Source organism: Bubalus kerabau, chromosome 3 (assembly GCF_029407905.1).
Source record: "Bubalus kerabau isolate K-KA32 ecotype Philippines breed swamp buffalo chromosome 3, PCC_UOA_SB_1v2, whole genome shotgun sequence".
Classification (NCBI taxonomy): domain Eukaryota; kingdom Metazoa; phylum Chordata; class Mammalia; order Artiodactyla; family Bovidae; genus Bubalus; species Bubalus kerabau.
In genome coordinates, this window is record NC_073626.1 from 57,882,912 (window position 1) to 58,027,090 (window position 144,179).

At 39.3% G+C, this 144,179-nt stretch overlaps 1 protein-coding gene across 2 annotated transcripts; it reads right to left on the reverse strand.

Annotated features, from left to right (window-relative positions):
• Nucleotides 1-2,407: 2,407 nt before the first annotated feature.
• Nucleotides 2,408-113,680, reverse strand: UGGT1 (UDP-glucose glycoprotein glucosyltransferase 1). 2 transcript variants are annotated; one of them, XM_055571869.1, is made up of 41 exons: nt 113,246-113,680; nt 108,486-108,621; nt 103,934-104,016; nt 101,153-101,283; nt 96,998-97,110; nt 95,196-95,370; nt 93,755-93,851; nt 92,816-92,894; nt 90,766-90,866; nt 89,991-90,090; nt 88,681-88,741; nt 84,400-84,491; nt 83,064-83,214; nt 80,415-80,534; nt 79,245-79,330; nt 74,704-74,839; nt 72,429-72,560; nt 60,751-60,915; nt 48,659-48,779; nt 45,070-45,168; nt 43,770-43,793; nt 43,181-43,275; nt 40,951-41,157; nt 40,142-40,273; nt 39,221-39,351; nt 36,024-36,119; nt 32,880-32,982; nt 32,564-32,643; nt 31,911-32,100; nt 23,420-23,578; nt 22,806-22,891; nt 20,976-21,060; nt 19,518-19,606; nt 18,953-19,057; nt 17,623-17,707; nt 16,426-16,608; nt 14,851-15,011; nt 13,561-13,675; nt 8,979-9,095; nt 8,389-8,557; nt 2,408-6,511 (listed from the first exon to the last, which is right to left on the reverse strand). In XM_055571869.1, the coding sequence occupies exons 1-41, from the start codon at nt 113,301-113,303 to the stop codon at nt 6,486-6,488; spliced, it is 4,674 nt and encodes a 1,557-aa protein (XP_055427844.1). In that variant the 5' UTR covers nt 113,304-113,680; the 3' UTR covers nt 2,408-6,485. The 2 variants fall into 2 exon arrangements, with proteins under 2 accessions (XP_055427844.1, XP_055427846.1); XM_055571871.1 differs by lacking the exon at nt 43,770-43,793.
• Nucleotides 113,681-144,179: the final 30,499 nt, after the last annotated feature.

Consider the following 144,179-nt stretch of genomic DNA (forward strand, 5'->3'; position numbering starts at 1 on the left):
CATTAGTCCTTTCAATGAATATTCAGGACTTATTTCCTTTAGGATTGACTGGTTTGATCTCCTTGCAGTCCAAGGGACTCTCAAGAGTCTTCTCCTACATGACAGTTAAAGGCATCAATTCTTCGGCTCTCAGCCTTTTTTATGTTCCAGGTCTCACATCCTGGGAGGGACTGGGGGCAGGAGGAGAAGAGGACGACAGAGGATGAGATGGCTGGATGGCATCACTGACTCGATGGACGTGAGTCTAAGTGAACTCCGGGAGTTGGTGATGGACAGGGAGGCCTGGAGTGCTGCAATTCATGGGGTCGCAAAGAGTCGGACATGATTGAGCGACTGATCTGATCTGATCTGATCTCACATCCATACATGACTACTGGAAAAACCATAGCTTTGACCATATGGACCTTTGTAGGCAAAGTAATGTCTCTGCTTTTTAATATGCTATCTAGGTTTGTCATAACTCTTCTTTCAAGGAACAAACGTTTTTTAATTTCATGGTTGCAGTCACAGGCCACAATGATTTTGGAGCCCAAGAAAATAAAGTCTGTCACTGTTTCCATTGTTTCCATCTATTTGCCATGAAGTGATGGAACCAGACACCATGATCTTCATTTTTTGAATGTTAAATTTTAAGCCAGACTTTTCACTCTCCTCTTTCACTTTCATCAAGAGGCTTTTTAATTTCTCTTCACTTTCTGCTATTAGGGTGGTGTCATCTGCATATCTGAGGTTATTAATATTTCTCCTGGCAATCTTGATTCCAGCTTCTGCTTCATCCAGCCTGGCATTTCCCATGATGTACTCTGCATAGAAGTTACATAAGCAAGGTGACTCCTTTCCCAATTTGGAACCAGTCCATTGTTCCATGCCTGGTTTTAACTGTTGCTTCTTGACCTGCATACAGGTTTCTTAGGAGGCAGGTAAGGTGGTCTGGTATTCCCATCTCTTTATTTTCCACAGTTTGTTGTGATCCACACAAAGCCTTTAGTGTAGTAAATGAAGCAGATGTCTTTCTGGAATTCTTTTGCTTTTTCTATGATCCAACAGATGTTCGCAATCTGATCTCTGGTTACTGCCTTTTCTAAATCCAGCTTGTCCATCTGGAAGGTCTTGGTTCACATACTGTTGAAGCCTAACTTGAAGAATTTTGAGCATTACCTTGCTAGTAATGTGAAATGAGTGCAATTGTGGGGTAGTTTCAACATTCTTTGGCATTGCCCTTCTTTGGGATTGGAATGAAAACTGACCTCTTCCAGTCCTGTGGCCACTGCTGAGTTTTCCAAATTTGCTGGCATATTTAATGCAGCACTTTCACAGCATCATCTTTTACAATTTGTGATTCCATGGACTGTAGCACGCCAGGCTTCCGTGTCCTTTACTATTTCCCAGAGTTTGCTGAAATTCACGTCCATTGAGTTGGTGATGCCATCCAACCATCATATCCTCTGTCATTGCCTTTTCCTCCTGCCTTCAATCTTTCCCAACGTCAGGCTCTTTCACCTGGTGGGACACAAATGCAAATGTTTTTCCCCCAGTACCAGAAACCTGTAAGGGAAATTCAAATCTCTGTGGCTTCCTCCTTTCTGAGATTTTCCCCCTTTGAAAATCTACCAAGGTATATGTTTGTGTACTTGTACCTTCACATGCTAAATACATCAGTAGTAATTTTTTTACAAGAAAAATGTGATTTCGTGTCAGCACCCAGAAGATTTCTGATGGCCCCAGACCAACTCAGATCATCTCTCCAGCACCTCTCTCCTGTCCATGACACCAGCCACAGAGGTTCACACGTGACTCCCTAAATGAGACGACACCAGCTCTCACTCCTCCCTGTATCCCCATCTCCCTCATTCTCTGTGGATAATGCTACTGTTCCTCAAGGTTCAGTTTAAGCACCATCTCCTTGTAGAGGCTTTTCCTGGCCACCGAACCCCTCCTCCACCTCAGGTGCTCTTCGCTGTGTTCTCACCGTCACAAGGGCCCCTCCCCAGCCTCCACCTCTGCAACAGCTCTCGTTACACCAGCCTGCAATGCCCAGTGAGCACCTGAAAAGTGGGAACTGTATCTTCAACCTTAAATCCAGCCCCAGAGTAGTTCGGAGAATTTCGAAAATGAACAAAGGCCCTGACATCCTTCCTGTTATGGTTAGTGCTTCTGGGGTAGCTTGCCTGCCAGATCCTGCCTGAGGCAGTTCCCCAAAGTCTGGGACCTAGAAAAGGCCTAAATGCTCTCCTGAAAACCAAAAGAATTGGCTGCACCTGGACCCAGCTCCTCACTAGACAAGATGCTCAGGTAAAGTTCTTCCTCCTGTCCAGGCCTGCTGCGTGTGTCAGATGAAGGCGTGGAACTCTGAGCTCTAACCATCTACTCTTCCTAGACTGAAGAACTGAATGACAGACCAGGGGGCTTTAAAGAAGAGAAGGAAAAGTTTATTGTGTTGACCTTATTTTCATTACAGTACCAGAAATTCATTCTCAGTTCATTTCGGGCGCAGAGGGCTCTGCAGACATTTAGCACCCCAGTGCTTGCTCCACAGCAAGGGGCAGCACCCGAACCTATGGTGCATTTCATAGAACATGATTCCAGTAAAATAGAAGAGTTATAAAGGGTTTTTTAAAGTACATAGTTTCTTTAAAAATTCTAATATTTTACTTTGTTTTTCCCTGTTTACCTTATTATTACCAAAAACAAGTGACTGGAAAACATGGTACTTCATATTCTTGTCTCAAATTGTTGACCTTAGGTTACTGTATTTTGCTATTTTCATTTTAAAGAGGAATTATACCCATTTCTCTGAGGAAATCTAAAAGGTGACAAGTAAGGCGATGCATAAATTACAGGTGGGATGAAGGCCCTGGTTCATACCCTAACTCATGTCCTACTTAAATCTGCCACATTTGGCCTCTGTGCTGTGAGGTAATTGGAAAGGGCTCAGGAGATGGCCTCACTTCTGGACTACCTCTGAAGCTGATTTCCTGATTTGTTTTTTAAAAACTGTCAGCACTCATGACACCCTGACAGGGAGAGATCCTCCAGTCAGTGCACGGACTCATCGCCACCCAGAAGAGTCATTTCTGCATTAGGTTGAGAGCTCAAAGACCAAATAATAAAAGAGGAACTGGTATCCTCCAGATACTCTGAAATGGCAATGACAACCTGAGTTAACGATGTCTACATTTGGTGAACTCTGTCAGGTTAAAGATCTTTCCTCACTATGTCAAGACTGAGAAAACAGGAATTTAAATTAAAAAGTTTATCCCACCAGACTAGACACTTAACAGCAATATTCAAGTTGATTAACCCACAAAAATGTCCCCATAAAATATTTAAAAAACTAATTATTAAAATTACACAATGGAATATAAATTTAAATAACTTTGCACACAATGCACCCTCCATTTGTTGTTACCAAGAGAACTCTTCCATTACATAGCTTTACAAAAACTTTAATATTTCCATGAAATTTGATACGACAGTAGTAACATCATTTTATTCAGAGAAACACACTAGATGTTCCCTTGGAACTCTGGCGTTGAATCATTTCTTTTAACCATTCATGACAATTGTAGGGGGAAAAAAACTGCTTTCAAGTATCTAAATTCACGCATGAAGCAGGTGTGGGGAAGGGGAACCGTACTTGTTTTGAGGGTGGTCTCTGGCCAGCTCCAGGTCGCAGTGCAGTATGGTGTAACTCCCAGCCAAGGGGATGGGTTTTCCTTCCTCCCAGTCTCTTCTGGAAGCTGCACTGCTGTCCCTGGCCATCAGGGCCTCTGCAACCAGATAATCGTTGTTTACTCCATCAGAATCTTAAGAAGGTTCGTAATAGGAAGTCGTGAGGACAGCAGAGGAAATTAAGCTCCATTCTTGGAACTGCTTCTTAATGTTTATAAAACCTTTGCTCTCTCCAGAGAGCTGAGTTCACAAAATACATGGGCTTACCAGATGTGTATGCAATCTGAAATGCATTGTGAGCGATTCAACACTTTATCAATTGTATGGAAAACTAACACACCATCATCCTCAATGTGCTACGTACAGAGGACAATTTTAAAACAAAACACAGGCATGTCCCCACAGCCCCAACAGCAGATTGTGTTACACGCATTTTGACCTCAATCAAATATCACTGTTCACAGAACATAAAAGGTCACACTGTTGCATTTCATTCTGACATGTTATGTTATTTCATATCACTCTGGCACTGATTAAGACAAGTTTTCTATTATGGCATGATGAAAGAAAAAAATTCATTACATATACATGATGGTTAAAAACAACACACTGTGAACAATCTCCAGAAGCTTCAACTTTTCAGTGAAATCAATTCATGTTTCTTAGAAAAAAAATCTACCAATCTTTTCAGTCACAATTTGCTTTCACACAGTAGAAACAGCAGACAAAGCTGACCAAGACCAAATTTTTATGGCAGCATCATTTCCTAGGGTGCTAGAGATTCGTTTTGGAAGATCTTATGCCACATGAACCAAGAATTCCTGGCATGAGGAGGAGGGTCTGAGGCCATCTCAGAAGCAGGCTGGGTCTTCCATATTTAGAGACTTAAATCCAGGGTGGTAAGGGGCAATGAGAATACACGCTGAACAGAGAATAGATTTTACACTGCACCTTCCTCATACAGAATATGCATGAGAGACCAGGCATAAAGAGGTGGAAAGGTGCCCTGTTCCATGACCCAGGGGAACCAGCATTTAGAAAGCATATTCCAGTGACTTTATAGTTATTTCCTGCTCAATATCCCAGAAAATAAACTGGAAAAAAGCACCACTGTGCCCACAGTTTATAGACACAAGTGGTGGCGACAGCAGCTTCTCGGAAGACTTAATTAAACCTCAGATGAAGCTGAGCAAATGTTTTCATCCTCATTGATTCTATCCCTTTAGCTGCTCTGACCAGTAGAGGAGCAGTGTTGGGGGGTGGGGGTAGGGGGATAGATCACACTACCGCCTTTGTCAACAGCAACAACTCTAAGGGACCTTTTTAGTCTTGGATCAATTTATCTACAAGTCCCTCCTCCCCAGTTTTTACAAAAGCAAACTCAAAAGCTCCTTCAGACTTACAGACTCCTGAACTAATGCTTGCATATGAATATGGAAAAAAATTAATTACTTGATATTTGTCCTAAGACCCTGGAAGGAGTCCATGGAGTGCTCTGCAGCTGTAGCTTGCAGCCTGGGCAGACAGGGAGCAGGACCTGCAGTCTCACACAACCGAAGACTCCTCTGGGTGCCTCCCAGCACTGCCCACCCAGCAGCAAAGGCTGCTGCGCAAGGGCTGTTCCGGGTTGCTAAGGACACAAAAAGCCATGACTCATGAGTCCAACTTACTTCAAGAAGCAACTCTGTAGAGTCAGAACGAGGGGAACGCTGGCAATGTCTGCTGGCTTAAACTAAAAGAACTACAGAACGGTGTATTTAGAAAAACATGAGTTACACAATCAAAATCTCTCCTGGTCTCAGATCTGGGAGTCTTTTGTAGAAAAAAGACAAAGCCAACTTCCCCTGGGTCTGAGAGACAAAAATTCTGCAGAGAAGCAGCGGGTAAATGATGTGGTGACCTTCCTGAGGGAGTTCTGAACCCCTCAAGGTGGATCACGAGAAGGGCTTACTATGGCTGTATCCAGTACGGAAATAACAGACTTCCTGTAAGAAAGTGGGAAGAGAAAGCAAAGACTTTTGCAAATACAAAAATTGCTTACAAAACAATTACTTAAAAAGTTCACTGGGGCTGGACGCAGAATAAGAATAATGTCTTCATTTCATATTAGTCACAATGGTTCTGAAGGTTTATAAAAAAGAAAGGCCAATTTCTGGTTTTCCTCATGACCCCTTCCCCAACATTCCAGAGCCCTCCTACTGCTGCTATTTTCCCTACCCTCACCCCAACCCACCCCCTCCTCCCCTCGTCCTCTCCCCAAATTAATTTGCCCCGAGCTCAGCCTGAAGACACATGACTGTTCATTGGGTTTCAATTTAACAATGAACCTGATGCTGGGGAACGGCACAGGAGCCCACTGGCGCAAACCCGGAAAGGCTCGCATAGGCGCCGCCCCATGCACTATCCGCCCGGAAGGGTGGCCCCGGCTGCAGACCGGAGCTCCGCCGCCCCTCCCCGTGGACTGAGGTAAGGAGGACCCGACGGCTGACGGCTCCGGCTAGTGGCCTCTTAAGACACTGCAGCACATGTGGGCTTGTTGATCTTCCAGTTGCTTTTGCCATCTTCTCTTCTGGTGAGAGGCCTGCTCTTCATTGAGTCCCCCAAAGATCAGTTTCTTGTCTTCCTCTGAGGTTCGAATCTAGTAGAAAGCCTTAACTCCAGAGATCCAGAGCTGCCAGCGTGCGGGAGTCAGGATGAACAGGGCGGCACGCCCAGTCGGTTCATCAGCAGTTGTATAGACAAATTGGAAAAAACTAGCATTTAATATAAAAAGTGTTTTTCAAATGGTGTAATTTCCTATCCTCCTCTGGAGATCATAATTCCTCATGTGTCTGAGGTCCTATGGAAAAGGAGAGCAAGTGGAGAAAAAATGGATCACTATCAAGTTATAAAGTACAGACTGGGCATATTCTGCTATTGAAACCTATTATTTGTGCCCCACCTCCACTGTACCTCTCTTTTTAAATTTTTAGGAGCTTTGGTTTAATGTGTGTCATATTTTGAAAGCAAAAACAAATAATACATTTTCATTTTCAAGAACACTGAAACTAACTGTATACCCCTACTCCCTCTAAATTGTTTTCACAAGTACAATATTTACTTCTAGTAAAAATGCACATATATTTAGTCAGGATTCTTCTTTTTCACTTAATAACGTATACATTTTCCTCTATAGCAGTGTAATTTACCATTTTCTAGTCTTGGGTGTTTAAACTGTTTTCCAATGCCTTTAAAAAAATAAATGATATTAAATAAATTTCTCCATGTATATAACTTCTTTATTGTATTGAATTATTTCTTCCAAGGTAAATTCTCAAGAGAGGAATTATTGAGGATATAAAATTTTAATGAATCCTGATGATTGATTTACTGCCTTTTAACAAGGATTTTTCTAATGCACACAGCTTCAACAAGATTCACCCAGAAGAGTTTCACCACCATCTTCCCCAACAAATGGCATAATCACCAAAAGTTAAAGCGTTAGTTGATCAGTCATGTCCAACTCTTTATGACCCTGTGGTCTGCAGCCTACCAGGTTCCTAGGTCCCTGGCATTCTCCAGGCAAGAACGGTGGAGCGGGCAGCCATTCCCTTCTCCAAGTTATCTTCCTGACCTAGGGATCGAACCTGGGTCTCCTACATTACAGGTAGATTTTTTAACACCTGAGCCACCAGAGAAACCTGGCATTACCAGCATGTACACTCTTTTCTACATAGTAATAGTAATGCTGCTGCTGCATCACTTCAGTCATGTCCAACCCCAGAGACGGCAGCCCACCAGGCTCCCCCATCCCTGGGATTCTCCAGGCAAGAGTACTGGAGTGGGGTGCCATTTCCTTCTCCAATGCATGGAAGTGAAAAGTGAAAGTGAAGTCACTCAGTTGTGTCCGACTCCTAGCAACTCCACGAACTGCAGCCCACCAGGCCCCTCCGTCCATGGGATTCTCCAGGCAAGAGTACTGGAGTGGGGTGCCATTGCCTTCTCTGAATAGTAATGCTAGAGTCCTTTAATTTGATTACTGTTTCTTCAAATTTATTTATTATTTGTGTCTTTTATCTTATTTAAACAGTATGTCTACATTCTTTACACATTTATTTATGAAAATCTTTATGTTTTACTGATGAATTTAATTATTTTTATGGTGAATTTCCAACATTTCAGCTGTGATTTTAATATCATGGCATAGTCTTCAGGATATTTAGGTGAAACACTCAAGATCCATTTCTATAATTGCTTTTTTAGAATTAGTTTTGAGCTGAATAAATTAAAATCCATAGTAAATCTTATTAAAGGTTTATATAAAGTCACTTTTTGTATTCTAACAATTTTTTAGACTGGCTACCACTCAAAATGTACACAAAGTAGAGAAACCAGTGTATGTCATGTATCACAAAACTCATAAACCTAAACAATAATTATCACAAAGCACTCTTTCTTCAAAAAAAGAAAGAAAACAAAAGAAGGAAGGATGGAAGGGAGGGAGGAAGAGAGGAAGAAGGATGGGAGAAAGAAAAAGAAAGAAAGAAAGACAGCAATTACATTAATAAATACTGTCTAGAAGCCCAACTGAATAAGCAAAGTGAAAAATATAGACTATCAGATGTCATGATGGAAGACTGAATAACTGATTCTTCTTGTTCTTACAAGATTCTGTTTCTGCAACAGAAATCAGACAGGCCAAGAAGTACCTACCTAAAGCCAAAGATCTGTACATACCTTCTCGGCTTGCCTCCTTTGCTGTCTTATCTCTATATAGTGCTCCCATTTCCTTCTCCTCCTGAAAGCGATGCTGTAGCTGTTTGATCTCCTGATCATAGTCCTGCCACTCTGGGACAATTCGAACAGCGGCCTCCAGCTTGGGCTCTTTGGTCATTGGATTATTACACTGTGAAAATCAAAATAACGTACTTCAGCCGAGTTAAAGGAAGGGTATGCTATATAGCATTCAGAGGTGTTTCTATTCTTGGGTTACAGGTCCTAACTGGACAGAAAGAACAACGATATGAGAAGCAATGTGGTAGGGGCTATACAAAGCTTCTGCAAAGAAGTCGTGGAGCACTACTGGAAGGCAGAAAGAGGAAGTCCGTTTGGAAAAACAAGGCACAGAGTAATCTGGAAGACAAATGGTAACTTCACGGATTCTAAATAGTGAAAACAGCCTATTAGACAATAGAGGATTTGCCTCCCTGCTGAGGTTACTGTAAGAAGTCCTGCAACCCCTGAACTACATAATTACAGAGAAAGACCAAATTATCTAGCTATACATCAGACTGGACTGAATGCAGAAAGAACCAAAGACAACTTACCAAATCAATTGTTTTTGCCCTTTTCTTAGAGGCATCATCACACCACGTTTCACACCAAAGCCATTCTTGAGGGAGTGATTTAATTGGCACCTGATGGATCATGTTATTGGGCAAATCCTATTCAGTAGAGAAGATAGAACACAACAATCTGAAGTTCTAGGGGAATAAACAACAAGGTCCTACTATAGAGCACAGGGAACTATATTCAATATCTTATTATAAAACATAATGGAAAAACATGAATAAGAACATATATTATATCTGAATCACTTTGCTGTATAGCAGAAATTAACACAACACTGTAAATCAACTATGCTTCAATAAAATACAAAACAGAATATTTAGAAATAAAGTGCTAGGGGAAATTTAAATAAATGAACAGCAAATTAGCTGCTCATTACATATCACATGTCAATCACAAAATTTTAAAACAGAAAGAGTCCTTAGCAAAAACTGTAAAGTACCTACAGTATTTATTTATGGTGTTTTTAAAAACCAGTTTAGATGATCCATAAAACACCTACCCATAAGAAGCACCTGAAAAACTTTAGGCTAATACTCACAAATAGTCTGTCTTCTCCTTGGAAGGAAAGCTATGAAAAACCTAGACAGCAAATTAAAAAGCAGAGACATTGCTTTGCTGACAAAGAACCATATACATAGTTAAAGCTATGGTTTTTCCAGTAGTCATGTATGGATGTGAGAGTTGGACCATAAGGCTGAGCATTGAAGAATTGATCCTTTCAAATTGTGGTGCTGTAAAAGACTCCTGAGAGTCCCCTGGACTGCAAGGAGATCAAACCAGTCAATCCTAAAGTAAGTCAACCCAGATTATTCATTAGAAAGACTAATGCTGAAGCTGAAGCTCCAATACTTTGGCCACCTGATTCAAAGAGCCAACTCATTAAAAAAGACCCTGATTCTGGGAAAGATTTAAAGGCAAAAGGAGAAGTGGCTGGTAGCAGATGAGATGATTAGATAGCACCAATGGACATGAATTAGAGCAAACTCCAGGAGATAGTGAAGGACGGGGGAACCTGGCCTGCTGCAGTTGACAGGGTCACGAGAGTTGGACATGACCTAGCAACTAAACAACAACAGACTTCCCTTCCTGAGGGCATTTCTAAGAAAAACAGCATTGCCTTCTAAAAGCCAATCAAGCACTGAATGTGGCTCTTGTATGTCAAAGTTTTGCTTAAAGGAAGCTCTACATTCACCTTGTCAACTGAGGCTTGATCCCAGGGAGATGAAGCCCACGTGTTTTCTGTAGCCAACTGTACTCTATGCTTTGAAGCTTTTTTCTTAGGAAAACTTTTGAGTTTGACACATTAATAATAAAATGTTCTATTGTCCAAAGACACAAACAACTAATATGATCCAATAATTTCACTTATGGGTATACACACATAAGAACTGAAAGCAGGGACTCAAAGAAATGCTTGCACACCAGTGTTCATAGAGGCATTATTTACAACAGTCAAAAGATGGAAATAAGCCAAATGTCCACCAGCAGGTGAACAGCCAAACAAAATGTAGCATATACATACAATGAAATATTACTTGATCTTAACAATGGATAAACGGAGTTAATGAGTTCTAAGACAATGCTACTCAAAATGTAGTATGTGGACTTGGAGCACAGAGTTTGCTCAGAATGTAGATTCTTAGGTCCAACCCAATACCTACTAAATCAGCATGTGGAGGATTGAGGCCCAAAGATTAGTGCTTTAGTAAGTTCTTCAGATGATTTTTTTTTTATTATGCTAAAATTTGAGAAGAACTGTTCTAAGGTCTTTGCCCTGTCCAGTAGCTGGGTAAAACACTATTTAATATTAGCCTTTGCAAAGTCAGAAATACATGCTGTTACCTCTAGGCTAATCATTAAAAAATTATTTAAAACTGTATAGTTTAATAGAGGGAAACAGAATCATTAAAAACTCTCGATCATTTGGAAAGAAACTAAGGAAAAAAAAGAAACACAGGACATATGCATAAGCAAGGGGACTGTGGAAAAGCCAAACTTGTTGGTTATCAGCAGACTAATGTGCAAATTAAATGATGGTCACACCAAATGAAAAAACAAACCAATATAAGCTCTTTATAGGAAACGGAACGAAAACATAGGATTAAGAACTATTGAAAACAGAAGGATAAAAAAATACACCATGAAACACTAACTAAAAGGAAAACCAGTGTAGCTATACTAATATTAGATGAAGCACGCTTCAAGCCCCTGCCCAAAAAGCGCCAACAGAAATAATAAAAAGTTAATTTGTCAGAAATATATATGACTTCTAAGTTTTTAGGCAATGAACGATATAGTCTCTAAGTACATCAAGCAAAATTTGACAAAACTAAAGACAAGATTTCACACTATGGAAAGAGATTTTAACATAATTGCCTCAGTAACTAATAGAAAAACAGACAAAACACACATAATGTAACAGGAAAGAACAAAACCTGACTCTCTGTTGGATCTGTTTCTTTACCTTATGCTTTCTGTTGCTTCTGTTATCACTAGAGGATGCTTTCTAAATCACTAAAAGGATGCTTTCTATAGTAATACGCATACATAATGGCCTGCCTTGGGGAACCCTGTCCCTCTGCCTGAAAGTTAAACTCAGGGATTTTGTTCAGCTTAGAGAAACATGTTGATCTTGTCCACCTGTGAATGGCTGCAGGAAAGAAGAAATCAACACATCGCCTCCCAGAGGCTGGCCAAACCAGGAGATATTTTGCAAGACTTCCAGCCTCTTCACTTTACTTCCTCACCTCCAGCCTCTCTCTGTGTTATAAAAGAAACTAGCATCCAGACCCCAATAAGATAGTACTCTAGGACTCCTGTCCACCATCTTCTTGGACACCCAGCTTTCCAAATAAAGTTGCTATTCCTTGATTCAACACCTCATCTCTCAATTTACTGCCTTGTCATGCAGCAAGCAGACTGCGCTTGGACTCAGTAACAACATTATCACTAAACCTCACCTAATGGACATACAAAGAAAAGCATCACATGTAACATCTGCAGGGTATAAAACCAGATGAAATGTCTACCAAAACTGACCATATCTGGATCAAAAAGCAAAGCTCAACAAAATTTAAATGCCTAAAATCATACAGAATACTTTCTCAGACTAGAGCAACTGGGCTAGAACAAACAAACAAAAACCCAGAAAATCTCCATGTATACAGTGAAAGAAACAAGAGGGGAATTAAAACATCTGTTAATGAAGGCAGTAATGTAGGAATTGAGAAACACAAAAGATATATAGAAAACAAGAAACTGGCAGATGTAAATCCCACCTCACTAATAATTACATTAAACAGATTAAACTCTCCAGTTGAAAGCCACATGGGATGCTAGCTCACATCTTATCAATTCGATTAACAATAAGTATTACTCAAAACACAGAGCATCAGGAATCCTTGCACTGCTGATGGGAGTATAAATCAGAACTACTTTGGAAACTGTTTGGAATTATCTAATAAAGATAAAGATCCACCCATCTGATGGTTCAGCAGTTCAACTTGTAGTTGTAGACACAACTGAAATACGTGTACATATATTTGCATGTACATCAAATGTCTTGCATCAACCAAGACATGTATAACTGATCACAGCAGCATTATCCATGGAAGACAACAATGGAAAACAATCCAAGTTTACAATAAACAAAACACAGTACCATTTCATACAGCAATGTGATTGAATTTCATTAACATAATGTTAAGCAAAAGAAGTTAGACTCAAAAGAGTACACCTTGTATAATCCCACTGAGACAGGCAGACAAAAAAACAGGCAAAACTATAGTGTTTAAGGACACATGTGTAAGTAGTTACTCAACACAGAAAAGCCATGGAATGATTACCACAAAAGCTAAGATGCTGTTGCAGAAGAGGGTGGCTTTTGGGTTGGAAGAATGTTCAATTTCCTAAACTGGATGGCAGTACATGGGTGTGTGCTGTGTGGTACTTCATTGATGCATATGAATATGTATTTATATATTTTGTTTTGCACACTCTTATTTATAGGTGCTAAATATCATAATAAAGGTTGAAAAATGTTTAAAGCAGGCTTAAGCAAAACAAAGTATGTGAAACTACGTACCAAAAGCACAAACTACAATCTCACCTCTAAAAAATGTTTAGCATTAATAAATAGTGATGCAGCTAAACTTCTTAAAAAAAAACCATGGTTTTTGATATAGAAAAAAGAGAAATAACAATACTATATCCTGTGCTGTGATAGTGGGTTCCTAAAGAAGAGAAACAAACTGACCCTAGCAGGCAGAGAAACAAATTTATCAGCTTAGCTGGGCACAAAATGAGAAGATATGGCAGCGCCCTCCTTCCATCTCCCTCCCCAAACTGACATCAGGCCTATCATATTTTTTACCACTATGTCCTCTCTTAAGGGCAAATAAAAATCACACACACACCCAATAAACACAAATTCCTTTCCACTAAGAAACAAAACACTATCTCAACAGAGAGAAACGAGAAGCAAATACTATTTCATTTTCTGACACAACATTGTACACCCATCACCAAAACTGTTAACCAAAAAAAGTGGCCACTTACTTGATCAAGATTTGAAAGGCTGTTAGGATCCTGACTCAGACCTTGGTACTGGCCCCTGAGTCTGTCACCAGCTGCTATTTTCCTAAACTTCTTCAGATCCACGACATACAGTGCACTGGATAGAGAAAATCCACTTGTTATAACCATGGATTATGGCAGAAAGAGTAACCCCACTGATTAATGGAACAGATCACTAGGCTAACATTCCGGTTTCTCGTGGAAAAGGTAAGCTGAGGCTTTACAGTAGAGCTCACAGTCACTACATACCACTTCAAAGATGGCTCAGGAAGTGATTACAAAACCCATATGCTGGTACCACAAGCTCATTTTGTCACTGTTCCAAAGGAAATAATCTCTGACAAAAGAAGGTTTCTAGCAAATGTCAGCAGGTTTGATAATAAAAACCATAGTAACTGATAATCATTAGTCAAAGATATCCTGAAGATATCTTAAATGTTACAGAAGAAAAAACCAACCAAGTGTTATAGTTCCTTCGAACCAAGGGCATACAGTACAATACTTAAATCACCAACATCCCAATATTTATCTCTATACATGTTGCTTCCCACAGGTTTCCCTACTCTCCAAATCACACTTTTCCCAGAGAAGATAATATACAGAAACAACAGATGTACAACAAATACACACACCGTTTAACCTAGGAGTTTTAGGAATTAACTCTATAGGTATATTTGAAATATACAAAATTGTGTGTTTAACTGGTGGCTCAGTGGTAAAGAACCCGCCTGCCAACACAGGAGATGAGCGTTCAATCCCTGGACTGGGAAGATCCGCCAGAGAAGGAAATGGCAACCCGCCCCAGTATTCTTGCCTGGGCAATCCCATTGGTAGAGGAGCAGGCTACAGTCCGTGGGGTCTTAAGCCTCAGACACAACTTAGTGACTAAACAACAACAAATAATGTTGTATGTCATAGCAAGACCACAGTGATACATGTACTGGAATAATATGTTGATACAAAAAGGAAAAAGGTCTCTCTCTACATGTTGATGTAAGGTCTTCTAGAAACATCAAGTTTAAAAACGCAAAGCACAAAACTGTAAGTAAGGTAGGATATATTTTGTGTAAAAAAAAGAAGTCATAGTTTTTTACCTAAGAATTAAAAACTCTAGAAGGAGACACAGTAAGTAGACAGAACGGGGCAGCTTTTCACTATGTATTTTTTACGGTTCTTATTTTTGAACCACATTAACATATTACCTACCCACAATTTTAAATATGCAAAATTAATTTTAAGGAAATGAAAATCAAACCATAACATTCTTATTACCTGATATGGTACTTTCGCCCAGCTAAGTGACTGGCCCAGTACCCTGACTTCCAGAACCTGTAGCCATCCATCTCTCTGCGGCTGTCACAGAAAGGAGTATAACCATAAGGAGCACCATCCAAATTGAAATCTCTTAGCTCTTTCAAATCTGTTCGAACAATCTGAAGAAGAAAGGATCACAGTTACTTGTTTAACACCCATGCAGATAGCAGTTTCCTAAAAATACTGAGGGCAGCTCAGGGACTGATCAGTGGCACAGGCAGCAATCCCAGTTCAAGCCTGGCTTCTTCTTGATTAGGCTGACTGTCCTCTCCAGCATGTAAGATGATTAGCCTAGTGCTTGGGACACAGTACTCTAAGTATTCAAAAAAAAGCAGGAGTAAAACAGATTCACATCGTGTTGCCTCTCTGTGACTCAGTTTCTGTGTCTAAAGTGGACATCTCACAGGCTTGTTGGGAGGGTCACATGAACTCGTGTATGACAGATGGAGAACGATGCCTGGCACACAGTAAGTGCTCAGCAAGGATGAAATGTGATCGTAGAACTAGGAAAGCAGGCTCCATGTTGAGCCACTTGTGATATAAATGAGCCAGGTGGGGCAGAATTCCCAAGAGTTGGATGATTTTTGTCCAAATGACTTCTGCACACATTACATCACTTCCACTCAGATGAGGAACTCGGGTTTTAGATAGTTCAGGATAAGGGCAAAGGCTGTAGGGCAGAAGTATATTTAAACTTTTTGAGAGTGTATGCTCTAAAATTTGTATGTTCCTTTTAATTAAGTCAGCTGTCTTCCTGATAGCAGGAGGACCATCTGAAGAGTTCCATATGGTCAAGGCCAGGCACCAACCCCCTCTCTTACCCATGTCAATAACACCTAGCTTTGGGGCAAATGACTGGAGATGACAGCAAGCAGTGTTATATTAAACCGGCAAATTTTTCAATTTTAGTTTGTATATTAAATGAGTTAAATTTAAGATACAAAACTACATAAATGATGTGATCACAACTACATAAAAGAGGCACAGGAGAACAGATGAAAGGAGATACACTGAATGCAAATTTTAAAAGTGATCACATCTGGTGATACCTTTCCATATATTCTTTTTTTTTTTTCTTTTTAATTGAAGGATAATTGCTTCACAATACTGCATTGGTTTCTACCAAACATTGACATAAATCAGCCATAGGTTTACCCATGTCCCCTCCCACCTGAACATCCCTCCCACCTCCCTCCCCATCCCAACCCTCTAGGTTATTATCAGCCCCAGAATGAGTTCCCTGAGTCAGACAGCAAATCCCCACGGGCTATCTATTTTGCATACAGTAATGTATGTTTCCCTGCTACTCTCCCCAATACCCCCACCCTCCCCTCCCCCCGCCCAGCCACGTCCATAAGTCTGTTCTCAGTGTCCGTGTTGCCACTGCTGTTCTGCAAATAGACTCACATATTCTAAATAATGTAAAATAAGTGTGTATTTTTCCACAATTGGAAAGATAAAATCATTTAAAAAGGAAAAGGAACTCTAATGCCCTTAATTTGCACTGCTGAAACCCAGCCTTTGAGAGCTCACCTGATCCGCATCCACAAACAGGAACTTGTCGACAACCAGTGGGAACAGCACATCCAGGAAGAGGATCTTGTAACCCCAGATGATGCGCTGCTTCTCAGTCTGCTGGTGAAGCCACCGGGGCCACTTGTACTGGACAAGCTCATACTGAAAATTGTATTTGTCCGCCATATAAGGTATAAACTCCTATTTGCAGACACAGGGAACAAGAATAATTTACTTTGATTAAGAAAAACAAGTCAGGCAACAAACCACAATTATGGCACAAGTAAAGCACATTTACTGTATCAGCAGTCTAATGAAGGAATGTGACCCTGACTAACTTGTGACTACGTAAAGAATACATATAAACTTTCTGTCAAATCTCCATTTTTTATGATTTCTAATCACACATGAGATGACCAGAAATCTTTAAGTGAAGGCTTTTATATAACTAATTTATGTGTGTGTGTGTTTAAGGGAAATGGACTTTGTCTAAACTTGATTTCAGTAAAACATTTTTTTGAGCTTGATTTTAAGCCTTTCTCACCACTAGGTCTAATCCAGGGAATGACATGGCAAACCCAAATACTCTGAACAAGTTTGCTGCCATCAACTCTTTCAGATTCTAAATATAAGTACCCTAGGGGACCAGAAGTGAATTATTTATCTAGGAGAGATATTACTGAATATATTAAAAGTTGCTTAATACATTCTACAGAACAACAAAGAAAAAGATGCAAATAAATCAATTTGGATGACAAATACTGATAAAAACAAAGCAGAAAACTTTCTAAACTTTCCATGTGTGTTTTTGCTTTGCACAGATGATATATTACTTCCACAGATCACTGGGTACAGTTGTTCAAAACAGAACAAACCATCCTTCTCACTGGAACCAGTACTGTGCTTTCTCATTAAATGAGGACATTCATGCTTGAGAAATGTTACTTCATCAAAACAGAAGAAACAGACTCTCCTCTTATGTTATCCAAGCTTCAACCAAGTTGTAATTCTGTGCTCGGTTTTATAACAACTATTCCCCCCAAACAGACAGGGGAAAGAATAATCAACATATAATTATGCAGGTGAATTACAGTAACCTAATAAAAGGAAAAAATTTTTAAATACACAGATAAAGTAGAAGTAGTAAACAGTATATTGCACTGTATATATCCCCTTAATAAGAATGTTTTCCTTTTCAAAGCCTAAGGAACAAACCTTAAACGTGGGGGACAGATAATTCTTCAAGAACCAGAATTTCACTGGAGTCTTGGTATTCTTCAGTACTGATAGCATCATTATGCTGTCAAACAAAAGCAAACAATAATAACAATCATTCAAATCTTTTTAATCTCAACAAAATCAAAGTCAATCACTAGACTCAGTGTTCTTTATGGCAGAGCTAACTAATGGCTCAGTTAGGCAAAGAGAGACCCTGAATAGTGGAAACTGGAAACTTGCACTTATTCACTTTATAGAGTCATCACTGGATGAGAAAGAAGTACTTATTACCTATAAAAATATACCAGACTGAGAAAGGCATGTGTTCTAATTACGTTACACCTTAAAATAAACTCCTTTATGAACTGACACATTAATTACGGTACAAATGAATCCCGGAGGTTGTGTTTAATGACTACATCACTCTAAAAAGAAAGTCGGTGGAGCCTCAGCAGCTGTGTAATAACACTGCCTCTCCCAGCCGACATCGGGGACCCCGGCCAGGGAGGACAGTAGGCAGCGGGAAGGGGATGGCAAATGATCACAGCTTCAGGATCCCCTACTTGGAAAACAGAAACAAATTTTGAGTCAAGGAATTTAATTAAATTCAGTGGTTGTTAACATCTGACATTACAATTCTAGGTCAGATATATTTCTTGGCAATATGACAGCTAAACATGAGTAAAATGACATCTTGATTATCTGCTATACTAGATTTGTAGTGGAAAATTAAAAGTAAAAAAGAACCTTGGCATTAGGAAAGTCACTCTCAGGCAAAGGTGCATACTGATAGCCAAGCCCCGCTGACCGCTGATCACAAGGCGCCCCTGAGGGCTTTCCCCCTGGTGACTGCATTCACCAGCCAAGCCTGTGCCTCCCCTCCACTCTGCTGTGTGACCTCAGCCAAGTCCCGCTACCCTCCAAGTCTCAGCCTGTCTATAAAGCACAACTAAGATCCCTCCTGGCTCTAAAATCCTACAAGTCATCAGAAGGCAGGTCCATGGCCCTGTTCCACCTCTTTTCTCTATCCTTGGCAATGTTTGGTGGACAATGAAAAGCCACTCTTTATCATGTGCACACAGTAGTTTTAAAGGTTTATAACCTTATAATAGCTATACAGATTCATTTACTATATATTATATAGTCCATTTCATGAGGTTGGCCAAGTAGAAACAAATGTTAAGTATATATAATCATCTATACACAATCCTCAGAGTGCCTCAAATCCAAAGAAGTATAATGGGCAGAATCCCATAAAATGTGTATTCCCTAATGAACAATATGACAAATTCATGCATATATACTGAAATAACCAAACATGACTAACCGAAGAAATCTTTCATAGAGATGACCAGATGCAACGGAGAAAATATTAATTATGTCATCTTTGTCTTGTTTCACTTCCTCGGTCTTCTGTCCTCCTGTAAAGCCCCTACAATAAAGAAGGTAATTGCTTCAAGAATACTTGAAATGCTGGTACAGACATGTTGCCCTTTAAGGGGAGGGGAAGGAGATGGTGCTTCCCACCAGAACAAAGAGAGGGAGGCTGCCCAGAGGGCCTTGTGGAGCTTCAGAAGAAGACTGGACTAGTCCACTAGAATGCAAAACAAACAATGGAAAGTTAACTGAGCAATTACCACTCAACTCTCCAAAGAGCAGGAAAAGTCCAACAGGAGTTAGAAAGTCAGGCACAGAAGGAACTCCACTATGAGGGGACACTAGCCTCTTTCAGTAACTCAGTGGGGAACATTCATCTACTCTACACACAAGTGGATGCAAAGAGCAGAATCTGAAAAGCCCAGACAGGATTACTATATTCAAAAGAAGGGAGGGATGGCATTTATATCTCCGTTTTTCCTTAAAAACATCACTTCTTTCTGATGCCAATTTACCATTTGAAGGAGTCCCAAAATCCAGATTCATTCTCATTAGTCCCATCGCTCAGCAAGTCCTCATTCACCATGTCTGCCTTCTTCTGAACCTGCAATCAGTCACATGTGATGAATCTCACTCTCCCTACTGGGTTGAGGAGGCACTGCACTGATCTTCATGGAATGCTCACTGAATACTGACCACACTAGAGAGTGAATTCTCCTGCGAGCAGATATAACATACTCTTGAGTCCAGACACATTCAACAGAACATGAATGCTGAATTCGGTTGAATGAGTCCAGACACATTCAACAGAACTATGCTCATCGTACCACATTAAAATCTTAATGATGAGATAGCAACATCTTGTAACTAGATAATAACTGTCTCTAGTTTGAAAAACGGGCAGAGAACCTTACAGTTTAAGTAAAAACAGAAATGCATTCACCAAGCTAACTCTAGTTCTAGGCAAAGAGTACAGTGCACACACGCTCCAGCTGCCAGGAAGGAGTCATCTCACGTGACAGCCTTGTTTTAGGACTGACTGGTACAAAGAGGGGTTAGAACTTCTCGAGAGCATAGGGATCATTTTTCTGCTCAACCATGTGTGGCCTGCTTTAGATTTTAGAGTATAATGACTGTCTCATAACATCTTTTATTTGAATATAATGCACTAGGAATTTCAAAGTTCTAAGAACAGAAAGCAAAAGTGAGAAGAAATTAAATAAGGCTACCACCATTTATTATTGTTGCTGAAATTCTCATTGGCATTCTTCTCAGTTTTCAAAAAATAATGTGAACTGTGATTGTACAAACAAAGCAGTATCTATGAAAACATTTCATGTAAAATGAGACCTGCACTGCTCAATGAGATAACCCAAAAGGCGCAACCTCTCAGCTGAGGAAAGCCACAAACTTGTATTTACAAAATATGCTTTGCATTTCAAGCCGCATTGCTATAAGGCTACAGTAAAATCCCAAAGGTGAATTAGTCTTAGGTGGGTTTCTTTCCTTTCTCTTCAGCTTTACTGAGATATAACTGACAAGTAACACTGAGTAAATTCAAAGTGCAGGACATGATGGCCTGGTACAGCTCTATACTGTGAAATGATCGGGCTTCCCTAGTGGCTCAGTTGGTAAAAAATCTGCCTGCAATGCTGGATACTTGGGTTCGATCCCTGGGTCGGGAAGATCCCTTGGAGGAAATGGCAACCCACTACAGTACTCTTGCCTGCAGAATTCCATGGACAGAGGAGTGGGACAGGCTGCAGTCCATGGAATCACAAAGAGTAGGACATAACTGTGCGACTTTTTCACCATAATAACAGCACTTTTTCTGGAGTTAACACATCCCATCACCTCATATAGTTTGGAGCTGGTTTAAAGATACATATATTTATATAACAGCTACTAAAGACCAAGTTACTGCTGCTTTTATCAACTAAAATAGAGTGGCTGCCTTAATATACCAAACTTACCTTCACTTTAATAATTTTGCTCTTGAAGTTGTTGAGGACAACAACAACTTCATCAGCATCGGGTGGAGAATCTGTACCATCGTGACTTAGAAAAGAAGAAAGGAAGGCAGGTATCACAAATCGTAATTCTCAAGTTGCAGTAAATGGACTTACATCAACCTGATGTATTTTTCCACCATCTTTCATCATAAAGGAGTTTTTTCTGAACAAATTATTTTCTCACAACCTGCAGAAAACCCCTTCAAGCAACACAGAGGCACTTGTCAAAATCTCTACCCTTACATGTTGAACATGTGAACTGGTCACAGCCCAAATTTCCTTCTGGAGCCCCTCACTAAATGACCTTCCATACACTGAGAGGCTCCCAGTGCTGGCAAGAGTATGATGGCAACCCACTCCAATATTCTTGCCTAGGAAACTCCATGGACGCAGGGTCCTGACAGGCTACAGTCCACTGGGTTGCGAAGAGTCTGACGTGACTGAGTGCGCATGCACGCATTACTTTACGCATAGCAAGACATAGCTCTACTTCAGAGTTTTGTAAAGGCTTTGACTCTGTTCTTCCTGGAGGCACACAGCCAGGTCCAGGCCATGTCCTCAATCTAGCATCCATACTCTGCAGGAAGAACTAAAATAAGCTCTGTTTGCAAGCAGACAGAGCAGAGAAGAAAATTTAAAGAGAGTATTTCCTCCCTAATCAACGATAATGTCTAAAATTTCCAGTCACCAATTTTTAAGATGCTAACTATATAAAGCCATGATAAAATATGAATTCACTGAATTCATTGTCATCCAACAGAGAGCAGAGTTCATGGGCAAAGGTGAGATTCTGATAGGGAGCATGGAACATTCCAGAGCCCAGGAAGCCCAGAAGGAAGAGAGCCCTCAACTCCTAGGTGGAGAAGAGGCCCACACACCCTAGAGGGAAGAGTGGCTAGGAATACAGATGGGACGGGGTTTAGAAAGACAACAGATAAGCTCTTAATGACAGTACTAAAATTCTTTAAAACCATATTTAGGGAAAACATTTATTGGAGAAAACCCTACTATGTACAATGAAGATATAATTATAATACAAAAATCTTCTATTTTCTTGGTAAGAAATATGCAGAAATTCACATTGCTTTCATGTGTGTCAGATAAGATTCTATGAAGCTAAGACGAGGACACAACATGATGTTGTTTTCAAATAACTAATGGAAATCATTCCCAAAATGAACTGTCATGACGTCTTCTCGCATAGCTTAAGACTAATTTAAATTGTGTTAAACAGAATTTAGACCACACCTTTTTAGAAGGCAGTATAATTTTTTTAAACGAACAGGCACTTGTAGAAAACCTTAAAGCAAAAAAGCAGGCTATTGACAAACATTTCCATACTTTCTCAGACCTAAAAAGCCAAGTGCTCCCACCAAGGTTCTCAGACCAAAGCCTACCTATGTCTGGTCAATCTGCAACCCACTCAGGGTACAGAAATATACTACCCTGGGTTGAAAAGTGTGAACTGTTCTTCATTTCTTTTCTCCTTCCTAAAAATGACTCACTTTCTCATCTGCCTATGGTTTCATCACAGCTGACAGAATGATTTGGTGCTGGGACAGTTAGCACAAAAGAGTGACTGAAGCCAGACTTGATTACCTATATTGCTAATATTTATACTGCTTACTGTTCAATTATACCCCAACAATTCTTCCACATTTCATTTTCTGGAAAAGCACATACAATTACAAAGTAAATTCTAATTGCCTAACTGCCAGTGTACTATTCAATTCAAGCTGATTCATACTGCAGAATGTTCTGAAAAAATGCACCTGTATCATGTAATCCTACCTGTAGATTCTGTAAATATCTTCAGAACGTCCCTTTCTTAGTCTGAGAATCCAAGCTCCTGGGTTGGCTTTTAACTGAAAATAGCCCTAGGACCAGAAGACAAGACAAATTTTAGTTCTCTTGGAAACATCAAAATGCTGTTTCTGAGGGACAGCTATTTCTTTTTTGAAATGTCAGTCAACTTTATTTTAAATAAGATACTTAAACCAATGCAATTCTTAAAACCCACACATTAGAAACACTAGCGAAATACAGGCCTGTCAAGCCAAGAAGCCTGTCCTTCAGCTGTACTTCAGTGAAGAAGCAGTATGTAATGTGTGAATATACTTCAAATTTCCAACAAAATTAAAAAAAGAAAAAGGCTATTGGCTCATAAGCAACACATTTTCAGGAGCCAGTCTGGTTAGAGCAAAATATTCTAGCATGCTTTCTTTTAAGATGTCATGTGATTCCAATCTACAAGTTTAACTAAACTGATGATTTTTAAATTGACCAAATTCAGTCCATCATGAACTTTAATCTCACTCATGTTCAGAATGCTAATCGCTCCATCATAAAGTGTAGGGCCCAAATTAACGTGACTCAGTATCACCACCTGATGTACTGTTATTTACCAGGTTAGCCATAACAATGGTATCCACAATGACTGGCTTGGTTGAAGTTCCTAATGTAAACTGCAGTCCCCGGGGGGGCTGGCCGGTGGTGATGTCATAGCAGTGACCTTCTAGTAACAGGTACTCCAGCTCATACTCAGCAGCCACGACGCTATCCACCTGCAATATCAAAATCAAATCACCACCTGGAGACTCCTCAGCAATAAAAAGAAACAACCTAGTGATACATGCAACAACACAGATAAATCTCAAATACACTATGCAAAGTGAACGAAATCAGACAGAAAGCTATATATCATATAATCATAAACATAAAAATTTCAAGAAAAGTTAAAACTATAGTGACGAAAAGATCAGCTGCTGCCTGTGGCCTGGGGTGGAAGGAGGGGATTACCTGCAAAGGGGCATGAGAGAACTTTTTGGAGAGATGGAAATGCTCTGGTGTCTTGATTGTGCTGGTAGTTAACAAGCACACACAATTTTAGAAACTCAGGTGGGTTGGAAGGAGAGGCAGGAAAAAGGACACAGAAAAACAGTAAGGAGGTTATTCCAAAAGTACAGAGGAGAGGATAAGATGTTAATCTAGGAAGGTAGTATTGGGGAAAAAATCACATAAAATAAAATTTCTGAAAGAATGTATATATTTAAAAGCAAATAATGGAGAAGATAGGTAATTTATATGAGAAAAAGAAACAAGGCGAAACATCAGAAAAACATCTGACAAAAATGAAAATTCATCTTGGCCTTTAGAAGGCAGCTGAAAATACTGCTGTTCTAAATGCAAATATCGCAGATATATTTAATGGTTCCATAGTGGCATAAAACTAACTGCCTAAATTATTGCTAATCCCTGGCAGAAAATATGGTATAATTACAAAATCTTAGGGCAGCTTGGCTTTAGCTATTAGGTTGGCACAAAAGTAATTGTAATTTTGCACTGTTGAAATTTGTTGCTTGATATTAGAATATATTCTAAATAAATGTGGTTATATTATACATTGTTTTAATGCATATTTCTCACCTTATTTTTTTGGTAATGACTTATTATTTCCTGTTTATATTTATTTTAGATCAGGGAAATGATGTTAGACAAAAAGCAAATTCAAGCAATTTTCTTATTTGAGTTCAAAATGGGTTGTAAAGCAGTGGAGACAACTCACAACATCAACAATGCATTTGACCCAGAAACTGCTAAAGAACGTACAGTTCAGTGGTGGTTCAAGAAGTTTTACAAAGGAGACAAGAGACTTGAAGATGAGGAGCCTAGTGGCCAGCCATTGGAAGTTGACAACGACCAACTGAGAGCCACCATAGAAGCTGATCCTCTTACAGACAATGAGAAGTTGTCAAAGAACTCAGTGCCGACTATTGTACAGTCATTTGGCGTTTGAAGAAAATTGGAAAGGTGAAAAAGCTTAGTAAGTGGGTACCTCATGAATCCAAATCAAAAAACATGGTTTTGAAGTGTGCTCTTCTCTCACTCTACACAACAACAACAAATCATTTATCAATCGGATTGTGGCATGCAACAAAAAGTGGACTGTATATGACAACTGGAGATGACTAGCTCAGTGACTGGACCAAGAAGAAGCTCCAAAGTACTTCCCAAAGCCAAACTTGCACCAGAAAAGGTCATGATTACTGATTGGTGGTCTGCTACTGGGCTGATCCACTACAGCTTCCTAAATCATGGCAAAAACAATATATCTGAGAAGTATGCACAGCAAATCAATGAGATAGACTGAAAACTGGTGTGGATGTGACTGCTGATAGAAGCAAGGTCTGATGCTGTAAAGAGCAATATTGCATAGGAACCTGGAATGTTAGGTCTATGAATCAAGGCAAATTGGAAGTGGTCAAACAGGAGATGACAAGAGTGAACGTTGACATTCTAGGAATCAGCGAACTAAGATGGACTGAAATGGGTGAATTTAACTTACATGACCATTATATCTACTACTGTGGGCAGGAATCCCTCATAAGAAATGGAGTAGCCATCATGGTCAACAAAAGAGTCCGAAATGGATGCAATCTCAAAAACGACAGAATGATCTCTGTTCATTTCCAAGGCAAATCATTCGATATCACGGTAATCCAAGTCTATGCCCCGACCAGTAACAATGAAGAGGCTGAATGGTTCTATGAAGACCTACAAGACCTTTTACAACTAACACCCCAAAAAGATGTCCTTTTCATTATAGGGGACTGGAATGCAAAAGTAGGAAGTCAAGAAACACCTGGAGTAATAGGCAAATTTGGCCTTGGAGTAAAGACTGAAGCAGGAAAAAGGCTAATAGAGTTTTGTCAAGAGAACACACTGGTCATAGCAAACACTCTTTCAACAACACAAGAGAAGACTCTACACATGGACATCACCAGATGGTCTACACCGAAATCAGATTGATCATATTCTTTGCAGCCAAAGATGGAGAAGCTCTATACAGTCAGCAAAAACAAGACCAGGAGCTGACTGCAGCTCAGATCATGAACTCCTATTGCCAAATTCAGACTTAAATTGAAGAAAGTGGGGAAAACCACTAGACCATTCAGGTATGACCTAAATCAAATTCCTTTACACAGTGGAAGTGAGAAATAGATTTAAGGGACTAGATTTGAGAGACTGCCTGATGAACTATGGACAGAGGTTCATGACATTGTACAGGAGACAGGAATCAAGACCATCCTCAAGAAAAAGAAATGCAGAAAAGCAAAATGGCTGTCTGAGGAGGACTTACAAATAGCTGAGAAAAGAAGAGAAGCGAAAAGCAAAGGAGAAAAGGAAAGATATACCCATTTGAATGCAGAGTTCCAAAGAATAGCAAGGAGAGATCTTGCTATAATAGCCTTTCTCAGTGATCAATGCAAAGAAATAGAGGAAAACAATAGAATGGGAAAACTGGAGATCTCTTCAAGAAAATTAGAGATACCAAGGGAACACTTCATGCAAAGATGGGCCCAATAAAGGACAGAAATTGTAGGGACCTAACAGAAGCAGAAGAGATTAAGAAGAGGTGGCAAGAATACACAATAGAACTGTACAAAAAAGATCTTCATGACTCAGATAATCACAATGGTGCGATCACTCACCTAGAGCTAGGCATCCTGGAATGTGAAGTCAAGTGGGCCTTAGGAAGCATCACTACAAACAAAGCTAGTGGAGGTGATGGAATTCCAGTTGAGCTATTTCAAATCCTAAAAGATGATGCTGTGAAAGTGCTACACTCAATATGCCAGCAAATTTGGGAAACTCAGCAGTGGCCACAGGACTGGAAAAGGTCAGTTTTCATTCCAATCCCAAAGAAAGGCAATGCCAAAGCATACTCAAACTACTGCACAATTGCACTCATCTCACAAGCTAGTAAAGTAATGCTCAAAATTCTCCAAGCCAGGTTTCAGCAGTATGTGAACCGTGAACTTCCAGATGTTCAAGCTGCTTTTAGGAAAGGCAGAGGAACCAGAGATCAAATTGCCAACATCCACTGGATCATTGAAAAAGCAAGAGAGTTCCAGAAAAACATCCATTTCTGCTTTATTGACTATGCCAAAGCTTTTGACTCTGTGGATCACGATAAACTATGGAAAATTCTGAAAGAGATGGGAATACCAGACCACCTGACCTGCCTCTTGAAAAACCTGTATGCAGGTCAGGAAGCAACAGTTAGAAGTGGACATGCAGCAACAGACTGGTTCCAAATAGGAAAAGGAGTACGTCAAGGTTGTATATTGTCACCCTGCTTATTTAACGTATATGCAGAGTACATCATGAGAAACGCTGGGCTGGAGGAAGCACAAGCTGGAATCAAGATTTCCTGGAGAAATATCAATAACCTCAGACATGCAGATGACACCACCCTTATGGCAGAAAGTGAAGAAAAACAAAAGAGCCTCTTGATGAAAGTGAAAGAAGAGAGTTGAAAGAGAAAGAGAAAAAGTTGGCTTAAAGCTCAACATTCAGAAAACTAAGATCATGGCATCCAGTCCCATCACTTCATGGCAAACAAATGGGGAAACAGTGGAAACAGTGTCAGACTTTATTTTTGCGGGCTCCAAAATCACTGCAGATGGTGACTACAGCCATGAAATTAAAAGATGCTTACTCCTTGGAAGGAAAATTATGACCAACCTAGACAGCATATTAAAAAGCAGAGACATTACTTTGTCAACAAAGGTCTGTCTAGTCAAAGCTATGGTTTCTCCAATAGTCATGTATGGATGTGAGAGTTGGACCATAAAGAAAGCTGAGTGCCAAAGAATTGATGCTTTTGAACTGTGGTGTTGGAGAAGACTCCTGAGACTCCCATGGACTGCAAGGAGATCCAACTATTCTATCCAAAAGGAGATCAGTCCTAGGTGTTCATTGGAAGGACTAATGTTGAAGCTGAAACTCCAATACTTTGGCCACCTGACGCAAAGAGCTGCCTCATTTGAAAAGACCCTGCCTGATGCTGGGAAAGATTGAGGGCGGGAGGAGAAGGACAACAGAGGATGATAGTGTTGGATGGCATCACAGACTCGATGGACATGAGTTTGGGTATACTCCGGCAGTTGGTGATGGACAGGGAGGCGTGCTGTGGTTCATGGGGTCGCAAAGAGTCGGACATGACTGAGCGACTGAACTGAACTGAACTGAACACTGAAAACTACAATGTCTGCAGCCAGCACCGGTCAACAGAAAGGGCCTAATTCTTCTTCACAACACCACCCAACAATGTTTCAAAAGTTGAATGAATGGATTATAAGGTTTGCCTCATCTATCAAATTCACTAGATCTCTTGCCAACAAACTACCACTTCTGCAAACATATTGACAACTTTATGCATGGAAAAAGCTTCCACACCAGCGGGAGGCAGAAAATGCTTTCCATGAGTTCATCAAATCTCAAATCATGAATTTTTACGCTACAAGATTAAAAACTTATTTCTCATTGGCAAAAGCATGTTAATTGTAATGGTTCTTATTCTGATTAATAAAGATGTGTTTGAGCCTCGTTATAATGATTTAAAATTCATGGCCCAAAATCATAATTACGCTTGCACCAAACTAACAATTAAAGAGTTTCTATCCCAGGCTAGTTCAGGCTTGGTTTTATAGCCTTATCTAATGCTAATAATGGAACTATTTGAGCTTAACATGTTACTGCATTACTAAATTCCAAAAGTATAATATTAACAGCTAAGAGGGAAACCCCCACATGCTCACAAGTCTCAGGCTCTGTATTTTCAGTGGAATGTAGAGAAACTGGAGGAAGCCTAAAAAAGAGCAGCAAAAACCCTGGGAAATATGGAAGAAACTTGCTTTGCATTTGATTCTATACTTCTGTGCAATGTTCCTTAGTGCTTTTTTGTGGCCATTCTATAATTTCTTCAACAAAAGTTAGTTCCTCAAGGGCAAGAACTGTATTCTTTATTTTTTAAAAATATGGTGGATAGGATTGGGAAGGGGCAAGTGTGTACCTATGTGTACACACACACACACACACACACTCTCTTTCTGCTTCAATCAGCTTAGTACCTAAAGGATTCTTCTTCCAGTTTTAGTGTATGTGCTGCTGAAGTGAGCACAGGGATTCTTCTTTAAGAAACGAGTTATTCAACCTCACAAAAAGAAGTCTGCAAAGTCCTTTGGTAACTATGCTCAAGTTTCCAGTCTCCCAATTCCCAAGAAGACAGAACCAGAAAATAGGGTTCAACCGTGATAGGAAATATTAAGGGCAGACACAATGACAAATGTTTTAAAAAGGAAGGAGGCTCTGAGGCACTATAAACTCCCTGGAGGTAAAGACCATGTCTTTCAGTTCCTTTGTTAATATGCTCTAAGCTAGGTATAGAGTGAGGGCTGGTAAGAGACATAAGTGAAATGAAATTGAACTATTTTTGAAAATGGGTTAGGGGAAAAGGGCCAATTATCCTTAGGGACTCCAAACACAGTTATACGGAAAGAAAGAAAAAAAAAGGCAATGAAACCAAAGGCTTGTTTTTCGCAAATATCAACAAATGGCCAAACTTTTAGCTAGACTGACAAGAGAGAAAAAGAGAAGAGCCAACTTACTGAAATAAGCAAGGATAAAGGAAACACGGCTGTTAAATTTAAATTTTAGAAAATTCTATGAAAATCTGTATGCCAACAAATTAGATAACCTAGATAGAATGGATACACTCCTAAGATACACAAACTTTGAAAACTGACTCAAGACAAAACAGAAAAATCTAAACAGACCTACAGCAAGAGATTGAATCAGTAATTTAAAATTTTTCCAATGCATTAAGAAAATTATATAAAAGGCATCACATTGCAAAGAAAGAAGTAAAACTCTATTTGCAGATGACATGGTCTTGTATAGGCTTGTATACTAAGAACTACAAAACACTGTTGAAAGAAATTAAAGACCTATATAATCGGAAAGATATCCCATATTCGTTGTTCAGAACACTTAATACTTAAGAATACTTAAATACTTAAGAAGGCAATACTCTCTAAACTGATTTAGGGATTTAATGAAATTCTTATTAAAATCACAGCAGCTTTTTCTGAAGATATTAATAAGCTGATTTCAAAATGCAAAGAACCCAGAATAGCCATAACTACCTTGGGAAAAAAAAACACACAACTGGAAAATTCACACTTCCTAATTTGAAAACTTACTACAAAGCTTCAGTAAACAAGACAATGTGATACTAGCCTAAGGACAGACACGCAGATCAATGGACTAGAACTGACAGCCCAAAATTAAGCCTTCACATTAGGGTTAACTGATTCCTGACAAAGGCACAAAGACCATCTAATGCGGAAAGAATAGGCTTTTAAAACAAATGGCGCTTGGACAACTGTATAGCCACATATGAAGACTAAAGCTGGAACTCTACCTGGCACCATATACAAAGAATTAACTCCAAATGTATCAAGGAAGTAAGAGTTTTCAAAAATGTAAGAGTTTTAAATTGTGAAAGTTCTAAAATAAAACACTGGTGTAAACCCTTGTGATCTGGGACTAAACAATGGTTTCTTAGATATAACTCCAGAAGCATAAGTGACGAATGAGAAAATAGGAAAATTAGACTTTATGAAGATTCAAAACTTATATGCTTCAAAGGACACCATCAAAAAAGTGAAAAGACAACATATAAAATGGGAGAAAACATATGTGAGGCATATATGTGATAAGGGACTTGTATCCAGAATATACAAAGAACTCCTACAATTCAACAATTATAAGATGAGTCAATTTTTAAAGGATTTGAATAAAGCAAAGGATTTGAATAAACATTTCTCCAAAGGAGATACACAAATGGCCAATAAACACGTGAAAAAATGCTCAATGTCATTTGTTATTAGGGCAAATCACTCTGGAAAGCAATTTGGCAATCCCTTAAAAAGTTAAAACATAAAATTACCATCTGATCCAGCAATCCCACTCCTATGTATATACCCAAGAGAAAGAAAAGCATATCTACAAAAACTTATGTACAAATGCTCATAGCAGCATTATTCATAATGGTCTAAAAGCAGAAACAACCCAAATGTCTATAAGTGATACAGCCACACGGTGGATATAATAAATAATGAATAAAACGTAGTATATTATACAATGGAATACTATCTGCCAATAAAAATGAATAAAGGACTAATAAATGCCAAAATATGAATGAACCTTGAAAATAATTTAAGTGAAGGAAGCCAGTCACAAAAAAGTGACAGAAAATAGGTTAGTGGTTGTCAGAGGGCAAGAGGAATTGGGGGTGATTACTCATGGGTATGGAGTTAAGTCCAGTCAAGGCTATGGTTTTTCCAGTAGTCATGGATGGATGTGAGAGTTGGACTATAAAGAAAGCTGAGCACCAAAGAATTGATGCTTTTGAACTGTGGTGTTGGAGAAGACTCTTGAGAGTTCCTTGGACTGCAAGGAGATCTAACCAGTCCATTCTGAAGGAAATCAATCCTGAATATTCAATGGAAGGACTGATGCTGAAGCTGAAACTCCAATACTTCGGCCACCTGATGCAAAGAACTGACTCACTGGAAAAGACCCTGATGCTGGGAAAGATTGAAAGCAAGAGGAGAAGCGGGCAACAGAGGATGAGATGGTTGGATGGCATCATCGACTCGATGGACGTGAGTTTGAGTAAACTCCGGGAGTTGGTGATGGACAGGGAGGCCTGGTGTGCTGTGGTTCATGGGGTCGCTGAGTTGGACACAACTGAGTGACTGAACTGAACTGAACTGAATGGAGCTAGTTTTAGGGGCGCTGAAAATTTTCTGAAGTTAGATAGTGGTGATGGCTGCACAACTCTGTGGACATACTAAAATTACTGAGCTGTATACTTTAAAAGGGTGAATTTCATGGTGTGTGATATAGATCTCAATGAGGCTGTTACTTGAACACTACTGTTTCAGAAGCACTCCTAGACTGTAGGGAGATTATCAGAGACTACCATAACAACATCTTCAACAGGGTTATGTGGGATTAGATACTGGGAAGCAATGATACTCTTACCTCTTCTAAATAAATATTATCAAGGTCATATGGTGTTCTGACAGACTCTACCATCCAACTCTCAGGTGTGTTCAAGTTCAGAGTGAACAGAGGAGACTGCGGCATATCCAAAAATTTTGCTATTGGCCCCTTAGTAAAACTATTGTCTGAAGTAAAAGAAATCTCTGGTTCCAAGACATAACGGTAAAAGCTGAAATGGAAAAGAAAAGATGTTAACCTTTTTTTTTAATGCAACCACAACCTTTGAGCTTATACACATCTACACAGGTAAACAACTGGCTTAAGACAAACTAGATTTGGAAGACCTTCCTTCTACAGTAAGAAAGTGTTTCCAAAACCATCTCTTGCCCTAACTATATGTCCTGTGGTTATTGAAGATGCAAGCAGAGCAGGGGAGGTGGGGTTGGCGGGGAAGTCATTCCTTCCTGTATTTTGTAGGGAGGGGAAATGCTTGTGCCCCCAGCTCCCGCACTCATACTAAGTTCTTCAAACTCTTGATTAGTTCTTAGAAATTTAGAAAACTTCAGTAAGTGATTTTTTTTCTAAACATGATGTCCATATATAAATCCCTTTGATCTTTTACATTCAATTTTTAGCTTTCAGACTGAGTGCAATTTTTTCCAGGGGTTGATTTCTTAGCCAGTTGGTTTTACCTTTTTAACGGCATGTCGGAAAGTTTAGATTGGCAGTTCATGAATACTCTTAGATTCATGTTGATCAGCTGAGTTAAAACCTAAAAGAGGAAATCAGATGACAAAACAAAAATTTTTCCTACAAAGTGACTGATACTCGAGACAAAATGTTTACATTTTCTCTTCAGAAATCTCAAGAAAAAAACACAAAGATAATAAATCCTATAAATTCTGCACTGGGTAAATCCCTAGAAATCACAGCTGTAGTGCACAATCAAAATCACACTTACCTATCATGGGGACAAAACACGGGCATTGCCTCTGCAGTTGTACCTACCAAAAGCAATGGGGCAAGTCTCTGTGCTTCTCTGGTGACAGGGTCAATGACAGCCACGACATCAAAGTACGTCTCCCCTTCCTTGGGTTTCAGTTTAATTGCACTACAGAGATCAAAAAGATAAAACATTACTCTGCGGGAAAATAGGAAACAGTTGATTTCTTGGCGGGGTGGGGGCAGGAAGACAACACATCCAATACAGCTAATCAACTCTCTTAGCATTTTCCAAAAAACAATAAGTTACATGGTGGTCAACTATGTAATTATGTCTACCTCAAAGTTTGCAAAACCCTCTCAAAGTTTCTAATGCTTGTTTTTAACAGTTAAGGAACATTATGCCAATTTTTATTTCTTGGCAAGAAGGTTGTAAGGAGAGAAGAAATTGATGTTTGCAAATAGTAAAAGAAATATAAGAATATTACAAGAAATTTGCAAAAGAGAGAAACAGGAAATAATCATAAAATCTCACCATCCCAACTCAACCACTATATGACATTTCTATACAGTCCCCTTATATGCCTATATAAAGATCAGATGCACCTACAAGATATCAGCAACCTTATAATGACTTCATTCCTTCCCCCAGAAATTGTAAATATTATAAAGATTTTTCCACGTTGTTATACATTAATATCCTGAAAAAGAAATAATCTTAAATTCGCGAAGTGAACATGCTGTAGTTTACTTAAGCTATTCCTTATTGCTAGACTTTTAGATGGCTTTCAAGCTGTAAAGAACTTCTCACAACCAGTTTGTATCACTGTTTGAAATTTCTTGAGAATTAATGCACTCCTAGACATGAGAGTCATAATTAAACAAACATTTTTATGGCAAATAGTCTGTTCAAATTTTATCCCCACAAGGACTGACTGTGAGAAAGCACAGGTCAATTAAACCAAAGTCCAATCTACTCTAAACTAATTAAATCAAAATCATAGAAGAGTAGCATGCAGGCTTCTGCACCTAAAGCCTCTGTGGTGATTCTGAGGTGCAAAAAGATATACACTTGACTGGTAAAGTAAGGGCTGCATACATCAACTGTAGGAGTCCTTCCTGCTGCTGCTGCTGCTGCTAAGTTGCTTCAGTCGTGTGCGACTCTGTGCAACCCCATAGACGGAAGCCCACCAGGCTCCCCCGTCCCTGGGATTCTCCAGACAAGAACACTGGAGTGGGTTGCCATTTCCTTCTCCAATGCATGAAAGTGAAAAGTGGAAGTGAAGTCGCGCAGTCATGTACGACTCTTCGCAACCCCATGGACTGCAGCCTACCAGGCTCCCCCATCCATGGGATTTTCCAAGCAAGAGTACTGGAGTGGGGTGCCATTGCCCTCTCTGGAGTCCTTCCTAAAGACAATTTAATCTTAAATCTAATCATGAGAAAACAACCCAGACTGTGGGACATTCCACAAGACAAATGGCCTGGACTCCTAAGAGTCAATGTCATAAAAGACTGAAAAAACAAACAAAAAAACCCTCAAACTGTTCTACCTCAGAGGAGACTAAAGAGACACAATAACTAACTGCAATGTGTGAGCTGGGCCAAAACAACAAACAGTTGTAAAAGGTCATTACTGGGCTTCAGAGAAATTGGAAAATGTACTGATATTACATAATATTGCTTTATCAAGGTTAAATTGCTGAGGTATGCCAGCAATTTAAATTGCTGGAGATACTGTCAGTACTCAGGAGACAGATGCCAAAGAATCTATGCATGATACATAACAATGTCTACAAGCACAAGCTGGAATCAAGATTGCCGGGAGAAATATCAATAACCTCAGATATGTAGATGACACCACCCTTATCACAGAAAGTGAAGAAAAACTAAAAAGCCTCTTGATGAAAGTGAAAGAGGAGAGTGAAAAAGTTGGCTTAAAGCTCAACATTCAGAAAACTAAAATCATGGTATCCGGTCCCATCACTTCACGGCAAATAGATGGGGAAACAGTGCAGTGACAGACTTTATTTTCCTGGGCTCCAAAATCACTGCAGATGCTGACTGCAGCCATGAAATTAAAAGACGCTTACTCCTTGGAAGGAAAGTTATGACCAACCTAGACAGCCTATTAAAAAGCAGAGACATTACTTTGCCAGCAAAGGTCCTTCTAGTCAAAGCTATGGTTTTTCCAGTAGTCATGTATGTGAGACTCTCATGGATGTGAGAGTTGGACTATAAAGAAAGCTGAGTGCCGAAGAACTGATGCTTTTGAACTGTGGTGTTGGAGAAGACTCTTGAGAGTCCCTTGGACTGCAAGGAGATCCAACCAGTCCATCCTAAAGGAGATCAGTCCTGAGTGTTCATTGGAAGGACTGATGTTGAAGCTGAAACTCCAACACTTTGGCCACCTGATGCGAAGACCTGACTCATTTGAAAAGACCCTGATGCTGGGAAAGACTGAAGGCAGGAGGAAAAGGGGACGACAGAGGATGGTATCATTGGATGGCATCACCAACTCAATGGACATGAGTCTGGGTAAACTCTGGGAGTTGGTGATGGACAAGGAGGCCTGGCGTGCTGCTGTCCATGGGGTCACAAGAGTTGGGACACGACTAAGTGACTGAACTGAACAACATACTTTCAAATGGTTGCCAAAAATGTGAATGCACGTTACGTTTGTATGCAAACATACACTATACATACACACACATATGGATAAATGCGGCACAGTGTCAACAGTTGGTGAATCTAGGTTAAAGATATTTGGGTGTTCACTGTAATAGTCTTTCAACTATTCTCCAAGTTTGAAACTTTTCAAAATAAAAAACTGGAAAACAAGAGACAAAAAGACAAACGACAAAAGACTTCCTTATAATGCTACACTTATTTTTATTTTATTGAAAACAAGACAGGTTTCAAAAAAATATGAAGACGAGTGGTCTAACAACTGTTTATTCTTTAATATCATAAAATTAAGCTGATCTGCTTTATTAAAAGCTCTGTTTTCTCAAAGGGTGTACTCAGAACTACTTTAAATTGATTTAGAAATAAATGTCAACTTTTATGCAACTGAGTTCTGTTATGAGTTCTACATATGAATATAAACATGTATAAAAACCACGTCTCACTTACAAATACACTTTAAATGGAAGAATAAAGGAGCTGAGGAAAACAAAAATATGCATAAATTCAACACTGATTCTATACCTGTGTCTGTCTTCGAAAAACTGGTATTCGATTCTTGCATCTCCTTTTGGTTGAGCTGACAGGAGAGCGTCCACCTTCATTACCAAGTCACTGGCCCTGAAAGATATGGTTGGTGAAAATTTAGCATCTCTCTGACTGAAGATTTTCCAGCTGTTACAATCAACCTAAGTACTGAATGCCAACGACATGGTTTGAAGAAATAAACTTTGTACCAACAGGCATGAGAAAAAAAAACAACAGATCTGTGTCACTGATTAGTTTTATAGCCCTGCAGTAAGTGTTGATTTTTCCACATGTGAAATGGAGGTAACACCTACTTGGAGAGGCTCTTGTAAAACCAGCACCAGCCTAACATACAAAATAAAGTACCTAGCGCAGAGCCTGGCCCAGAGCAGGCTGCCAGTGTCATTTATGTCTCCCTCACCCTCTTCTAAATAACTTTATTATTTTTATGATCATTAGAGTAACAATTTACAAAAAAAAAAATTCAGGAAAAAAATATATAAGGAGAAAATGGAGATAGCATATTTAAGATATAAGTGTTGAAAACACTTCAGTTCATAATTCTTCTATATTGTAAAATATATATATATCTATACACACAAAAGTGGTACTACATTATTTGGTAACCTGATTTTTCATTTAATAATATATTACAAACATTATTTTGTTGGGGTACATCAATATTTTCAATAAATGCATAGTATTATATTTATGGATACATCATTATCTATTACACTATTACAATCAACACTGCAGTAAACAACTTCGAAAAGCACTCCCACTTCCCTACCCCTCCTAACTTGATTTCTAACCAAGGAAGATTTTGCACTAAATCATGAGACTGAAAAAAAATGCTCTAGTCTGCTGAACCAAGGATTGAATTCTAAGAATGCTAAAATATATTTGAGTATATTTGTGAATATATTTGAACTAGAATCAAGCCCATCCATTCTCTCACTGAACCAAACAACTATATTAAATTATATCCCCTGGTACTTCTCAATATAACTCTGAAAACAAAATAAAATAGGTCATCTGTTTCCTGTGATGTGTCTACATTGTCACAAAATATGTCAAGGGACACTAAAGTGGCCTGGGATGAGCACCTTGATTAAAGAGGTCACAACTGGGGTTTAGGGAGCTGAGGATGGCCTCTTAGCTGCAGGTCTGGGTCAGGCATGAAAGCTGTGGCTGTCACAAGGGGCCACTCCAAGGTGGAGCAGTCCTGTCACGAAGGAAAACCCTAGGCAAGCAAGGTCACTCTGAGAACCCTAAAACTTTTAACATCAATCTTTTGGTAGCCCCATAACCACCTTGAAAGTGAAAGGGAAAGAGAAAGTTGCTCAGTTGTGTGCAACTCTTTGCCAACCCATGGACTATATAGTCCATGGAATTCTCTAGAGAAGAATATTGGAGTGGGTACCCTTTCCTTTCTCCAGGTGATCTTCCCAACCCAGGGATCAAGCCCAGGTCTCCCACATCGCAGGTGGATTCTTTACCAGCTGAGCCACAAGGCAAGTCCAAGAATATCGGAACAGGTAGCCTATCCCTTCTCCAGTGGATCTTCCAACCCAGGAATCGAACCAGGGTCTCCTGCATTGCAGGCGGATTCTTTACCAACTGAGCTACCAAGGAAGCCCAAAGCTATCTTATATGTCTATATCTACCCAGGACTCACCCAGTACATCTCTAGTTGGTTAAAGACAAGTCTTTTGTGCGTAGTCTGGCAATTATACAGTCCACAAGACTCCAAGGGACCCCTCCACAGGCTCCAGAGACAGAGGAGGTGGTCCAAGGAACACAGCAAGCCTATGCCTGTGACACATGGCTTCAAGTCACAGGCTAGCTCCTGGCCCGCGTCCAGGAGGTGTTTCACAGGCCAAAACAAGGAGCACGAAATGAGGTAGAACAAAACCTCTTTATCTGTGACCCCAGTTTGGCTGAGATGAAAAAAGATTCCTTCTCATACCACATAAAACTTGGCAAAGAGGTTACTTTGGTAGCTATCAAAGTCAACACTAAGACATGCATCTCGAACTCTGCAACATCATGCTATGATGAAACAGATGAAGAAAAGAAAAAACAGAAAAACTTTAAAATTCTATATCCTCAAACTATGCATCAAAGAACACTATCAAGAGTGAAAAGTCAATCCATGGAGTGGGGAAAAAACATCCGCATATCACACAGCTATACGGGATTGATATCCAGAATATAAACGAATTCTTACAACCCAACAACAAAATAAATAATTAAAAATGAGCAAAGGACTTGGACAGATGTTTTCCCAGATAGACAAATGGTCTATTAAGCACATGAAAAGATGTTCAAGATCACTAATTATTAGGGGAGTATGACAAACCACAAGGAGATACCACACTCATTTATAATGGGTATTATAAAAAACACTAAAAAGAACAAACGTTGATGAGGACGTGGAGAAACCAGAACCCTTATGCATTACTGATGGGAAAGTAAAATGGTATAGCCTCTGTGGAAAAAGGTATCATGGTTCATCAACATTAAACATAAACATACATCCTCCAATTTCACATGCACTTGATATTTAATGCCAAAAACCATGTGAATATAATATGAACTTTAGTTACATAGCAGGTACATAGACCAATCAAATAATTACTTTTCTTCCTTTGAGAAATAACTTATTAAAATATATAAGCTAGTAATAACACTTAAAAGGATTAAAATAACAATAAAGAACCAATAATAATCAATTCATCATCATCACCTTTGGACTACATAACAAAAAACTCATTATTCAATAATTAGTAAATAAAGAAAAGGAAACACTTAATTTGCCTTTTTTCCCTGAAAATAAAACAGAAGGGTAATTAAAGAGATAATTAGGAAAAGTAGGTCTTTCCATATGTATTCCAAAGCAATAAAATCACCCCTTTATTTTTGTATATGTTTGAAATTTTCCACAATCAAAAACTTTTAAAAAATCAAAATGGAGAGAATTCAGTTCTTTAAACAGCTTGCTGCAAAATTAATTCATTTCAATGGAAGCAAAAATAAGTAAACCTGAAATGAAGACAATTATTATATTTTAAAGCTAGAGATAAAACATCTTGGAATAGATGTTTAACATTTTTTTTTTTTAAAGAATGAGGAAGGTCCAATTAACATAGCCGCTATGACTTGAACTGATTAACTTCTATGGCAAAACTTACACATCTTCTTCTACCCGAAGCTGCTGAATATGAGATTTGATTTTCTGTCCTGAAGTTTTTAAGATGATATTTTCCAGGAGGTGGAAATCGTCTTGATTAAAGTATTCACTGTCCTCCAGTGGCCCAATGATCTGTGAAAGAGAGCAGGGCAGTCACTGCTGGAATCAGTGGGCTGCAAAGAAGCCCTAGGTTGTCCTCAGGCCACCTTATAAACCAAATCACTTTACAGACCCAAAACATGTTTATGTCTAAGTTAAATCAATGAAAAAAAGTGAAAATAAAAGCCAAATCAACTCATATGGCTAGCCACTTATCAATTCCTCCACACTCAATAGAGTGTAGACTCGAATATTTTACACTATTTTTACAGTAAGCAAACTCTGATATAAAACAGCAATATCATTTTCATTAATTCTCACTGAATATAATAAAAAAGCCAAAATAGAAATGCAGTGGTAGATACCAGAGATTTCACCCTAAGTGCTGAGAGTTTCAAATTTAGTATGTCTGCCTAGTCTCATTTTCACATCTGCAGATATTTATGAAGTATTCTAAGCATAAACCAATTAAGTTCATATAAACTGCACAAACCATAAACTTAATCCCCACATAGGACAAATACTTTATGTATCAAAGGTCTTAGGAATTTATGTTCTGACAGCAACCACACTCTCACCATCTTACACAATCACAGGGCAAAACTAAACAGGAGGAAGGTTTCACGTAAGGACATTTGTGTCCAAATGAGCAAACTTCCTTTGGAACAAGGGGGCAGTAATGATCATCAGCACTGCATAAGCCCTAATCACCTTCGGAAAAAGTGGCTCTGTTGAAGAGTTTACTAGCTTCAGAGAAGAATGCTGCCAAGACTGTTCACTAATCTAATTTGAAGGCAACCTTGTCTCAAGACAAAATCCTTACCCTTCCATTGCTGATCACTGCCCTCTGTCCTTTCTTCAGCTTTAGAACATCCCTGCAGTACATGGCATGAGACAAAATGAAATCCATTTTGGAAGACTCAAAGACCTCTTTAAAAAGACTGAAATCCATGCCCTAGGAAAGTAATTGTTATTAAGGAAAAGTAATTGTTATTAAGAAAACCACAAAAATTAATAATCACATGAATAAATATAAAATGCTCTAGAGGAAAGTTATGACTAATTTTAATAATTAACATTATGATGTCTCCATTTTCCACATTTCCTCCCGTTTTTTCCCAACCTCTCACTTAAAAAGTAATTGCTTATTTCCTTTTCCTGGTCCTTTATGTGATAGTTTAATTGGCAAACTATAATTCATGGTATCTTTATTATGCATTTTTAAATCTTGTTAATTTCAAGAGAGGACATTTTTTCTAACTGAAACATCAAATACACTCATCACTTTATAAAAAGTTCTAAAATTACACATCAAAAGTACATAGTATATAAATTAACTTGGGCTTTTTAAATTAACTCTACCTTTTAAAAACTTACAAAACCGATGGCTTTGTGCTTAAAAGCATACATAAACTCATGTATACACATGAAACCTAGTAAGTTTCAAGTGAAGTAAAGGGAAAATCACAGAATTGTTATTTATAGGAAAGGCTCTTCCAACTTAAGAAATATTCTCTGAGCTCAGAACTACAATCACAAATCCTGACATCAACAGCAACAGGACAAATCAGCCCATAGGAATGAACTTCTAAATAACAGAACAAGGCAGCTTCATGCAACACACAGACTTACCCCAACAGAGAACTCCCTGATGTCAGTTCCTGCAGCCAGGGCCTCTGCAGTCTCCTCCTTGGCCATTTTTGTGATGAAGTTCTTAGCAGAGTTGGAGGTCTGGGTTTGGAGAGCAGCCCAGATTGCTCTGGAGATCTGAGTTTTCTCGTAACTTATATCTTCACTAGGATTATTGATCATGCTTACTCTAACATTATTACTGGATTTCTATTTACAAAATGGGAAATAAGAGTTATATGGTCGACGTCTTGAACTTAAAAAGCAGCATTAACATCAGTCATATTCCATAAGTAGCAAATAACACTTAAGTCTTCAGTCGTTCTCCTCTGCATACCAAATAAAATTAAAATGCTGTAACTAGGCATTCAAACCCTTATATGAATTGGCCCCCAACCTACCTTTCCAATTCATTTCTTGCCATTGCTGTAAATACGGAATACATTACAGATTGTCAGAGTCCTGTATTTTCCCAACACACTTTGCATTCTTCCTATGCATATTATGCCTCACTTGGGCATGTGAATCCCAACTACACCCACCTTTACTACCACAAGTCACAACCCTCTTGAAGGGCTCTGCGCAAACCCTTCAGTCACATGGCCTTTACAGATTTCTAGCAAAAATTAATCTCTCCTTGGGTAAAAAGTCAAGAATTCATGTGGAAGAAGATATCTAGGACCAAAGAAAACAAAAAAGGGCCATAGCAACAGAAATTCATATTTATGTGTATCATTCATACTGATGTGTATCTAAAAACATGTACCTGAGTATTCACTGCAGCATTCTTCTAGCCCCAAACTAGAAACAAACCAACTGTCCATCAAACAGACTAAACAAACAAAACTCTGTGGTACAGCCAATGCACAATGAAAAAGAACTAATTACCACTACTTGTAAAGCCATGGATAAATTTCAAAAATGTTGAGCAAAGAAATCAAGTGCAAACAAACACATATTAATATTGTAAGAGTCTATTTAAACAAAGTAAGTAACAGGCAAGCCTAGGCTGTGAGGAGAGGGACAGGAGAGGGATAGTGACGAGGCTGCAGGCAGGGCCATACTTTCAGGTGACTATTTCTGTACCTGGGGGGTGGTCACACGGTGACAATGTACATCCTATTAATGTGTGCTTGTCTTCTGAACCTATGTGTCACCTCAATTACTCCCTCCCTGTTCTCCCACTTTACCACCACACAAGCTTTATCAATTTAAGAATGCATTATACATATATCATCCTTCCAGGACTGCTCACAAATACAACCCTGAACTGACCACACCATCTCGTCTGCTCCTTTGGACAATAAAGGCACTCAGTATCAGTATTTCAGTGACCTGCTCAGGACACAGGGTGGTAAAGGGACACAGGTCGGAGGGGTGTGAAACCGGGAGGAAGATCCAATCTGAAACACACAGGAAATGTAACATCTCTCTCTGACAATGAGGATCTCTAGAAGGGGTGATATTTTTTCAAGTGTTCACCACTGCTATTCACTCCACTTCTACAGGTGATACCCTGCCTAGCTTTCAGGCCACCTGTATGTGCATCCCTCTGTGTGCCCACACCAACTTCTATTACATAGGCGCTGATGTGCCTAGTTAATATTTTTCCCATATCGGGACCTCTGTCAAGGTAAGGACTCTGTCTCTTCCACACAATATACAAAATGAACTTTGCAGCATCTCTTCAGCAAGGGCATGAACAGTAGTACAATTAAAAACTTGTCTATGATGAAGATCTCGTTATTTTTCCCTCTAAAAGAATCTATTCCCAGACTTCCCTGATGGTCCGGTGGTTAAGATTCTGCCTGCCAATGCAGGGGACATGGGTTCGATTCCTGCTCCAGGAAGATCCCACATTGCTGTGGAGCAACTAAGCCCGTTTGCCAAAACTACTGAGCTGCAGCCTAGAGCCCATGATCTGCAACAAGAGAAGCCACTGCAGTGAGAAGCCTGTGCACTGCAAGGAAGAGGAGGCCCCGTTCGATACAACTAGAGAAAGACCCAACACAGCCATAAATAAACAAATAAATTTTTTAAAGAAAAAAAAGAATGTTGCAGTCTTCTCGGCTTTCTCAATAGTTGCCAGACCTCTGAGAAAACAATGCTTCTTCTCCCCAAGCACTAAAAATGCAGGATTCAGCCTCCGCACCAGAATATTATCAGCACACAGATGCTCATGAAGATACTGCAGCCTCAAACAAAGATACAGACTGAAGTAGTAGATACTTGCCTGATGTTTAATAGCATCATACAATAATTGCCTTCCAGAAGGGCTATCAAAATCCCCAACAATCCAAAAAGTTACTGGCCTAATAAAAGAATCATCTGTAGAAAAACAAACACAACATACTGAGTGGGAGGAGGGGAGAAAGCACATCCTATGTTTCAGTATTGCTATTAAGTCAAGTAATTTCCGCAAACCATGCAAAAAATAAAGATACAAAGCAAAAGCAGCGAAACTTTGATACTAGAATGAAAGCATGATAACCTTCCATGTGGCTTAATTAGAAACTAGAAGCATGCATTTATTAATTCTGTTTTGGTTTGGGCATCTGTTAGCATGTAAAATGAAAAAGAGTCTTTGAGAGTGTGGGTAACATACGATAGTCTCTAATCATATTCATTTGTAACTTTCTAAAATATAACTCTTTACAAACACACAGAACTTATCTGCATTGATAATTTATCTGTTACCCACAGGTTCCAGAAACATTCCAATAAAGTAGCGATAAATTCTGAATTATAACAGTGCCTGAACCACATAAGATAATTAATAAAAATAAATAAAAGGAATAGAACACTCTGAAGTTTAAAGTTACCATAGATTTCCTTGGAGGACATTCCTGGACAAAAGTAAAGGAAAAAGAGTAGAAAAAAAGAAAATGTCATTTCTCTAATTAATGCCAACTTAAGAGACAAATTTTAAATAATGCCCAACATCCTCTATGCTTTTTTTCTGGTTCTTAGTCCCATTTGTGTTACAAAACTATACAAGGACTCCTCGGAATCAATTTCTTAGAGGAACCAAATGGAGCAATGGACTGTATTTAAATATACATTTGAAAAGCCAGAATTTCTCTCTGGGAGAAAACTACAATGGTAATAAAAATAGCTACCTTAAATGACAGTTGGTGCTTTGAAAGGGTAATAAATGTAACCAGAGAGGAAAAACATTTGTCTTTCATTAAAAGGGTATCATTTTACATAATTTTGATCTGCATAAAGAACTCTGTATCAAAATCAGCTTAAAAAACGCTCACAAGGATTTCTTGAACCAAGTTTCCCTTGCGGCTCAGCTAGTAAAGAATCCACCTGCAATGTGGGAGACGATCCCTGGTTGGGAAGATCCCCTGGAAAAGGGAAAGGCCTCCCACTCCAGTACTCTGGCCTAGAGAATTCCATGGACTGTACAGTCCATGGGGTCACAAAGAGTCGGAAACAACTGAGCGACTTTCGCTTCACTTATCTTATAAATCCTAAAAATTTAATCCAATGTTGTCATTGAAGAGGTGAGTCAAACCAATCTGCAATCCATTAAACCATTTTTACATAATTCTTTTTCCATTCTGAACCATGAAAAAATTTTCCTTTTTGCCTTTTATGTCCTATTATGGTAGCTCAACCAGTAAAGAATCTGCCTGCAATGCAGGAGACCCTGGTTCAATTCCTAGGTCAGGAAGATCCCCTGGAGAAGGGTTAGGCTACCCACTCCAGTATTCTTGGGCTTCCCTGGTAGCTCAGACAGTAATGAATCCGCCTGCAATGCAAGAGACTTGGGTTGGGAAGATCCTCTGGAGGAGGGCATGGCAACCCACTGCAGTATTCTTGCCTGGAGAATCCCATGAACAGAGGAGCCTGATGGGCTACAGTCCACGCGGTCACAAAGAGTTGGACACGACTGAGCGACTAAGCACAGCACACACAGCACATAAAATTTATAGACGACATCTGAATTTTCAAATATATATAAAAATTAAATTTAAATAGGTAATTTCTAGACTCAAATAATTATACAAAAAAATAAAAGAAATTATGGTATCTCTTTCTCAACAGACACTAAATTTTTGTAGATACTAAGAAAAAAAAAGTTGAATCCAAGGTAAGCATAAAATGAATTACCTTTCTTAGTCAGATAATTCATACTGTTGGCTATAGCAGCAGTCTTGCCTTGGGAATCCAAGACGGTAAATCTAGCATAATCATCCACAAAAAAGTTATCTGAAAAAAAAATTAGATTTATAATTAATATGCCTAAATTCAATCTAATGTTAACATTCAACTGATAATCTGATTTGACCATATGTTTTAACAAAATGCATGAGCAAAATATATTGTTCCAAGTTCATTGAACAAGTTAACAACATGATCCCTACCTCATTAATCATATTTTAAGACACAAAGAGAAAATGCACCCATCTGACACATAACTCTCATGTATGTGTTAGTTTGATTATTTAAATTAATTTTATTCCTATTTTTTCACTTTATACCTAAAGGATGATCTTTTAAAGAGACTTTAACTTCATCTCTCCTTTCCATAGTCCATCCCTGCAGTAAATACTTCCCTATTCTATTTTGGGATAAGAGGAGATAAATGGGAGAGAAAATATAAGAAAATGCATATTTTAGTTATTTCATCTCTATCATAATAACATTTTTAACCTTAAAAGAAGTAAGAGGTCATTTTTAGATATATATTTTTCCTATTAGTGCCTATGTGCAATTGCTCTTATTAATCATTTCCCCTCAGATTACTCTTACCAAAATTCCAGCTTCATCAAGTCACTCTCTTGCTCTAAATACTTCATAATTTCTTCCTACCTACAAAGTGGTCTCCAGCCTGGTATCATAAACCCTCTATCTCCAGCAATCATCCCAGGTCTTTGCATTACTCACACGCCAGTATAAACACCCTGCTTGCTTGCCCACCCTCCCATCTATTGGTCCGTACACCACTCACCCATTTATCTTTTCATTCAAGAAAGCACACCGAGGGCCTACAATCTGCTCAGTCAATGTTCTAGTAATGGTAAGCGGTTTATGACAGACATAATCCATTCATACTGTTGGCTATATGCAGGGGAGGGGAGGAAGCACCATGGCCTTAAAACTTAGTTGCAGGACAGCAAAGGCCAAGAGCAGTGTAGATGATGGAGCTATAACCACTGGGTTAGGAGGATGCCAGTTACTTCTTCACTGACAGCTTCACAATGCTCACCAGGCGAATGCTACGTCCTTGCCACTGTGGACTAGCATCATGTCACAGTTGAGGATGTTAACACTCAGTGGAGAAAGATATCCCAAAACACAGAACTGTTTTTACAGTCCTTATTCATCAGTACTCCAAAGATAACTCTTTACAGCTTAATTTAAAATGATGGAAACAAGAAACAGGATGAAGATTCATAACACTGCCTGCCCTGCACTACTAATTCTTTTGGTAAAAAAGTATTTTCTTAACTACTTTTTTTTTTCAAATATAAATATACATATGAATTTTTCCTCTGCCTATATTTAACCATTTTCTTCTGCCTGAAAGAAAAGGAATTTAGTTTCAAGTAGAACAGAGATAGCCGCAATAAAGTACCAATCACAAATAGATCTATATATTTATCGTACTCAACTACCACAACGAATACACTTGGTTTTGACTTCACGGTTACACATATCCTTTCTTCCCCAGTGAGGTTTCCTGAGCAAATAATGATATCTCCATTTTATTTCCTGCAGTTTGTTAAAGTGGCCTCCATAGTCTCCAGCAAAGGCAAAAGAACAAGCTGCACCTGGGGTTAACTTCTAAACAAGGCACTGTTTTGTTTTTTTCGTTTTCTAAACTTACTTTTTTTTTTTTTCAAACTTATTTATTTTTAACTGAAGGAAAATTGCTTCACAATACTGAGCTGGCCTCTGCCATACATCATCACGAGTCAGCCATGGGTGTGCACGCATCCCCTCTGTCTCTAACCGCCCCCCTCTTCCCGCCCTTCTAGGTTGTTCCAGAGCCCCAGTCTGAGCCCCTGAGTCACAGGGCAAATCCCCACTGGTTGTCTATTTCACATGTGGTAGTGTGTGCGCCCATGTCTCTCTCCGGGCATCTCACCCTCTCCTTCCGCCCCCCCATCCATGTCCCACGTCTGCTCTCTGTGTCTGTGTCTCCACTGGTGCCCTCAGACAGGTTCATCAGCACCATCTTTCTAAATTCCAGATATATGTGTTAATATGTAATATTTGTTGTTTCTCTTTCTGACTTACTTCACTCTGTATAATAGGCTCTAGGTTCATTCACTTCATTGAACTGACTCAAATGTGTCCCTTTATACAGCTGAGTAATATTCCATTATATATATATGTACTACAGTTTCTTTATCCATTCTTCTGTGGATGGACATCTAGGTTGCTCCCATGTTGTAGCTGTTGTAAACAGTGCTGCAGTGAACACTGGGGTACATGTGCCTTTTTCAATTTTGTTTTTCTCAGGGTATATTCCAAGTAGTGGAATGGTTGGGTCATATGGTAGTTCTACTCCCAGTTTTTTGAGGAATCTCCATACGGTCTTCCACAGTGGCTGTATCAATTTACATTCCAACCAACAGTGTGAAAGGGATGCCTTTTCTCCACACCCTTTCCAGCATTTATTGTTTGTGGATTTTTGATGATGACCACTCTGACTGGTATGATGTAATATCTCATTGTAGTTTTGATTTGCATTTCTCTAATAATGGGTGATGTTAAACATCTTTTCATGTGTTTATTAGCCATTTGTATGTCTTCTTTGAAGAAATATCTGTTTATGTATTTTGCCCGCTTTTTGACTAGGTTGGTTCATTTTTCTGGTATTCAGTTTCATGAGCTACAAAAAGGTATTCTTGTGGAAACAACCTAAACATTAATCAACTAAGGAACAGATAAGCAAAGTATGGCCTGTCTATACAATGCAAAAGGAATCAGTCATAAAAAGGAAGTTCTGAGACAGGCTACAACATGGATGAACCTTAAAAACCTTTATGCTCAGTGAAAGAAGCCAGTCACAAAAAAACTTCCAATTATATAAAATATCCAGAACAGAAAAATCCACAGAAAGAGAAACTAAATTAGGTAGTTGCTGAAGGACAGGAGAAGTGGGAAATGGAGAGGGACTACTAATGGGGTACTTCATTTCCTTTGGAGGAGTCTAAAATTAGACAGTGTGATGATCACACAACTTTGAGAATATACTAAAAACAGTACACATTATAACTGTACACTTTGAAAGTTGACTTTTATGGCAAGTACAATATTTCTCAATGAAGCTTTATTTGTTAAAAAGGCATTCTTAAGTCCACAGAGTAAAGCTCTCTGAGATATTTGTCAACATTATTGCTGAAACTGACACCAGAACTAGGAAGAAAACAGCTGCTTAAGAGCTTTAGGACTGTAAGAAAGCCAATAATCCAGGACCATTCCTACCATCTACTGCCTATGTTGAGCTGGCATTTAAAAGACATTGAGTAACTTTCAGAGTTTACAAAGATTTATCCAGGAAGAATTTCTCTCCTCTGGAGGAAACTCTTGTAAATTTAGAGGCTCATATAATGAAATCAAGGTACAAAGAGTTTAAACAAAATCGTGTCACAATCTTGGATTATCTTCTGAACATTACAATCCAATAAATACAGGATTTTGAAAGACAAATCAAAAAAGCCTAGAGTATTCCTGAAATGTTACTTACTGGTTGCTGTTAGGTCCAGGTATTCTCGCTCAGCTGTCAAAATCCTAGAGTTGATTCGTGGAACAACATTTGGCTGATTCATGATATACTCTACCACATCTTGATCATGGGACACTTCACCCTACAGGAAAAAAAGAGACAGGATGCAGGCAAGATGCACATTAAACAAATATGAGTAGTGCTCAGCCACTCGGTCATGTCAGACTCTTTGTGGTCCCATGGACTGCAGCCCACCAGGCTCCTCTGTCCAAGGAATTTTCCAGGCAAGAATACTGGAGTGGGTTGCCATTTCCTTCTCCAGAGGATCTTCCCCACCTAGTGATCAAACCTGTGTCTCCTGCATCTCCTGCATTGCAGGCGGATTCTTTACCCACTGAGCCACTGATCAATAGAGATTTATTAGGAGCTAAAAAATCATTTTTATATTATCTTCTGACAAACTAGTAACAGCTAAAAATAGAAGTTACCCCATTATAGGTTCTTGTTGTTGCCAAGCAAGGCTCTTTATGTACAATATTTCTAATCTGTTCGACAACGTGAGCAAGATGTGGTACAGAAAGGTTAAATAACTTACTCAAAGCCACAAAGCTAATGAGAAGTGCATATGAAATGCAAACCCATGTTTATTCGATCTTGCCACAGAAACAAGCAAGCTTGAGAAACTGGAGTTAACACAAGCAAAAACCCACCTTGAGATCTACTCACAGTAAGCTTCTCTCTAAAGAACAAAGCCAAATGACTTCACTAAAGCAGTTAATATTCTCTGAAAAAAAAAATTACCCCAAGCCTTTTTCAATCTCAGGCATCCAAATAATCCTGTATTTCTAGGGTCACAATTACATTGGGGAAAAAGAAATCATTTATCATTAACTCTTCCCTTTCATGCTTCTCATATTATAGAAATACTTGTACTTCATGAAGGTGATCTAGTATATGTGGCTGTGGAAACTTATAAACTTTCACACTGAAAATATTTCACACAAAACCGTACTTCAAAATGATTTTCAGGTGAAACAGATGTGAATGAAATATACACAGTCAAGTCTTTAAAAAATCCATTCAGGCATCTTCTGTGGCTACTTATCTCAAGAGCAATAACTCACATACAAAATCTCAAACTATAAGCCAATAATGAGCATACAAACCAACTACCGGAGAAGGCAATGGCACCCCACTCCAGTGCTCTCGCCTGGAAAATCCCATGGATGGAGGAGCCTGGTGGGCTGCAGTCCATGGGGTCGCTAAGAGTCGGACATGACTGAGCGACTTCACTTTCACTTTTCACTTTCATGCATTGAAGAAGGAAATGGCAACCCACTCCAGCGTTCTTGCCTGGAGAATCCCAGGGATGGGGGAGCCTGGTTGGCTTCCGTCTATGGGGTCACACAGAGTCGGACATGACTGAAGTGACTTAGCAGCAGCAGCAGCAAACTAACTACACAATTCAAAAGACTTACAAAGGTACTCAATGACTCAGTATAGACGCAAGCCCATGTATAGAACTTTGGTCTCTATGATAAAAGCCTAACTGAAGAAGGGCAATTTGGCAACATCTATCAAAATTATACATACCTTTAAATGGAGTTCACCTACAAACACACACACACAGTGATTGTTTGCAGAAAGAAAAATGAACACTGAGGAACAGGAATGTTTAAGTGACAATTTTGCTTCATTTATATCTTTATACACACTTTGAATCTCACACATCTGCATATCCCAGAATGCAAAGATTCTTCAATATATGCAAATCAAGCAATGTGATATATCATATTAACAGAGTAAAAATCTTATGATCATCTCAAAGGTGTAGAAAAAGCTTTTGACAAAGTTCAACATCCATTTATAAAAAAAAAAAAAAAAACTCTCCAGAAAATGAGCACAGAGAGAACCTACCTCAACATAATGAAGACCAGATATGACAAACCCACAGCAAACACCATTCTCAATGGTGAAAAGCTGAAAGCGTTTCCCCTAAGATCAGGAACAAGACAACAATGGCCACTCTCACCACTCTTACTCAACATAGTTTTGGAAGTCCTCGTCATGGCAGCCAGAGAAGAAAAATAAAAGGACGACAAATTGGAAAATAAGTAAAACTGTCACTGTTTGCAGTACTATACACAGGAAATCCTTTAAGATTCCACCAGAAAACCATTGGAACTAATCGGTGAATATGGTGAGGCTGCTGTTGTTGTTCAGTCACTGAGTGATATCTGACTCTGGACTGCAGCTCCATGGACTGCAGCACACCAGGCTTCCCTGTCCTTCACTATCTCCCAGAGTTTGCTCAAACTCATGTCCATTGAGTCAGTGATGCTATCCAACCATCTCATCCTCTGTCGCCCCTTTCTCCTTTTGCCTTCGATCTTTCCCACCATGAGGGTATTTTCCAATGAGACAGCTCTTCGCATCAAGAGGCCAAAGTACTGGAGCTTTAGCTTTAGCATCAGTCCTTCCAATAAATATTCAGGACTGGTTTTCTTGAGGATTGACTGGTTTGATCTCCTTGTGTCCAAGGGACTCTCAGGAAGTCATCCCCAGCACCACAGTTCAAAAGCATCAATTCTTCAGCACTCAGCCTTCTTTATGGTCCAATTCTCACACCCATACATGCTACTACACATAGCTTTGACTAGATGGATCTTGTGTCAGCAAAGTGATGCCTCTGCTTTCTAATATGCTGTCTAGGTTTGTCATAGTTTTTCTTCCTAGAAGCAGGTATCTTTTAATTTCATGGCTTCAGTCACCATCTGCAGTGATTTTGCAGCCCAAGAAAATAAAGTCTGTCACTATTTCCATTATTTCCCTATTTGCCATGAAGCGATGGGACTGAATGCCATGATCTTCATTTTTAGAATGCTGAGTTTTAAGCCAGCTTTTTCACTCTCCTCTTTCACCCTCATCAAGAGGCTCTTAAGTTCCTCTTCACTTTCTGTCATTAGTGTGGCATAGCTAAGGTTGTTGATACTTCGCCTGGCAAGCTTGATTCCAGCTTGTGATTCATCCAGCCCAGTATTTCACATGATGTACTCTGTATATAAGTTAAATAAGCAGAGTGACAATATACAGCCTTGATGTACTCCTCTTCCAATCTGGAATCAGTCTGTTCCATATCCAGTTCTAACTGCTGCTTCTTGACCTGCATACGGGTTTCTTAGGAGGGAGGTAAGGTGGTCTGGCATTCTCATCTCTTTGAGAATTTTCCAGTTTGTTGTGATCCACACAATCAAAGGCTTTAGCATAGTCAATGAAACAGAAGTAAAGTTGCAAGGTACAAAATTAGTGCACAGAAATTATGTGCATAGAAAATGCAATGCACAGAAATTAGATTCCAAACAACAAAAGAATAGAGATTAAGGGAACAATCCCATTTACCATCGCAATAAAAAGAATAAAATACTAAGAAATGAATCTACCTAAAGAAGCAAAAGACCTGAACTCAGAGAACTATAAAACACTGATGAAATAAATCAAAAGAGGACACAAACAGAAGGAAAAATATATGATGTTCTTGGATTGGAAGACTCAATGTAGTGCAAATGAATATACTACCCAAAGCAATCTACAGATTCAATGCAATTCCTATCAAATTACCAATGGTATTCATCACAGAGTTACAACAAAGAACTCTACAAATTGCATGGAAACACAAAAGATTCTGGACAGCCAAAGTAATCTTGAGAAAGAAAAATGGAGAAGGAAGAATCAGATTCCTTGACTTCAAATGATACTACAAAGTTACAGTAATCAAAACAATATGGTACTGGCACAAAAACAGAACTATAGACCAATGGTACAGAATAGAAAGTGCAAAGATAAACCCACAAGCCTATGTTACCTAGTCTGTGACAAAAGAGGCAGGAACAGTGCAGAAAAGACAGCCTCTTCGATCAGTGGTGCTGGGAAATCTGGACAGCAATATGTAAAAGAATGAAATTAGAATGCTACCTAACACCATACACAAAAATAAACTCAAAATGGATTAAAGACCTAAATGTATAGACCAGACACTATAAAACTCTTAAGGGAAAACACATGAAAAAGCCTCTTTGACATAAATGACAGCAAGATCTTTTTTGACCCTAAAATAATGAAAATAAAAACAAAAAGCAACTGGGGACCTAATTAAACCTAAAAGCTTTCAATCAGCAGCTACATAAGGAAGCCCCAGTAAAAAATCTGGACGCCAAAACTTGACTGAACTTCCCTGGATGGCAATACCCAACATGTTCAGGTCATTCAGTTGCTCAGTCGTGTCCTATTCTTTGCAATCTTTTGGACTGGAGCACACCAGGCTTACCTGTCCATCACCAACTCCCGGAGTTTACCCAAACTCATGTTCATTGAGTTGGTGATGCCGTCCAATCATCTCATCCTGTCATCCCCTTCCCCTCCTGCCTTCAGTCTTTCCCAGTATCAGGGTCTTTTCCAAGGAGTCAGTTCTTCGCATCAGGTAGTCAAAGTATTGGAGCTTCAGCTTCAGTATCAGTCCCTCTGATTTCCTTTAGGGTTGACTGGTTGGATCTCCTTGCAGTCCAAGGGACTCTTAAGAGTCTTCTCCAATACCACAGTTCAAAAGCATCAATTCTTCAGCACTCAGCTTTCTTTATAGTCCAAATCTCACATCCATACATGACTACTGGAAAAACCATAACTTTGACTAGATGGACCTTTGTCGGCAAAGTAATCTCTCTGCTTTTTAATATGCTGTCTAGGTTGGTCATAAGGAGCAAGCATCTTTTAATTTTATGGCGGCAGTTACCATCTGTAGTGATTTTGGAGCCCAAAAAATAGTCTGCCACTGTTTCCTTGTTTCCCCATCTCTTGTGATGAAGTGATGGGACTGGACGCCATGACCTTCATTTTTTGAATTTTCAGTTTTAAGCCAGCTTTTTAACACTCCTCTTTCACTTTCATCAAGAGGCACTTTAGTTCTTCTTCACTTTCTGCCATAAGGGTGGTGTCATCTGTGTTTCTGAGATTATTGATATTTCTCCCAGCAATCTTGATTCCAGCTTGTGCTTCTTCCAGCCCAGCATTTCACATGATGTATTCTGCATATAAGTTAAATAAGCAGGGTGACAATATACAGTCTTGATGTACTCCTTTCCCATTCTGGAACCAGTCTGTTTTTCCATGTCCGGTTCTAACTGTTGCTTCTTGACCTGCATACAGACTTCTCAGGAGGCAGGTCAGGTGATCTAGTATTCCCATCTCTTTAAGAATTTTCCATAGTTTGTTGTGATCTACACAATCAAAGGCTTTGGCATAGTCAATAAAGCAGAAATAGATGTTTTTCTGGAACTCCCTTGCTTTTTCGATGATCCAATGGATGTTGGCAATTTGATCTCTGGTTCCTCTGCCTTTTCTAAATCCCAGCTTGAACATCTGGAAGTTCATGTACTGCTGAAGCCTGGCTTGGAGAATGTTAAGCATTACTTTGTTAGCATGTGAAATGAGTGCAATTGTGCAGTAGTTTGAGCATTCTTTGGCACTGCCTTTCTTTGAGATTGGAATGAAAACTGACCTTTTCCAGTCCTGTGGCCACTGCTGAGTTTTCCAAATTTGCTGGCATATTGAGTGTAGCACTTTCACAGCATCATCTTATAGGATATGAAAGAGTTCAACTGGAATTCCATCACCTCCACTAGCTTTGTTCGTAGTGATGCTTCCTAAGGCCCACTTGACTTCACATTCCAGGATGTCTGACTCTAGGTGAATGATCACACCATCGTGATTATCTGGGTTATGAAGATCATTTTTATACAGTTCTTCTGTGTATTCTTGCCACCTCTTCTTAATCTCTTCTGCTTTTGTTAGGTCCATACCATTTCTGTCCTTTATTGTGCCCATCTTTGCATGTCTAATTTTCTTGAAGAGATCTCTAGTCTTTCCCTTTCTATTGTTTTCCTCTATTTCTTTGCATTAATTACTAAGGAAGGCTTTCTTATCTCTCCTTGCTATTCTTTGGAACTCTGTATTCAAATGGGTATATCTTTCCTTTTCTCCTTTGCCTTTAGCTTCTCTTCTTTTCTCAGCTATTTGTGAGGCCTCCTCAGATAACTATTTTGCCTTTTGCATTTGTTTTTTTTTTTTTTTTTACAGCTCACTGCTAAAGCACCATTGACAGGAGAAATGTTGGATCCCAGCAAAAACAGATAGCCCGTGTCCAGGGGCAAATGAGAAGCCCCAGCAAGGCAGCAGGACAGGTGAAATCATGTTTAGAATCAAACCCCATACCCACCAGAGATGCTTGGAGGGCTCAAACAAAACTTTGTGCATACCAGGACCCAGAGACCCCACAGAGACTGAGCCAGACCTGTGTTTGAGAGTCTCCTGTGAAGGTGCAGGTCAGCAGGGGCCTGTCACAGAGGCAGGGGCTCTGCATGTGGCAGATCTGGGTCCCACAGTCTGTGGCATAAGCCCTCTTGGAGGAGGTCCCCATTAACCCCACCATAGAGCCACCAAGCAGATGACCCACACACTGCAGACCAATCGTATCCCACATCAAAGAGCTGGAAGGATAATATAAGCTGGCATCACAGGGAAAAGACATAGAATGTTTACATTTGGAAACTTCCAAAGCTTTGCTGTGTGCACCTCAGCCTTTGGCTGGTTCTGATACATATTCTATTACTTTAATAATGCTAACTGTAAAAACTGCACTATCCTGAGTTCTGTAAGCCATTCTAGCAAATTATCATAACTGAGGGGATACCTGCATTTGTAGCTATTTGATCATAAGCAGGGGTGGCCTGAGGATCTCTGAACTTGTGTCTAGTGTCTAAAATAAAGACAATCTTGTGAAGAACTATGTCCTTAATTTGTTAGGACTATGTCCTAACTCTGGGCTGTGTTGTGTCAGAAGTCATCACAAACCAAAAGACTAATAGAAGAAATAAAGGGTAAAAAGTTCCCAGATTTGATGGAAAATGTTAACTTATATATCTAAGAAATGCAGTGAGGGTATATCCACAAAATGGTTTTTCAATCTCAGCACTATTGACATTTTGGACTAGATAACTCTTTGGAAAGGGAGGTGATATCCTGCTGTTTTGGAAGGGAAGGGACGTCCTGAGAATTGCACGAGGTTTAGCAGCATGCCTGATCCATTCCCACTAGAAGCCAGTAGCACCTCTTTCCTCCCCAAACTATGACAACAAAAAATATCTTCATATATTGCCAAATGTGCTGCCAAGTGGGGCAAAATTGCTTACTGAGACCAAGTGGGGCAAAGTTGCTTACTAATGAAACACTACATGGCTATCTTAAAAAAACTGAGAATACTCTATACACCAAATTAGAAAGACTTATGTATTTTGTTAAGTGAAAAAAAACCAAGGTATAGTATAGTTATGTATTAATAATTTGTTACCACTTTGAATAAAGGTTAGGAAGGAGTAAATTTTCATTGTTAGTATATAGATAGAAAAATGTTTTGGAACAACTCAGAAGAAACTTAAAACAGCAATTACCTATTATTGGAAGGTGGGTAGATGGATGACTAGATACAGAGGGAAATTTTTTTTTTACTTTTATGACAATAACCAGGGGAATTTGTAAATAATTAAATACACAGTTCAAAACTGACAAATCATTTGAGTCTTTCCATTTGATCAGTCTTAATAATCATCATTTATAAGAATGCCAGACCTTGATTTCCCTCTCAAGCTACTGAGAATCCCTAAGTATACTGAGATTTTTTTTCTGTCTATACATTGCTTTTGGGGTCCTGAAATATCTGTACAGTAAGTCATATTTTGATGTCTTGAAAAGCAGAAAACTAAGAGAGTAGAAATACTATAATTTGTTGCAAAAAAAAAAAAACAAAATGTAACATATTATAGGTAGGAAAAACTCAAGAGTTCCACTCTAGGCATGCTGTTGTCATTTGAAAGATGACAATGCTTTCTATACAGAAAATGTTAAGAAATCTACATGAACCCACACAAAAGACTAAAGAGCTAATAAACAAGTTCAAGTTCACAAATAAACTACCCCAAAATTAAAGAAACAATGCATTTACAACAGCATCAAAAAGAGTAAAATATAAAATACTAAGGAATAAGTTTAACAAAAGTCTAAGACTTCTTCACTGAAAACTATGAAACATCATTAAAAGACAGTAAATGGAAATGCGTCCTACGTTCACGGGTTGGAAGATTCACTACAGTTAAGACGTCAATAGTCCCTAAATTGATCTACAGATTCAACACAATTACTATTAAAATCCCAATGGCCTCTCTTTGGTAGAAACTGACAAGCTTATTTTAAGATTCACAGGGAATTGAAAGGGACACAGAAGAGCCAAACCTTTTTCTTTTTTTTTTAAGGAATACTAACAGTCCAATCCAAAGTTTTATTTACATAAAGATCATTTCCCCGACAGATTAAGGGCACAGTCAGGCTAAATAGCCTTGTTCCCATTAGTAGCCACATCACAGTATACAACAACAGTCATATTTATGGTGACCTTGACATTTTCTCTCAGTATATGAGCCAAGTCCTTTATATTTGGGAACTAAACAGCCCAGACTGGGACTTTTTCTAGAAACATTAGAACTCTACTCCAAAGGAGAAATGATGCCTCCATCTCCAGAAACTTAAAATTGTCAGTACATTTCAAATATTAATACTCCAGGTACAAACTTTCAGGAGGAAGCGACCACCCCCAGCCATCATCTTCCTCCCAGATATATGAGTATATATACACATGTGCATGCATCTATTTTGTGTATGCATTAAAGACTGGTAACATGGTGGCTAAATCAGAGATTTGGGGCTATGTTAATTTTCTTTCAGCTGCTTTTTCGAGTTTCTTTGTGTTTGGAATTTTAAGATTCATCTGAACATGGAACAAGCACAAAGCATACATGTAAAGCTGAGTTTCAGGGGCTTTTTGTTGGCTTTAAGTCTCTAATATTTTATTTCCTCTTTCTTTGATCTTTCTCCTAAAAAACAAAGACCTACATGACTGATTAACTAAGGTTTTAGTTAATCAAATTTCACTAGGGATTTTACAAATTTTATAGACAACTGTCTTGTAAGCTGGCCTGATGCAAAATGGCAGATGGGGCATGTCTGACCATAGAGAGGAGCCCAGTGAAAAGAGCAGACTGAAAACCAAAGGTGTTCATGTAAATCAATGTGATTTGGAAAAGCTCCTTTCTAAAAATATTCATTTTAGCAAATAGTGAGTTGAAATTTGTAATGTTTACTCAAAACCACACAATGAGCTTTAAAACCACAAGTGTAGTGAAGCCGCTCAGTCGTGTCCGACTCTGCAACCCCATGGACTGCAGCCTGCCAGGCTCCTCTGTCCATGGGATTTTCCAGGCAAGAGTACTGAAGTGGGGTGCCATTTCCTCCTCCAGGCGATAGACACAGGGATTGAATCCAGGTCTCCTGCATTGTACCTAGACGCTTTTACCGTCTGAGCCACCAGGGAAGTGGGCACATAATTATCTTGTCTGAAGCTCACTTAGAACTCAAATCTGATTTTTTTTAATATAATTTCAATCTTAAAACTGTAAAGCAACTGTTTTTCTCTGTGCTTGAGCAGTTTTCCTGTCAGGTGGTAAACAGGCTAAGGCTTTTTTAAAAACTTCTTTACTTCAAATTAGCACTATAGTACATATTCATTGATGAAAATATGATAAATACAGAAGAGTTCAAAGAAAAACAATCATCCATGATCTTGCCATGCTGTCCATGAAAAAGCTGCTCATCTGAGTTATTTCTTTCCAGCCTGGGCTTCCCTGGTGGCTCAGATGGTAAAGAATCTGCCTGCAATGCGGGAGACCTGGGTTCAGTCCCTGGGTTGGGAAGATCCCCTGGAGGAGAGCACTACAACCCACTCCAGTATTCTTGCCTGAAGAATCCCCATGGACAGAGGAGCCTGGCAGGCTACAGTCCACAGGGTCGCAAAGAGTTGGACATGACTGAGTGACTAAGCACATGTCCAGCCTAACACACACACACACACACACACACACACACACACTGAGTGACTAAGCACATGTCCAGCCTAACACACACACACACACACACACACACACACACATACTTACGTCACCTACTCAGACACATTCACATATACACAGTAATAAGATCAGCCTAGCCACACTACCTTATATAATCCATTTGCTGGTCCATGGCAACATGTTGTAGACATGTCTTTAGATGGTCTTAGTTAATGTCTTTCTAATGGCTGCATTGTGTTCCACCATATTGTTGGATATTTAAATTATTTCTCATTCTTTGCTATCATAGTGACTGCTTCAGTATACATTTATATATTTCACATTCATATGTTTATACATTTAATATTCACAAAAGAGCCAAACATTCTTATAAACAGAAAAACACTAAGTTGGAAAACTCAAACTTGATTATGACAATAATCAAGACTGTGAGGTACTTACACAGGAAAAGTAGGCTAACCGAAATAACAGACGGTCTAAAAATAGACCTATACATTAGTGGGCAATTTATTTTTGACAAGGGTACCATGACAATTTAACAGTGAAAGGCTATTCTTTTCAAAAATGGTACTGGGGCAGGTAACTGAATAGTTAAAAGATATCCAGCTGCATGTCTCAAATTGGACATGGAAAAAGAGATCGACTCCTACCTCACTCCACATACAAAAATTAACTGAGGATGGATCAAAGAACTAAACATTAAGAGAAATAACTATAAAATACTCAGAAGAAAACAGAAATCTTCATAACCTAGGATTAAGTAAAGGTTTCTTACATATGATGCAAATAGTACAAGCAACAACAAAAAAAGTAAACCCACACTACCAAGATAGTAAAAAGACACACCAGAAAATGAGAGAAAATATTTGACAATCATATACATATAATAATAAGTAATTCATATCCAGAATACATAAATAACTCTTATAACTCAACATTAATAAAACAAATAACCCAATTAAAAACAGGCAAATAATCTGAATAGACATTTCTCCAAAGAGGAAATAAATGGTGAATAAGCACAGGAAACAACACTCAACCTCATTCATGTTTGAATAATGCAGATCAAAACCACCATGAGATATCACTTCACACCCACCAGCCTATAACCAAAGAGACAGATAATACCAATTATATAAAATGGAAGCTGTATACATGTTTAAGTGTGCAGCTGCTTTGGAAAACAGTCTGGCAGCTCTCTTAAAAACAGAATTACTGTTAAAAATAGAACTAAATGGGCACACAATTCCACTCCTAGGTATATACCCAAGACAACTGAGAACATGTCTACAGTAAAACTTTTACATGATCGCTTATAGCAAGCAGCAGCATTATTCACAGTAGCCTCAAAGTGGCAATAACCCAAATATGCATCAACTGATGAATGCACAAAACGTGGTCTGTCCGTTGGAGGAACTATTATTTGGTGATAAAAGGAATGAAGTACTGACATATGCTCCAACAAGGATAAATCTTGAAAACATTATGCTAAGTAAAAGAAATCAATCACAAAAGACCAGATATTACATGAATCCCTTTATATAAACTATCCAAACAGGCAAATCCACACAGACTGAAAACAGATTGATGGTTGCCAGGGGGAAGGGTAGGGGATAATGGGAAGCAATTGCTACTGGGTGTCAGGTTTATTCTAGGGGTAATAATGCCCTGAAATTAGACAAAGGTGACAGCCGCATAACTCTGTGTATATACTAAAACCTACCGCATGTCCACCTGAAAAGGTTGACTTTTATGGCACGTAAGTTAGATGTCAACAATAACTACCCATACACACACATATGGCATATTTGAATTTCTCTATGTCAAAATTCCTTAGAAGTAGAATAAATGTTTCTAAGAATGGCTAAGTTCTTAGGAATTTTTAGTATAAAATTTAATCTTAAAGCCAATAAAATTAGTTATTTCAAAAACAATGTACAGAAGTCTCATGAATATTTCCACTCCCAGAATTTGCTGGGAGTCTACAAATCAGTTGAGAGTGGTACAGAAAACAGTGATACTTCAAGAACTTTAATGCCTAATACAGAGACTACAAAAATGTAAGCAAACCATTCTCTTTCAAAATCTACCTTAAACACTACTTACCAAGTACACTGCTCTTTGAAAGAAAGTTGTAGTCTCTAGGATTTTGTGCATTGTAATGGTTTCCAATTCATCAGGGTCTAGCTGCTCCTTTTCCAAGGGCACTCCATTGAATAGGACAACTGGCAGTGGACCAACTCCAGTCTGCTCATAGTAACTTCTTGCTTCCTGAAACACATGGGACCACAAACAGGATATTTTTGTCATTCCTGAGAAAAATGGAACAAAGCATATTTTTCACACATACATGTATCGAACAAGAAAAAAAAAAGCAACAGAAATATAGAATCCAAGAGATAACTGTAGAAAAATTATTTTCAAAATATATAAAAAACTAACAACATTATAAATCACTTATACGCCAATAAAAATTAATTTAAATATATATATAAAGAACATCATAGTTAATATCCTACTAGGTAAATTTGAGTTTAAATTACTGAGGTTTAATAAAACCACAAAACCTTATAAATCAAGAAGTAGTTGAAGGTGGGGATAAGGGTAATTTTAAGCAGCCCAGGCTAACAGATCTGAATTATATATATTACAGCCCAAACTACACAACAGACCTTTCTGCAATGATGGAGATATTCTATCTTCACTGTTCAATGCAGTAGCCACTAGCCACATGTAGCTATTGAGCATAGGAAACTAATTAACTTCCATTTTAAAAGCCCATGTGACCAGAGACTACCATAATAGGTGGCACTACTATAGACTGTCATAAATTATTAGTGCTCCTGGGCACATAACCTGAGATAAAATATTTACATCCAAATCTAAATTTAAAAGGGTCCATATCACTAAAAAAGAAATTACACCTACAGAAACCAAAACAAGGCTGGTGAAAAGACAGTGCTCAAAAAATCACTCTATAATGTACTAAGCTCAATCTTTCTTTTCTTCTCAAAGACAGAAGAACTTCCTTGGCAGGGAAATACCAGGTGAAAAAACACATCTGAGACTTTTCCAAAAATCTATATAGGTACATTCCTCCAGATACCAACCACAGACTCAAGACTAAATTTTTAGAGTAAAAACTATGTTATTATCCAAGACACAAAAAGTTTATAAGACATCCTTGTTAAACACCTTATAACTGATATTTTCTGAAAATAGCAGAAATTTAAAGTATATAACCTTTTTTAGATAGCACGAATAGAAAAATGTGGTAAACTAATACTAGTCATAAGCTTAGTTTCGGATCTAGCCACAGTGGTAAATGATACTACAGACTTCAATGATGGACTATAACAGGGCACAGTGAGAAAGACTGTGAGCTCACCATTTCTCTATACCATTCTAGGTTGATCTCTGCCACTTCTCTATGCCATTGTTAAAACTTTTCAAATGTACACCCCCAAAACTTACATTAATTCTGTTCTTTGAAATCTCACCTATTTCAAAGAAGTTCCTAGACACCCAATTTTAATATACTTTGAGCTCTGAAAATTTACTGATGGATTCCCCAAGAAAACAAAACAAAACCAACACTATAACTCTCAGTAACAATAGGAAGTAAGTAACATTGGCTTTCTCTGAAAGTGGTAATTGAGTAAAAGTCAAGAGTGGGAGGGAGATGTTTTGACTTTCCATTTTCACAACCTGCAAAAAGATTATCAGACTAAACAACAGAATGCAGGCCAATAAGCCAAGTCACACTTAAAACTTTTATGTGAGAATTTCTAGAAACCGATCACTAAAAATGCTAATTATACACAATTTTGAAACACTGATTACAAAGTCACAAATGAGTCATTCATAAAAAGATAACTGAGATTAATAAAGACTCAGAGATAATATGCCAGTGGTAAAATGTTGGCATGAATAATTTAGAACTTTTCTTACTTTGGCTTTAAAAGATACAAATATGCACCTATCAGACTATATGCTCTTCAGTTCAAAAGATCTACTTTAATTGTACTCCTTAGTTTTAGAAACAATTACTTCTTTCAGATATCAAACACAGAAGATAACAATGCTTCAGATTTATAACAAAAGACTCAGATATCTATAAGTATAATCACATTTGCCAATTGTACTCATTTCTCCTTTAAAAAACATGCACTTATTCCTTCTTTTCAAAAAAATCTATTTTCCTTGGGCTTTTTCATATGAAGGGTACATGTCCTACAAAAATCTTAAAAAATTAAAAAATCTTATTGATCATTAGATTTTTAGGACTTCTGGGAATCTCACAATAATCTTCTCTTGAAAGTATGCGATTACTTAGGAAATTATGACCTGTTTATATGAGAAGGCCCACTAACCAGTACAGATGAGGCAAATGGCCAAATGGGAGAAACAACTGAGGAGCTGGGTCTGTGATACTCTCACTTGATTCTTCAGCAAAATCAAGATTTCAGTGCATAAAAGACAACATGTGAAAATACCACTTTCTGTGAACCTTATTTAGGGAAAGTTAGATACAGACTGGGCTTCCCTGGTGGCTCAGACAGTAAAGAATCTGCTGTAATGCAGGAAACCTAGGTTTGATCCCTGGGTCAGGAAGAATCCCTGGAGAAGGGAATGGCTATCCACTCCAGTATTCTTGTCTGGAGAATCCTATGGACAGAGGAGCCTGGCAGGCTATAGTCCAAAAAAAGCTGGACACAACTGAAGCAACTTAGCACCCACACATACAGATACAGATTATACAACTTATTTAGATGAAACTGTTTTATAAATGTAAAGAGCTAAATGTTAAATTCTTAACAATATCTATCTCTTTCACTGATCAATTTCTATATCAACAGACGTAAAAGAATGATCACCTCAAATTTATTGCAATGGAGACTGCTTCTTGAAACATTTTTCACACATATACACAAACCCAATATTGGTTGTGAGAGAGTTTCTTCATTTTTCAATCAAATGTATAATCTGCTAAATGAAATCAGAACTTTAGATTTAATATATTTTTCTTCAGAAGTAGGTATTTCTTTAACAGTGCTTGCTAATTATGCACTATATGAAAGAAACATGACAGCAAAACAGTATGCTATTTTCTTATCACTTTTGTATCTATGTATTTATATAAGCTATCACTGAAAGCCTGTATTTCAAGAGTGAATTATTCATTTGGATATAAATGAAAATTCAAGAAGATGTAATAACTGATTCTCTGTTGCACAAGATAAATTGATCATAAGAGGTAAATTTTAGAATATTATCATTTCTTTTAACATAACAATTATGTTTCCAGCGTTGTTTTAGCAGTCTATTAACATAAGCCTTTTCAAGTTTAAAAAGGCAAGTTGGGAGGCTTTACCACACAGGACAAGTATTAAGGTATTAAGGTAATCCATGCCCTAGAAGCTTAATACTCCTCACATTATTATGCTTTAAAACCATTACTATTATAGAATATGTCCTTCATCTCTAATACATCCAACTCTGCATATGTATCATTAAAGAATATGTTATTGGGAGAATGGCATTGAAATACGTATAATATCATATATGAAACGAGTCGCCAGTCCAGGTTCGATGCACGATACTGGATGCTTGGGGCTGGTGCACTGGGACGACCCAGAGGGATGGTATGGGGAGGGAGGAGGGAGGAGGGTTCAGGATGGGGAACACATGTATACCTGTGGTGGATTCATTTCGATATTTGGCAAAACCAATACAATATTGTAAAGTTTAAAAATAAAATAAAATTTAAAAAATAAATACATATATATATTATAACTATTAAAACACACCCTTTCCTCCAATTTGTCCACTGTATTCAATGTTTTCAAGCAATTCCTTTTGATATAGCAATCACCCACAATTAAAAAGGCAACACATACTTTTTCTTCAACAGAATGATAGAAAATCAAAGTTAAACATTTTCCAAATGTGAAATATGAGAAAATTCCATTAATTTCCTCAAATATTCTCAAGTGGCCCTTCTTTCCTTTTATTTCACTTTTCCTTTTTCTACAGAGTACTACTCATGTTGGTTGTGAAAAAAATCACCAGCACGTGCCCATATCAATATTATTTTATTAAAAAAATAAAAGGAAAGTGACTGAACAAAAGGTTGCAATACAATAACGGAAACATGTTCACTCTAAACTGAGTAGACCTCATGACCAGCTTCAACTTCAAACCCAACTGGATATTTCTGAAAACAAGGAGATTTAACACTGAGGCAGGAGTGATTTGGGGGCTTCCCAGGTGGCTCAGCTGTAAAGAATCCACCTGCCAATACAGGAGATGCGGGAGATGTGGGCTCAATCCCTAGGTCAGGAAGATCCCCTGGAGGAGGAAATGAAAACCCACTCCAGTATTCTTGCCAGGATAACTCCATGGACAGAGGAGCCTGGCGGGCTACAGTCCATGGGGTGGCAAAGAGTTGGATGTAAGCAAGTGACTGAGCACGCATGCAAAGGAGTGATATCAGTTTCATGGCTGAATAAGACATCCCTCATTAGTGCCTCCCTCACAGAAAAGCAATGATTCGGCATCCATCCACAGGCAAACGTGTCTCTGTGGGAGCTCTGGAATGCAGCACCAAACGCCAAGTGGCCTGGGACAAGTGTTGCCCACCCATGCAGCAGGGAACAGGCAGACAGACTTTGACAATGGCTGTGGCTTCTGCACTGGCCTTTGAGCTGGCTCCAGGGAACTCCTGGGAACAACTATCTTAAGCAATCACCCATGGATACGATGCCAAGAAGCCCACCTAAGACTTTACAGCTGAGCCACCTGGGAAGCCCCCAAATCACTCCTGCCTCAGTGTTAAATCTCCTTGTTTTCAGGAGATTTCAGGCCTTTGAGCTGGCTCCAGGGAACTCCTGGGAACAACTATCTTATGCGATCACCCATGGATACGATGCCAAAGAAGGTCTAGGTTTCCAGCAGAGAAGTTCCAGGACTTTGTCCACTGGACACACTGGCGAGACTAAGAGAAACAGTCTGACTTTATTCATATCACTCTCCTCCCAAGTCAGCACAGCTTAGGGACACAAGAGACATTCTGAGCCTATGATCTCTTCTACAGGGGAAGTAAAAGCAAGGGACTGAGCACTCAGCTTCCCCAGCTATGTAAGATGCTGGCAAAGAGGCTCATTTCTGTTCTGCCCCATCCAGAATACAGAACTGTGAGCAGCTTCACCAAGTGGGAAAGCTGGGAGAGCAGCAGACAGTGCTCTTCAGGCATTTAAGGAAGGCAGATCCTACTTACTGCATCAAGAAGCCCACCTAAGAGCCACCCAGGACATCTCATTCACAGATCTCCCCCAGATGGCTCATGGGCACCCTGCAGTGCTCTACACACCTTTACCCACATAAACCTGCACACAGAGGCTGGTTCCCAGTGTATAATCCTGATAACGGCAGCAAGAGTGAACTTCGCCAATGGCTAATGAGGACATACAGAAAGCCAGTCCAAACCCGTGGGCCAGAAACAGACAAAATTTGAGCTGTAGTGCCACTTTGGGAAAAACAAAAAACGGGCCTGTCAGCACCCAGCCTGGGGCACTGTAGAATCAAGAGGAGTTAAACAAGCTTCAGAAATCTGCACAAGAGGGAACAACAGCATGGAGTACGTGTACCCACAGATGTTCTGAGAAAGCCTCAGAATTCCTAACAAGGCTGGAATGAAAGGTATTTTTCTCCCAAAGCAGAGAGCAAAGACTGGGAGAAGTGACTGCTACCAGTCACTTCCGGTAACAACATAAAAATGCAATGAATATGCAATAAATTCAAGAAACTATAACATTACCTAAGGATCACAGTAATCTTCCAGCAATCAATCTTGAAGACATGGAAATCTGCAATTTATACAATAAGGAATTCAAAATAGCTGTTATAGGGAAACTCAATGAGCTACAAGACAGAGAAAGACAACTCAGTAAGATCAAGAAAACAATACACAAACAAAATTAGAATTCTGACAAAGAGAGAGAGCATAAAAAAGAACCAAACAGAAATTCTGGAGCTGAAGAATATAATGAATGAAATAAAAAACAATATATCATTAACATCAGAGTGAAATCAAGTAAAAGAAAAAAATCTACAAGTTAAAAGAAACTTTGCAATTATCCAGTGAGAAGGCATCAAAGAAAAAAGAAATTAAAGAAACTTAACTCTACAAATGACAAGAGTATTCAGATGAAGCATGAGAGAGCCCTCAACCACAAATTTTGTAGCAATGACCTCCACGCTCAAAGAGAACATAGAGTCGCTTGAATTCCCCTCTAAAGATGATGCAGTTCACACATGAAACTCCATCTGTTTTTCAGTATAAAGAATATGCTAATGAAAAGCAAAAAAAAAATAGAGTTTTAAAAGTAACTAAGGCTATAATAATTTGCTATTAAATATACATGGTAAAGAATCTGCCTGCAATGCAGCAGACAGGGTTTGATCCCTGGATTGGGAAGATCCCCTGGAGGAGGGCAGGGCAACCCACTCCAGTATTCTTGCCTGGAGAACCCCCATGGACAGAGGAGCCTGGCGGGCTACAGTCCATGGAGTCGCAAAGAGTCAAATACAACTGAACGCCTAAGCACAGCACAGCACAGCACATACAATACAGAATTAAATTGTGATGTCCAAAATAAAAAGGAGGAGGGAATAAAAGAGTAGTTTTTATAAGTGATCAAAGTTAAATCATCAACATAAAAGAGACTGTTAATATCTACAAAATATTTTATGTAAGACTCATAGTAACCACAAAACAAAAATCTACAGTAGGTTCACAAATGATAAAGAGAAAGTAACCAAGGCATACCATTATGGAAAATCATCAGTTCACAAAGGGAGGCAGCAAGAGAGGAAGAAAAAAACAGGAAATACAAATCAGCCTCAAATAACTAATGAAATGGTATTATATGTCCCTTACCTATCAATAATCACTCTGTTACTATATTAAATTCTCCAATCAAAAGGTATAGAATGGCTGGATAGATTAAAAAATAAGACCCAACTATATAAGCCTACAATTCACTGCTGCTTTAAGAACACAAAAAGGCTCAAAAGTGAAAGAAAGGATAAAAAAGATACACTATTCAAGTGGAAACCAGAAGAGAGCAGAGGTAGCTATAGTAGTGTTCAGTTGTCTTAACTTTCTTTGAAACACTTTTAATAGACCATATTGTGACAGCTGTCCCATCAGCAAGGATTTTTTTAAAACTTATTAATATTGGTGAATTTTTGCATAGCCACTTTAATACTGAAGATGGGAGGAAAAAAGCAACCTTTCTGACATAATTATGCTTTATTCAGAAAGGTAAAAACACAACTGAAACTCAAAAGAAGATTTGCGCAGTGTATGGAGAATGTGGAATGTGCTATGACTGTCAAAAGTGGTTTGCAAAATTTTGTGCTGGAGATTTCTCACCAGACAATTCTCCACAGTTGGGCAGACCAGTTGAAGCTGACAGCAATCAAATCAAGACATGAATTGAGAAAGGGAAATAGCTGACATACTAAAAATATCCAAATCAAGCATTGAAAATCATTTTGCACCAGCTTGGTTACATTAATTGCTTTGATGTTTGGGTTCCACACAAGTGAATAAAACCTTCTTGACTATATTTCTGCATGTGATTCTCTACTTGTAATGAAAACAGTCCGCTTTTAAAACAAATTGTGACAGGTGATGAAAAGTGGATACTATACAATAATGTGGAATGGAACAGATCATGGAACCACCACCAACCACACCAAAGGCCAGTCTTCATCCAAAAAAGGTGATATTGTATATACGGTGAGATTAGAAGGGAGTCCTCTATTATGAGCTCCTTCCACCAAACCAAATGATTAATTCCAACAAGTACTATTCCCAATTAGACCAACTGAAAGCAGTACTCAACAAAAAGCATCCAAAATTAGTCAAGAGAAAATGCATAATCTTCCACTAGGATAATGCAAGGCCACAAGTTTCTCTAATGACCAGGCAAAAACTATTATAGTTTGACTGGGAAGTTCTGGTTCATCTGCTGTATTCTCCAGACATTGCACCTTCGGATTTCCATTTATTTTAGTCTTTACAAAATTCTCTTAATGAAAAAAGTTTCCATTTCCTGAAAGGCTATAAAAAGCACCTGGAACAGTTCTTTGTTCAAAACGATAAAAAGTTTTGTGAAGATGGAATTATGAAGTTGCCTCGAAAATGGCAGAAGGTAGTGGAACAAAATGGTGAATATGCTGTTCAATAAAGTTCTAGGGGAAAATGAAAACATGGCTTTTATTTTTACTTAAAAACAAAAGGAACACCCTGGCCAGCCCAATAACAATTACAATTTGCAAATGACATGATTTTATGTGTAAAAAACTGTAAAGATTGCACTAAAAAAATTATTATAAATAATAAACAAATGCAGTAAAACTATAAGATATAAAATCAACATATAAAATATGTTGCATTTCTATATGCTAAGCACAAAGAGAAATTAATGTTTATAATCACAACAAAAACAATAGAACACCTAGGAACAAATGTAACCAGGTGGGTGAAAGATCTGTAACACACTGAAAACTGTAAGATTGTTGAAAAAACTGAACACACAAATAAATGGAAAAATATTTCATGCTCACAGATTGGAAAAATCAACACTGTTAAAACATTTGTATTACCTAAGGCAATTTATATTACAGATGCAATGCAGTCCCTATTGAAATCTCAAGAACATTTTTCATAGAAATAGAACAAAAATTCTGAATTTATACAGAAATATAAAAGACCCTAAATAGCCAAAACAATCCTGAGAAAAACAACAAAGCTGGAGGCATCATACTTCTTGACTTCCTTATATTACAAAGCCACGGTAATCCAAACAGCATGGCACTGGCAGGAAAACAGATACATAGATCAATGGAACAAGAAATAACAGCCCCAAAACAAAATCAAATATATAGGGACAATTATGACAAAGGGGCAAAGAACATACAATGGAGCAATGATAGTTTCTTCAACAAATGGTGTTGGGAAAAATGGACAGCCACATGCCAAAAAACAAAAAAGAAAGAAAGAAACTAGACCACTGTCTCACACCATATACAAAAATTAACTCAAAATGAATCAAAAACTTTAATGTAAAACCTGAAACCACAAAGCTCCAAGAAAAAAGAAAGGCAATACGCTCATTAACATTGGTCTTGGCAATATTTTTCTAGATATGCCTACTCAGACAAGGAAAACAGAAGTAAAAATAAACAAATGGAATTATATCAAATGAAAAGAGCTTCTGCACAGCAAAAGAAAAATCACTAAAATGAAAAAACAACCTACAAAATGAGAGATATTTGCAAATAATATCCAATAAGAGATTAATATGCAAAATACATATGAAGATCTGAAAGAACTCAAAACACCACCACCAACAACAAAAACAACCTGATTAAAAAATGAGCAGAGACTTGAAGACACTTTTCCAAAGACATACAGATGGCCAACAGGTGCATGAAAAGATGTTCAATATCACTAATCATCATGGAATACAAATCAAAACCAATGAGCTATCACCTCACACTTGCCAAAATGACTACTGTAAAAAAGACAGACAACAAAAAATGCTGGTAAGTATGGGAGATGGTTGGATGGCATCACTGACTCAATGGAGATGAGTCTGGGTAAACTCCGGGAGTTGGTGATGGACAGGGATGCCTGGTGTGCTACAGTCCATGGGGTGGCAAAGCATCAGACACAACTGAGCAACTGAACTGAACTGAACTGATGTGGAGGAAAGGGAATCCTCTTGCACTGTCGGAATGTAAATTGGTGCAGCCACTATGAGAAACAGTATGGAGACTCCTCAGAAAAGTTAAGAATAGAACTACCATATGATTCAATAATTCCACTTCTGATCATTTATCCAAAGAAAATGAAAATACTAATGTAAAACAATATATGCACTTCTATGTTCATCATGACACTGTTTACAACGGCCAAGATACAGAAACAACCCAAGTGTCCATCAACAGATGAATGGATAAAGATATAAGATATACACACACATAGTATAGACTGCTGCTGCTGTTGCTAAGTCGCTTCAGCCGTGTCCGACTCTGTACGACCCCATAGACAGCAGCCCACCAGGTTCCCCCGTCCCCGGGATTCTCTAGGCAAGAACACTGGAGCAGGTTGCCATTTCCTTCTCCAATGCATGAAAGTGAAAGTGAAGTCGCTCAGTCTGCTACTCAACCATACAAAGATGAAATCTTGCCATCTGTGACAACATGGATGGACCTTGAAGTTAATAAGCTAAGTGAAATAAATCAGATGGAAAAGGACAAATACCACAGGATTTCACTTCTATGTGAAATATAAAAATCTAATAAACAAGCAAAATAAAATAAATGAACAAACCAAACAAAAACAAACATATAACAAAGTAGTGGATACTGGAGAGGAAGAAATGACTAAATAGGATCAACTAACTGTATAGTGATGGATAGAATCTAAATTTTTGGTGAGCAAGTTGTAGGGGATTACAGAAGTAGAAATAAAATGTTGTACACAAGAAACTTATATAATGTTATAAATCAATGTCACCTTAATAAAATTATATTAAGTTAAATGAGAGGAAGGGAGGAAATGAAAATAAACTGAATGATGAGAAAAACAAAAAAGCGAAAGGCTAAAACAACTGGTGCTGAATTCGGTGTGCATAAGACTTGAGAGGGAAATTATAGAATCTAGGATTCTGTACTCAGACAAAAGACCAATTATAAACAATGCATTCAGTACCAGTATGGTTTCTAATGAAATGATAGCTCAGATCTCAAGCAGATGAATCAAATGTCTTGTCTTTCATTCAAAGAAATGAAAAAAGTTGGTAAATAAATATACTCTTACTGTTTTAAATTGTTTCAGAAATGTATTTCGATTCCTTGCCTCAACACTTATTTTCAATAAACTAACCACCATGTTACTGTTTGCAATAAAGATCCTTCACTGTATTTACTTGTCTCATTATTATCTTTAAATAAAGATTTTAAAATATTTCCCTACATCTTTATTATCAGACTTTGCCATTCTGTTGATTACATTTCTTACTGCATTTCCACCTTTAGCCTAAACAATTAAATACGTGACACACATTAGGCTATACATCATACCCTCACAAGCATACATCATATACTTCCAACAGCTTTTATCTGGAACACACATCACATAAGTACTACCACTGCATAATAAAGATAAATTATTTTTCAATTTAATAGCTAATAGACCAGCTAAAGATCAGTGATACCTTCACAAAACTGACAAATAAACTATATTTGCTAAGATAAAAAAGTGATCTGGTTTCTAAATTTTTTAAATGCTAAGTATCTAAATATTTCACCACCACCACCTATATTAATAGAAATTCTGATAGCTCAATTGGTAAACAATCCGCCTGCAATGCAGGAGATCCTGGTTCAATGCCTGGGTCAGGAAGATCCACTGGAGAAGGGATAGGCTACCCACTCCAGTATTCTTGGGCTTCCCTGGTGGCTCAGCTGGTAAAGAATCCGCCTGCAATGCAGGAGACCTGGGTTCAATCCCTGGGTTGGGAAGACACCCTGGAAAAGGGAAAGGCTACCCACTCCAGTATTCTGGCCTAGAGAAGTCCATGGACTGTATACTCCATGGGGTCACAAAGAGTCAGACAGATTGAGTGACTTTCACTTTCAATAATAAGGGGAGGTAAGGAAAGCATAGTGTAGCAGTCAGATGAGAAACACCAGAGAATGTTTACCTTTCGATTCTGATCATATGCAGAGTCAATTCCCAAAATGCTATTCACTTCCACGTATGGATATTTCTTCTCCAGGACAGTGACCACGTGTTCAACTTTCAGTCTTTCTCCAGTCCTTACTTTGTTATACATCTAAAGAAAGAAAAACCAAGTAACCAACTACACTTTCAAATCCAAATTTCAGAGTACTTATTACAAAAGATTTCAGAATGCCGAGGAAAAAGACGCCTCTCTGTGGAGGCGTCCCCCAATAGATCATAAGGTGTCAGAAGATGGGGGAAAACTTACTCATCTTTGTAAAGGGTGCATCTTTAATAAAGGCTGGCCAAATAAATAAAGGAACACTCAATTAATAAAAAAAAAAAAGCCTCTGACTGAATCTCTAAACAACAAACAAAACAAGCATAATAAACAGCAGGCTGCCACCATGATTACCGGTAAAACAGAAGTGGTGAAAACCAACTGCTTTAAAGTAGCTATTTCTCATAAAGGGCAAATGGGACATATTAGCAATTCTCCCTTTTCTGTATTACTTCCTTATGCCTTCTTATGTTAGAAACTATATATTTGTAAAATAACTCAGTCAGTTCATACTCACACATTAAAAGTCCAAAACGCAAAAATCTGTTAATTTTTTTTAAATCTGAATACTTATAAGTAATCCTTGAAATAAGAATTTATGTCCATGATGTTTAAGGGGAAAAGAGTTTCAAAATATGTATGGCATAATCCCTGTTTGTAAAAGGCAGACACAAAACAAACAACAAAACTGTGTCTGTGCGTACACAGTTAAGCATAGGAAGGATATACTAAGCAAGCTTTTAACAGTGGCTGCCTTTAGGGAGTAGAAATTAAGGAGAGGGGAGAAGAGATTTTTAACTGACACGTCAATACTGTTTTTAAAAAATTTTAATAACAGACAATTTTTTTCCTCTTGTGACCAAAAAGAAAAAGAAAACTCACTATCCTTTCCCTCATACACATAGCTATGAGTGGAAAAAACTTTAAAAAGCAGACTTTAAAGCCCTTATCCTCAGTAACTTCACATGAACCTATTTCATTCTCCACAGCCTGCTGCTAATCATGAGTCCACCCTTATTTCTTACAGAGGTCACAGCAACAGCTCATCAACTAGTACTCGTGCCCGTTTCTCAGCCTTTGTCAGATCCACCTCCATATACGCATCACAATGCGGTTTTTCAGGTGGACTGGAGTTTAACTCTAGACCTAGATACCTGTTACGCAGCCCAGGCTCATTGACCAGGTTCCCTGCTCCACTCTGTGCTCACAATATTCTGTTCAAGTCACACTAACAACTTGGAGTCACTACCTCTGACCTGCAGTCACTGCTCACTGACTCCTGCGTGTTCACCTATGCAGAGCTGAGACAACTCGACACTCCACAAGAACACCCCCACTCCATGGAGTGAGGTCCTCATGCTGCTGCAGCCAGCGGTGCCACACAGACCCACATCATCCCCCAGTAGATCGTAAGGAGTCGGAGGATGGGGAAAAGCTTACACTTCTTTGTAAAGGGTGCATCTTTAATAAAGGCTGGCCAAATAAATAAAGGAACACTCAGTTAATAAAAAAAAAGCCTCTGACTGAATCTCTGAACAATAAACAAGACAAGCATAATAAACAGCAGGCTGCCACCATGATTACAGGTAAAACAGAAGTGGTGAAAACCAACTGCTTTAAAGTAGCTTTTAAATAATTAACACTAATTTGTAAACAAAACAACTACTACTTATAAACTTTTAATACTCAAAAATAGAAAAAAAAAAAAAAACAAGGAGAGTTCTCTGTTTGAACTTGAGCAAGTATCTCAAAATACATATATATAATTCAGAACATTTGAGAGTTTCCAATTAAAAATAGAGAAAACAGATAATAAGAATTTTATGACTTGAATATTAAATGTATCCCTAATGAAAATATCATGATGGTCTTGAAAAAGAGTAAAGTTTTTTAAACAAGTAGAGAACATCACAGTTACCAAAAGGCATTAATCAGTGATTTTAAATTGTCAAAAGGCAGAAGACTAAGATATATTAATGTATTTAGTATCTAAGGAATCTTAGCTGAAATCTCAACAATCTATTATTAACATTAGCGTAACAAAAAAGGCAATTTCTAACATATAAAATGCATAAAGTTTGTGAATACTTTACCTGGTTATCTTTCCAGAAATATAGAATCCCCTTACCACATACTGTTTCTGAGAGTAACTTAGATTTTTAGAAATTATTCACCATTTTGAACAAAAACATACATGTGTCAGAATTTGGAAGGCATGATAATCATCCACTTCTTGTGCAACATAGTTATACGCTCTCAGAATAGCCACTCCAGCATCTTGCATCCCATCAACATCTTCAGAGTCGTTAACCACAAAGATTAAACCAAGTCTGGGGGGAGAAAGAGGTGAGCAAAAAGAAGCAAATGAAACATCTCAAAGAATGCAACCAGTCAAAAAAGGAAAGGTTTCATCTTACAAAACACAGTTCACATCATTCTCTAACATGGTTGGCAAAGGTATTCATCACTTAAGAATAAAAAAAGCAAGTTCCCAAAGGTGGCTTAGACTATAACTACTGGAGCAAGTTTCATTTCAAGATCTCATTTCAAGATCATGAAATGAGACCATCACTGACATATAAGGTATTGCTATAGTTTTAGATGGAGATTTCATTCTGTTTTTAAATCAAAATTAGGAGAAGTGAAAATTCTCAGAATGTGAAATCATACACGGGTGTGGTGGATTTCGAGATTTCACCCCAGCGATATGAGCATCATAGGCAAATGGAAAGCATTAAAATTTTTACTACTGTCCTTAAGTAAAAAGCTATACCCAAAGTTAATTACATTTTAAAACTTAAAGGAACAAACCACAAAGAAACACCATCACACATTTACAGACTGGCCAAAAAAATTTGCACTGGCAATAGGCTGCTAGACTCCATCTCAGAGCAAAAGCAATGAAGAACGGCCAGTCTTTAACTAAAATGGATCACAGACATAAATGTAAAACACAAAACATTGTAAAACTCATGGAAAATAACACAGGACAAAATGAGGTGATCCTGGGTTTGGCAATAACTTCTTGGGTCTAACCCCAAAAGCATGACCCACAACAAAAAGAACTGGGTATGCTGGACTTCATTTAAATTAAAAATTTCTGTTCTGCAAAAGAAACTGCTAAGAGACTGAAGACAAGCCACAGACTAGCTGAAAATCTGTGCAGAACACATATCTGATAAAGGACTGATATGCAGAATATGCTAAGAGCTCTTAAAACTAATAATTTTTAAAAAGTTAAACTGGGCAAAAGATCTGAACAAGCACCTCACCAAACAAGACATACAGTCAGCAAAAAAGCATATTACAAGACATTCAAAGATTTCCGTGGTGGCCCAGCAGTTAAGAATTCACCTGTCAATGCAGGGGACACAGGTTTGATCCCTGGTGAGGGAAGATCCCACGTGCCACAGGACAACTAAGCCCTTGCACCACAGCTACTGAGCCCATGCACTAGAGCCAATGTTCCACAGCAAGACAGCCCACCACACGGAGAAACCCACGCACCACAACTACAAAGGAGCCCCTGCTTGCCACAGCTAAAGAAAGACAGGAAAAAGAAAGAAAGAAAGACAGGGTGCAGCAACAAAGACCCAGTGCGGGCAACAATAAATAAATAAATAATTTATTTAAGAATTGGTTTTAAAAAAAAAAAGATGCTCAAAATCACCATCATTAGGGAATTTCACATTGAAACCATAATGAAATACCACCACACACCTATGAGAAAGGGTACAACCCAAAACACAAAATTTTGGAAAGGATGTGGAGCAATAGGAACCCTCATTTGTTGCTGGTGAGAATGTGAAATGATACGACCACTTCAAACATAATGTGGCAGTTTCTCAAAACACGAAACACACTTTTACCGCAAGATAAAGCAATCACACTTAGTATTTACTCAAATGCAATGAAAACTTATATCCATACAAAAACCTGCACACAAATACTTGTAGCAGTTTTATTCATAACTGCCCTAACCTGGAAACAACAAAGATGTTTGTTAACATGCAAATGGACCGAAAAACTATAAGACATCCATATAATGGAATATTACTCAGTGATAAAAAGAAATGAGGTATAAAGTCACAAAAAGGCATGGACAAAACTTAAAAGCAAACCGTACTGCTAAGTGAAAGAAGCCAATCTGAAAATGTTATACACATTATGATTCGGGAAAAGACAAAAACTACAGGCAGTAACAAGACCATGTGTGGGCAGGGGCTGGGAGAGAGTTAGGGAGGAACGAACAGGTGACACACAAGAGATTTTTAGGGCAGTGAAACTAATCTATGATACTGTTGCAAAATAATGGCGGAAAATGTCATTATACATTTGTCAAAATTCCCAACATGCGCAACACAAACAGTGAACCCAGATGTAAACTATGGACTTCCATTAATAAGAATGCAGCAACATCACTTCATTAATCAACACTGCTCTAAAAAATACAAAGTCTATTCATTTTTTTTAAAGTATAGCTTAAATAGAAGAAAATACAAACATATTTCAAACATCATACTCTCAGAATGTATGTGGAAAATTTGTGTATCCAAAGATAAGGTGGTTGAGAGGGTTTGCTTTCAGATTAAAAATTGTCTTTGTTTTTTTTTTAATCTCTTTTATGACAGAAATCACATGAGTAAGCTCCAGACAGGAATGACCTAAATATTATTTTTATGAAAATAAAAATAAGGGAGAGAACCTAATTATCTCCTCACAAAGTATCAATACTTCCCTTTCCCAGGTATTCAATTTCTAAAAAGGGCATCAGAGTCGTTCTGTTAACTAAGTTCCAAAATTCAGACTTCAGGTTCTTCCAGGCCCGGTCCCTCATCAAGGACCAGCAAGAAGGCTCTCAGATTCGTTCTCTCCTCTCCTCATTGAACTGCCAACAACCCAGCCACCACATCAAAGCAACAAAGGAAAACAACTGCTGGTCTGCCTTTCCCCCAATTGTTCACAACATGCCTATGAGGCCAGTGCCTTCTTCTTACCTACCCTTGAAATCCGAAGGCCACATTTCTTGCTCCTGTCTCTCAATCCAAATCAGTAAATGTTTAACTAGTGTCTACTCATTGGAAAAGACTCTGATGCTGGGAGGGATTGGGGGCAGGAAGAGAAGGGGACAACAGGGGATGAGATGGCTGGATGGCATCACTGACTCAATGGACGTGAGTCTGAGTGAACTCTGGGAGTTGGTGATGGACAGGGAGGTCTGGCGCGCTGCAATTCACAGGGTCGCAAAGAGTTGGACACGACTAAGCGACTGAACTGAACTGAACTGTGTGCCATGAGCCAACTTCTTTTTGCTCTTATCAGTCAGTTCAGTCACTCAGCCATGTCCAACTCTGCAACCCCATGACTGCAGCACACCAGGCCTCCCTGTCCATCATCAACTCCCAGAGTTTACTCAAACTCATGTCCACTGAGTCAGTGATGCCATCCAACCATCTCATCCTCTGACGTCCCCTTCTCCTCCCACCCTCAATCTTTCTTAGCATCAGGGTCTTTAATGAGTCAGTTCTTCACATCAGGTGGCCAAAGTATTGGAGCTTCAGCTTCAGCATCAGTCCTTCCAATGAATATTCAGGATTGATTTCCTTTAGGATGGACTGGTTGGATCTCCTTGCTGTCCAAGGGACTTTCAAGAGTCTTCTCCAACACCACAGTTCAAAAGCATCAATTCTTCAGTGCTCAGCCTTCTTCACAGTCCAACTCTCACATCCATACATGACCACTCTTATATTTCCCTTTTAATCAAACATAGCTCTGGCTGTAATCCGCCCCTGAGGCAGAGAGTATTCATGTTTACATTAAAAATTTCATTAAACTCAAAACCTCTGCTTTTCCATCAATGAAAACCCACCTTTTTCTTCAAAGTCTACTTAAATCCAACTTTGCCATGAAACCTTTGTCCTTCCCAAATATCCGTCTATAGTCTTTTGTTTCCCTGAAATTCCAAAGAACTTATAACTAGTAAGGATATCACTCAGCACTTAACCAAGTATCTTACAGGAAGTAGGCGCTGCACTTTTTCCAAGAGGGTAGAAATGTGCCTTATATACCACTCACAGCACTTAGCTCAGTGCTAAGTATGGAACACACAATAACATTTGTTAACTAAAGAGCTCTTTTCTTCTTAATTTTCTTGTTTTCTAAGAATTCAAATTTTATCAACTCATAAAATTATCAGATATTATTTAGAATGTGAGTGAAAATACCTTAACTTTTATATGTAAAACCTTAAAACACTGTTCTTAAAAGGCACAGTGGAAACTCAGCCATTTAAATACTCTGTTGGTAGATTTGGTAAAATCTATTTAGTGAAATAAATGTGTCTGTTTGCATCTATAAAAAGCTGTGTATACATTTAGTTCTGAGTCTAACAAAAGTTCTTGGCAAAGCTTCTTATCTCTGCCAAAAGTGGAGGTAGGCTTTGTGATGTGGACACTTGTGTAGGAAAATTCCCTTCCATTGGAAAATAAACTGAGATCACATGCTAATTTTACATGGGCTATTTACTAATAACTCAATGATAGTAAGATTCTATTCATTAAGAATCAAGTTTTCGACCCCAAAATACACTGGCTTCATACTGAGCTAAAGATAAAACTGTAATTAATGATCCCCACAATTAATTATCCTAAAGTTCAGTAGTATCAGATTTGCATTTAAGAATGACAAACAAAACCTCAACTAAGTGTTATATTATCAAATCAACAATGATGTTACCTTAGTGGTATATGATTACTGAGGAACATCTCAGCTGTGTTAATCAACTCTGCAGTGCTTTCGTGAGCAGGATCAACTATGAAAACCTACAGGAAGAGGGAAAGGAAAACATGAAATGACATTCATTCAAATGCCACTGGGTCAGTAAAAATGCCTTACATCTTTTTATTGGGTTGGCCATTTTCCTCCAGCTACTTTTGAACCTTATAAAAAAGAAATTATACAAATAGCAAGCAGTTACCCTCCCTCTGTATTCAAAGAACATGGTACTCAAAGACTAAATGATTTTGTCATGATCTTATGCTAACATGAAAACTACATCCAGATACCTTATTCCTATCCTTCACTACTTAACAATACATATTTTATTAATTCTTCCACTTTAGAAAACAGAGATTAGCTTCTTGGGTATTCATTTCAAAGCATAGAACCCAATTTTTAGACCACAATAATAGGTATCATGTATTAAGCTTTCATGGTGTGCTTTAAAAAATAATAGCCATCTCATTGAATCAAATAAAGTTCTCATTTAATAAATTATTTCATATGCCAAGAAAAAAAAAAGACTGAAATTTTGACTAGGAAGGGAAAAAGGGGGGTTTCAAAAGAGTGACAGAAGTATAGAAGACCGTTTCCCTGAAAAGTTCTCAGGAAGCCAACCTCAGCCCTCATCCCGTCTCTGCAGGAGCTACATGAGGAAAGAGAAAGAAATGAGATGGGGAAAGAGGGCCAACTAAGAACCTCTGTCTTTCTAAAGCAGTGGAATAAGGATAAAAAGTAGGAGCTGGCAAAGATTTATTTAAGAGAATAAACTGAACTATCAAATTTTAGGGATTAAGCTATTCAAGAAAAACAGTAGATATATTTATCTTCTGAGTGAAAAAGGAAAACTATCTTAAAACTCAAGACAATCTAAACCTTCAGGTTAAAGCTGAGGAGCATCCCTTATACACGGACATTTCACAGCCCTACAATGAATACATTTCCAAACCCTTTCAATTTGAACACAGAGCTAGAAAAAAAACATATTTAGTGGTATTAGTGGGGGGCAGGAACGAGGCAGAGAAGCAACTAGTAAAGGAGAGACGCAAACACTGTAGATACGAGAGAAAAGGAAGAAGGCAAGGGAGAAACAGAGATCATGGTCCAGCAACAAGGAGCTTCACTTACCATGTTGTGCAAGTTCTTCCTGATCTGTCGGATCACACCAGGAAAGGTGGGGCGAAGCAATTCTTGTAGACTAGAAGGCCATGAATTGTATCTGCTATCAACTTCCAGGTTGTTGATCCACTACAAAAAAAAGAACACAGCATGGTGTATATACTTCAGTTACCACCAGTGAAATTTGCAAAAATAACAGTAAGACTTTATTTCAAGAATAATCACGTAGTGAAAAGACCATTTTCAAAGTAGAAAAATGAGTAACTAGGACTTCCCTGTGGTCCAGTGGTAATGTCTCCAATGCAGAGAGCACAGGTTCGATCTCTGGTCCAGGACGACCCCACATGCTGTGAGCCAACTAAGCCTAGGTGCCACAACTGCTGAAGCCCACAAGCATAGAGCCCGTGCCCCACGACAAGAGAAGCGGCTGCAAGGAGACGCCCACACACGGCGACTAGGAAGTAGCCCCTGCTCTTGGCAGGAAGACCACATGTAGCAATGAAGACTCAGCACAGCCAAAAATACATCAATAATTTTTTTTTTTTAAAGTGACTAAAACACAAGCCACAGAATATAAGAAGGTATTTGCAACTTACAAAATGAATAAAGGACTAGTGTCAAGAATATCTACAGAAATCTAACATATCAATTTAAAAAGGCAAGGAACGTATGAGAAATAGAAATGAGTCAAAAATATGAATAAGGAATTTATAGAGGAATTGTAAATGGGCAATTAACACAAGCAAAGATACACACCTTCACTAGTAATCCAAGAAATATAAACTAAGCACAATGTAATTTCACTCATATTGTCAATATCCAAGAATAGGCAAAAATACAGAACAGTGGGCATTTTCATCCAATTCTGAAGTCTGAAACAGTCACTTTGGAGAAAATGACCTACTAAAGATGAAACTTTTTGTTACTATCCTACCACGAAGTACTGCAGCTCCAGGTATCTACCCCACAAGGCTACCCACTCCGGTATTCTGGCTTGGAGAGAGTCCATGGGGTCGCAAGAAGTTGGACATGACTGAGCAACTTTCACCTCACTTCACTTCAAAGATGAAACTTTTGCTACTATCCTACCACTAAGTACTGCAGCTCTAGGTATCTATCCCGAATATTAAATTCTCAAATGTACAAAGAGAGAGGTACAAAAGGGCCCTAACAATACTGCTCAAAACAGCAAAGAATTAGAAACAACTAAATATTCATAAAAAATGAATGAATTAAATGGTACATAATATCTGTACAAAACAGCAGGGTGGGAAAGTATGTGAATAATACTTTGTTCATGTACATAAAGAGTATTTCTGGAAGGATATACAATGAATTGGTAAAGCCTGTTGCTTCTAGGCCCACTCCAGTGTTCTTGCCTGGAGAATCCCAGGGACGGGGGAGCCTGGTGGGCTGCCGTCTATGGGGTCGCATAGAGTCGGACACGACTGAAGCGACTTAGCAGCAGCAGCAGCAGCAGCAGCAGCAGTTGCTTCTAAGAAGAAAAACTGGACAGCTCGGTGAAGAGTTTTTTCAATATACACTCTTTTGTATGTCTTAAATTCCACATTGTGAATTTATAAAAGATATTTTTAAAAAATAAGAAGAATATAAAACATGATATGATAAACTAGACCTTTATGTATCAAGCAGATAAGTCTTGAAAAAATTGTTGAGTAACTCATTTTTTTAAAATTTGATGAAGGATACTGAGATGTGGCATTTTTCAAAATTTTAAAAACATATGACAGGGAAGAAAATGATCAAATAAGTGACAGGAGGGATACATGCCCACTTCAAAAGATGAATTACCTGCAGTGAGGAGAGGGCTAGAGCTAGGAAGAGATATAAAGAGGGCTTTGACTGAAACATTTTTTTCTTCCAAGAAAACATGAAATGATTAAACTAACATTTAGTAAGTATGGTAATGGGTCCTATGATTGTTAATTATGTCAATATCTTTACTCTGTAATGAAAAAAATTCTACAGAAAAACAAATCACATAACAGTATTCATCAACATAACAGTTATAACACCAAGTGAGAATTCAAGTAGGAAACATCTACATTCTGTATTACTCCCCTTTCCAAAAAATTTCCCTAAAATAAATGCAGGACAGACACCAAGAAAAAGGGCCTGGAGAGCGAAAGGTGCGGATGCATCTCTACCACCTGTGTCACTTTCATGACAAATACCCAGGCAGCTCCGACCCCTCTAGTCCCTCATATCTGAGGAGACAAAGGCCCAGAGACATCATATAGCAGATATTAATCTATATAAGTCATTCAGTATAAAATATCAAAGTCTTTTCTTAAAGAGGCTTGGTAGCTAAAATAATATTTTTAAACAAAATCACACAAGACTAGCATGCAACTAAAAAAACTAAACACTTTCCCAAGAGGTGCTCAGCTGATTCCTAAGGAGATATAAAATTCGAAAAATCACTGTCTTAACCACATTAAACCAAATGACTCAACTTTCTGGAGCATTTAAGAGCCTACTTTATTATACACACATATGCCATATAAGCAGTTGTTGCAAATCTTTGATGCCAATAAAGAGATGACAGGAATAACTTATCTTTCATAGAAGACAAATGCGAAATCCATAATAAAATAATTGGCCAGATCACCCCCTGGACACTCACGGAATACCTACCGAAATAGCAGGGCTCCTGATGTCCACACCATAGTCGGCCTCAGAGGGCTGTATATTCAGTTTCAAGACATTATGCAGAGAAAGGCCTTCTATTCCCAGTCTATGTAGACCCTCCATCACCCGAGCTTCATTCCTCAATATATCAAACAGACTGGGGGAAAAAAACAGTATTTAGGAAAAAGGACCCTAAGAAAAATTTCTCACCATGAAAAAATTCATCAGTTCAAACTCAATGCCCCTTCACAGTAGTTGAGAAATCAAAAGAGGAGGTTCTTCCCTTGGTTCATTTTGTCCAAATATGCAGAACAGAGTGGGTAAGACTTGCTTCTTGGTTGATATTTATTTATACTTACCAATGTATACATTGTATAGAGATTAACTACACACACACACAATTTGAGGATGAAATAATCCTAAATCTGGATTTTACACTGTATGTTTTTAAAAACACTAAAGTAATCTCCCTGTGATATTTCTTATAATTGCACATGAATCTATAACTATCTGAAAATAATTTAGTAACACCAAAAAATACAGTAAATAATGTGTTTCAATATCAGTATCGATTCCCAAAAGGCCCACACACATATGATCATAGAAAAAGGTCTGGAGGAATTCACACCCAACTTAAAAGGTTTGCAGGGTAAGGAAGATTAAATAAGATGAAACACAATTAAGACTTCACTGTTTAGTTCCTTTATCTCTGCATTATTGAAAAGTGTTTACAAAAAGCTAGTACACAGTTTGTAATAGTATGGAAAATTAAAGGTTTTTTTAATATGAAATAAAAATGAGGGCAGTTTTTAATGTGTTCTTTACCAATTTTTTACTAGGTCTGAAAGCAGTATGTGGACATAAAAGCTTAATTAAATTATTGTGAAGAGTATCTTACTGTGGAAGCTGCTTCTTCTGAAACATTAACCAACCATAGCTTTTGTTTTCACTATTATAAAGCCTTAGTGTCAACTATGTCACTTTTAATTTCAAAGATAAAATAAGAATTCCACTTGTCTTCCACACCCACCCACCTCAAAATTCATGGGGACAATTTAGAGAAATTTAATCCTAAACCACATTTTAACAAAAAGATAGCTATTCAAATAATAGACACTTGGACCTTAAATGTCCAAGGTATCAGATGTACATTATGATAAAAAATGGCCAAGTATCATTCTGCCCATCCCAGCCAGAATATGGACTACCTAAATGCACTCACTGGGCTGATGAGTCATCAGGTTTTGCAGCATGTCACATCAAGGAGGAACAACAGTCTGGACATATCACAAGGAGCCACACACTATGAAAACTTATCAGAGTGAAAAATATTTATCCATACCTGAATATATCTTGTGTCTCTAAATCAATATGAAGTCCATTGATGAATAGTGCTGAATCTCCAGGCTGTAACCCTAAAGTTCCCTTGAAATACTGAAATATGAAAAATTGATTAAGGAGTAGGAAGAGAATGTTTAACAAAAATTTCCATGTTTCTGGCTTTATGTACAAATATTGACAATGATCATTACAGTGTTTCCTACAATGTTGGGGTAGGGAGGGTATTCAATAAGCCCCAAGTGCTGAGATTTACTTTTCTGATACCCTTGCCTGTCTGTGATGCTAGTCAAGGTTGAGCCAGCAGTCACTAACAGCTGGCCTTCTGGATGAAGTACAGGGATCTGATTCAAAAGGGTTTCAAAACCCTAAACCTCCCTTAAACCTCCAAACTAAGGCATACTAAGAAACTGAGTCGCTGAGCTAAGGAAGGCACCTATATGCACCCATGCTCTCTAAGGCCTGGCCTTTAGGGGGCCCTCCAACTGATGCTCACAGTCAGGGTGGAACACACACAACCGCACAGCCCCTGCAGCCTTCAGAACTGCCTAACCCACTGGAAACACTGCTTTGATGCCATATCATAGCTTCTATTGACTTCTATCTTTTCCATTCAATTCTTTCTCTCAAAGGAAACCGGCACTGTTAATCATATATTCGACACCACACAATAGAGAAGGAAAGAAACAAATCAGATGCTTGGGACAGAACTTGGATCCCTAAGCTCTCCCAGGGCTGGGAGTGAGCAGCAGGGACCACTGAGCTCCCTTCATGACCCCGCAGTCAGTGGACCAAGAGAAATGAACTCTAAGATCTAGCACTGTGTGGGAAAAACATAAAACAAAACAACGCAGAAGCCACAGCTTTTGCTTCTTTGCCCTCAGAAGATAAATGATAAGCAAGAGAAGGGTAGATAATAAAAAACTGCATCAATGAGAATCAGAAATTTTTACATGGGAAAGGAAAACTCCACATCTGCTCACTCCAAGGCTGTGAACACAGCACCCTGTGACTGTGGGAAGGACTGACTGGGATCTATGAGAAATGAAACACAACTGAGGGTGGGGATCCTATGCTGAAAACAGGTGACCGAGTGGAAGCTATCAAATGCTCTGCTCTTCTGGGCTTCAACAACCCTGCCAGGCAGAAGATGAGAAGATCCTTTTCTGGAGACTACCCAGCTTAAGACGAAAAGTTTAAAGATCTGTCACGGGAGTGCCCTAAGAAATGGCCATATCAGCTTAGCCTACAGTCACAGAGCTGCATTCTTAGGGCTTTCAATCAGTTTTTTATTGCCTTGCTCTCCAATACAAGCAGTTAGTGAGAGATCACCAGGTATCTCAGGAAAGCCACCAACATTTAAGACAAGAGGCCAAGACAAAAAGAAAGGCAACTTAAAAGGAAACAGACTATGAAAAGAGAAGAAAACACACACATGAACCACTGATATCTTCAGAAAAGTAACACCATAAAAAGAAGAATCCAATAACCCTTGTAAATTAAAAATTTGTCAACTAAAGAAAATAATCTCAACAAATGGTCTGAAAATCCATCCCAGAAAGTTTAAAAATAAAAGACAAAAGAACTAGAAAACAAGAAATAAAAGATTTTTAATTAGGTCAAACAAGTCAAGAAGGTATAACATCTTAAGAGTAAACAGGAGTTCTAGAGAAACAGAAAAGAGAAACCAAAAAGAACAAATGCAAAGAAGTAAGTCCAGAAAATTTCCCAAAACTAAAGGAAATGATTTTCCAGATTTAAAGGGTCCACCAACCACTAAAAAGTACAAAGACTTTTTTAAAAGGCATTGTTGTTGTAATGCAGTTGCTAATTCGTGTCCGACTCTTTGCACCTCCATGGACTGCAGCACATTAGGCTCCTCCATCCTCTACTATTTCACAGAGTTTGCTCAGAATAATGTTCACTGAGTCAGTGGTATCATCTAACCATCTTATCCTCTGCCACCCTCTTCTCCCTTTGCCTTCAATCTTTCCCAGCATCAGGGTCTTTTCCAATGTCCTTCACATTAGGGGGCCAAAGTACTGGAGCTTCAACTTTACCATCAGTCCTTCCAAAGAATATTCAAGGTTAATTTCCTTTAGGATGGACTGGTTTGATCTCCTTTCTGTCCAAGGGACTCTCAAGAGGCTTCTCCAGCACCACAGTTCCAAAGCATCAATTCTTCAGCACTCAGCCTTCTTTATGGTCCAACTCTCACATCTGTACACGACTACTGGAAAAACCATAGCTTTGACTATACGGACCCTTGTTGGCAAAGTCATGTCTCTGCTTTTGATTATGCTGTCTATGTTTGTTATAGCTTTCCTTCCAAGGAATAAGCATCTTTTAATTTCATGCCTGCAATCACCATCCACAGTGACTTTGGAGTCCAAGAAAATAAAATCTGTCACTGTTCCAGTTTTCCCCCTTCTATTTGCCATGAAGTGATGGGACTTGACACCATGACCTTAGATTTTTGAATGTTGAGTTTCAAGCCAGCTTTTTCCCTCTCCTCTTTCACCCTTTGCATGCGGCTCTTTAGTTTCTCTTCACTTTCTTCCATCAGACTGGTACCATCTGCCTATCTAAGGACGTTGATATTTCTCCCAGAAATCTTAACTCCCAGCTTGGGATTCATCCAGCCCAGTATTTCCCGTGATGTACTCTGCATACAACTTAAATAAGCCGGGTGACAATATGTACTCCTTTCCCAATTCTGAACCAGTCAGTTGTTGCACATCTGGTTCTGTTGCTTCTTGACCTGCATACAGGTTTCTCAGGAGACAGGTCAGGTGACCTGGTATTCTCCTCTAAGAATTTTGCACAGTTTTTTTGTGACCTACACAGTCAAAGGCTTTAATGCAGCCAATGAAGCAGATGTTTTTCTGGAATTCCCCTGCTTTCTCCATGATTAAACAATGTTAGCAAATTGATCTCTTGTTCCTCTGCCTTTTCTAAACCCAGCATGTACATCTGAAAGTTATCAATTCATGTACTGCTGAAGCCTAGCTTGAAGGATTTTGATCATAACCTTGCTAGTATGTGAAATGAGTACAGTTTTACAGTAGTTTAAACATTCTTTGGCATTGCCCTTCTTGGCATTATCACTGTGAAATTTCAGATTACTAGGGTCAAAGCAAAGATCCTATGATTCAAAAAAAAAAAAAACACAACAGCATATAAAGGCTTCAGACTTCTCAAAAGCCATAATGGAAACCAAAATTCCAAAGAGCAGTGCCTTCAAACTTCTAAATAATTTCCAACCTAGAATTCTATACCCAGCCAAGCTACTGATAGAAACAGAAGGGACTTCCCTGAAGGTCCAGTGGTTAAGACTCTGCCCTTTCATTGCAGGAGGTGTGGGTTCGATCCCTTGTCAGGGTACTGAGATCCATGCAACACAGCATGGTCAAAAAAAAAAATGGAAAACTGATTTCTTAGAATTTACGTCACACACAACCCTTCTCATGAAGAATGATTTGCTGCACCAAAATAAGGGAGTAAACCAAAATCAAAGAAGACATGGATAGATAGCCAAGAGATAGGAGATCCAACAAAAGAGGTTAAAGGAAGGTCCCAGGATAATTGATATGTACTAGACATAAAGAGAGGAGAGCATGGCAACCCATTCCAGTATTCTTGCTTGAAGAATCCCCATGGAGAGAGGAGCCTGGTGGGCTACAATCAATGGGGTCGCAAAGAGTTGAGCATTACTGAGTGACTAAGCACAGCACAACACTAGACACAAAGAACAACCAGTCCACAGTGACGCAGATCAAAACTGATATAATCGTGACAAAACTAAAGGGACAGTAGAGAGACGGGGACAGCGCCAATATGAAGTATTGGTAGGCAGTGGGAGGAGAGGGAGCGCAGTGAAAGAAAGGTAAACATCACCATTGTAACAGAAGCCAATACATGAGACTGGAAAACGAGAAAGTACCAATTTAAGCTTGCTAGAATCTAGAGATAAATATCAAAAGAAATCAGGATTTGAAAGCAGATGCTTCTGGGAAGGGGGGATACACAAGGAGTGGGACATGTTAGGGAGGATGTTATTTTTCTAAAGAAACTGATAATATTATTTGATGCTTTGAGTTATATTCATATTTAACTGTGATTAAAAACGCAAAGTATAAAAAAGATTCTAGAAATGAATCAAAATACCATCATCTTTAATAAAAGAAGAGTAAAACCATTAAACGTCACTGATTTAACTCACATTTGTGCATCTTTAAAGATATAATACAAAATAGAAAGTCTACTATTTTCCATTGGTTAGTACCTTTTGATTCTCTTCCACTTCAGCTCTAAGTTCTGAACTCACAGCTGTTTTTGTTATTGCTCTAAGGAAAGAAAAACATTATCAGTGATTGGTCTAGTATTTGATATACATGACTTCAATTTCCCTATATGAAACAACACACTGTTCAATAAATTACAAAAAAAACTAAATGGAAAAAACTCTAAACCTTTACAACTGATAAAATAAATTTCTCCTCTCAGACGTGTATATTTGTTCATTATCATAAGATATAAAACCAAGGAAAAGTAATTAGTAATAGCTGATTTTAATGGAAGTGCAGTTATTTCCAGGAACTTAGTTAAATATATGCAACTCTATTCCTATACATCATCTCTACAGCTCAGAATAAAAGGATAATGTTAAATAAGTTAAGGCTACAGACTCCTCAACCTTTTTAAGCATATGTATGTCTTCAACAGGGCTTCCCAGGTGCCGCTAGTAGTAAAGAACCCACCTCCTAATACAGGATACATAAGAGATCAGGTTCGATCCCTTGGAGGAGGGCATGGCAACCCACTCCAGTATTCTTGCCTGGAGAATCCCCATGGACAGAGAAGCCTGGTGGGCTACAGTCCACAAGGTCACAAAGAATCAGACACAACTGAAGCAACTTCGCACGCACATACCAACAGCACACATGACTAGATAAGGATGTACTACATGATTTTTACGTCCTGTCTAAGTGTTTTCCAAGACCAACCAAGTAAACAAATTTATTTACAAAAGCATCTCAGTTAAAACACTTCATTCAATTACTCAAGTAAAGGACTGACAATCATTTAAGTTTCAGAAAATGTGGCTTTTAAAACAAGTTTGCCTCGTATTTATGAGAAGTAGAAGACCTTTATACAACTGAAAGCAATGCAGAAAAGCTGCATTCAAAACCTTAATCAGTCACTATGAACAAGTCAGCCTCTGTAATTCATTTTCTTCATTAAGGCTGATTAAGACGATATATATGAAATTGTTTAGAAGAAAAGCACTAGAGTCCACACCAGACCCTAGATTAGTAATGTCTGCATTCGTTAAATTTTGTTAACTCATCTAATCCTGAAAGGCAGGTACTGTTATTTCTGTTTTGTTGCTGAGGAACGTGATTATTTGCAGTTACTCTCTTCAACCACATAATGCAGGGTGCCTTCCTGAAAGTAGTACAGCACTGGTAGCAACAGAACTTTAATTTTCTAAGCATTTTCATAATTTAGTGGCTTCAACATGGCGTAAGCATGGACATAATTAGACATATGGTAAAAAGAAGACTGTCTCAAAACTCTATTACTCTGTGTTACCTGGCTTTGGTGGGAAAGTTTTGACTGAGATCCTTCATAATCACGAGAGCTAACTCAACAGGTGCAGCCAAGATCCGTGCAGCAGTCTGAAAACTTAGATCTGCAACAACGTCAAACAGAAGTTGAAGTGTATTAATCTAACACAATGAGAAATAGGAAAAAACATTTATTTCCCATTATTTTCTTGGTAATTAAGAATGCCTTAGAATGCCACCATTTCAGAGCGTGTCCAGGTTTTACTCAATTCACAGGCCCCTAGAGTGTTTACTGCAGCCGTTCCTCAATCTGCCTGCATAAACACTAGGGTACGTGCCAACACATTTAGCACAGGATTAACCCAACCCAAATCCTTTTCCTTCTTCTGAATTTACAACATATCACAAAGTATAGCAAAAGATTTTAGTAAATTATCTTGGGAAAAAAACTTTGACATATAGTTCTTTGGACCAGAAGAGCACATCCTGCCATACTGAGATGCCTTTAGCATCCAACTGTTTCATAAATGTGTACATATAGAAACACAAAGATTCTGACAAGCTTGTTTCTAGTTTTACAAACTAACACATCTGGGCAAAGAGAGAAAAATCTGGTATTCTTCCATAAATATATATTATTCTGCTAAGTGTTATCTGTCTACAAAAGGACTTCCTTCCATTTCTGATAAATCATAATAAATCACAGGACCCTTAAAATCTGTGAATAAATACGAACAAATACAAATTCTAACTTTTTTAACACCGTAAAATTTAGAACGATTCTTCTACATTTTTATTACCTTGCAACTGCCAGACTTTTAAAGGTGCCATTTCATTGGTGCTCTCAACCAGATGCTTTCTGAGTTCTTTCAACTGTCCCTTCAGGTCAGGGTGCAGGTCTCTGAAAGAAACACAAAATCAATTCCTTTCATGTGTCTTTTCTTTCCCAAAGCATTTAGAAGTTGACCTCAAATTTATCTTCACAACTTTTCCCTCTACGTAATAGAAAAAATCCTACAATATAGGAAAAATGTTAAAGTATAACTACTTTTCTTAAAAAAAAATCAATAAGTTCATTTAAAAACTAACACAGATTTTAAAAATGCATCACTACAAGAGTGCTTCTGTCTCTGAGGGGATGGAGAGGAGTGGGACTGAGAGTATGGAAGAGAGAGGACCTCAACTCTATTCACTGTGTTTTACTCAACTTGTTTCTTCTTTTCTTTCTTTAAGGAAAAGAAAGCATTATGTTGAAGGGAAAAAAACTCAATTCACAGTTTTTTCATACAGAAAAGCAAGTATGACAGCAACAATCAATTTTGAGTGGTGAGTGTGTGGGTATATTATTCTCCTTTCCTGAAACTTTTTAATTTCTCAAAATAAAACTGGAAATACCTTGCTGCTGGTCCCAAAATGAATTTCTTTCAATACCTGCCCATAAATCCTTTACTCACGTGAATATAATTCAAGATTTCCAAAATAATTGGATTTTGCCTAGTTTATCTCAAAATATAGTGCATTCTATTTAAAGTTAGTAAAACAAATTTTCAGAGTCAGACATACATCATTTAGATCAGAAACACAGATGGAATAGACTAATTGTTTTTAAATATTATAACTCAAAATTTCTTAAATACAACATGCCAAAAGTAAAACATTTACCCAGATCACTCACCATCCAACCAATACATTTGAGTTATTACAAACCTTTCTTCATGATAAAAGTGTCTTAAAATGGGTCAATTACTTTAAACAGCTAAATAACTATTCTGAATGTCCATAAAGGAAAATGTCTTCAATATTCTACACAATACTGTGCTGTAAATACATGAAATCATAATGCTACCCAAAAAACAAACATAAAACGTGAATATGAAAAGGAATTATGGAAATCTGGATGCAATAAAAATGGAACCTGACTGCATACTAATGAGGCCATAATTGGTGTTCAACACAAAGAAATGTACATACGCACAAGATGAACTCAGTGTGTGCAGTCACTCAACACGAAATCATCTCTGCTAAACTTTAGTTACATCATTTTACTCAACCAAATGTTAAAGCTAAAGTGTATGAAACTACACCTACATATACTATTTCTATTTTTTTAAAAAGCACACCACAGATGTCCTAATTAAGATTTCCCTGAGCCCTGAGCAGAATTCAGGGCTCAGAACAATGAGAAGTCATATCAGAAATAGCTGCAACATTTAAAATAAGAGCTAAGAAGATTTTTCAGGTAAAAATTCTAAGATGCTTTTGTAAAACAGTTAATGAAATCTTCTTCAAAAAGCCATTTTCTATCTTCTTTCATATAAAGCAAATTGCAATAAAATGTATTTCAACTGAACCTATAAAATCTTCCATACCTATTATAACTCTTTTGCAATTTTTCAAGCTATGCTGAGCATAAGTAAATAGCTATAAACACAACATTGTAAATCAACTATACTTCAATAATTTTTTTAAAAGAGACAAAAAACAAGCAAAAAAAAAAAATAGCTATAACCTCTTTAAGTTAAAATACACTTGATTTTCTCAGGAAAAGATTACATAAAATTATTAGATTTCTCCTACTATGTGAATCAAAAAGTGGAATGTAACTTTAATACTGTCAACTACAAGGTCCAAAAAGGGAAATCAACTTAAGCCATAAGGAGGCAGTCATAGTATCATGTAAGAATAATGTGCTTCAGAATTACTAAAAATCATAAACATACTAGAAACTAAATGGTCATCTTCTCATATCAGATTACATATGTAAAGTACTCTTGAGAAACAGGAGATATAGTAATGAGAAAGATGATACTTACAATGCTAAGAAGCCTAAAGAGTTAAAAGAATATATACCTTAACTTTCCAAAGAGAAACCCTTGAACTTCATCAATAGGATCACTTTCACCAATCACTGTGGTGTTAACTTCAGTTCCTACAAAAGCACAGCAATTACATGTCTAATCATTCAGAATATAAAAATATTAACTTCATAAAATTTGAAAAATATAAGAAAACATTTTAAAATACCTGAAACTAAAATAGCATTTATAAATGTGTTTTTGATATATCCTGTGTTCCTGGATAAAGTAAGAATGTATTTTTCCTTGAACTTTGAAAATTTTTACATTTAAATACTTCAAAATTAAGAATAACAGGTATTTCAATATCAAAATTCTGAGGAATTTGTAACTAGGCAACTTAATCCTAGATATAATTATTGAGAACAAAATGATGAAGTACTAGGCTACCTTCCATGTCCCAAAATCAATCATTTTTACCTTTAAAATAAAGCAAAAGACATAAAAAGAGTACACATAAACCTTGCTGAAATTCAAAACCCTAGCATATTACAACAAGAAGTATCCATAATAAACTGTTCCAAGTCAGAAAATGACAACAACAACAAAAAATTAAACTGTTTGTTAATTACATAATAGTTTAAGATTTCATATTGGATCACAAGTTAATTACTATTTGTGAGCTACTTATTATCAATAACAGTAGCTACTACTTACTGAACTTTATTTTATCAAAAACTTTGTAAAATTTTTTTACCTATACATCTTATTTTCTCCTTACAAATACTTAAAAAGGCATATATCATTAACCACGTTCTACAGAGTAAAAAATTAGGACCTACAGAATTTGTCACCCAACTCGAATATAACAGAACCAAGATTTAAACACAGCTTCATCATTCTCCTAAATCTATTCTTTTTCATTAAAGAAAAAAATTCCCCTTTAACTTGTCGTATCTAAAGAAAACGCGTTGGTCTTAATTTACAAATTCACCTTTCACCTGAGTATCATCCTTGGCCTTGTACTCGGTGCTCTTAATGGCCAACTCCACACCATAGCCAGAGAGGTAAACAGGCTCCTTCCTGGGGTTCTGCAGACAGAGCAAGCATTCCATCACCACCGAGCTCCCACGCCATCATGACCACCCAGCTCTTAACGCACCATGGCATACAGAGTGCAACCACATTAATGTCATGCAGTCATCACCTAGGATTAGGCACTCATGATACGCTTGAACTTCTATGGGAATCCTTAGACTGTGGATCCTGCCACAAGTGTGAGAACCGAAATTCCAAGGGAGAAACAAAAGTGGATGAAGGCATAGTGGAAAGCGTAACGGTCACCAAACCATACGAAGAAATGGAGAAAATAACAAAGAAGCTGTGGACCTACACAGGGTTGAAAACTGGTAAGGTTTCAAACCTTGAAGTGCTTTGTTGAGACCATGTGTGTAAATGTGTGTGTTTGTGTGTGTACATTTTTTTACTGAATTTAAATGTCTTCAGGTAGGGTTTGGGCTGACCAAATGTCACAGGCTTACCATCATCCTGAATGAGGATGGCCTTTTAATACCAGCAATAGAGCATAGTGGGACAGGGTCAAAAACTGGATACTGACAAATCCGCTTCTGCTCATATAAGTTTTCCTTTAAAATTTTTATTCCACATGGACTTAACAGTATTTACTAAGCTCAATATGACAAAGAGACTTTAAAGGCTAACGATCTTTACATATAAATATTTTAAATGCTAAAAGCTACAGAAAGTTTGAAAACCTTAATTTCAAACCAATTCTGCTAGATTTTATCTCTTTAGACATTCTCCTCCATCAAATGAAAAATTCCAAAAAGGAGGGAAAAAAAGGGTTTAGAAAGGAACTGAATTTAAGAATCAGTTTCATGGTATGATGCCCATATTAAATCTGGATGAAATTAAATATAATTTACATGGTTCATTTTGAAATAGAACGTAACTTATACTGGTGTTGTTTTATTGCCAAGTCGTGTCGGACTCTCTGTGACCCCATGGACTGTAGCCCACCAGGTTTCTCTGCCCATAGGATTTCCCAGGCAAGAATACTGGAGTGGGTTGCCATTTCCTTCTCCAGGGGATCTTCCTGATCCAAGGATCAAACCTGCATCTCCTGCTTGGCAAACGGATTCTTCACCACTGAACCACCTGGGAAGCTATTTTTAAAGCATAATTTTATTTTAAAATTTTAAAGCATACCTTTATATAGTCATTTTTAAAGCATAATTGTTTATATTTCTTCAGTAAGGCAAGCCAAGTATAAATAACAGATTTGATGAAAGTACCACAGTTTCCAAAGAAGTAAATCAAGTCATTTTATAAAGGGGGAAATTATTAGCTTAAGGGCTAAGGTTTTCATGGGCAAATTAACATTTAAAACAGTTATAAAACAAGTCAATACTTACTGATACATAATGTCTGAATACGTAATTTATTTTGCCTGCATTGCTTTTTGAAATAAGTTGTCGGTGGGAATTATAAAACTCCTCAGAGCCAATCTCAGAGTAGAAAATAACCACTGAGCTTTCAGGATTAGATGAGGGGTATCTGTGATCTCCTTTGAACAATAAAGGTTTTGGTCTGAAAATAAATATTAAAAACTTAAGACTGTTAACTTTAAAAAAGTTTTTAAACATTAAAAACACTGCAAAATGAAGCTACAGCAAGGATAATTTAAGTAAAGATTATAAGCATCTTAATAGAAAATTGAGTATCACAATCTTAAATAGCTTTTAATTAGTAAGAATACTGTCAGATATAAGTCTTATTGGTCCATAATTAAAAATAACAAATGTAAATTATATAAATTATAAAATGTAGACTTTGACTAGAAATTGTCATCAATTCCTACAAAAGGGGGGGGGGGGGCCAGGAAACGAATACCTATCCAGACCTCATAGTACTAAAACTTTGGTAAATTATTCTACTATATAAATAGAATATAATTATCTTTTTATCTGAAAACCTAAGTGTGAGTAATGCAAAACAGCAGGGATTATTTTAAGCATATAACTGCCCAATCACAGCATCTCCCTTCTCTATCATTTTTACCATTATGATCATCCTATTACTGGATCTAACATTTATTTAGGTTTTCGTCATAAATTTTGAAACTTCCCCCCTCAAGAAAACTCCTTTAAGAATGGCATCAAGGTATTAACAGATCATAATGCACAGATGTTATGACCGACCAACCCCTCTTAAGGAGGTACACCTACATGTACTAAGTGGAAGATGCCTCTTATAAAAATAAACCCACCTACCTGCATAAATGTATAACCACAGAAAAAAAGTATAAGAGGATATATGTCAATCCATTAAAAAGTTATCACATCTCAGAAGAGGAAACATTATCACTCTTTTCTTTATAAAGGTCTGCATTATTGTAACAAATGAAACACAGAATTTTTCAAGTCAGTCAACTTGTTTTTCCCAGTGAACAGCTCTTTGCCATGCAGCCAATTTCAAAAGTGCACACCTCCCCACTGAGACGGCTGAATGCTGCTCACTGCGTTTCTGGTTAGCACCCTGAGGAAAAGCACTCATATCATCTGGTGGGCACAGGACAGGTGCTGAGTAGGTAATTTCACTAAAGAAGAATTTCCTCACCTAAAACACCCTTGGCACTTCTGGCACAGAGCAACCTCAAAGAGAGAGATCGCTATTATCCTATTTACAAAAGTATGAGAGGATATACAGAGGGGCTACTGCCCTAGCCAGATAGCAAGAAGGACCTATTATTTGTCCATCACAGGAAACCTACCTTTAAGTAAAAAAGTCAGCCATTACCAACTTAATATTCAAATTAAGCTTGCAATTATCTTAAATAATCTCCTTTGTCTGAAAGTAATATTATCCTTAGAGATCATTACCATTAATATCATTACTCCAGGTACTGGTTTAAATACACAGAATATTCTTTACTAAGCTGATGAAAAAGCCTATGTAAGCTCTCTGATATAGTCATTACTAAATAACAGTAAGTACTCTTATTATCTCTATTTCGAAACAAGATGAGGAAAGAAAGGTTATATAATTTGCTTAAGTAGGCAAAACTATCTTAAGTGATGGAGTTGGGATTTAAATCTAGTCAGTCTGGTTCCAGAATCCATATTCTAAACCACTATATTTACAAACTACAAAATCCAGAAGAAAAATAAGAAGAAAGCACAATGAATGCATGACACTTAAATAAACACAGATGTACCTTTCAGAGGCTGTTAGTAGAAGAGTCTCAAGGGTATCAAAATCACAAGTCTTCTTTCCATGCACTGAAAAAAATGAATTACATCCTTCTGGTGGCGGTTCATCAGCTGCTATCTGTCATTTAAGATACAAGACATTTTTAAAAATAATTTCTAACCAAAGACAAGAGAAAAAATAAATATTCTAAATAGGTAATAAAATGATAATAAGACATCAGTGAAAACAAAGGCAACACCTACTGAACATTTATTATGTGACAGGAGTAAGAGCTCTGTGCTTCACTACTTTCCTTATTATACCAGTTCATCTAGCTCCTCCCAGTATCACTCCATGAAGTAGGTGTTATTATTATTTCGAAAACAGAACTTTAAAAATCTATCTTAGAAGACATCAAAAGCTATCCAGGGAATAGAATATGTACCTTGCAGAAAACTAAGCTTACAAATGTCAGCTGTAGGTGTCAAAGTGCAACAATCCAGTCTTGAGTATAACATGCAGATTAATGCAAAGCCCCTCCCTGAAACAGGAAGAATGACACTGCATCTAAAAAACCAACAGGACCGAAAAAGGAGTATATATGGAAAGGCAAAATCACCCAAGCAGCACAGTAAGATATTTAAAAGAAAGGTTGAATGAGTTATGGGGTATGTTCAGAGGAAAATGTACTAACGCCCAGGCACGACAACACAAGTCCACCCGCAACCTTAATGAGAGGCTCACCGAGATGCACGAGTGTAAAGAAACGGGAAAAAGAAAGGACATGATGACAAGCACTGCTGTATGCACTGATGTCATTTATGTAATATATTCATATTGAATGTTCTTTTCTATGGCTGGAATACAAATAATTAAGAAAAGAGGGGAAGAAATGGAAAGCTTGCTATGAAAAATTAACATTAAAACTTTTCATTACATTCTTTGTCTCTTTTTTAAGTTATTACAAAACTTCCAAACTTCTATTTGTAAAAAGAAAGAATAGTACAATAAACTCCCATGTACCCATGATGAGTATTTCGGTAATTATCCATTTATGGCCAAATCTTATTTCCTCCATTTTCCTACCACACTTCATTGGATCATTTTGATATACACTCCAAATAACATTTCATGCATGTTTCAGTATCTCTCAATAAAACACAAAAATTATTCATTTAGTTTTTTTGGCCACACCACGTGGCTTGCAGAATCTCAGTTCACTTAACAGAGATTAAACCTGGGCCATGGCAGTGAAAGCCCAAAGACCTAACCTCTAGACCATCAAGTGAAGTGAAGTGAAGTGAAGTCGCTCAGTCGTGTCCAACTCTTTGCGACCCCATGGACTGTAGCCCACCAGGCTCCTCAATTCTCCAGGCAAGAATATTGGAGTGGGTTGCCATTTCCTTCTCCAGCTAGACCATCAAGGAACTCCCAAAACACAGAGATTTCTTTTAAAAACATACTACCATTATCACTTTTAACAAGTAATATAGGGTTTCTCTGGTGGTCCAGTGGTTAAGAATCTGCCTTGCAATGCAAGGGACACCAGTTCAATCCCTGGTCCAGGACAATCCCACATGCCACGGAGCAACTAAGCCCAGGCACCACAACTACTCATCCAGTGCTCTAGAGCCCGTGAGCTGCAACTACTTTAGCCCACGCACCCTGGAGGCCGTGCTCCACAAAAGAGGCCACTGTAGTGAGAAGCCCAGGCACTGCAGCTAACAGCAGCCCCTGCTTGCCACAACTAGAGAAAGCCGTCATGCATCAAGGAAGACCCACCACAGCCAAAAAATAAAAATAAATAAACAAATAAAATCTCAAGCTTTAAAATAAACAACTAAAAAAAAAGTCATACAGCTCCATATTGATGGCCATTGGCAGCACAGTTTTTCAGTCTTCTCAAGTGCCCTCATTAGAGCAAAAATGAAAACAGAAACCAATGGACCACATCTATGGCAAAACCAGGGGGAAGGAAATCTCCATGATATAAAATGCAAAAAGACCTGCAGTTATCAGAGGTCATGGAAGCAGAGGGCAACTGCAGAGATTCTAATGATTCTGAGAATAAGAAAACCCTGAAACAGCTAACAGGTTTTCACTGGCCAAGTATGATGGACCAACTGGTTTTGTTCAGCCTGATATTAGGTAAGCACATGGCAGTCTGACCTCTATGAACGTGGAACTCACAAGGTAGGACTCCCTTCCAGGGAAGGGCCCCACGCAAAGGAGAAACTGTTGAGGGCAGAATAATACCTGAGTAGGACAGAAATAGACAATAAAAGAAAGTGTCCAAATAAAACCTGAAGAAGGGAACAGAGTCAGGAAATTTCAAAAAGCAAGCTACCTTTTTTTTAAAGTCACCATATTTTAACAAAACATAAAATCAACAGGATAGGGAACCAGGGAAGTTAAAGAAAACAAATTTCACATGAAATTGAGCAGAGAAAGTCTCAGTGTCAAATGCCATACAGAGCTGCTGTAAGAAGAGAGGAGGGGAAAGAACAGAATAACACTCTTAGCCTTACAAGAGAAATTCTTCAGTGATAACGATATACTGGGAATTCCATGGGAGTCCAGTGGTTAGGACTCAACACTTTCACTGCTAGGGCCCAGGTACAATCCCTGGTTGAGGAACAAAGATCCCCTGTAAGCCACCTGGTGTGGCCAAAAAAAAATGTATAGGGCAAACTGTGTAAGTTACTCAACAGAAAAGAAAGGGACGGAGGGAGAACCTATAAATTAAGAGAACACACTCCCCCCCAAAATTAATAAATTTGTAAAAAAACTGAGAAAACTAAACTCTATTGTATGGAGAGGCACTCTTGGGCAATGAAATGATTTTTTTAAAAAGAAAACAGCAAATAATTCCAAAAGAAGAAAGTGACTCCTTTTGAAGGGCAAAAGTCAGCTGTGGTGGGGACACAGCACATGCAGGGCTTCCATGGTGCCAAGCTAAGTTCAATTTCTTGACCTGGGTGAAAATCACAAAAGTGTTCCCTTCATCATAATGCATCACACTATACATTTCTTGTGAGTTGTTGTCTATACCAGTTTCATTTCAGAATTAAAAAGTGGTTTTAAAATTAGCATTTCTTTTATATCAAACATACAACCAGTGTACAAACAGCTTTGATTCTCTTGCTCTCTATTTTTTTTTACAAGTTTGTTCAACTCAAAATCCGGTAAGATCCACACATTACATTAAGGTGACACATTTTTAAGTTTCTCTTGAAGTTCCTCCTTCCCTCTTTTCTTTTTAATGTATTTGTTGATAAAATCAGATCATTTTGCCATAAAGTCTTTCACATTCTAGCTTTTCCTGACTATAGCCCTGTAATATTTCTTCACATTTCCTATCTGCTGTTCTCCTGTGATCTACAGACTGTGATCACCCTCGGGGTTAACTGGTTTAGCAAAACTGCATCTCTCTCTTCAGCTGTGCTATATAAATGAAGTCTGTAGTTTCAGGTTTTTTGCACAGGCATTTTTCTCCTTAAATGACAATAAGTGCACATTCAGTTCAGTTCAGTTCAGTTCAGTCGCTCAGTCGTGTCCAACTCTTTACAACCCCATGAACCGCAGCACGCCAGGCCTCCCTGTCCATCACCAACTCTTGGAATCCAACCAAACTCATATCCATCGAGTTGGTGATGCCATCCAACCATCTCATCCTCTGTCGTCCCCTTCTCCTCCGGCCTTCAATCTTTCCCAGCATCAGGGTCATTTCAAATGAGTCAGCTCTTTACATTAGGTGGCCAAAGTATTGGAGTTTCAGGTTCAACATCAGTCCTTCCAATGAACACCCAGGACTGATCTCCTTTAGGATGGACTGGTTGGATCTCCTTGCAGTCCAAGGAACTCTCAAGAGTCTTCTTCAAACCCACAGTTCAAAAGCATCAATTCCTCGGCGCTCAGCTTTCTTTATAGCCCAGCTCTCACATCCATACATGACCACTGGAAAAACCATAGCCTTGACTAGATGGACCTTTTTTATATGTTATTTGAAGACTGAACAGAATCGGTTTTGCTCATTATTTACAAACAAATCATAAATCCTAGAAAATTTCAGGTAGAAAAGGTACAGTGCTGTAACACAATGACAGGACAGCTGCAATATATCCAATCATGTTATACAACCCCTAAAAGAGGTACTGTCACAGGGAGGCACTGAACTCACCTGCTGGAAGGCTTGTATTGTAGCTGAGTAGGAGCGAAGAGACAGACAAAATTTCAACAGATTCTGCTGTAGTGGTGACAGAAACTGAAATGCAGCTTTCAGTATTGCATGATAATAGGAGTAATCAGTACCTGTCAGGAAGAATATCAACCAAAATAGTTCTATATGACTACAGGTATCCAAATAAGGTAGCTCATAAAGTATAAAGCTATGTGTTACAAAAGCATATGATTGTCTTGTAAAGTGAAAGTGTTAGTTGCTCAGTCCTGTCTGACTCTTTTGCAACCCCATGGACTGCAGTCCTTGAGGTTCCGCTATCCATGGAATTCTCCAGGCAAGAATACTGGAGTGGGAACCCATTCCCTTCTCCAGGGAATCTTTCTGACCCAGGGATCAAACTCGGTCTACTACATTGCAGGAGAACTCTTTAACCTCCTGAGCCACCAGGGAAGCAAAGCATACTGTCCTGAGCTGTTGTCAAATGCTCAGAATTACTTAGTGTATACTGTGCAATTGGACTCTTCCTCTCTTCAATCCTTTTTTCACTATTCCCTCTCCCTGGACTGAGATTTTCCACTTACCTGGATGACTAACTCCCACCTTCTTCCTCAGGAAGAACTCAGTTTATGAGAGCACCTATCCCACGGAGGCATTCCCAGCCCCTACTCCCACACCTCAATCAATCATGTTCCTCTCTTCTTGGCTTACCTCTCTCACTTAGCATATTGTTCACTCGCTTACTTAATCACCAACTACCCCCCCGCAATAGTCTTTGAGCCTCTGCACAAAGAAACTATGTTGTGTCTTTGTGTTCCCTGGCACATGTTATCTATTCAAATAACCCAACAAGACTGAGCAATGTAATGAGGAAGTACAAGATATTAAAAGATGCTAATGAAACTATGGTTTGGGGAGAGGCATTGAAACAAATTGTCTGGGGGAAAAATACACATAGCAGTATAAAAAAATCCCCAGGATATATTAAATGAAAATCACAAGGTATAAAACAATATATTTAGTACACTATTTTTTCTTACTGTTAGAAAGAATAAGTAATAAGAATACATACTTATGTATTGGATTGGCCAAAAAGTTTATTCAGGTTTTTCTGTAAAATAGAATGGAAAAACCTGAACAAATTTTTGGTCAACTCAATAGTTGTAAAAAAAAAAAAAGAAGAAGAAGAACGAAAAAAATACTGAAGGCTAAACAAATTAATTTTAAATGGTTATAAAAAGCCAAGAGAAACAGAAGGAACAAGATTTTTCTGTGTACAGCCTTTTATATAGCTTGGTTTTTCTTCTAAAATTTTACTTTATAATGAAGTATAGTTGATTAACAATATTATGATAGTTTCAGGTATGTGAAGCTTTGACTTTTAAACTACTATTATATATTTTTGAAAAATTTAATAAAAATATTTAACATTTTAAAAAGCAAAATGTAAAAGGTTCTGTATGACATTAGCACCTTCAAAGTAGAAAAAGAGATCACAAAGAAATGTCTTAAAATGTTTTGTGAAGTTGCTCAGTTGTGTCCAACTCTTTGCGACCTCACGGACTGTAGCCTACCAGGCTCCTCCATCCATGGGATTTTCCAAGCAAGAATACTGGAGTGGATTGCCATTTCCTTCTCCAGGAGATCTTCCCAACCCAGGGATTGAACCTAGGTCTTCCGCATTGCAGGCAGACACCTTATCATCTGAGCCACAAGGGAACGTTGCCAGAGTGTTAAAAGTGACTATCTTTGGGTAGTAGGACTATGAATAATATTTCAAACAAAGTGTTTAATATACTTTTGTGGTCACTTTCAAGAATTCATACTCTCCTAACTTCAACCAAAAACACACTAGCATTTATACTGAAGAAATTTCATTTTAAATGTCAGAGTTCAAATTTCACTATAAAAACCACTTTGATAAATTTGTTTTATGAAATTGTAAACTAAAATGATTTTTTTGGTTACTTGAACAATTCTAGTGGACTCTAAATTACTTAACTAAAACTTACAGATGCTTGTTCAAAAGTTTTACGTATTTAAACTGCAAAAAAGATTTAGACTTCACCTTTTAAATATGCTCTAATTTTTTAAATCATAAAGTTAAAAATAAATTCAAACATTAACAGCAGTCACATATTTATAATTTTACACACTTTCACTTCAACAAGGACTTATCCCTGTCAATGCAATATTCAAGGTTTTAACTACTCATGTATCAGCATCTTTGACTATTAATGTCCATATTCTATATGGTTTACATTGACTTAGAAAACGTTTGTGAAAGCTCATCAAAAACTAAACAAGTATACAGTTTACATTAATTTGACACCTGACACTCTAGTTGTGAGCGGCTGGCATGGGTAATGGAAAACATTTTGGATGGCACTCAATGAGAAGAAACTCAACAGATAACAGATCAGTTGAGTAATTAGTTCATAACAAAAGAAAGTGAATCAAATCTGATGGTTATTATGTCGATGCTAAATGATTCTAAATGAATTTGACTTCTGCAAAATATTCACATAGCACTTTCAATAAAAGAACACAAAAGAACAAAACACAAAGCGGGGGGAATCAAAGGCAATTCTTATTGCCAAAGTTGTAAACTTTTTCAAAAATAATTACTAGTTTGTGTTGGCTCTGCTGGCTGCCATGACAATTCTACTCACTAAAGATAAAAATGTTTTCCATTAATTGCCATGCCACCATACTCTGAAAGAGACCAAATTTCTCATATATTCCCAGACACCAAAGTCAAAGAAGCATCTGTTTCTGTTTTACCGTGATGATCTGATGATCCGATATTTTGACTGGCTTCTACAAAATCCCAAAATTTCTCTTGACTGTCTTCTGCTAAAAACTCACTGAGAGAAAAGGGGAAAATATCAGAAATAAAACAACTTAATAAAAATCTTCCAATATAAGTTATATTACTAAGGAGAGTAAAAATAAGCTTTAAGTTTCCAAATGTCCAAAGCTTGGTTTTGATAATATATATTATATATGAATATATGTAATATATTTCAATAAAATATTTTCTAATTTTAGGCACATCTTACTTACTAGCTATTAATAATTAGCTTCATAGTTTATTCACTTAATAGCTTCATAGGTATTCCTTAAGAATCCTAGAATAATAGAAATGTTGTAACAACAGGGAAGTCCCAATATAAAGAAAGGTTATGAAATTTCATTTGTGAAAATGCCGTCAGTAGTGGAAGCAGAATTAGGAATTTCTAATTCTAGTACTAGTTCTGCTCACTCATTTTCTGAAAGACTTACAAAGAACAAAACAATATGTTTCGCCTAAGGTTCTCCTGAGGAAAACATGAATCCTAGAGACATCTCTAGGAGACTGAAGGCAGCATGCTGCAATCTTTCTACATCCATAAATCCAAACTTTAAAGGCCATCAAATTTTAAAGTTAGCACTGATTTAATAAAATCAGGTCTCAGAACTTAATGCCATCTTAATTTTTTCCTTGACTTTAGTGTACCGACCTAAAATAAAATAAAGGCTATTCTACACTTCCCTTCATTCAGGGCCTTTAAAATCCCGAGAAGAAGAAGCAGGTATTCAGTGAATGATTCATGTAAATCGGTTATCTTCTCCTCCAAGCCATACCAACGTAGTGGTGGTCTTTCCCTGTCTTAGAGCAAACTACAGATCTGGATCTCAGCTTACCTAGCCAAAGGAAGACTTTCCCATTACTTGTCAACACTGGGATGTACAACTCTCACTCTACTCCACAGCTAGACACAGAAATATGGGAAAAATAAGAAACATTTCCTGGTAATGCACAGCTTCTCTAAAAATAGGTTTCTGAAAACACCCATTATAATAATGTATTAAATTATTTAGTGCCTCCTTGAGTGTGGCATTTTTCTAGGCTTTCGAGTAACTGACACAGACATCACACACATCTTATAATAGCTTACAGTCTATTAATGTCTTACAGGTATTAAGACAGATTACGATGTGTAAATAAATGCTAAATTCATGAATTAAAGCAGCATTCACAAGATAAGTGAGCAGAAGGGGGAGAAGTAATACACTCATTAGTTCTGAGACAAGGGTTCACTTAAGCTAAGACCCTCCTGCAAAGGCCATATGCACATAAATATATACTTTTCATATAATTACAGGAAAACATAAACATCCATTCTTTCTCACCCCAATGCATAAGTAAGTCTTACAATGTCTAAGTGTCAAACAGTCTTAAGAAAATTAATTACCAGATCCACTGAACTAAGCCATGGAAGATAAGAACAGTACAAGGCACTATTAAAAGGAATGCTGCCATTTGCTTACAGTGTGCTTCAATTTGTTTGCTTTTTGCTCTAAAGTACTTTTTAGCTTCTGATATCTATTCCACTGAGTAAAAAATCAAGTTTTACAGATGAAATTCTACGGTGTCTGAGACTTGCTTTACAGTGTTTCAGTGGGAGAAGGCAGGAGCGCGGTGGCAGTGACGGTTACGGGGCTGGAGCTGACGATCGCTACAACTGGGCGACGGGCAGAGAGAGCACAGCACAGATAACATTCTCCCCACTTATAAATATATTAACTTTCTTAAGGGCATAGAGGTAGTAAAAGAGAAATCTGGAATTTACATTCCAGTCTCTATCACTCAAATTTTTCAAGCTGCATTCTCAGGCCATTGTAATATTTACGCATTCAATAAATGATTGCTTCAATTTTAATAACAGAACTTTATTTATACAACGTTTCTGTTAGTAACTATAGCTGCTCAAAACATATTCAGGGCTCTACTTCAATTAAATACTGATGGACAAACAGAAGCTACAAACCCTTCATTAGCATCAGGTCCAATCTAAAAATACACACGGGAATATTTTCAGTCCCTAAGGGCCAGAAGCAAGGAAAGCAAAATGTCTGTGTTAACTGCATGCCTTGATGTGTGGAGAAATATCTGACCCTTCAGCCTTCCACCATGGAAGTGCTGTGACCCACCATCAATGTCTGCTGTGGATGCAGGAGGGAAGGATGGTGGCCTCAGCCAGCTCTGAGGTGAATATGGAGTGGTTTCAAACAAGCACTGCATGTTTTTGAGTTGTCTACCCATCCCATTACCCTAGCAAACTATCTGTAAATAGCCACAAAGGAAAACTAAAATAGCGAACCCAAATGGCAAATGGCCAGGATATCATGAAAAGGGGCTATGTTTGTTATGGGTAAACTGGGGTAAAGGAAATAGTTTATAATACTCACTTCATTGAGATCAAAGAACTGAAAAAAATTGATCAATTAAGGCTGACAATTTGAGCATACTTTCTCAAAAGTCCATAAGTGTATGCCATAAGACTCTTCTAAGAAAACACACAAACACCAGTAAGTTTGTTAGTGTAAGTGAGAGAAATGGATGTAACCCAGTTATGAACATTAAGCAGAATATCTTAAAATATCTATTACAGACAGCTGCACAAACTTATTTGTAAAGTAGTAGTAAATCTCAATGACTTAAGACTGACACCAGGCAAATCATCCAAAATTAGATGAGCAGAAAGGAAGAAAATACATTCAGTTAGTTATGTGAGCCCTAGCCCAGGCAGTCGCGGACCTCACATGCCTGCACACTTCACTGCTACAAACACCCAAGATCTAACAAGGGGCTCGGCCTATTTATCTAACTAGTTATTGTAACATCACCATGACATATAAGCAGTGGGGTCTGGTGGGGCGGGCAGGGGGGTTGTCAGGGCCTGGGGTTTGTTTCTGCTGCCCTTTAATTGCTGAGGAGAGGGAGGTACGGAGAAGTGATGGCAGAAAGCCTGTTCGGCAGAAAGTTGGAAGGCTCCTCAGCAAGTCAAGACCAGCTCCTGCATGTCCCATGTTCCTACCGGCCTCTCCTCAATACAAAGGAGGCTCTTCCTTAGGAGGTACACCATCAACACAACAAATACTTTGCTCCCATCTTTCTAGGGATTAAGGAAAGATGTGAGAAGATGAAATTCTAAGTTGAAGGTCACAAAGATAGACCACAAAGTTAACTGATGAACAGTTCAAATTTCCAGCTCTATCAAATTCTGAAATTACTAAATGTTTATCGTTCACCTACCTAAGTGTATGCTTTAGAAAGATTCGCTATAGGTCCTAGCTATATGTTATTTGAGATACAATAAAAATAAGCTTCCCTCTATAAACAAAAAAACTGACTAAAAGACAGGTATCTGATTATACTTCTATAACAACCATTTACTAAAAAGTATATTTGGTTTATAAAATCTTCCAAGAAATCATTGACTATATTTTACTTTATCAATTTTAAGACGTTTTCTTTTTTTTTTCCCCCAAGTTTGGGCAATCTTTACTGAGAAATTGAGACGCGTGTTTTCTTTTTTCCCCTAAAAACATACGTCTGGTTTCTACAATCTGTCTATTAACTCCTTCTTGCGGTTCATTGAAGGGTTGTCAAGTTTCCTTCAACTTTCATTTTCTTCCATACTCCCCAGACGAGAGAATCTCTTCTCGTTTGAGAGGTAACGGTGGGAAACTTGGTGTGACTTACTGCATATTCATTACACTCTAAATCCCTTCAAAGCCTAGGCCTTTGAAACTCATTTTCTGCACCAAGACCCCAGAACACAGCAGAAGTAGAAATGGCTGCATGCGGCAGAAGGCAAACAGGCAAGAACCAGTCTTGCAGAGTTTCTTGAAGCCCCAGATTGTACTGAGGTAGATGGGGTAGGAGACTAGAGTCCAGCATGTTTCAGGAAATGCTGCCCAAAGACAACTGTCAATTTTAAGACATATCATTGTTTTAGAAAATGCTGAGTGAAAGATGCTACCAATTTTAATTGTAAGATAACAACTTGATTAACTGCATCCTGATTTTGGAGATGCTAACATCAGATAAGGTGTAGCCACTTTCTCAGCTCCCCTCTGCACTCTTTTATCTGGGGTCTGTCTCCTTCCAAGTTTTCAGGAGGGGTATGTCCTGCACCTGCATCTCAACAAGCTCTCTTCTCTTTCTTGTATTAAACACCCCTTAGCACCCTGTTCAAATAAACAGAAATTTTCCTTTAAGTACAACACTCTTTTCCCTTATTAGCATATTTACACTCTTCCTGGAAGACACCAAAATAACTAAACCAGTTCAGTATACCTGTCTGAAGAAGTCCCTCAGGATCTGCCATCGCTGCAGTCCTAGCCTGCAGCAGAGTCTGTGAGGGGCACTCAGCACGGTGCACGCTGAGTGGGGCTCCTACTAAATGCATAATGAGAATCCCACTCCCTAAAAGCTCCCAAATATTCACCGGCAGAGCCCACATTTTCACTTAAACATGTGAAAGGAAAAAACATGTCTTCTTACCTGGCTTCTAATAACAACGGAGTGGAAAACCATTTTGTTGTAAGAGAGGTCGTAATGGCTTTTGAATCTGCCTTAACTGAGGAAAACAGCCATAGTCCAGTAAGCATAGTCAGAAGGCCCATTTTACGGCAAAGTCCTAGAAAGGGAAAAAAAAAGATTTTTCTACAAGGCAATGTTTAAACCTGAATCTTAATACTTAGAGACACAAAAGAACGTGATTGTGACAGAAAATAAAAATGTTTCCAAAATATAACAGCACATACTATCTATAGATAATCGATAGATGTTAGTTGATTACTGACACACAACTAAAGGTGTGTCGTTCATTACACTCTTTTCTACAAAGGCTGCACTTCATCTCCTGGGTGCCTATACCATACAGAGATGTTAGCCTCTCATTTCGTAGGCTTCTCTTGCTGTGGAACAAGGGCTCGAGGGTGTGTGGGCCTCAGCAGTTGCAGCATGGGGGCTCAGTGGCTGTGGTTCCCGGGCTCTAGAGCACAGACTCAACAGCTATGGTGCGCCAGCTAAGTTGCTCCACGGCATGTGGGATCCTCCAGACCAGGGATCACACCCATGTCTTCTACATTGGCAGGTGAATTCTTCACCACTGAGCAACCAGGGAAGCCCAAAAAGTTGCCTTTAAAAGAGTTTGAAGTTCAGGCACTGTTGGCTTCTTGGGAAACAAAAAAATTAATATGAACGTTCCATTTATAAATGTGTAGTTGTTCAGTCACTAAGTTGTGTCTGTCTCTTGCAACCCCACGGAGTCCTCCAGGCTCTTTATCCATGGTATTTCCCAGGCAAGAATATTGAAGTGGGTTGCTATTTCCTTCTCCAGAGAATCTTCCTGACCCAGGGATCGAACCCCTGTCTTCTGCATTGTAGGTGGATTCTTTACCCTCAGCCACTAGGGAAGCCTCATTTATAAACAGATATTTTTTTAAAAATCAACATTAATAAAGACTAGGACTAACCAAACCAGACCTCTGACAATGAAACCTGCTAGCAGGTAAGTCCTAGCTTGGGAAGGGGTGGGGGGTGGGGGGGTGGGGGCACGGAGAGGAAACTGGAAATGATGTAGGCTCCTCTCCCGAAATAGCAAAAGTTACTGACATTTCCTGCAGAGGGGCAAGCAAGGACCCAAACTGTTACATACAATTTAAGACCACTCAAGAACTCTCTCAGACACCCTCCCCTGGAGGTTCATGGACTGCAGCCTCAGAAACCTGCTCCTCCTGACAGAACATGGGTTAGTAATAGAGACCTATGATCAATTCCTGAGTTTGCTAACCCCAAGCATGTTACCTAATAACTCCTCCGCCCTTACCCTTAGTCTCCCACTCTCTAAAATAAGAATAACAGTAACTGCCACGGGGGAGAATGAGAAGGCAACATGAAATCACTTTGTAACAAAAGTCACTTTGTAGCAAAAGTTACTTTTTGTAATGTGCCAAGCATGTGCCAAGTACTACACAAAAACTAAACTGCTCTAGCAAAATATGTCATAAGGAAGAGACGCTAGAAACTATATTCTAAACTATAGACTAACAGCTCATCACTATTACAAGGCCCCAAAAACATTCCTTGGAAATGTATCCTCTGTGGCTGGGGGGGAAAAAAAACACTTTGCTGTACAGCAACGACTAACACAACACTGTAAATCAGCTATAGTGCCTGCCTGCTCAGTTGTGTCCGTCTCCATGACCCCATGGACTGTAGCCCACCAGGCTCCTCTGTCCATGGAATTTTCCAGGCAAGAATACTGGAGCAGGTTGCCATTTCCTCCTCAAGGGGATCTTCGCAACCCAGGGACTGAACCCGTGTCTCCTGCATGCGCAAGCAGGTTCTTTACCACTGCGCCAACAAAAATTTTTTAAAATCCTATCCCAAAATCAGTAACCAGAGGCAGCGCATACGAACTATGTTCAAGCAGTAATAATGCTCCAGCTGTGTTCACAGTGTTTCGTGCAGGGACCTAGACGTGTCACCCACAACAGTGATGATTCCAGATGAGAAACTGGATGCCACTTAACAGTACTCCCAGATCTACTGCATGCATAGAGTGAGGAGGAGGCTCCTCCCCACTCACCCGAGCAGACACCCACATTTACTGAGCAATTACTAGAGGCGGGATCATTCTGACTGCGCCACTGCCAAGAGCTCTGCAAACAGCACGTTCACCAGCTCACCTCAGTAAACAGCAGCGCCTGGCAAACGGCAGACAGTCCATAAATACGCTGCATGATGTGTGAAACACTATCACCCCCACTTTAAAAATAAGAAAATGGGAATTCAGAGAGGCTAAGTAACTTGCCTAATAAATAGCAATACTTGGAACCTACACATGCCTGTTTTTAAAACTTCTACAATACCATGATCTCAGCCCTGGCTTTAAGAAGGGTTCTTAACGTCCAGACCTAGACTGAGCATACAGCTTTATTATGAGACCCAAGACAAGTTCAAGGATTTCTAGGGCAGAGACTTTGGGTCCCAAATGGCCACGAGAGGTATCGTTTCACCTTGAAACCAAGGAACCAAGGGTGCAATCAAGCAACCAGCCTGACAGGTCCATCCTGGGACTGACTCTGGGGACAGAATGTGAGCTCCTCAAGAGCAGGGAGTTTTATCTGTCACAGTCACATGCCTAGCATAATGCCTGGAACACAGGAGGCCCTCAACATAAACAAACAGACTCTGTTCATTAACAGATGAATGAAAAGAACTGGGAGAAAAAGGGATGTGGCACCAAACGCAAAGGCGCTCAGAAAGCCTAGGACTTAAGAAGGGTGAAAATGAAAACTACACATCATGACTCACCCCGAGATCCCCTAGACCTGTTTTAAAGACACAGAGAGAGTTCTTGGGGTGCCGCAGAGCATCATTAGCGATGGAAAAGGGAGGAAAGCCATACATTAATGAACAGCTTTCCCATACCCAAACCCCACATCCTTGATACCACAGGTAACACCAGAGGAAAAGACTGTTCACAGAAGTCAAAATAAGAACCTTTCTGAGTGGTCCTTTATTTGAGGATACCTTCATTTGCCGAGATCCCATATCACTCTGACCCTAGTAGTCCTTCAGTGTTGCTTATTAAGAGGAATAGTCTGCAAACTAACAGTTGGCAGAATTTTCAGTGTGGCACTGCATGATTACAGGCATCACGCTTATGGCATGATGCATAAATTAAAAAGTCTTTAGTAAGTTCCAGGCCCAAATGATTCATCTATAAGATCTAACGTGTGGCCTGGCTTCTTTAGTGTAAATTAAAGACACTATCTCTTGCTCATTTATTTAAAGTATTCATCAGTTATATTCTGGCAAGTGTTTATCACTTTTGAAAAATAGAAAAGGCATAAAGTTCTAAGTCATCACCAACTTTTTCCATTTTTAAACTGAAGAAAACAGCTAATGAACTCAAAAAAACACTTAAAGGGTCAGGTTAATAGATGAGTTTCAACATATATGACAATAGCAAGGAAAAATATTAGGAAGTTACCCTTCTTGAGAAATAAATTTACTTCTGAAGTAATTAAATTAATATACATTTATACCTAGAATTTTCTCCATAGTTCAATCTAGTCCCCTCAAGTTAAACACACACTGTGAAGGGAGTTATACTACTGTAGAAAGCAATGTTTATTTCCCTTATTAAAAATAAGTTTCAGCTAAGTATATCAAAAGCAAGTCAAAAGGAAAGGCTACAATCAACCCAACTTTTATGCTGCTGCTGCTGCTAAGTAACTTCAGTCGTGTCCGACTCTGTGCAACCCCATAGACGGCAGCCCACCAGACTCCCCCTTCCCTGGGATTCTCCAGGCAAGAACACTGGAGTAGGTTGCCATTTCCTTCTCCAATGCATGAAAGTGAAAAGTGAAAGAGAGGTCGCTCAGTCGTGCCCCACTCTCAGCGACCCCATGGACTACAGCCTACCAGGCTCCTCCATCCATGGGATTTTCCAGGTAAGAGTACTGGAGTGGGGTGCCATTGCCTTTTCCTTTATGTTGCTATCATATAGCTATTTAAAACGTCTTCAAATATCACACTAAAATTGGCTGGCCAAGTGTATGATGAATGTTTTCAAAATAGTTAGCACACAGTAAGGCATAAGACCCCAAGACTTCAAATGAACAAACTATGCTAGTTTTCAAATCTGGTAAAAAAATGCAAAACAATCTAGAGATTCTGGCCAAGGAACACTGAAGAGCTCACGCCCATAACTCATTGGCGATGTACGCGGATCTTATTCTTCTGGCAGGTCCCAGGCTAAAAGTGAAACCGGATCATCCAATTTCCAGTCAACAGATCCTTGAAACAAACGAAAACGGTAAACAAAATTCACCACCCGAATTCATTTTAGGGAAAACAGAAATCTATAAAAAGATCCATCTTTTTCCCACCGGAGTCCTGCAAACCGCTGGCTCTCAACCTCCTTGGGGTCAAGCTTGGTCTGAATTCGTGTTAGGACACGTCCCCCAACCTCCGTCTGCACTTGGGCACACGGGTTTCAAAGCTCTCCAATGAAGGCGCAAAACCGATGAAGAGAGTCCGCGGCCAACCTCGCAGAAACCGGATTTGCCCAGAAAACACTGAAGGACTTCTAAAGGGACTCGAACAGAGAGGAAGGGCTGAGACACAGGAGGGGAAACTGAGTCAGGAAAGAATCGGAAGATCAAGGTGACCGAGACACATGGTGGCCTCGCTCCCCAGACCCTCTCTCCGCCGGCGAGACCTCCCCACTCCAACCCCAGGGGTACCTGTCACTGGTCTTGCAGCTGCAGCACACGCGCCGCTCTCATCCCCTTGCCAGCCCATGCCAGGGGCCGCGCTCTGTCCGCGACGGCACCTGCGACAACGCCGGGGCGGGGCAGGACAGCGGCGCAGGCGGCAGCAGCTGCGCCAGTGAGCGGCCGACACGCGCCTTTCCCGCGGCTCTGCTCACAAGCCGGCCTCGCAAAGGAGAGACCAGCTGCCGACCGCCCTTTACTTCCGCTTCCTACTGGCTAGCGCCGGAGGACTTCCGGCTACAGAGTCATGGCCAGGGCCGCCCAGAGCGCCACGCTACTGCCATCTTACTTCCGAAGAGGTTTCACCTCTCTCCTTGCTTCCGGAGGTTCAGTTTGGTTTCGGAGGCGCTGTTCTTTGAGGTTCTGTGAACATGTAAGGGAACTGGGAGAAGGCAATGGCAACCCACTCCAGTGCTCTAGCCTGGAAAATCCCATGGACGGAGGAGCCTGGTAGCTGCGGTCCATGGGGTCGCTAGAGTCGGACACGACTGAGAGACTTCACTTTCACTTTTCACTTTCACGCATTGGAGAAGGAAATGGCAACCCACTCCAGTGTTCTTGCCTGGAGAATCCCAGGGACAGGGGAGCCTGATGGGCTGCCGTCTATGGGGTCGCACCGAGTCGGACACGACTGAAGCGACTTGGCGGCAGCATCAGCAAGGGGACAACTGAGACACAAAAGCTTTACCACATGAAGAGACTGGATAGAATCCACTTCCTTAAACTCGTCCGTTAAAAGCACTGTTGCACCGTAAAGGACCAAACGACTTCATGTTTCTGAGTTTCTTAGACTTTATCTCAAACTGTCTTGGATAGCTTCCGTTCCAGGGAGCAGAGAAAAGAATTTTTTTTTTTTAATTTCATGAGACGTTTTTGCTTATTTTGTATAGGAAGTGGCAGCTTAATCTGCAAGGGTTACTTTGTCCTTTGAATTACTTTTTGGCAAATATAAATTACTATGTAAAATACTTTTAGAATTATGACACTGGGCAGGTCATTTTAGCCACCCAGAAATGAGTAAGTCTTTGGGCGATATATTGTAACTAATAAAGTGAGCTAAAAAGCCAAACATATTTTTGTAAGTACCTAAATAAAAAGTGTAAAATATTAACTGACTTATGGTTATATGGCGCAAACAGTCCATCCCTTGAGAGTGGCAGAACAAGTAGTAAAAAAAACACTTGTCTTAATCTGATACCTATATGTCTGTACTGTGCTTAAGAACTGTAGCTGACTGTTGGGTTTTCTGTTCCTTGCTAGACTAAAAGAAGTTCAAAAAAATTTAAGGAATGAAAATGATTGTTTCAAAATATATTTCTTCAGAGAGATTTTGTGTTAGAAGTTTTCCATTGTGTATTTTGTATGCCTTTTAAAGTCACTTCAAGTGATAATTTCATTAAAAATGAATTGTTTAACCACAATACAGAGTTAGTTTTTCACTCTGTTTTAACTTGGTTGTCTGCTATTGATGCATGAATAACACCAATACTTGCTTAGTTATAGCATACAACTAACTGATTGTTAGTATTATTTGTGGAAATAATACAAATACATTATTACTAACTTAAGTACATAGTTTACATCACAGTTCACTCTTGTTGTACTATCTTATGTGTTTTCACAAATATGCACATAATCATCATTACAGTTTCACACAGAATAGTTTCATCCCTCTAATAATCCCCTGTGCTTCACCTATTCACCTCTCCCCTGAAATCCTGGCAACCACTGATCTTACCAGCATCTACTATAACTGAACAGTATGAAAAGGCAAAAAGAGAGGACACTGAAAGATGAACTCCCCAAGTTGGTAGGTGCCCTATATGCTACTAGAGATCAGTGGAGAACTAACTCCAGAAAGAATGAAGAGATGCAGCCAAAGCAAAAACAACACCCAGTTGTGGATGTGACTGCTGATGGAGGTAAAGTCTGATGCTGTAAAGAGGAATATTGCATAGGAACCTGAAATGTTAGGTCCATGAATCAAGCCAAAGTGGAAGTGGTCAAACAGGAGATGGCAAGAGTGAACATCGACATTTTAGGAATCAGCAACTTAAATGGACTAGAATGGGTGAATTTAACTCAGATGACCGTTATATCTACTACTGTGGGCAAGAATCTCTTAGAAGAAATGGAGGAGCCATCATAGTCAACAAAAGAGTCCGAAATGCAGTACATGGATGCAATCTCAAAAATGACAGAATGATCTCTGTTTGTTTCCAATGCAAACCATTCAATAGCACAGTAATCCAAGTCCATGCCCCAATCAATAATGCTGAAGAAGCTAAAGTAAAACGGTTCTATGAGCACCTACAATACCTTCTAGAACTTAAACCAAAAAAAGATGTCCTTTTCATTATAGGGGACTGGACTACAAAAGTAGGAAGTCAAGAGATACCTGGAGTAACAGGCAAATTTGGCCTTGGAGTAAAGAATGAAGCAGGGCAAAGGCTAACAGAGTTTTGCCAAGAGAATGCACTGGTCATAGCAAACACCCTCTTCCAACAACACAAGAGACAACTCTACACATGGAGATCACCAGATAGTCAATACCAAGATCAGATTAATTATATTCTTTGTAACCAAAGATGGAGAAGCTCTATACAGTCAGCAAAAACAAGACCGGGAGCTGACTGTGGCTCAGATCATGAACTCCTATTGCCAAATTCAGACTTACATTGAAGAAAGTAGGGACAATCACTAGACCATTCAGGTATGACCTAACTCAAATCCCTTAAGACTATACAGTGGCAGTGACAAATAGATCCAAGGGATTAGATCTGAAAAACAGAATGCCTGAAGAACTACAAATGGAGGTTTGTGACATTGTACAGGAGTCAGTGATCAAAACCATCCCTAAGAAAAAGAAATGCAAAAAGACAAAATAATTGTCTGAGAAGTCCTAACAAATAGCTGAGAAAAGAAGAGAAGTGAAAGGCAAAGGAGAAAAGGAAAGAGATACCCATTTGAATGCAGAGTTCCAAAGAATAGCAAGATGAGAAAACAAAGCCTTCCTCAGTGACCAATGCAAAGAAATATAGGAAAACAATAGATGGGAAAGACTAGAGATCTCTTCAGAAAATTAGAGATACCAAGGGAACATTTCATGCAAAGATGGGCACAATAAAGGACAGAAATAGTATGGACCTAACAGAAGCAGACGAGATTAAGAAGAGGTGGTGGGAATACACGGAAGAACTATACAGAAAAGATCTTCATGACCCAGATAATCACGATGGTGTGATCACTCACCTAGAGCCAGACATCCTGGAATGCCAAGTCAAGTGGGCCTTAGGAAGCATCACTACAAACAAAGCTAGGGGAGGTGATGGAATTCCAGTTGAGCTCTTTCAAATCCTAAAAGATGATGCTGTGAAAGTGCTGGACTCAGTATGTCAGCAAATTTGGGAAATTCAGCAGTGGCCACAGGACTGGAAAAGGTCAGTTTTCATTCCAATCCCAAAGAAAGGCAATGAAGAACATTCAAACTACTGCACAATTGCATTCATCTCACACTCTGGTAAAGTAATACTCAAGATTCTCCAAGCCAGGCTTCAGCAATACGTGAACTGCGAACTTCCAGATGTTCAAGCTGGATTTAGAAAAGGCAAAAGAACCATAGATCAAATTGCCAACATCCATTGGATCATGGAAAAAGCAAGAGAGTTCCAGAAAAAACATCTACTTCTGCTTTATTGACTACACCAAAGCCTTTGACTGTGTGGATCACAATAAACTGTGGAAAATTCTTCAAGAGATGGGAATACCAGACCACCTGACCTGCCTCCTGAGAAATCTATGCTGGTCAAGAAGCAACAGTTGTAACTGGACATGGAACAACAGACTGGTTCTAAACCAGGATGGAGTGTGTCAAGGCTGTATATTGTCACCCTACTGATTTAACTTATATGCGGAGTACATAATGAGGAATGATGGACTGGGTGAAGCACAAGCTGGAATCAAGATTGCCAGGAGAAATAACAATAACCTCAGATATGCAGATGACACCACCCTTATGGCAGAAAGCGAAGAACTAAAGAGCCACTTGATGAAAGTAAAAGAAGAGAGTGAAAAAGTTGGCTTCAAGCTCAACATTCAGAAAAATAAGATCATGGCATCCGGTCCCATCACTTCATGGCAAATAGATGGGGAAACATTGGAAACAATGACAGACTTTATTTTGGAGGGCTCCAAAATCACTGCAGATGGTGACTGCAGCCATGAAATTAAAAGACGCCTGCTCCTTGGAAGAAAAGTTATGACCAACCTAGACAGCTTATTAAAAAGAAGAGACTTTAATTTGCCAACAAAAGTCTGTCTAGTTAAGGCTATGGTTTTTCCAGTGGTCATGTATGGATGTGAGAGTTGGATTGTAAAGAAAGCTGAGTGCTAAAGAATTGATGCCTTTGAACTGTGGTGTTGGAGAAGACTCTTGAGAGTCCCTTGGACACCAAGGAGATCCAACCAGTCTATCCTAAAGGAACTCAGTCCTGAATGATCATTGGAGGACTGATACTGAAGCTGAAACTCCAATACTTTTGCCACCTGATGGGAGGAACTGACTTATTTGAAAAGACTGATGCAGCAAAAGACTGAAGGCAGGAGCAGAAGGGGTGACAGAGAATGAGATAGTTGAATAGCATCACCGACTCAATGGACATGAGTTTGAGTAAACTCTGGGAGTTGGTGATGGACAGGGAGTCTTGGCATGCTGCAGTCCATGGGGTCACAAAGAGTCAGACACGACTGACCGACTGAGAACTATAACTGAATGTTTGTGTCACACCCCTAAATTCTCATAGCTCGGTTGGTAAAGAATCTGCCTGCAATGCAGGAGACTCAGATTCGATTCCTGGGTTGGGAAGATCCCCTGGAGAAGGAACTGGCAACCCACTCCAGTATCCTTGCCTGGAAAATCCTATGGAACCTGGCAAGCTACAGTTTATGGGGGCGCAAGAGCCAGACATGACTTAGCGACCAAACCACCACCACCACCTAAATTCATATGTTGAAACCTTACGTGGTAATATTTGTAGACAGGGTCTTTGGAAGGGGCTAGATCATGATGGTGGAACCCTCATGTATGGGGTTAGTTCCCTTAAAAAAAAAAGGCTCCCTTGCCTTTTTGTCATCTGAGGACACAAAGAGAAATTCTTGCATGTTGCCCACATTTTTCACTTAAGCTTTTAGCATGTTACACAAAGTTACTCAAATTCTAGTCTGATAATTCCAAAATCTCTCCGTATCAGAGCCTGATCTGATGCTTTATCTTGTCAGGCTATATTTTTTGTTGACTTTAAGGATGCCTGTAATTTTTGCTTGAAGCCCAGACATGATGTACTAGGTAAGAGGAACTGAGATAAATAGACCTTGGTGTGAGCCTTTATATTTTTCCGTCTAGGAGTTGAGCTGTGTTTACTGTTGCTGAAGCTGTATATATCAGAGACCTACATTTCCTCTGTTGTCCTCTTGCTTTTCTTTCCTTTCTTATATTTGGGTTTGCCTAGAAACGACTTCTTAAGTAGAGCCTGGGCATTGTTAGTCCTTTCAGCTGTGTACCCCACCTTATTACAAGAGTCCTGTTGATGTGGTGGTAAGGTTGATGGGAGGGAAAACTGAGCAATTCTATGACTAGGTCTTAGTTTCTGTAGGCCTGTCTCCCAGGGCTGTGACCTCCACAAGTGCTTTTGACATTGTATGAGACAGGATATCCAGAGGGGGCTGGACTTCAGGGATTTCCTTCCCTCCAAGTCAGAAAGCTGCGGTAATGGCTTTCTCCTCACTGGGTAAGCCTTTGTTCTGGAGAATTCTCCAGGCTTGTTTCAAAATCATTGCATTTCCCTTCCACCAGGCCAAACATGAACGGATTTTTCTAAGGTACTCACTGTGTATCTGGGAAGGCTCCTGGAGACAGACCCCACAAAACTGTAGGACCCATCTCACCTTACTCTGGGCCCTCAGGGGTATCTCTCAAACTAGTGTAGACTCAGCCTCTAGAAAATTGTCCAAATTACCTATTCAGCGTTCCTATCACTTAGTAGTTCCAGCAGCTTCTACTTCAGGTAGGATGATCTTTATTTTCTGTGTTTACCCATCTCTCCAGTTTTGGGGGTGGCAGTTTGTCTTCTGACTCAATTCTCTGTTGACTTTCAGTTCACTCAGTTTTTTCTTGTTGTGAGGATAGGAAAGATGACTTCCAAACACTACTCATAGAGTAGAAACCAGAAGTTCAGACACCCTGCCTAAGAGGAGCTGTTGACAGAGCCCAGATCTCTAGATCAATGGTGTCTGATAGAAATAAAATGTGAACCACATATGTAATTTTAAATTTTCTAGTAGCCACATTAAAAAAGTACAAAGACACAGGGAACTATATTCAATATTCTGAGATAAAGCATAAAGGAAGAGAATATTAAAAAGAATATATACATATATATGCATAGCTGAGTGACTTTTCGGTGCAGCAGAAATTAAACATAACATTGCACATCAACTATACTTCAATAAAAAGTGTTTAAAAAGTACAGAGAATAAGTGAGATTAGTTTAACAACATATTCTACTTAACCAGTATATTTAATACATTGTAATTTAAATGTGCAGTTATTTTAAGAGTTATTAAGACACTTTACTCTTTTTTTTAATAGTATTTGAAATCTAGTATACATTTTGCATTTACAACATATCTCAATTCAGTCATGTTAAGGGCTCAATAGCCATAGACTCTGTCTATGTCTGTCATTCTGTCTATCTGTCATTAAAAAAATTCTTAAGAGTAAACTGAGTGCACTCCTCACCAGGACTGTTTCTTGAACGCACAGGCACCGTGCTGTGCTTGTCTCCTCTGCCTGAACTGTCTTCCTCTTTCTCCACAAGGTCTGCTCATACTCTTGACTTAGGTTACTGTCAACATCAACTCTTCAGAGGGATTTCCCTCACTTCCCCATCTAAACTAGATCCCCCAAACTGTTACCTTCTCTCTCACTTACCCACTTTATTTTTTCCATTCTATATTTGTTTATGGTCTACTATACCCTATTAGATGTCACCACACAAGCACAGGGTTTGTTACCAAATCCATACTCAGTGTGCTCTCTGCACCACAGACCAATAATTGAGAGACGCAGCATTGAGGCAAGGAATAATGACTTTATTCAGAAAGCCGGGTGTCAGAGAAGGTGACAGACTAGAGTCCTAGAGTACCATTTTATCATGATCTGGATACCAGTTTCTTTTATAGAAGACAGAGAGGGAAGGAGAGGAGGAAGTAAAATAAAACCACCGAAAGTCTTGCAAAATATCTCCTGGTGTGGTCAGCCTGTGGAGAGGGCTTGTTAGTTTCTTCTTTTCTGCAGCCATTCACAGGTGGGCAGGGTCAGCGTGTCTCCCTGTGAGCTGAACAAAGGTACTTCAACATCAAGGCAGAAGGACAGGGTTCCACAAGGCAGGCCACTGTGTATGCTTATAGCATACACATAGAATCCACGGCGTTCTTCCAGTGATTATAGTAGCAAAAGCAATGGAAAGCAAAGGCTAAAGTAAAAGAAACAGACCCAGCACAGAGTCAGATTTTGTTCTTCCCCGTTACAGGACATTACTTAGTTCCCTGCTATGTCCTCACCCCAGGACTGAATTGTCTTCTTCCCCTTTCTCCACAAGGTCTGCTCATACTCTTGACTTAGGTCAGGGTCAACATCAACTCTTCAGAGGGATTTTCCTCACTTCCCCACCTAAAATAGATCCCCCAATCTTTACCTTCTCTCTCATTTACCCACTTTATTTACCCCCAGGACAGTACCACACAACATCTGATGATGAACTCCAGCCACATCACCCTCCTCTGTCTATGTGAACATACTCAACCAAGGAGATGTTCTGCCCTTGCTACTGCTCTTACCCTGTCAGCTTGTGGGCAAAGGACCTGCCATGAGATCAGTGAGTCTCCTTGAACTATTTAAGAGACAGAGCATAGACTCTTCCAACTTTTAAGCTCTGTTTGTAATTCCAGAAATGAAAGCCCACTGTTGACTCTGTGTGCCTTTTCTCTTAACACAGGACTCAAAAGTAGGCAGACCCAATGGGAGAGTTATGTCCTCAGGGGTGCTGGCCCTGCAGACCCAGGCCACCTGGTCCTTGTAAGGCAACCAGGGCCTGTAAATGTGCAGTTATTTTTAATGTCATTAAGATATTTTACTATTTTTGTACTAAATGTTTGAATTAGTATATATTTTGCATTTACAGAGTTGTCTTACTAGAGTTCCCAACAAAGAACGACCTGTCGTGGTGCGTACACAGGTTGGAAATGAATTTCCAAACATGAGGCAGAACAAGAGGAGAATAAAGTTTATTAGAGTGGGAGATGCTGTTAGAATAGTGGGCTAACTCAAGGGAGAACTGAGCCCTTTCACAGCCTTGCAGCCAGTTTTTATAGCCTTAAGACAGAGAAAATTCCTACTGAAATGGTGGCATTAGGTGATTGGTGAGGATGCTATAGGGTGGATAGTAGGGTGGATAGTTTACCTAATATGGGATCAGGGAACTGGCTGGTTTAGATCCCAGAGGCACATGGCAACAGTTGCTCTGCCATCGGGGTTGGTCAATTCCAGAGATTTTTATCCTGTGACTTTGGTATAGGGCTCCACACCATCTAGCAAAAGAAATTGCCCAAAAGTAAGTTAATAAACACAGTAAAGACAGAATATCTAAAAATAGCCATATATAAGTTAACTGTAAATGCATACCTTTTAAGTATTTCTACACTGCTTTATCTTTGATTACATTTACACCTTTCTTCTACTTGTATTTCTGTCAAATCCATTCTTATTTTACATCTTTGATCCAGCATCTTATTCTCTCATCTTTATTGACTAGCCCCATAATGGCATCCCTAATTTATAAAAAGGAACTGAAGCTCCTGGGGGACTTTTCAGTTGTTAATTTTATCACTTCAGAGAACTTGATGGGCAGTGTCTGGTCTGCATCACTGGTTCCCACTCTGCTTCACGATAGGCCTTTTTGAGCCCTTGTGTCTCCCCATTTCCTAACCTGTGGTTCCTTGTCTGAATGTACATGTCTGATTATGTAATGTTCACGTGCTCCTGCATTGAAGTGCCTATTTAGTGTAAGGAAATCTGGTCCACATTTGTCCTTGGAACTCTTAGCACTTACAGTCTCTGCCACTTATTTAGCTACTTCTATACAGTGTCACATATCTGTTTGAGCTTCCCTAGTGGATCAGCTGGTAAAGAATCCGCCTGCAACGCAGGAGACCCCGGTTTGATTCCTGGGTTGGGAAGATCTGGAGGGCATGGCAACCCACAAAGTCCCTTGGACTTCAAGGAGATCAAACCAGTCAATCCTAAAGGAAATCAGTCCTGAATATTCATTGGAAGGACTGATACTGAAGCTGAAGCTCCAGTACTTTGGCCACCTGATGTGAAGAACTGACTCCTTAGAAAAGACCCTGATGCTGGGATTGAAGGCAGGAGGAGAAGGTGATGACAAAGAATGAGATGGTTGGATGGCCATAAGTTTTAGCAAGCTCCAGGAGTTGGTGATGGACAGGGAAGCCTGGTGTGCGTCCATGGGGTCGCAAAGAGTCGGACATGTCTGAGTGACTGAACTGAACTGATACAGTGTCATATAGCTCCTCTGTCTTACTAAGTTGTTGGAGGAGGATGCAAGACTGGATTAAAAAGAGGAAGGAATTAAACTTTGAACTACCCAAGGAAAAGGGAGGTGTCTGGGGGGAGGAGGATATATTCAGAGAAAGAGAGGGGAACGACATTCAGACAATATCTTATTGTCTGAACCAGAAACCAGGTTCTAAAATTTGTGGTTGCCAAATGGCTGGGGGAGGAGGGGAGGGGAGGAGGGGGAAGCTTGAGAATTTGGGATTAGCAGATGCAAACTATTACACAGAATAAACAAGGTCTTACTGTATAGTCCTGAGAACTACATTCAATATCCTGGGATAAACCGTAATGGAGGGACTTCCCTGGTGGTCCAGTGGTTAAGACTTCATCAATGTGCGGGGCATGGGTTTGATCCCTGGTTGGGGAACCAAGATCCCATATGCCTTGAGGCCAGAAAACCAAAACATAAAACAGAAACAATATTATAACAAATTCAATACCTTTTAAAAAATCATGGAAAAGAATATGAATATATATATATATGTAGAGAACTGTATCACTTTGTTGTACAGTAGAAATTAACACTGTGAAAATTAACATTGTAACTCAAGTACATATCAATAAAATAAATGTGAAAAAATCAGTTCCAATCTATACCAATTACAGACAGCTTTTATAAAGTTGGCAGTGGGAGTTACACAGAACCAACAACGCAAATCTGCAGGAAACTGAAATCACTGTTAAGGGGGCTCTATGTATACCTTTGGCTAAACTTAAATGTATCATACAAAACTGGCTAGGAACTTTAAGAATCTAAGGTCAACAAAGAAACTGGTTGCAGAAAACAAAGTGGATTTTTTCACAAATTTTGGAGTCTACATTTTTTTCAAAGCAAAAAACTTGGCATGCATGCACAATCTCCTTGTTGTTTAGTCAATAAGTGGTGTCGAACTCTTGCAACTCCCTAGACCATAGCCCACCAGACTCTTCTGTCCATGGGATTTCCCAGGCAAGAATACCAGAATGTGTTGCCATTTCCTTCTCCAGGGGATCTTCCCGACCCAGGGATCAAACCTGTGTCTCCTGAATTGGCAGGCAGATTCTTTATTGCTGAGCCATCCTTGTATGGAAACATTTATAAACCAAGCCTGAGGGGGAAAGTGAGACAGTCTGGGACCTGGGACCCTGCAGCAGCGCTGCAGTATTTGCACCTGGACACACATCTCCCTGAGCAACAAATACAAAGAAACTACGTGTGCGCGCATGCTGTCACTAAGTCTTTTCCAACTCCGCCATTCCAGGGACTGTAGGTCACCAGGCTCCTCTGTCCATGGAATTTTCCAGGCAAGAATACTGGAGTGGGTTGGCATTTCTTATTCTTAGGGATCTTCCCGACTCAGGGATCGACCCAGAAGAACCCTGCATCTTCTGCATTGGCAGGTGGATTCTTTACTTACTGAGGTACCTGGGAAGCACACAAAGAAACTATATGGGACAAAAGAAAAAAAAAAAAAAACCTGCATGAATATGCAGCTGCGACAAATTCTGGACAAATGATACAAAGAGACCAAAAAAACCAACTGCCACTTCTGGGGCAAAAACAGGGTATTAGGAGCAAAAGCAGGGTACTGCCCATGCTCTCTGCATACAATAGCATCCAAGGGGTGGACAAGCCACCTAAGCTACTCCTCCAGTCCGACCCCCAGACACACCCCACCTTCCCCTATGTAAGGAACCAGCTCACCCCCGCCCGGGGAGCAATCAAGCAAGAGAACCTGTTCCTTGTTCTGGCTCCCTGCTGCTGTAGTAGGGGCCCCATTAAAGCCTTGCCTGAGTTTCTTGTCTGGCTTCAAGTCAATTTCTATGAATCGGGGAAGGTCAAGAACCCTGATCAGCATCAAAACTACCCTTTGTAGGTGGATGGGTCATAGGAAACTCCCCGTGAGGCCATGATGCGGGCTGAGAGAGCAGAGTCAGTGCAGGAGGAGTAGCTACCATGGGGTCAAAGCCATCTGCTCACACAACTCACTTGTGTCTTCAGGAAACGTTCATGCACGATCTTGTATGTACCGTTTCCATTTGACGGGGAATTACTGGTATGTATGGCTGACTTTTTAGCTTTATAGATCCAATAACAAACACCTAGATCATAGTAACCAACAGAGGTGGAGTAATAACTTAGTTTCCCTTTGGTTTCTGCTAGGGCTGAGGAGTAAATCAGGAGGTATTTCGCAAAAAGGGAATATTTATCTTCGGAAAATGGCATTACTTTGGTCCAAAACCCCTAGAAGTTTGAACTGACATTTCTCCATTGGGGTTTTCCAGAAGCCCCATCATAACCATCAAAATATCAGAGATGCTTTGAAATTATTGGGTCATTAGGCTCAAGTGGCAGAGCAGCTCGTAGTAAAGTTGAACAAACTGCAGTGCCTTCTCTTGCTCAGAGTTTGACTCAAAACTGAAATGTTATGTACTACTCAGTAGATGGGCCAAATGTATATGCTGCCTCCAGAATCCAAAGTGACCCACCAAAACACTATGCCTCTTTATTAGTGGTAGGGGCGCAAGCTACAGTAACTCATTTCATTCAGAAGGGGGCATCTCAACATACCCCAGACCAAAAAAAACCTCTAGAAACTTTAACAAAGTGACCAACTTCTGGGTTTTTATGAGGTTTCTCTCCAGTCCTCAGTCATGCAAGAGTATTAAAAAGAAATCCAGAGACTTCCCTGGTGGTCCAGTGGTTAGAATTCCATCCTTCCTTAAAGGATGAAGGGGGCTTAAATTTCATGGATGTTGGATTCAACTGGGCTTCTCTAGTGGTTCAGATGGTTACAAGTCTGCCTGAAATTCAGGAGACCTGGGTTTGATCCCCTGGAGAAGGGAATGGCTACCCACTCCAGTATTCTTGCCTGGAAAATTCCATGGACAGAGACGCCTGACCAACTACAGTCCATGGGGTCACAAAGAGTCGGGCACGACTGAATGACTAACACTTGTATTCAGCCAAGAAAGTGAAAAAGTTCCCTCAGTAATGGTGCTCCAGGGTCACAGATTGGCATGCTGTATATTGAGAATTCCTTTATTGTAGTCCTTTTTTGAGTATATTTTGTGTTTGGTGGATTAAATGATTGATTTCTGTGTTGAACATGCAGAGAGTTCTAGTTATCGAATGATAGAACTCACTGGATCCAGTAGGTATCCAATAGGATTCCCAAGGTAACCTTCTGTGGACCAGGAGTTGGGGAAGGAGATTGGCTACAAAGGGCCTAATGGAAGTTTTTGAGGTGACTAAAATATTTTATCTACACTGTGGTGATGGCTCCAAGACAATATACTTTTGTCAAAACGAATCCAACTGTACTTTATTATAAGTAAACTATACTTTAATAAAGTTTGACACTAAAAAAAAAAAGACTCCGTGCTTCCACTGTAGAGGGCACTAAGATCCTGCATGCCACGTGGCCAAAAAGTAGGCAAAAATAAGAGTAAATAAATATACTGAGTGAAGATTTTTTAATACTATTTTTTTTAAAGAAATCTAGGGCATTTGAAGTATCCTCATTATCAGATCCAGTGTAATTTACTCAATGCCTTGTAATAGAACAGGATGATGACTTAATGGCAGATTGTTTTCTGTAGACTAGATTATGACATAGAGCCAAAGATTCACATCTTTGAGGGAAGATGATGAAGGTACACTACTGCTCTCATCGCCAGGGGAAAAAAAATTCTAGTAGGTTTTGTTTAATTGGCATTTAGAAAAAAACATTTGCCACATCAATTTCCAGTTGATATGATGACTGCACCAGTTACCAAACAGGACAATTTGCTCTAAAGAGACAATATTATGAAGTCAGATGCAACTGGAATTAAATTTACAATAATCCTTTGTTCTCTGAAATTAGTCTTTTACACAAAACTAATAGGCAAGATAAATGGGGAATCAGTACACCTACATCTTTCTATTTTTTTTTTTTTAACTGATGATGCTGACCTCTGCAATTTCCCAGGAGGTTGTTATATTTTTGCTGTGATATGTGGGGTAATTCCTAGGCTTCCACTTGGCACTTCTAACCTTAATAGCAAACTTTGTTTTATGGGTCAGAAAGCTACTGGGATTCTATTATTGTGTATAGACAGAAAAAATACAGAGTGAGTTCACAGGCCACTAGACTTGGATAAAAATTTCTTGTATACTATGACTCTTTAAGTACTCATTTTGACTTCAAATCAGATCAGATCAGTCGCTCAGTCATGTCCGACTATTTGCGACCCCATGAATCGCAGCACGCCAGGCCTCCCTGTCCATCACCATCTCCCGGAGTTCACTCAAACTCATGTGCATCAAGTCAGTGATGCCATCCAGCCATCTCATCCTCTGTTGTCCCCTTCTCCTTCTGCCCCCAACCCTTCCCAGCATCAGAGTCTTTTCCAATGAGTCAACTCTTCGCATGAGGTGGCCAAAGTACTGGAGTTTCAGCTTTAGCATCAGTCCTTCCAATGAACACCCAGGACTGATCTCCTTTAGAAAGGACTGGTTGGATCCCCTTGCAGTCCAAGGGACTCTCAAGAGTCTTCTCCAACACCACAGTTCAAAAGCATCAATTCTTCGGCGCTCAGCTTTCTTCACAGTCCAACTCTCACACCCATACATGACTACTGGAAAAACCATAGCCTTGACTAGACGGACCTTTGTTGGCAAAGTAATGTCTCTGCTTTTTAATATGCTATCTATGTTGGTCATAACTTTCCTTCCAAGGAGTAAGCGTCTTTTAATTTCATGGCTGCTATCATCATCTGCAGTGATTTTGGAGCCAAAAAAGAAAAGTCTGATGCTGTTTCCACTGTTTCCCCATCTATTTGCCATGAAGTGATAGGACCAGATGCCATGATCTTAGTTTTCTGAATGTTGAGCTTCAGGCCAACTTTTTCACTTTCTTCTTTCTTTCACTTTCATCAAGAGGCTCTTTCATTTCTCTTCACTTTCTGCCATAAGGGTGGTGTCATCTGCATATCTGAGGTTATTGATATTTCTCCCGGCAATCTTGATTCCAGCTTGTGCTTCTTCCAGCCCAGCGTTTCTCATGATGTACTCTGCATAGAAGTTAAATAAGCAGGGTCATAATATACAGCCTTGATGTACTCCTTTTTCTATTTGGAACCAGTCTGCTGTTTCATGTCCAGTTCTAACTGTTGCTTCCTGACCTGCATATAGGTTTCTCAAGAGGCAGGTCAGGTGGTCTGGTATTCCCATCTCCTTCAGAATTTTCCACAGTTTATTGTGATTCACACAGTCAAAGGCTTTGGCATAGTCAATAAAGCAGAAATAGATGTTTTTCTGGAACTCTCTTCCTTTTCCTATGATCCAGCAGATGTTGGCAATTTGATCTCTAGTTCCTCTGCCTTTTCTAAAACCAGCTTGAACATCTGGAACTTCATGGTTCATGAATTGCTGAAGCGTGGCTTGGAGAATTTTCAGCATTACTTCACTAGCGTGTGAGATGAGTGCAATTGTGTAGTAGTTTGAGCATTCTTTGGCATTGCCTTTCTTTGGGATTGGAATGAAAACTGACCTTTTCCAGTCCTGTGGCCACTGCTGAATTTTCCAAATTTGCTGGCATATTGAGTGCAGCACTTTCACAGCATCATCTTTCAGGATTTGAAAGAGCTCAACTGGAATTCCATCACCTCCACTAGCTTTGTTCGTAGTGATGCTTTCTAAGGCCCACTTGACTTCACATTCCAGGATGTCTGGCTCTAGGTGAGTGATCACACCTTCGTGATTATCTGGGTCGTGAAGATCTTTTTTGTACAGTTCTTCTGTGTATTCCCACCACCTCTTCTTAATCTCTTCTGCTTCTGTTAGGTCCATACCATTTCTGTCCTTTATCGAGCCCATCTTTGCATGAAATATTCCCTTGGTCTCTCTAATTTTCTTGAAGAGATCTCTAGTCTTTCCCATTCTGTTGTTTTCCTCTATTTCTTTGCATTGATCACTGAGGAAGGAAGGCTTTCTTATCTCTTCTTGCTATTCTTTGGAACTCTGCATTCAGATGCTTATATCTTTCCTTTTCTCCTTTGCTTTTTGTTTCTCTTCCTCTCACAGCTATTTGTAAGGCCTCCTCAGACAGTCATATTGCTTTTTTGCATTTCTTTTTCTTGGGGATGGTTTTGATCCCTATCTCCTGTACAATGTCATGAACCTCCGTCCATAGTTCATCAGGCACTCTGTCTATCAGATCTAGTCCCTTAAATCTATTTTTCACTTCTACTGTATAATCATAAGGGATTTGATTTAGGTCATACCTGAGTGGTCTAGTGGTTACCTGACCAGGGATCAAATCCAGGCCCTGCTGCATAGGGAGCATGAAGTCTTAGCCACTGGACTACCAGGGAAGTCTTGAAAGATTTTTCCTCAGAGAGATTTCCTCCACCTTCAATTTAAGAGGCCCTGGGGCTGTAAACTGCCTCAGTGTGAGAATCGGGTGATGGAAAATGACCCTACAATGTTTGGCTCAAATCAGGTCTGTGGAGGCCACAACTAAAACATTTTTGCTTCTTCATAGCAACTACAACTTTAGTGGAGTTTTCATATATTTTATTCCGTATTATATCACATTCTGTAACCCATCAGCAAGGATTTCTTGAGTGAAACCGTTCTGGTTGCTGCTCCATCCATGCACACTGTGCTGCAATTCTATTTATAATGGTCTTTGGCCTGTGCTTGACCTCTGCCCCTTGGAAACTAGCAACAGGGAGAACCACAGTCGCCATTAAAAAAAGTAATTTGGGGGAATTCTTTGGCAGTCCAGTGGTCAGGACTTCAAGCTTTCACTGTTGTAAGGTGTGAGGCCAAAAAAAAAAAAAAAAAAGTAATTTTGGCTTGTGAGCACAGATAGTTATGAGAAACGGAGTAGTTGCAAGCCACATGGCCCCCTCATCTTTCCGCGTGAGGCATGGGTCTCCGAGCTCTACCAACTTCTCTTTTGTTCTTTCTGTCTAGCCCAGGATTCTGGGTGATACGTGATTGAGCCTCAGCCAGCTTACAGAGGCTACTTCAGGCTTGGCTGAAGTTTTTCTCACTTGTGTTCTTCTCACTTCAACTGTGAAGCAGTGTAGTCTAGGCAGAGCACTGTAGGCTGCACCACTTCCCATGCCCGCCTGATTCCTCTGAGACTCCTCCCCAAAGGCAGTTGTCCCAGCAAACGGCATGGAATGAAGGACACAGGAGGCTGCGGGAACTGAGTATTGTCCCCTCAATGCTTTTAATCCTGCTCATATAGTAGTATTCATTGGGCCACTTTATCTCTATGAAAGGAATTTCTGATATGCCTTCTATAATAATAGACAGGCAAGCTTGGAGGAAATTACTGATTGACTAGGACATAAGCCAAGTGCCTAATTTGGTACTACATAGTTAGACAATCATTGGGGGGTTGCAAAATCTTCAAAACAAGACAGTCATAACTCTGTGAATATGTCCTGATGTCTTAATGCCTTTCTGGAGAGGGGAGTGATGCCTAACATCTCCAAAAATAAGAGAAGTACCCAATTCACTCCACGTTTATCAACAGAGCAGGAGAGCAGACCAATCATGAGCTGAAGGGAAATGGAAAGTCAATTTCTTGTCATTTAGTGAGGTTTCAATAAAGGCTCAGCCTTCTTTAAGGTCCAACTCTCACATTCGTACATGACTATTGGAAAAACTATAGCTTTGACTAAACAGAAATTTATCAGCAAAGTGATGTCTTTGCTTTTTAATACACTAAGTTTGTTATAGCTTTCCTTCCAAGAAGCAGCGTCTTTTAATTTCATGGCTGCAGTCACCACCCACAGTGATTTTGGAGCCCAAGAAATGAAAAAAATCTGTCATTGCTTCTGCTTTTTTCCTCTTTTTTTGCCACGAAGTGATGGAACTGGATGCCATGATCTTCATTTTTTGAATGTTGAGTTTCAAGCCAGCTTTTTTCACTCTCCTCTTTCACCCTCATCAAGAGGCTCTTTAGCGCCTCTTCACTTTCTGCCGTTACAGTGGTGTCATCTGCATATCTGAGGTTGTTAATATTTATCCCAGTGATCTTGATTCCAGGTTGTGATTCATCCAGCCTGGCATTTCACATGATGTACTCTGCATGGAAGTTAAATAAGCAGGGTGACAGTATACAGCCTTGACAGATTCCTTTCCCAATTTTGAACCAGTTCATTGTTCCTTGTTTGGTTCTAACTGTTGCTTCTGGATCTGCATACAGTTTCTCAGGAGACAGGTAAAGTGGCCTGGTATTCCCATCTCTTTAAGAATTTTCCAGTGTGTTGTGATCCACACAGTCAAAGGCTTTCACGTAGTCAATGAAGCAGATTTTTTTTTTTAATCCCTGCTTTTTCTATAATCCAACAGATGTTGGCAATTTGATCTCTGGTTCCTCTGTCTTTTCTGAATCTCGTTTGTACATCTAGAATTTCTAAGTTCACGTACCATTGAAGCCTAACTTGAAGAATTTTTTAAATATATTTATTTATTTATTTGGCTGTGACATGTCTTAATTGCAACATGTGGCATCTTTGTTGACTTATGCAGGATCTTCAGTTGTGACATGGGCTTAGTTGTTCCATGGCATGTGGGATCTTAGTTCCCTGACCAGGGACTGAGCCTGTGTCCCCTGCATTGCAAGGCAGATTCTTAACCACTGGACCACCAGGGAAGTCCCTAACTTGAAGGATTTTGAGAGTTATTTTGATAACATGTAAAATGAGTTCAATTGTACGGTAGTTTGAACATTCTTTGGCATTGCCTTTCTTTGGAATTGGAATGAAAACTGACTTTTTCCAGTCCTGTGGCCACTGCTGAATTTCCCAAATCTGCTTGCATATTGAGTGCGCACTTCAACAGCATAATCTTTTAGGATTTGAAATAGCTCAGCTGAAGTTCCATCACCTCCACTCGCTTTGTTCATAGTGATGCTTCCTAAGACCCACTTCAGCTTGGTTAAGTCCCACTTAACTCTGGGACGCCCAGCAATTTCCCCCCATCTGCATGTCCTCCATCCCTTCACCCACTGACACCCCTGCACCTCACAGGTATTGAACTCATATGTATGCTCCCTTTTCGGTGGCACCTGTGAGAGCTTTTTAGGATCCAGATCCAGCCAGTCAGGGAAGAATTTGTGCAAAATGTAACCCAGCCTTAATTAACGCATAAATAGCTTTGCTTCTGTAACCTGGCTGCCCTCCCATGACCCTGTCATCACCTGCCTCCAGCTGATGAAGCCCCTTCTCCTTTGACAGTCCCCACTGGTGGGAGCATTAATAAAGTTTTATCTTTCATGCTTGTTGTTGGCTATCATTAGCACAGCCATCCAGGAAGCTCCTAGATGGTGGATTACCTAGGGGAGCCCTTTTGGGAGGTCAACACATATGGGAAATAGGAGCAATATGTTGAGACAGACAGTTCTCCATGTGTCTCTCATTTCTTGGTGGGTATGCTAAAAACACTGGAGAAGGAAATGGCAAACCACTCCAGTATCCTTGCCTGGAAAATCCCATGGACAGAGGAGCCTGGCGGGCTGCAGTCCGTGAGGTCGCAAAGAGTCTAGCACAACTGAGTCACTAACACTATAACTCTATGCCAAGAACACAAGCCCCTGACTACCCTGACTAATCCCAGGCCATTTCTTAGGATTGTGTTTGCGGCATGCAGCCCTAAGAGATGTGAGACTGTTTCTCTCTGGGGCAGAGAGCAGGCTTGCATACTGCTTGCTATAAAATAGTGAGTTCTCCAAGCTCCATGTTTCTCAGCTCTCATGAAAACTCACTGTGTGCACAAAAGCTATCAGGCCCACTCTGCGTCACCCCCGTGGGACTTGTGGAGGCGGTGGTGAGAAAAAAATCATGCACATATAATGCTGATGCTGCTTGCTATGCTGTCTGTAATAAATCCGTGCAATGAAGCTTGATCTAAGAGTCTGGTAATTTCTGCCAGCACCCATGAAATAGGAACAGGCTAGCATATTAGCTTAGAGAGAGAATGAAATGAAATCTCAGAGCCAAGAAATTGGAAAAAGGCAACACAGAACCGCGGGAAAAAGCCCAGAAGAATGTAGTCAAGGGCAAAGCTGTTGGTGTTTAGGCCTCTTTCTCTTTCTTTCAGAAGTATAGCCTTTTTACAGTTAAATACCTGCCAGAAAAATCCTAGACTCTTTGAAAGGGGCCTAAGAATCACTACTATACTTGCTTCATAAAGAGAATGAGCACCAACACGACACAGTGAGGGCAAATCCTGAAAAATGAAAAGATGAAGAAAAACAGGCAACCTAGATCACAAGTGCAAAGAGGTACAGCAAGTTTCCTGGAAGAACTCTGCAGCAAATATAGAGAAATTCAAGGACATTCTAACAGCCAATATTCCTGTCTTAGACTTTCCCAGAACTTCCTCCTTCTATACCTCTCGGAAGATGGTTTAAACTTTTTTATCATTTTATTTATTTATTTAGTTTTGGCTGTGCTGGTTCTTTGTTCCTGAGCAGGCTTTTCTCTTGCCGTGTGGTGTGGGCTTCTCACGGTGGTGGCTTCTCTTGTCGCAGACCATGGGCCCCAGAGCATGCGCGCTTCTGTAGTTGCACACGGGCTCAGTAGCTCCAGTTCCTGGGCTCTAGAACACGGGCTCAGTGGTTGTGGCGCGTGGGCTTAGCTGTCCTGCAGCATGCGGGATCCTCCCAGATCAGGATCGAACCTGTGTCTCCAGCACTGCTGGGCAGATTCTTTACCACTGCGCCACGAGGGAAGCCCAGAAGATGGTTTAAATTTAACATAGACACCTATAATAAAGAGAGCAAGACAATTAATACAGACAAAAATGGGAAAACACCAGAGGAAGTAAACCTGCCTAGTATTCTAAGTGAAGAGGCCCGCCTGGGGCGTGGGAGATGGTACCTGTGTTTTGGTTGCCTTTGTGTTGTACTGAGCTGTGCTGAAGGATTTGCACTAGGTAGCTCTACAAGATTCAGTTTTGCAGAATAAAAACTAAATGGCTACTGTGGATAATTTTTACAAGCAACTTTTTTTTGCAGGTTTTTTTTTTAGTATAATAGATTTTTTAAAAATTTAACTGAGGTATAGTTGATTTACAATGTGTTAATTACTGCTATACAGCAAAGTGACTCAGTTATACATAAATATACATTCTTTTTCATATTCTTTTCCATTATGGTTTATCACAGGATATTGAGTATAGCTCCCTGGGCTGTACAGAAAGACCTTGCCTACCCATTTTATATATACCAGTTTGTATCTGCTGATCCCAAACTCCCAGTCCGTCTCACTCCCGTGCCGCATCCCCTTGACAACCAGTCTGCTCTCTGTCTGTGAGTGTGTTTCTGTTTCATGGACAGGTTCATTTGTCTCATATTTTAGGTTACACATGTAAGTAACAATATCATATACTATTTGTCTTTCTTTTTCTGACTTATTTCACTTATTATGATAATCTCCCAAGCAACTATTACTATTTTCTTAGCTACAAGATAATAAAGTAAAACAGTATGTTATATGTAATAACCTATTATGTCTAAAATATAATGGGAAATAATACAGAAACTTAAAGGCTACCTTGAATTTGAAATATTCTTTCCATCATGAAATGGAAATGGTTCGCTTTGGTGTAAATATATCTTTCATGCATCTAAGAGAAGTGAGCTACACACTTTTTTTTTTTTTTGCTTTTTTTTAAATTTTATTTTATTTTTAAACTTTACATAACTGTATTAGTTTTGCCAAATATCAAAATGAATCCGCCACAGGTATACAGCTACACACTTTTAAAGTAGCTTTGCTGATTTTGTTCAGAAGCTAAGTCGTGTCCAACTCTGTGACCCCACGAAATGCAGCATGCCAGGCTTCCCTGTCCTCCGCTATCTCCCAGAGTTTACTCAGGCTCATGTTCATTGTGTCAGTGATGCCATCCAACCAACTCATCCTCTGTCGTCCCCTTCTACTCCTGCCCTCAATCTTTCCCAGCATCAGCGTTTTTTCCAGTGAGTCAGTCCTTCGCATCAGGTGGCCAGAGTATTGGAGCTTCTGCTTCAGCATCAGTCCTTCCAATGAATATTCAGGATTGATTTCCTTTAGGATTGGCTGGGGAGAAGACAGTTGGGATTTTGATACAGATTATGTTGAACCTGTAAGTGACATGCATTTCTGAATGGAACTAGCTGCCATATTCTGCACTGGTCTTAACAGAAAGAAAATCTGTTAAGATTTAACTGTTAAATTTCCTTTTATGAGTTAAATTTCCCTTTTATGAGTAAAGAAATCAAATGATTAGCTCTATTTTTTATCTTTTAAATGATCGGTTTACCTGATAAATCCACGTGTTATATTCATTGACTTAGAATCTCAGTTTGCCATTTGGTCTTGAGAGGAATTTCACTTAATTCATCTAGTATTGGACAAGCCATTGAAATTCTCCCTAAATTCACTTACACAGATATGCAACTTCTAGGTTTAACTTCATTCGCAGTGTTACCATGTTGCTGTTCAGTCACTAAGTCAGGTCTGACTCTCTTTGACCCCATGGACTACAGCATGCCAGGCTCCTCTGTCCTCCACTATCTCCCGGAGTTTGCTCAAATTCATATTCATTTATGCTACCATGCTGCTGCTGCTGTTTAGTTGCTTCAGTCGTGTCTGACTCTCTGCACTCCAATGGACTGCAGCCTGCCAGGCGCCTCTGTCCATGGAATTCTCCAGGCAAGAATACTGGAGTGGGTTACCATGCCCTCCGCCAGTGAAACTCCCCAACCCAGGAATTGAACCCGGGTCTCCTGCATTGCAGACAGATTCTTTACCACTGAGTCACCAGGGGAGCCCTTATGTTACCATCAGTTCAGTTCAGTTCAGTTCAGTAGCTCAGTCATGTCTGACTCTTTGCAACCCCATGAATCGCAGCACGCCAGGCCTCCCTGTCCATCACCAACTCCCGAAGTTCACTCAGACTCACGTCCATCGAGTCAGTGATGCCATCCAGCCATCTCATTCTCTGTCGTCCCCTTCTCTCCCTGCCCCCAATCCCTCCCAGCATCAGAGTCTTTTCCAATGAGTCAACTCTTCGAATGAGGTGGCCAAAGTACTGGAGTTTCAGCTTTAGCATCATTCCTTCCAAAGAAATCTCAGGGCTGATCTCCTTCAGAATGGACTGGTTGGATCTCCTTGCAGTCCAAGGAACTCTCAAGAGTCTTCTCCAACACCACAGTTCAAAAGCATCAATTCTTTGGCACTCAGCCTTCTTCACAGTCCAACTCTCACATCCATACATGACCACAGGAAAAACCATAGCCTTGACTAGACGAAGCTTTGTTGGCAAAGTAATGTCTCTGCTTTTGAATATGCTATCTAGGTTGGACATAACTTTCCTTCCAAGGAGTAAGCATCTTTTAATTTCATGGCTGCAGTCACCATCTGCAGTGATTTTGGAGCCCATAAAAATAAAGTCTGACACTGTTTCCACTGTTTCCCCATCTATTTCCCATGAAGTGATGGGACCGGATGCCATGATCTTCGTTTTCTGAATGTTGAGCTTTAAGCCAACTTTTTCACTCTCCTTTTCACTTTCATCAAGAGGCTTTTGGTTCCTCTTCACTTTCTGCCATAAGGGTGGTGTCATCTGCATATCTGAGGTTATTGATATTTCTCCTGGCAATCTTGATTCCAGCTTGTGTTTCTTCCAGCCCAGCGTTTCTCATGATGTACTCTGCATATAAGTTAAATAAGCAGGGTGACAATATACAGCCTTGACGTACTCCTTTTCCTATTTGGAACCAGTCTGTTGTTCCATGTCCAGTTCTAACTGTTGCTTCCTGACCTGCATACAGATTTCTCAAGAGGCAGGTCAGATGGTCTGGTATTCCCATCTCTTTCAGAATTTCCCACAGTTTATTGTGATCCACACAGTCCGAGGCTTTGGCATAGTCAATAAAGCAGAAGTAGATGTTTTTCTGGAACTCTCTTGCTTTTTCCATGATCCAGCGAATGTTGGCAATTTGATCTTTGGTTCTTCTGCCTTTTCTAAAACCAGCTTGAACATCAGAAGTTCACGGTTCACATATTGCTCAAGCCTGGCTTGGAGAATTTTGAAAATTACTTTACTAGCGTGTGAGATGAGTGCGATTGTGCAGTAGTTTGAGCATTCTTTGGCATTGCCTGTCTTTGGGATTGGAATACTGACCTTTTCCAGTCCTGTGGCCACTGCTGAGTTTTCCAAATGTGCTGGCATATTGAGTGCAGCACTTTCATAGCATCATCTTTCAGGATTTGAAATAGCTCAACTGGAATTCCATCACCTCCACTAGCTTTGTTCGTAGTGATGCTTTCTAAGGCCCACTTGACTTCACATTCCAGAATGTCTGGCTCTAGGTCAGTGATCACACCATCGTGATTATCTGGGTCGTGAAGGTCTTTGTTGTACAGTTCTTCTGTGTATTCTGGCTGTACCTCTTCTTGAGATCTTCTACTTCTATTAGGGCCATACCATTTCTGTCCTTTATCGAGCCCATCTTTGCATGAAATGTTCCCTTGGTATCTCTAATTTTCTTGAAGAGATCTCTAGTCTTTCCCATTCTGTTGTTTTCCTCTATTTGTTTGCATTGATTGCTGAGGAAGGCTTTCTTATCTCTTCTTGCTTTGAAACTCTGCATTCAGATGCTTATATCTTTCCTTTTCTCCTTTGCTTTTTGCTTCTCTTCTTTTCACAGCTATTTGTAAGGCCTCCCCAGACAGCCATTTTGCTTTTTTGCATTTCTTTTCCATGGGGATGGTCTTGATCCCTGTCTCCTGTACAGGGTCACGAACCTCATTCCATAGTTCATCAGACACTCTATCTATCAGATCTAGGCCCTTAAATCTATTTCTCACTTCCACTGTATAGTCATAAGGGATTTGATATAGGTCATACCTGAGTGATCTAGTGGTTTTCCCTACTTTCTTCAATTTAAGTCTGAATTTGGTAAGAAAGAGTTCATGATCTGAGCCACAGTCAGCTCCTGGTCTTGTTTTTGTTGTTACCATACCTTTCCTCAATTATAACTGCAAAATTGTTTCCAAATGTAAGTTTAAATATCACTCAGGTATGGTGAAACCAACAGGTCAGGAAACAGTTGCTACTGAAGAGATGGTCTCTCACAGTTCCCAGGTGAGAGGACATGCTGCAGCAAGCAGGGCCACATGGGAAGCCCCAGGGTCAGCCAGGAGGCAGAGAGAGCAAGGGGAAACCTGAGCAGAGCTCTTAGTGCCATTCCCAGGGGAAGGAATTGCTGAAGCAGGGTCAGCAGGCTAAGCACATTTAGGATTGCATGTGTGCATAATTTCAGCAGGCTCTGTGGGACAGAGGCTGTTTCTGTTTAGTTCAGTTCAGTCGCTCAGTCGTGTCTGACTCCTTGCGACCCCATGGACTGCAGCACGCCAGGCCTCCCTGTCCATCGCCAACTCCCGGAGTCCACACAAACCCATGTCCATTGAGTCAGTGATGCCATCCAACCATCTCATCCTCTGTCGTCCCCTTCTCCTCCTGCCCTCAATCTTTCCCAGCATCAGGGTCTTTTCAAATGAATCAGCTCTTCACATCAGGAGGGCAAAGTATTGGAGTTTCAAATTCAACATCAGTCCTTCCAATGAACACCCAGGACTGATTTCCTTTAGGATGGAATGGTTGGATCTCCTTGCAGTCTAAGGGAATCTCAAGAGTCTTCTCCGACACCACAGTTCAAAGGCATCAGTTCTTCAGCACTCAGCTTTTTTTATAGTCCAGTTCTCACATCCATACATGACCACTGGAAAAACCATAGCCTTAACTAGACAGACCTGTGTTGGCAAAGTAATGTCTCTGCTTTTGAATATGCTGTCTAGGTTGGTCATAACTTTTCTTCCAAGGAGTAAGCATCTTTTAATTTCATAGCTGCAGTAACCACCTGCAGTGATGTTGGAGCCCCACAAAATAAAGTCTGCCACTATTTCCACTGTTTACCCATCTATTTGCCATGAAGCGATGGGACTGGATGCCATGATCTTAGTTTTCTGAATGTTGAGCTTTAAGCCAACTTTTTCACTCTCCTCTTTCACTTTCATCAAGAGGCTCTTTAGTTCCTCTTCACTTTCTGCCATAAAGGTGGTGTCATCTGCATATTGGAGGTTATTGATTTTCTCCCAGAGATCTTGCTTCCAGCTTGTGTTTCATCCAGCCCAGCATTTCTCATGATGTACTCTGCATAGAAGTTAAACAAAGCAGGGTGACAATATACAGCCTTGACGTACTCCTTTTTCTATTTGGAACCAGTCTGTTGTTCCATGTTCAGTTCTAACTGTTGCGTCCTGACCTGCATACAGATTTCTCAAAAGGCAGGTCAAGTGGTCTAGGATTCCCATCTCTTTCAGAATTTTCCAGAGTTTATTGTGATCCACACAGTCAAAGGCTTTGGAATAGTTAATAAAGCAGAAGTAGATGTTTTTCTGGAACTCTCTTGCTTTTTCGATAATCCAGTAGACTTTGGCAATTTGATCTCTGGTTCCACTACCTTTTCTAAAACCAGCTTGAACATCTGGAAGTTCACGGTTCACGTATTGCTGAAGCATGGCTTGGAGAATCTTGAGTATTATTTACTAGTGTGTGAGATGAGTGCAATTGTGCGGTATGCCTTTGTTTGGGATTGGAATGAAAACTGCCCTTTTCCAGTCCTGTGGCCACTGCTGAGTTTTCCAAATTTGCTGACATACTGAGTGCAGCACTTTCACAGCACCATCTTTTAGGATTTGAAATAGCTCAACTGGAATTCCATCACCTCCAACTAGCTTTGTTCGTAGTGATGCTTCCTAAGGCCCACTTGACTTCACATTCCAGGATGTCTGGCTCTAGGTGAGTGATCACACCATTGTGGTTATCTTCGTCATGAAGAGCTTTTTTGTATAGTTCTTCTGTGTATTCCCACCACCTCTTCTTAATCTCGTCTGCTTCTGTTAGGTCCATACTATTTCTATCCTTTATTGAGCCCATCTTTGCATGAAATATTCCCTTGGTATCTTTAATTTTCTTGAAGAGATCTCTAATCTTTCCCATTCTATTCTTTTCCTCTTTTTCTTTGCACTGGTCACTGAGGAAGGCTTTCTTACCTCTCTTTGCTATTCTTTGGAACTCTGCATTCAAATGAGTATATCTTTCTTTTTCTCCTTTGCCTTTAGCTTCTCTTCTTTTCTTAGCTATTTGTAAGGCCTCCTCAGACAGTCATTTTGCTTTTTTGAATTTCTTTTTCTTGGGGAAGGTCTTGATCCCTGTCTCCTGTACAATGTCATGAACCTCCATCCATAGTTCATCAGGCAGTCTTGTCTATCAGATCTAGTCTCTTAAATCTATTTCTCACTTCTGCTGAATAACTGTTAGGGATTTGATTTAGTTCATACCTGAATGGTCTGGTGGTTTTCCCTTCTTTCTTCAATTAAAGTCTGAATTTGGCAATAAGGAGTTCATGATCTGAGCCACAAGTCAGCTCCCAGTCTTGTTTTTGCTGACTGTATAGAGATCTCCATCTTTGGCTGCAAAGAATATAATCTATCTGATTTCGGTGTTGACCATCTGGTGATGTCCATGTGTAGAGTCTTCTCTTGTGTTGTTGGATGATGGTGTTTGCTGTGACCAGTGTGTGCTCTTGGCAAAATTCTATTAGCCTTTGCCCTGTGCTGTTTACTACTTCTAAGTGAAGTCGCTCAGTTGTGTCCGACTCCTTGTGACCCCATGGACTGTAGCCTATGAGGCTTCTCTGTCCATGGGATTTTTCCAGGCAAGAGTACTGGAATGGGTTGACATTTCCTTCTCCACAGGATCTTCCCGACCCAGGGATTGAACCCGGGTCTCCCGCATTGTAGGCAGCAGGGGTGGCAGGGGGATCCTGCTGGGGTTTTGACCAGGATGGTAGTCAGTCTGTATTACTTTGGGCAGAATAGATGTTTTCACCCAGCATCTTCCAGTCCATGGAGATGGCATGTACCTCCTTTAAGTCTGCCTTAGTTTCTCTCAACATTGTATTATAATGCTGCTGCTGCTGCTAAGTCACTTCAGTTGTATCTGACTCTGTGCGACCCCATAGATGGCAGCCCACCAGGCTCCCCCGTCCCTGGGATTCTCAAGGCAAGAACACTGGAGTGGGTTGCCATTTCCTTCTCCAATGCATGAAAGTGAAAAGTGAAAGTGAAGTCGTTCAGTCGTGTCTGACTCTTCATGACCCCATGGACTGTAGCCCACCAGGCTCCTCCATCCATGGGATTCTCCAGCCAAGAGTACTGGAGTGGGTTGCCATTGCCTTCTCCATGTATTTGGTGTATAATTATACTATTTGCTGTATAAACCTTGCCATCTAATCATATCTGATTTTAAAATGTTGTAAAACGTGATACCTTCCTATTTCATTTTCTTCATTTATTTTATTTTTTATTTTTTTTACAGTAGGTCCTTGTTGGTTATCTATTTTAAATAGAGCAGTGTGTACGTGTCGATCCCAAACTTCCAGTCTATCCCTCCTCCCCACCCTTCCCCCATTCCCAGTAACTATAAGTTCATCCTCTAAGTCTGTAAGTCTGTTTCTGTTTTATAAACAAGTTCATCTGTATCTTTTTTTTTTATTCTGCATATAAGGGCTATCAGATAATATTTGATATTTCTCTGAATTTCTTCACTTAGTATGATAATCTCCAGGTCCATCCATGTTACTACGAATGGCATTTCATTCTTTTTAATGATTAAGTAATACTCCATTATATATAGATGAAAATGAAATGAAAGTCGTTCAGTCATATCCAACTCTTTGTGACCCCATGGACTGTAGTCCACCAGACTCCTCTTCCACGGGATTTTCCAGTCGAGAATACTGGAGTGGGTTGCCGTTCCCTTCTCCAGGGGATCTTCCTGACCCAGGGATCGAACCCAGGTCTCCTGTGTTTCAGGCAGACTCTTTACCCTCTGAGCCACCAGGGAAGCCATATATAGATTTAGATATAGATACCACATAGAACAACAGACTGGTCCCAAATTGGGAAAGGAGTACATCAAGGCTGTATATTATCACCCTGCTTATTTAACTTATATGCAGAGTCCATCATGTGAAATGCTGGGCTGGATGAAGCACAAGCTGGAATCAAGATTGCTGGGAGAGATATCAATAACCTCAGATATGCAGATGACACAACCCTTATGGCAGAAAGTGAAGAAGAACTAAAGACCCTCTTGATGAAAGTGAAAGAGGAGAGTGAAAAAGTTGGCCTAAAGCTCAACATTCAAAAAACTAAGACCGTGGCATTTGGTCCCATGGCAAATAGATGGAGAAACAATGGAAACAGTGACAGACTTTATTTTCTTGGGCTCCAAAATCACTGCAGATGGTGAGTGCAGCCATGAACTTAAAAGACGCTTGCTCCTTGGAAGAAAAGCTATGACCAACCTAGACAGCATATTAAAAAGCAGAAACATTACTTTGCCAAAAAAGGTCCATCTAGTCAAGGCTATGGTTTTTCCAGTGGTCATGTATGGATTTGAGAGTTGGACTAAAGAGAAAGCTGAGCACCAAAGAACTGATGCTTTTGAACTGTGGTGTTGGAAAAGTGAAAATTGCACAGCCGTGTCCGACTCTGTGATCTCATGGACTATAGCCTGCCCAGCTCCTCTGTTGAAGGAATTTTCCAGGCCAAAGTGCTGGAGTGTGTTGCGATTTCCTTCTCCAGGAGATCTTCCCAATCTGGGAATCAAACCCAGGTCTCCTGCATTGCAGGCAGATTCTTTACCAACTGAGCCACTAGAGAAGACCTAGTACTTGGAATGCAAGATCCAACCAGTCCATCCTAAAGGAAATCAGTCCTGAATATTCACTGGAAGGACTGAAGGATGAGTTGGTTGGATGGCATCACCGACTCAATGGACAGGAGTTTGAGCAGGCTTCGGAAGTTGGTGATGGACAGGGAAGCCTGGCGTGCTGCAGTCCATGGGGGTCGCAAAGAGTCAGACACGACTCAGCGACTGAACTGACAGATACCACATGTTTATCCAGTCCTCTGTCAACGGACATTTAGTTTAGATTGCTTCTGTATCCTGGCTACTGCAATGAACATCAGGGTGCAAGCATCCTTTCACATTATGGTTTTCTCCAGATATATGCCTATGAGTGCGGTTGCTGGGTCATATGGTAGCTCTATTTTTGGCTTTTAAAGAAACTTCCAAACTGTTCTCCATAGTGGCTGTACCAGTTTACATTCCCACCCGCAGTGTAGGATGATTCTCTTTTCTCCACACTCTCTCCGCATTTATTGTTTGTAGATACCTTCCTATTTTAGTTCCTAATTGTTTACTAGTGGTAAATAAAAATAAAAGGGATTTAAAAAAATCGATCTGAATCATGATCCCCACACAGATAAACATTGGCTGTGGGCAGGGACTGGTGGGAAGCCAGACCAGACAGAGTAAATTAAGTCGGGCATTCCTACCCAAAGGATACTAAAGGATATCCGTGAACTTAGGGTATGTGGCCCAGATGAGCCCCATTCCCCAGGACAGGTGGAATTCAAGGTTTCCATCCCCCCATTCCCTAAATGCTCAGAGCTGCGGCTCCTCTTCCTCATCGTTCATGGGGCTCCCTCTAGAGGCCAGCCTGTGCTACTGACACAGTGGCCTCGCAGGGACCAACTGCTCATGATGATCCATCCCTCTCAAGAAGAGGGTGGGAGGAGATTTAGTGGTCCTTGCTCACCCCTGGAGGACGTCATTCTGTTCCCTGTGGGAGTATGGAATGCCCCCAGTGTTGGCCAGGTGGGTGAGCCCAGATAAGAGTGTTGTGTGCTTGGGGAATCCACAGGGAGTGAAAGCCCCAGTTACTGTGAACTGACAGATTCCACACTGTGGGGAGTGAAGCTTCATGTGGCCATGGATGGTGGGCACTGGCAATGTGGACCTCCTGGGTCTGGATGCCCTTTGGAGCTACAAATTCAGGTCATGAGCTGGAAGTCTTCATAGGAAATGAAGTGATGAAGGAAGCCACAAATGTAAGCCAGACACCCTCAGAGGGTTGGAACAGGTCTGCAAGGCCTGGATTGAAGGGTTCCCATTCTGTGCTGCTTATGTTATTACCTGGTTTTCTAGAGGTCATAAACTCTTTGGGTGGCCTTGTGACCTTGGGTGGAGAAGACACCTTCTCCCTGGTCCTCAGCAATCTGGAAATCATTGCCGTGTAAGTCAGTTTCCTGGGCCAGGTA

Excerpts from the sequence above, each read along its gene's own strand:
- UGGT1 (XM_055571869.1), bottom strand. The coding sequence starts at position 113,303 with ATGGGCTGGCAAGGGGATGAGAGCGGCGCGTGTGCTGCAGCTGCAAGA. Across the intron at positions 104,017-108,485 it reads CCGTTGTTATTAGAAGCCAG|TGAGTTTTTAGCAGAAGACA; the intron begins GTAAGAAGACAT and ends CTTTTCTCTCAG. Across the intron at positions 83,215-84,399 it reads GAGACACAAGATATATTCAG|TCTGTTTGATATATTGAGGA; the intron begins GTATGGATAAAT and ends TTTTTCCCCCAG.